This window comes from Asterias rubens, chromosome 22 (assembly GCF_902459465.1).
Source record: "Asterias rubens chromosome 22, eAstRub1.3, whole genome shotgun sequence".
Lineage (NCBI taxonomy): Eukaryota > Metazoa > Echinodermata > Asteroidea > Forcipulatida > Asteriidae > Asterias > Asterias rubens.
Window position 1 is genome coordinate 3,419,194 of NC_047083.1, and position 116,561 is coordinate 3,535,754.

At 38.9% G+C, this 116,561-nt stretch overlaps 4 protein-coding genes across 10 annotated transcripts; 2 read left to right on the top strand and 2 right to left on the bottom strand.

Moving 5' to 3' along the window:
* Nucleotides 1–6,302: 6,302 nt before the first annotated feature.
* Nucleotides 6,303–88,237, top strand: LOC117305091 (soluble guanylate cyclase 88E-like). 7 transcript variants are annotated; one of them, XM_033789826.1, is made up of 15 exons: nt 6,303–6,360; nt 33,100–34,834; nt 49,613–49,710; nt 54,347–54,503; nt 58,887–58,964; nt 63,495–63,530; nt 71,924–72,023; nt 72,937–73,066; nt 74,739–74,885; nt 75,934–76,080; nt 77,632–77,788; nt 79,185–79,390; nt 79,892–80,028; nt 82,405–82,449; nt 85,396–88,237. In XM_033789826.1, the coding sequence occupies exons 2-15, from the start codon at nt 34,153–34,155 to the stop codon at nt 85,862–85,864; spliced, it is 2,589 nt and encodes an 862-aa protein (XP_033645717.1). In that variant the 5' UTR covers nt 6,303–6,360; nt 33,100–34,152; the 3' UTR covers nt 85,865–88,237. The 7 variants fall into 7 exon arrangements, with proteins under 7 accessions (XP_033645717.1, XP_033645723.1, XP_033645720.1 ...); XM_033789832.1 differs by having other exon boundaries at nt 82,405–82,444; nt 85,396–85,491; XM_033789829.1 differs by lacking the exon at nt 82,405–82,449.
* Nucleotides 88,238–93,012: 4,775 nt separating this feature from the next.
* LOC117304949 lies at nt 93,013–101,343 on the top strand. Its single transcript, XM_033789595.1, has 2 exons — nt 93,013–93,145; nt 97,307–101,343. The coding sequence occupies exon 2, from the start codon at nt 97,312–97,314 to the stop codon at nt 100,843–100,845; it is 3,534 nt and encodes a 1,177-aa protein (XP_033645486.1). The 5' UTR covers nt 93,013–93,145; nt 97,307–97,311; the 3' UTR covers nt 100,846–101,343.
* A 1,568-nt stretch (nt 101,344–102,911) lies between these two features.
* Nucleotides 102,912–105,037, bottom strand: LOC117305325. The gene is made up of 2 exons (XM_033790184.1): nt 104,223–105,037; nt 102,912–103,761 (listed from the first exon to the last, which is right to left on the bottom strand). The coding sequence occupies exons 1-2, from the start codon at nt 104,428–104,430 to the stop codon at nt 103,481–103,483; spliced, it is 489 nt and encodes a 162-aa protein (XP_033646075.1). The 5' UTR covers nt 104,431–105,037; the 3' UTR covers nt 102,912–103,480.
* Nucleotides 105,038–109,374: 4,337 nt separating this feature from the next.
* LOC117305295 (kunitz-type serine protease inhibitor mulgin-3-like) lies at nt 109,375–112,259 on the bottom strand. Its single transcript, XM_033790144.1, has 4 exons — nt 112,160–112,259; nt 111,977–112,066; nt 111,342–111,426; nt 109,375–109,687 (listed from the first exon to the last, which is right to left on the bottom strand). Exons 2-4 carry the CDS (start codon nt 112,046–112,048, stop codon nt 109,518–109,520), a joined length of 327 nt encoding a protein of 108 aa, XP_033646035.1. The 5' UTR covers nt 112,049–112,066; nt 112,160–112,259; the 3' UTR covers nt 109,375–109,517.
* Between the last annotated feature and the right edge of the window lie 4,302 nt (nt 112,260–116,561).

The following is a 116,561-nucleotide window of genomic DNA, read 5'->3' on the forward strand; positions in this document are numbered from 1 at the left end:
TACCCTTTCAGCAAATATATATCTAAGGTGTTCGTACTTTTAGTGCAGCACTGGCTTTAAATATCATTAACACTTCCCCATAATTGCGGAAATTGTTAAGGACCTTACATGCAAGGTGGCTATTTTGAGGTGAATTAGACTAATAGCTTCGTCCCTGCGTGATTTACCAGTTAATCTTCATCAACTCTGCTCGTTTAAGCCTCAGATACTGAAGACAGAACCAAATTAAACGTCGTGTGGTGTTAAAGATACTGGACACATGTGGTGTTAAAGATACTGGACACATGATGTGGGGTTAAAGACATTTGACAGTATTGGTAGTTAATCGGATTAATTGTTTGCATAAAAACTTACTTGGCACCAACATTTGATTATTTTGTTTTTATTTATTATGTGGTGTTCGACGTTCAACCGCGATTTCCGAACTATTTTTCGTTGTCATTTTTCTTCTTACAATTTTGTGTGTAGTTAATAAGCTCAATACAGTATTTCTCAATCTAAGCAAACATCCGAGATGTTGTCCATGAAAACCCACTAATTTGTCATTGTCCATCTCAAAATATTTGCGAACTAATTTATCTCAATCCATATTCCTTCGTCACTCTACGAAGCTTGAATTATAATGAATATCTTAATTGCCAATAACTACTCGCTGATGCATTATACAAAATTGACTGCTTTTTATAGATTACATCGATGCCACGGTCAAGTTGTGCCAATGAGCTCATTCAGCTAAGTGTTCCTTTTGAAAAAAAAAATTGGATGAAACCACTCAAAATAAATACTTAGTTGACTCTCATTCCGACTCGCGTCATTGGTGCTCAACGACGCGTAGGGTTATTATTGACATTAATAAAACAGGTAAGTCATGCATGCGTTGTATGCTTTTTGATGTTAATAATTAATTCAGTCTGAAAACTCCTGTAGTAGAAATCACATTGACCCCGGGTGTTTTTTTTTTTTTTTTTTTACACCGCAGCGAGTTTGTTTTATGTACTGCCATGCTGCCAATTTCTGTCATGAGATGAGACTTGAAGGAACATTTCAGAATTAGTTTTGCTTGCAAAAATATTACTTGCAGTGTAAGCACTTTATGTAATCCACCATATACATTAACTGACAAACCTGTAGAAGTTTGAGATCTGTTGGTCATCTGGGTCACGAGATAATAGTAAAAAAACAAATTTTGCATTGCATCGATGCCAAAACAAAAATTTAGTAAACGCTTACTGAGCGATAAACTCCAAACGCGATGTTAGAGTATTTGTTTCTCATCAAAATATGAAATTTCAGACAGAAATATTTAAACTACTTTCATCATCATGAGACCGTGTAAGCTTTTTGTTAATCTGTGATCTTCACGATTTTTATTTCTTACAAGTTCTGTAACGTTCCTTTAACGTTTTTGAAAAATAACGATGTGCACATGATCCAGATTGAAGGATTATTTCCAAAAGGGAAACATAGTCTTTTACTCAAGGAAGGAATTTGCAGTGTTTAATACAGTACACAACAACCCGAATCTGCGTCAACATTTTCAAGACAGTCCAACCGACGCAGTATACGACAAGTACAATTTTTGTTAACTACTTGCCCGGGGGTGGAGCCTGATTCAAAATACTGCTAGTAATACTTAAAAATCACCAAGGTCTAGTTGTTGAGACACTGTTCTACAGTTGCAAAGCATGTGGGTTCGAATCCGAGCCGAGTAAATAATGCCTATGTTAGTTGCTTCACAGAGCTCGGGAACGTACTGAGTATACAGTACTAACACCCATCGGTGTGTATGGGATAAAAACCAGACCTAATATTATTGATCTTCGATGTAAATTTTCATCTTTGAAACAAATTCAAAGCTAAGCACTCGGATGCAAATGAAGCAATAGCCTAAAAAGTGCTTACATACGAAGAGTTGACCTATTTTTAAAAGAGCGATGAAAACAAGAAGAAAAAAACCGAAATGTCTTTCTAAATCTGATTTTTGAGGCTGAAATTCGAAAAGTCAACAAATCTACGTGCGGCCCACTCTTCCAGTGACACGTTGCCTTGGATCGGGCAAGTTGTTTCATGAAAGGCGCTTGAAACCGTTTGTTATACACTGAATAATGGTTAGGAAATTGGACAAAAAAGGTAGAATGAAATGATCCACACAATAGCCTCGTATAATAGCACGGTTTTCCTTATACGTCGTAAACTAATACCATGCACGCGCCAAATTTGTGAAGTAATTTGTTTTACTCCACAAGATGGCCGATCCAAGGCAACGTGCCCCTTTAAAGACCCTGGACAATATTGGTAATTGTCAAAGACCAGTCTTCTCACTTGATGTATCTCAACATATGCATAAAATAACAAACCTGTGAAAATTTGAGCTTCGAAGTTGCGAGATAATAATGTAAGAAAAAACACCCTGGCCACACGAAGTTGTGTGCTTTCAGATGCTTGACTTCGAGACCTCAAATTCTAAACTTGAGGTCTCGAAATCAAATTCGTGGAAAATTACTTCTTTCTCGAAAACTATGTCACTTCACAGGGAGCCATTTCTCACAATATTCTATACTGTCAACCTCTCCCGATTACTCGTTACCAAGTGAGGTTTTATGCTAATAACTATTTTGAGTAATTACCAATAGTGTCCTGCACTGCCTTTAAGAATGGTAAATTCCCACTGAAGATACGATGCAGACGAAATTAGTCTGTCCTCGGGCCCTTTTCCCATCTCCAGATTATAATAGTTGGATTGGAAACACCGTGTTTTCCCCAAAGGTAACCGACGCCTTACCCGTCCGGAGGCTACGACTTAAAGCTAGGCGAGGATTATTTACCGATGTAACTTCCCAGACTGTCCTGGTATGGTTGACATGGTCCCAGCCTCTTATCGGAATTATTGTAAATTCAATTGTTGTACAAATGAAAATATTGACTACCCTAGAAATTTAGGGGTCAGTAACCTCAGAACGACGTAATCTACATGTCCCTGATGATGTGTACGGACCGGAAAATAATATGAAAACAAGAATGATGGCGATTGGATTTTGAATAAGCCTAGAGGAATATTAGGGTAGGACTATCGTGTTGCCCAATCAGTGACGGAAACAAGTTTAGTGCTTTGGGGAATTCTCTATGAAGATTGCTAAAGATGATTTAATATAATATTACCAGTCGTTATAAACAAGTATGTTTTTAAGGAGCAGTTCGCGTTATGTACTCGTACACTGTAAATTATTTAATGTTGTTCTTTTATAAATGTCTATTTATTTACCTCTCAGGTAATGAATTCATCAAATTAAATTTAAGTTCCATATTTTGACTGAACATTTTGAAGCAGTGAAATTGCTTTTGAACGGTGAGGAAATTATTCCCTTCAAAGTGTAATAAATGTTTGATACCCTTTTAAAACTGAAAATTGTTAATCAGTCAACTTAATGTGGTACAAGAAAATGTCCACTTCAAAATGGAGAAAATACTGGCAGTGTGTCTTTGATGAGTCAAATATTGCTGCAAAACACACTCAGCTGAGCTCACAAGCCAGTCTTGACGAAGGGCCACGATTGTTGACTATAATAACAAGGATAAGAGTCTCAGAAAAATTCACCCACCACAAGACATTCATGGCACTGGTGTAATATTAATGCCCAAAGGTCTACACTCCCGATGGTCAAGAAGTGTAATGAAATAGCCCGGTAGAACGCACCGTAACGACAGAGGGCGCCTGAGGGTGTCGGCGTGATTTCAATAACGGGCCCAATATGACGTGTGTTTACCATTTAGTTACAACTTCCAGGAACCCAACAGTGTTATGCTTTTTGCCTGAGTCAATCCTCGTCCATCTTCACATTTCACCTAGATCAATATGCAGACGACCGCAAATGCAGCTGCCGAAAGTCACATCGGACCAATCAAAACACAGATTCAGATTGCTTACGTCACTGCACGTTTATTCAATGAAGTGATTGTTTATCCAATGAAGTGATTGTATCCAATGGAATTACTGGTTCTGAAAAACAAGTTCATGTATTTGTCATTGCGGATAAAGACAGTGGACTAGTCTCGGATGTTGATAGAGAGTAAAATACTTATTAATTTGTGTTGGATTCCCCACTGCTATGACACGCAGCGGCGTGCGTGATATTTTGGGTTGTTTGTAAAGTGTCACTTAAAGACACTACACACGTTTAGTAAAAATGTCAACGTAAAGCTCTGCGTCGCAAAGAGATCCTCTGCAGTATCTATTTAGCTTGAATATCTACGTTTTATTTGTAGATTGTAGTAATATTTGCTACATGTGTATAATCATAGACTGATATTGATACTGTGGAGAAATAAATAAACTTGAACTTGGTTTTTCCCAACATAACATTCTTGTTGTTTACTTTGTGTGCTTTCATATGCATAATAGAAGGCTTCGGCTGAAGTATTTTTGTTGTATTTTTGGGGGGAGAAATTATCACTTAAAGGCAGTGGACACTATTGGTAATTGTCAAAGACTAGCCTTCACGGTTTGTGTATCTCAACATATGCATAAAATAACTAACCTGTGAAAACTTGAGCTCAATCGGTCATCGAACTTGCGAGATAATAATGAAAGAAAAAAAAGAAAAAACTTGTCATACGAAGTTGTGTGCGTTAAGATGGTTGATTTCGAGACCTCAAGTTCTAAATCTGAGGTCTCGAAATCAAATTCGTGGAAAATTACTTCTTTCTCAAAAACTATGGCACTTCAGAGGGAGCCGTTTCTCACAATGTTTTTTACCATCAACCTCACCCATTACTCGTCACCAAGAAAGGTTTTATGCTAATAATTATTTTGAGTAATTACCAATAGGGTCCACTGCCTTTAAAAAAAAACTACCTTACTTCAGAGGGAGCCGTTTCTCACAATGTTTCAACAGCTCTGCATTACCCGCTACTTAGTAAAATGTTTACGCTAACAACTATTTCGGGTTGTTACCAATAGTGTCCTGCGCCTTTAACTATGGATAATCCATGAAAGTGTAGGACATTGCTCTGTGGTGTATACGTGCACATCGATGTTCATGACATTCATGTTTTATACATGGCTAAATTTGATGTGATGTCTTTCAATAGACTTGTCAACGAGCTGGAGATTGTCACGGATAAAACTCAAGAACTCGCGGTCGGAGTTAATGTAATGTGTTAGTTAACAGAAAATTTGGAATGAGAAAAAGACAGACACACAAACAAGTGTGTATACGCAGAAACTGCAGCCGCGTGTTTTGTTGTCCAAGGGCATGCAGCCTTCATTCATAAGGAACACGTTGCCTTGGATCGGTCGAGTTGGTCTTTGAAAAGCTTTCTGTAACCGTTTGTTGTAAAATCGTGATGGTTAGAAAGATGTTGTAACAGTAGAATACAATGATCTTCACAATTAATATACCTCGAAATTGCGTGGTTTTCGTTTCACCTCGTCGACTAACACGGTCGGCCGTTTATGGGAGTCAAATGTTTGACTCAGATAAATGGCCGACCGTGTTAGTTCGCACAGTAAAAGGAAAACCACGCAATTTCGAGGCAAACCTGTGTGAATCATTGTATTCTACTTTAAAAACGTCTTATCAACCATATGCATTTTATATAACAAAAAAAAAACGGTTTCAAACGTGTTTTATAGACCAACTCGTCCGATCCAAGGCAACGTGTTCTCTAAACCAATCACACAATATTGACTTGATAAACCTATATACCTGCAGTCTCAACCTTTGTAAAAAGATAAATCTGTGAACATCGTGTGTTGTGTTGTACAGCAAGTACCCAAACCTGTTGACCTGCAATATGCAGTCTGTCGACCCTCATTTTCATGCAAAGCACTGGATGGACACTATTGGTAATTACTTAAAATAATGATTGACATAAAAACTTACTTGGTAACGAGTAATGGAGAGGTGTTGAGTGTATAAAACATTGTGAGAAACGGCTCCCTCTGAAGTAACGTATTTTTCGAGAAACAATGAATCACGAATTTGATTTCGATACCTAATAATTGGATTTTGAGCTCTCGAAGTCAAGCATCTGAAAGCACACAACTTCGCTCGACAAGGGTGTTTTTTCTTTTGTTAATATCTCGCAGCTTCGACGACCAAGTGAGCTCAAATTTTCACAGGTTTGTTATGTTATGTATGTGTTGAGATACACTAAGTGAGAAGACTGGTCTTTGACAATTACCAATAGTGTCGCAGTGTCTTTAACGTAGTGACGTATGATGCTCTTACTACGGAAGTGTAATCAAGTATTTTGTATCTCTCTGATCATATTTTAGCTGGAGGAACTCAGCTACGACTCTCTGTGGACCGCATTATGGACTCGCACACGACGTGAATGAACACTGCCCAACAAATCAAGGTAAACCCATCCTTCAGTTTGCTCATAATTACCGTATTTTATGCATTGTATACCGATATATTGGTCTTGCATATCGTTCATGTACACTTATTGATTTAGGAGGGAATGTGGATATTGCCCAACAAATCAAGGTTCCCATCATTTAGTTTGCTCATATTACCGTATTTCATGCATTCGTATACTCAGACATTTGTCTTGCATATCATCTGTGTGCACTTAATAATGTCAAGCATTATAGGCTTGTTTATAGCTACTTTGTACATACTATCCATAAAGTATTCAGAGGGGATGTGGATATTGCTCAACAAAATTAACGTTAACCCATGCTTTAGTTTGCTCGTAATATTGGCATATTTCATGCATTTGTACCGAGACACGGGTCTTGCACGTCTTTGGTTTACACTACTGATATCTATATTAGCTGCTCTATATATTTGATATCCATGAATTATTGGGGTGGACATTGCCCGACAGAATAAAGATAAGGTCATGCTTTAGTTTGCTCATGATATCCTCGTATTTCATGCATTTGTACCAAGACACGGGTCTTGCATATCGTTGGTGTACACTACTGTTATCTAGCTTAGCTACTTTATAAATTATTAATATGATACCCATGAAGTATGGGGGGGGGGGGTGGATATTGCCCAACAAAATTTAAGCTAAACCTTTGCTTTAGTTTGCTCATGATATCCTCGTATTTCGTGCTATTGTACCGAGACACGGGTCTTGCATATCGTTTGTGTACACTACTGTTATCTAGCTTAGCTACTTTATAAATTATTAATATGATACCCATGAAGTATGGGGGGGGGGGGTAGGACATGCCCAACAAAATTTAAGCTAAACCTTTGCTTTAGTTTGCTCATGATATCCTCGTATTTCATGCATTTGTACCGAGACATGGGTCTTGCATATCGTTGGTGTACACTGCTGTTATCTAGCTTAGCTACTTTATAAATTATTAATATGATACCCATGAAGTATGGGGGGGGGGGGGGGTGGACATTGCCCAACAAAATTTAAGCTAAACCTTTGCTTTAGTTTGCTCATGATATCCTCGTATTTCATGCTATTGTACCAAGACACGGGTCTTGCATATCATTGGTGTACACTACTGTTATCTAGCTTAGCTACTTTATAAATTATTAATATGATACCCATGAAGTATGGGGGGGTGGATATTGCCCAACAAAATTTAAGCTAAACCTTTGCTTTAGTTTGCTCATGATATCCTCGTATTTCATGCTATTGTACCGAGACACGGGTCTTGCATATCGTTGGTGTACACTACTGTTATCTAGCTTAGCTACTTTATAAATTATTAATATGATACCCATGAAGTATGGGGGGGGGGTCGGACATTGCCCAACAAAATTTAAGCTAAACCTTTGCTTTAGTTTGCTCATGATATCCTCGTATTTCATGCATTTGTACCGAGACATGGGTCTTGCATATCGTTTGAGACACTTATTGATGTTATGATGTCTAGCTACTCTGTGCGTATAAAGTGTTTAGGGGGGGGGGGTTGATATTGCCAAACACAATCAACGTAAACCCTTGCTTTAGTTTGCTCATGATACCATCGTTGTTCATGCTTTTGTACCGAGACACGGGTCTTGCATGTCTTTGGTTTACATTTATTGATATATAGCTAGCTGCATGGTATCCGTGAGTAAGGGGAGGGGGGGGTGGATGGTACTCAACAAAAGCTCGGTAAACCCATTCTTTAGTTTGCCCATGATATCCTCGTATTTCATGCATTTGTATCGAGACACGGGTCTTGCATATCTTTGGTGTCACTTATTGATATCTAGTTTAGCTACTTTATAGATATGATATCCATGATAGGGAGGGGGGTGGATACTGGCCGACAAAATCAAGGTCAACTAATGCTTTAGTTTGCTCATGATATCCTCGTATTTCGACATGCATGTGTATCGAGACACGGGTCCTGCATATCTTTGGCTTTCACTTATGACTCGATCTGTAGACATCGCAAGTTGGGGTGGGGGAAATGTGGATATTTTTACACTTCAGTGCATTCATCTGGTTTTTGGATCATGCTAGGTTACATTTGGCTGCTTGGCCTGTTTGTGGCGACACGTCGGGGAAGCTTATTCCGGTTTCAAGTTTCTGATATGAATTGTAGACTTTAAAGGAATGGTACATATAAATGATGTATTAGTTGAGGGTCAAAAGTTGAAATCGTGGAAGGGCTTAATGATATTTTCAATATGGGTAATTTGAAATCATTGTTTAAAGGCATTGGACACTGTTGGTAATTACCTAAAACAATCATTAGCATAAAACCTTACTTGGTAATGAGTATTGGAGCTGTTGGTATAGTATAAAACATTGTGAGAAACGTAGTTTCCGATAAAAAAGTAGTTTTACACGAATTTGATTTCGAGACCTCGGAATTATGTTTTGAGGTCTCGAAATCAAGCATCTGCAAGCACATAACTTGGTGTGACAAGGATGTTTTTTTCTTTCATTATTATCTAGCAACGTCGACGACCAATTGAGCTAAAATTTTCACAGGTTTGTTTGTGTATGCATATTTTGAGATACATCAAGTGAGAAGACTGGTCTTTGACAATTACCAATAGTGTCCAGTGTCTTTAAAGGGATGGTACATAATGAGATATATACTGGTCAAAAGTTTAAAATATGGAAGTGAGTTGTTCAATAGGTGTATTTTGAAATTAGTGTCTAAATTCTCTTTCGAGAGATCACATAGGCTTTTGGTGCTTTGTGCTTGTGTTTATTTAATCATGTTATATTGTTATTCGAGTTTCGAAACGTCAGGTCAATATTTTTTAAACAAACAAACACCCCCTTCCAAATACATAATAAAGCAATTAATAAAAAATATAAAAAAACGCACCGAAGTATGAAATTATTTAAGGAATAACAATGAAAATGTAATAAAATTGCACCCCCACACCAAAAAAGAAAAAGACAAAAACTAACAGAACAAACAATACAAGACAAGAAAAAGAAAAAAAAGCAACGCCGCGAACAACTTTAAACCTTTCCGGACATACGGCTCTGCTTTTCGCGTTACTCGAGAACTTGAGTCGGTTAGGAAACGGAGTAGATTGGAGAACTAATGATTCGTATGAACTGATTTGCATGATTGATCAAGTTATCGGGGTCCCCACGTTAAAGTGTCTGGGTACTTTTTGTGGGACAAAAAACACAATGTCCACAGATTTACATTAAACTTACACAGTTTGAAGATAATGATGGTAGAAAGCTTCCCTGGAAATATTACGTGCTGAGGTGCTGGTGTTAAAAAAAAAAAAAAAAAAAAAAAAAAAAAAAAAAAAAAGGAAAACAATGTAATGGAAAAAATGTTTGTCTCAGTGATCGTGCGACGAAAATTATTTTAGCATGTAAGCAACTTTTTTCATGACATTGTTTTAGTAATTTCTCAAAAACTGCAGCACCTCAGCAACTAATATTTTAAGGTACACTTTATACTATCATTATTTTCAAACGGTGTTAGTTTAATGTAAATATGTGGACATCATTTAAAGGCGCAAGACGCTAGTGGTCATTACTCAAACTACGTGTTTGCATAAAAACTTGCTTCTTAACGAGCATTGGAGAGCCGTTGATAGTGTCAACAATTGTGAGAAAAAGCTCCCTTTCGAGTAAATACATGTTTTAGAAGTAGGTAGTTTCTCATTCAAATAATCAAAATACTTCAGCTGAAGTCTGACTTAAACTTTTCATCAGAAATAAGCACACAAAGTAACGCAACGAGGGTGTTTTTCATTCATTATTTTCTTGCAACTTCGATGACCAAACAGGCTAACATTTTCACAGGTTTGTTTTTGTATGCATCTGTTGAGATACACAAAGAGACAACTTTTACCAAACGTGTCAAGTGCCTTTAAGTATAAAGTGTCTAAGTTAGTTCCTAACCACTTAGGTTACGTCTCATCGAGTGTAAGATGGACTTCATATTACACATTTTTCTTGAAATTTATGTGCGAGCGTTAATAACTTCCCCATAGTTACTGATGAGGTATCAGTCGTTGAAGGAGACTGCCGGTTGCCACAAAGTAAGCCCACGTTTGTGTGCGAATGGCCATAGGAAATTGTAAACGTATGATAACAAAACACCATAAGAATAATGATTTTTTTATTTTCGTGCTGGACCTAGTTTTACAACCCTTGTTTTAATAATTAACTAAAATTCTTACAGTTGCCATAGTGATGCAGATTAATATGGGTTGTCTACATGTGCCTTTTTAAACCTCTTCAATCAGTCATTATGCCAGCTTGTCCATGCATAGCAGTCCCAATCAACTATAGTCAGTCTCGCACGATAGTCACAGCGATAGGACATGTTTCCATCCATAATCTGAAAACTTTCTCAGGGCGAAGTTGCTCGAAGAATGTCGAACATTAAAGGTACTGTTTTCAGGTCGAAAGCCGAGATTCATTATCCAACGTGTCTTTTGTCCTGGCCAGCCTCCTAACAGCAAAAGGGTCTACCCAGGGGATATCTTGTGAGTTCGCCATTGGAACATCTTTTAATAAACTTGAAGTAGCGACTGACGTTCTGTGGGTTGAGCGCCCTGATTCAATTTCATTCGCCGTTTTTCCCGGGGTGGTTTGCCGCCGCCAAATCGATAAGTACATGTATATCCGGTGAAGGAAAGATTAGATAAGTGTAGTGGGCTGCTCTGATGGCTGATTGTCATTGCATTAAGGCATGCATGCTTCGTTTTTGGAAGGGCAAGGGCACCAAGGCATATTATCCTATGGTAACGGGCACCCTAGTATGAGAAAACTGTAGATTTATACTGGAACATTTCAAAGGGCAACGAGGCAATGACCAGGGAGTATGGAGGCAATCGAGTTTGTTGCCTCCGTGAAGATGAGTGTTGAACTTTGTATAGGTATTATAAAAATAGTGTCTTCTTATATTAGCGCTTGTATCGTATCCTTCACTCAGTTACGCTCAAGGCGCTTCAATATTCAGTCTTTTCCTGCATGGAAATTCCTTTACATAGCACCCACTAATGGTTTACACGGTTCGGTAGGACATTGTGCAGCCAATCAGACAACGGGTCAAAACCCCTTTTCGCTTTTGAACAAGTGCATTACGTCCAATCCGAAAGACGCACCGATAATTGTTAATTGTCTCGCTTGAGGATAACAGGTTCCATGATCAGGGACTCTAAAGGTGATCGGGCATTTTGTGTACACTGCTCCAAAACTATGGAGCAGTCTCCCTCGTTGTACTAGACAGTCTTCTTCACTTAATGCATTTTAAAGTCAAACTTGAAAACCCATGAATGATGTTTACTTTATCATTTTAATTAAATCTTATTCTGTTTGTGTATTTGTTTCTTTTGTCTCCATCTTAATTCTTCTTAAATTGCGCAGAGGAGTATATTAATATAGGTCACTGCGCAATGAATGTCTCTGCTATATTATCACTATTATTACAAATTGGTGCATGTATTTTTCTTTGGGGAAGGGGGGGGGGGGTCTTCCCACATTTCTTGACTTCATCGCAACAGCATATCAACAACCTTACCAATCTTCTTACGAGAAAAATTTACAAATTAATCAATACATAAACCTTGGCCCTAAACCAGACTGATGGGCCGTATCCGAATTAACGGCTACGGATACGGCTCCCGCTGACTCGAAATTGCACAGTTTGCCTTTTACCTCATCGACTAACACGGTCGGCCATTTATGTGAGTCAAATCTTTGACTCCCATAAATGGCCGACCGTGTTAGTTCGCAAAGTAAAAGGAAAACCACGCAATTTTGAGGCAAATTTGTGTAGATCATTGTATTCTAATTTGAAAACATCTTTCTAACATTTGCATTTTATAACAAACGGTTACAAAGGTTTTTTATAGACCAACTCGTCCGATCCAAGGCAACGTTTTCCTTTAACGCAAAGCTGTTTGTTAGGCGGGTGCAAGCGTGCCTGCAAGGAGACGAGATCACAACTAGTTTGCACTGTTGTTTCGAGTTAAAAGCTTGGGTACTTTTTTACGACACAACACATCATGTCCACAGATTTAAATTAAACTAACACAGTTTGAAGATAATGACAAAATAAATTAAGCATGTACAACGTTATTACGCGTCTCAACTGAAAATATTGCCCTGTGATTTTATTTAATAAGCCGAAATTTCTACAGGTAATTTATGTTACAAACATCTTCATTCACAGTGAGTAGGGATTTGTGTCATGTCCACAAACTTGATCTACAAAAGGTATTAAAACCCTCTATAATTGATATTCGTGTATTTTCTCTGCAAAGGCATGAGAACCGTATGCCACCATAGATTGGTAGAAGTTGGTTGTAAATCATCAACAAATAAGTGTATTATTTTTGCACTGCGCAACTTCAAGATGGACTTTAAACAATAGAACGGTTGTACAAACCAAATGTGAACAATGCCTTTAAATGTGTATTTCCTCTTTACCTATCAATCTTCGGACTATAATTTACATTTTAAATGATGAATCCTTGCAGTTGATCATATAGTTTGCCTTAGGATATACATCAATCAATTAATCATATTGCATTTGCATACCAAACATTCTAATTGCATATCCCATGCGCTTAGCAAAGCGAAGGACACATTTATGACAACATAATTTACAGGATTACAAATGGAAACGACAGCAGATTAAAAGATGAGTTTTAAGCTGGCTTCTGAAGATCAGTATAAGGAGTCAAATGTGTGTAGTTGATAGGGAAGATCATTATGTAGCTTTGGTGCGCATGTGACAAAGCTTCTATCACCTGGGGGAAGAATGAGATCTAGGAATGTTCAACACGGTAGTTTGTTCGATGATCTCAGATGGGATGAGTATGGTTTGACACAACAAGTCTCTTACGTGCACTTCGGCATGCACCTCGGCTTCCAATGTCAATCGGATAGTTGTTTGAAAGTTGGCTGTACTTTGAAGATCGGTAATAGAGAGCTTTCGATTCAGGACGGGAGGAGGGAGGGGACGATAAGGGAGAATAGCAATCAATCTGCCATAAAACATTGTGAGAAACGGCTCCCTCTGAAGTGACATATTGTTCGAGAAAGAAGTAATTTTCCACGAATTTGATTTCGAGACCTCAGATTTAGAACTTGAGGTCTCGAAATCAAGTATCTAAAACCACACAACTTCGTGTGATCAGGGTGTTTTCTTCCTTTCATTATTAGCCCCAAACTTCGACGACCGATTGAGCTAAAATTTTCACAGGTTTGTTATTGTATGCATATGTTGAGATACACCAAGTGAGAAGACTGGTCTTTGACAATTACCAATAGTGTCCAGTGACTTTAAACTTAAACTTACAGCGTTTGAAGATAGTGATGATAGAAGGCTTACCATAAAATATTACTAGCTGAGATGCTGTAGTTATTTTAAAAAAAAAAATGTAAAAAAATGTCATGAAAACACGTTTTAAATGCTAAAACGATTTTCTGTAGATACTAAAATATTTTCGTGACTTGTTTTACTAATTTTCTCAAAAAAAACAAAAAAAACTACAGCACCTCGGCAAGTAATATTGTATGGAAAGCTTGTTGCCATCATTATTTTCCAACTGTGTGAGCTTCTAGTAAGTCTGTGGACATGATGTACCGTGTCCTACACAAAGTACCCATCGACCCTTAAAGCCAGTGGACACTGTTGGTAATTGTCAAAGACTAGCCGTCACAGTTGGTGTATCTCAACATATGCATAAAATAACAAACCTGTGAAAATTTGAGCTCAATCGGTCATCGAACTTGCGAGATAACAATGAAAGAAAAACCACCCTTGCCACACGAAGTTCTGTGCGTTTAGATGGTTTATTTCGGGACCTCAAGTTCAAAACTTGAGGTCTTGAAATCAAATTCGTGGAAAATTACTTCTTTCTCGAAAACTATGGCACTTCAGAGGGAGCTGTTTCTCACAAGGTTTTATACCATCAACCTCTCCCCATTACTCGTCACCAAGAAAGGTTTTATGCTAATAATTATTTGAGTAATTACCAATAGTGTCCACTGCCTTTAAAGGACACACGTGTAACGACCGGGACTCAAACAGTAAGGAGTAATCTTTCTCGAGTAGCAGATCCCCACGGAGGAACGTAGCCATCCGTGAGGGATACATCAAATAAATCCTTATAAGATTGAGTCAAGTTGAAGGTCATCATCAGTACACCTTTGACAATCGGAGGTAATCTAACTCGGATGTCTGTGTATGTCTTCGAGTGTGAAAAATGCACGTCGAAGATCAACTTCGAAGTGACGAGTTTGTTTGCAAGTATAATTATATACAGTGTTGGTTTGCGGTAACGCCAAGTGTATAATATTAACAATACTTACTGGGCAACGGTAATGATAAAAGTGGATTCTTATATAGCGCGCTTGTCGGTAACTCAGTGACGCTCAAGGTGCTTTAACGCCAGTGGACACTGTTGGTAATTGTCAAAGACCAGTCTTCTCACTTGCTGTATCTCAACATATGCATAAAATAACAAACCTGTAAAAATTTGAGCTCGATTGGTCATCGAAGTTGCGAGATAATAATGAAAGAAAAAACAACCTTGTCACACGAAGTTGTGTGCGTCTAGATGCTTGATTTCGAGACCTCAAATTCTAAATCTGAGGTCTCGAAATCAAAAACGTTGAAAAATACTTCTTTCTCTCGAAAACTACATTAATTCAGAGGGAGCCGTTTCTCACAATGTTTTATACTATCAACCTCTCCCCATTACTCGTTACGGGTTTTATGCTAATAAGTATTTTGAGGAATTACCAATAGTGTCCACTGCCTTTAATATAATTGATAACACGCTGATGCTTTTTATTGTATTTAACCTTCGTTTTTAATGTACTGACATATTATTTCAAAGATGGTTTCCCAAGTCCACTTTAAGCCGCATGATACAACGTTTAATTGCAAGACCTTGAGCACACTCTATACTTTAATTAGAATGATTAACGGTGAACTTAATAAGTGACTGGCCGACTGAGGCCACGGGTCTTGGGTTTATTGTTGAGTGTTGAGTGCTTTTAAGATTTATATTTTGCTAAGTGCCTATAAGTGTCTGTGCTTATGGTTGCATAAGGTCTTTTGTTGATGTAATTGAAACAAGTCAGACCCTTATTTCTAACAAATCTCACAGTTCTCGCAATCTGCATTCTTCTTTTACTTCCCAAAGTCGCCCCTCCACAAAGTCGCCCCTACAAAGTCACCGTCAGCAAGCTCGCCCCCACCCCCCGCGCAACAGTCGCCCCTTTCGACAAGATCAAAGCGCTAACTTGAGCAAACCAATGGACTGTTACTACAACATCCTTTGATACAAATACGTTTAAGAATATCTTTTTCAAATGGTAGCGAGTTTATGGAAAGGTTTGCGGTAACACCATGTAATGACTTTCTCTAATGAGTTGGGGTGGTTCTGAAAAGAACCGTTGGTTTATCTCGACGTTTCGATCAGTATGCTCTGATCGTCTTTTGGTAGAGAGTTACTATTGTTAATGTAATATTGGAGGCTGTTCCCCATTTTGGGGAGCAACAGAGGTGAAAGCCCGGCTGTGAGTGCAGATGAGTGTGCTTTCAGATACCTTTAAAGATTTCAGGCCTGACGTTTTTTTTTTTTTTTTTTTTTTTTTTGAGTGAGAAATTACCTCTTCCTTTAAAACCTATACGTTACTTCAGAGGGAAGCCTTTATTCCACAATGCTTTATACTATCAACAGCTCTCCGTTGCATTAGTTTGTTTACTGCTATTTAACAACAATTTATATGCCAATTTAGGCTCCAACTGGACAGTGTGTTACCATTTTGTTTCCGTAATGACTGCAACAGGACAATAAGGTTACTCGTGCAGAACTGAATGATTCTAGGAAAGCGTAAAATGTAAACGTGACAAGAACAAACACATTCAAAAGACCTCATTGTAGAGTGATTGATATTACATTAGCATTTTTTGATTCCAGGTTCGTGTCAAAAGCATGTTCTGAATCGAATGAAACAATTTATTATTTTCCCTGTTTGGATCCCATGAGGTTGACCGTCTTTCCTTTCATCGCTTGTCAATTAAAAACATATCAGTGAGAGAGTGCAATGCCTTCTTGCTTTAGTTCATGTCCGAATGTCATTAGAGTCAATTCAGTGCAGCCATGGGATGAGTTGCCCTTTAAGGATAATGGTTATGTTGAACGTGTGTTTCATTGTTGCTTTTGTTTGTGTATCGATTGTGTGTTACCTTTTAAAAATATTTATCATGCCACGTAAAGCATTTTTTGTTTACTAGTAAAATAAACAAACAAATTATTAAAATAATACTTGTTTCTTTGCACATTTCATTGTGTACTTTGTAATTAGCATTATTTGACAACAATCATGGGTGGGCCCATTTCGAACAGCAGACAAATATTGAGTAATTTTGTACACATGTGGACACTGCATGCCGACGAACAATAAGCTTTTCCTTATCTGCGTTTTGATTGGTCCGAGGTGACGTTTGTCAGTTGCATCAACGTCACATCGGACCAATCAATACACAGATATGAAAAGCTATGTGACCACACGTTTATCCAAAAGACACCATTGTTTCTATTGAAACCACTGGTTCTATAAAGCAAGTACATATCTTTACCACTGCGGATAAAAACAAGTGACCAGGGCCCAATGTTATGGCTCTGTTTACCGTAAGCACAGAATCGGCGCTTACGGAAGCAGGGAATTCTGTGCTTACGGCAAGCGTACTTCACGGTTTAGCGGCGAATTTTGGCTTACAAGGCTAGCACAGAAATTTGGCGCTTGCACGTCAAGCGGGGAATCGTCATCGTAAGCGCAGAATTTGGCGGTAAACAGAGCCATGAAATTGGACCCAGTATATAGCTTGAACACTGCCGGAACGTCTTGCTCTGTATTCAACAGTAACTCGTCAATCCACGAGTTCAACAACACCTTCCACTATTCAAAACTGAGTTACCTTTTATTGAGTTGATGGGGTATCCGATTGCATTCCAACATAAGTTACCGCGAACTCTATCCTTTCCGGTTGTTTCTTGTGTCCAACTAAGCCACCCCCCCCCCCCTCCCCGGGTGATCTTGCTTTAATAACAGCGAAACTGACTCCAGGTTGGTTGTGGTGATCAATTCCCACTAACTGTTTCCGATGAGGATTTAATTATTTGGATCCACCTGTGTGGTTGGCAGTAGGCCTACATAAAGTTGCCGGTTTTGTCTTTGGTTTACGCAAAGTAAATTTCTTCCTCGATTGCCATACATGTGTAATGAAGTTCAATTAATACAGGTCAACTTAAAACTGCGTTATTTCAGAGGAGCCGTTTCTCACAATGTTTTATTCTATCTACAGCTTCCCATTACCCGTACCAAGTAAGGTTTTATGCTACGTCCACTGCGACACAAACATCCATTAGTGTTGAAGTCAAGACCGTCACAAGCCTACATCCGTATGGACTAAATAAGCGGGCATTCCTGTTTCAGCCCTAGGAGTAGGTGGCAACGGCCTCTGGAAAACTGTTAGCCCACACCTTGAAGTGGCCTTCTTGCGACGTGCATATAAAAAAAATAGCAAATAACAAATAATACAAAAAACAACTTTAGAAGTTTTTATGATCATTTATTATTTTTAAGTACTCTGATTGTGACAATTTAAGCTCCCCATGTGTACAGTCTATGTGACTTTCTAAATTCCTTGCTTACAGTCGTTTTATCATTCCTCGAATACCGACTACACATAAGTGCACTTACTTCGTTGTAAATCAAAGTATCTGTATTTGCTTCTTCTTTTATCCACAAACCTCACAACGCATAAATCATTTTCAAATTCCAACCTAGATATAGTAGTACGGTTCAATAAACACATAAACATTGTGGACGCAAGTGACATCCAAGATCTTCTAACTTTATGAGAGATATCACATTCTTAAAGGGTTGGGTACTTTTTTTGTAGGACACAAAACACAATGTCCACACATCAGATTAACATTAAACTTACACTGAAGATAGTGACATTAGTAACTTCCCTTCAAATTACTTGCTGAGGTGCTGTAGTTTTTGTTTTAGAAATGTGCAAACAAAAAAGTCGCGAAAATAAGTGTCGTCTCTACAGGCGAAATTAATTGTTGGTATGTTACACCGCTCTCCCGAAAACATCGCTCTGTGCTTTTCACTTATTTTTCACAAAAATTGACGACTATGAAGCTGAAACGTCTACAGGTAAATTATATTACATACATCTTCACTTTACATTCACAGTGAGTAGGGATTCATGTCATGGCCCAAAATATGATCTACAAAAGGCATCAAAATACTTTAAAGGCTTCTCGGTGCCCGAGTTTTTAAATATAAATTATCTTACAACAACAAACACAAGCGCAGAATATATGATTAATTGACGGTAAGAAGGTGTAGTGCGCTGATCACTGTATAGGGTATGCAATTGAATGATCTGCTTCGGGGCACATATGTGAATTGAGGTGTACCGTTTATTTAGTCCGTTAAATGATTCGCGTACTCTGTCAGTAGTACAGCACCTCAGTTAGTACACTTTCAAGGGGAGCTTTCTACTATCATAAACTGTGTAAGTTTTAATGTAAGTCTATGGACATTATGTTTTGTGTTAGGAAAAAAGTACATAGACCCTTTACAGGCATTGGAGACTATTGGTAATTACTCAAAATATTTTTTTTTGCAAAATAAAAACAAACACGTTATACTTGGTAATGAGCAAAGGAGAGCTGTTGATATAGTATAAAAATAATTGTGGGAAACGGCTTCTTTAGACTTGACTCAAGTCCCAATCCCGTGCCATCTCCAGGAAACTACTGTTTTGTGATGCTCTGCATTCCAAAACCTGTTCTGACGGCGAGCGCACACTGTACTGTATGCTACGGGGTTGTTTCATAGTAAGTTGAGGTAATAGCTCAGGGACCTCTCACACGAGAATGGGACTTGAATCAAGTCTACGGCTTCTTCTGAACTAACGTAGTTTTTTTTATATTTCATTTCTCAATCAAATAATTAAAATACTTTAGGCCTCAAGCCTTTTATTATGCATCTGAAAGCACCTAAGTTTGTGCAACAAGGGTGTTTTTCATTGTTCTCTTGCAACTTCCATGACCAATGGGAGACTTTCTGGGACGATAGAGGGCAGCAGACTTACCGGGTAAATCTATTGTTCTCAGAATTATGCGCATGTTCAGAACTACGTAAACAATGGAAATTTACCCGGTATGTCTGCTGCCGCCTAGCGTTGGAAAGTCTCCTATTGGGTCAGCATTTTCACAGATGCGGTGTTGAAAGCCTTATTGCAACACACCAAGGGAGTATTTGAGTATTTCCCAAACGTGTCCGTATTGGTGCTATCACTCAAACACCACCAATACTATACAGGAATTTACATCACGGGTGTTAGGATGATCACTTGAAACTTGTTCTACAAAGGGTATCAAAACCCTTTAATGTATACGTAATGCATGACATTTCCAGTCAGGGGGCTGGTCTCTCTACGTAGGCGAGTCAAACTGTCCATTCAACACAGTCATTAATAAAATATGCACCCACGAAACTGTCTATAATTAATTGTACTCGATGCGTTTACGCCAACAACTATCCCAAACTCATCACAAAGGACTCTTTCGGTGACGCAGCAGTGTTCGTTTGTCGGGAATAAACAGCTGCCTGATGTATTAATACTACCCAATAATTTCTCCATTTCTTGGTAATTGTCAACAGCACATAGGGAAGAAATCCCTTCCGTACTGGTTTCAAAGTGAATACTTGATATTTGTGTCACCATGGCACCGTCGTAAATAAAGCAATCCGGAAATTGGTCGACGTAAGACAATCTTCGCAAATTTGTCTTCTATTATTAAAGCGCAGTGTGTCAGTATTTCGTAGCTATCGAATTCGAATGGTAGACTTGACCAAGTGTCACCCTTTTGAGGGGAAGGTTGTTCCTGTCTTCTCCCTTTCTCCCACATGATTCCCCCGTTTAAACACAGTAGACATTATTGGTAATTGTCAAAGACCAGTCTTCCCACATGGTGTATCTCAAGATATGCATAAAACAACAAACCTGTGAAAATTTGAGCTCAATCGGTCGTCAAAGTTGCGAGAAAATAGTGAAAGAAAAAAACACTCCTGTCACACGGAGTTGTGTGCTTTCAGATGCTTGATTTCGGGACCTCGGGTTCTAAATCTGAGGTTTCAAAATCAAATTCATGGAAAATTACTTCTTTCTCGAAAACTACTCCACTTCAGAGGGAGCCGTTTCTCACAATGTTTTATACAACCAACCTCTCCCCATCACTCGTTACCAAGTAAGGTTTCGTGCTAATAATTATTTTGAGTAATTACCAAAAGTGTCCACTGCCTTTAAATATGCCACATTCGCTAATCAATAACTTGTTGTCCATCTCCCCATCCTTGATATTGTCCTAAGTGTGTAACCATTTTTGGGGGACCAGTGATTCGTAGCTCTCAAACTCGTATGGTAGACTTGACCAACTTTCACCCTTTGGAGGAGAAAGTTGTTTCTTTGCCTTTTCCTTTTCACAACAGATATTTCCCCTTTGTTGACCTGCCTCATTCACTATACTTACTTGTTATCCATCTTCCCACCCTTGATATTGTCTTTTGTGTTTTAATCTTCTTGGATCAGTATTTCGTAGGTCTCAAAATCAAATGGTACACTTGACCAAGTGTCACCCTTTGGAGGAGGAAGTTGTTTTTGCCCTCTCCCCTTCCCCACAAATATTCCCTTTTTTAGTCTGCCTCATTCACTAATCAATTACTTGTTATCCATCTTCCAACCCTCAATATTGCCCTGTGTGTTTCCTTCTTATTGGACCAGTATTTCCCGAAATTCGAATGGTAGACTTGACCAACTTTCACCCTTTGGAGGAGAAAGTTGTTTTTTGCCTTTACCTTTTCCCAACAGATATCTCCTCTTTTATTGAGCTGCCTCATTCACCAATTAATTACTTGTAATCCATCTTCCCACCCTTGATATTATCCTTTGTGTTGTAATATTCTGAGATAAGTATTTCGTAGCTCTCAAAAGAATACTTTAAGAGAAAAGGGTTATGTTTCACCCCGAAATATTTCCATTTTAGTAATTGAAAGTCCCATTTTATAGGTAGACAAGCGAACAAAAAAATTCTTAGACGTTTCCGAAAATTGTACTGTGAAATTATTCCTCGTTTTGCAACCGAATACTGCAGCAACCAATCTCTAACCACACAACATAACGAAAACAATACGAAAAAGCTGCCTCTGATTGCAATTGGAAACTGAAGAATGTCATTTATCGAGAGACTAACAGGTGCGATACCTGCAACAAGTCAAAATGATTACATTCTGTTGTGTATCAGCGTGATTCGTTGTTTCACGGTATCATCTTTCGTTGATTTAATAGCAGTAGTGTCTATTAATGAAAGGACGTGCCCTATCCGAATCAGCGATTTGACGCTGGTTAAGCTCGCGAACCATGGCATACGAGAGGTATCTATAAGCCTCGCCAAAACAACAACCACAGCAATAACAGTGACATCAACAACAACAATAACACAACAACATCAACCTTTTTGTTTTTACCCATACACCGATATGTGTTAGCACTGTATACCCAGTACTTTCCCGGGTAGGATTCGAACCCACGACCCTTGCAATTCTAGAGCAGTGTCTTACCAACTAGACTACTGAGATTTCCCGGTAGCTAGAGGCAGTTCGAGTCCTTTAATCCCCTATGCAGGGTAACAACAACAACAACAACAACAACAGCAACAACAACAACAACAACAACACCCACCAACACCAACAATAACAACAACGGCAACGGGAACGGCAGCGGCAACGGCAACGACAGCGACAGTGACAGCGACAGCGAGAGGAAACAGTTGTCAGGTTACTTATTCAAATACTCCCCTACACGGATAAGGCTATACATACCACACAAATATAGCTGTCTTTTGAAAAACTTCCCTACGTACTACCGTGATAATCTTCTCGTACAATTTGCACACTTTCACATGTCACTGTTCCCCCTGTGTAAGCTCTAATTGCTGAGAGAATGCTCTCAAATCAAGAACTAATCTTGCTATCATTTCACAGAGAGAGTACTGTTTTCACAGATCAGTTGTGTCTGGTTACTTATTCATTTGCTCTCCTACCTCTATATATAGGGCAGTAGATGCCACACAAATAACACGTTTTCATCTGTAACTCTTTCCTACGTACTACGGTAACAATCTTTATACTGCTTATAGAGCTAACACACTTTCACCTGTTCACTATTCACTGTGTAAGCTCTAGTCTGAGTGTTGAGATAATTCTCTCGAATCGGGAACTAACTTTGTTATCGTTTAACAGAGCAAGTACTGTTTTCAGGTACCGATTCCGCCTGGTGGTTACTTATTCATATGCTCTCCTACGTATATAGGGCAGTAGATACCGCACAAATAACCCGTTTTCATCCGTCATTCTTCACTACGTACTACCGTAATAATCTTTTATACAATTAAAATATTTTCACCTGTCACTCTTACCTGTGTAAGCTCTTAGTGTTGAGAGACTGCGTTCGAATCGGGAACTAACTTTCTTACAGAAATAGTACTGTTTTCAGATACTAATTCCGTCTGGTTACTTATTCATATGCTCTCCTGCCTATATAGGGCAGTAGATACCGCACAAATAACCCGTTTTCGTAAGATTATTACGGCAGTACGTAGGGAAGATTTCCCTACGTACTGCCGTAATAATCTTTTGTGCAATTAACACACTTTCACCTGTCACTTTCACTGTAGAGAACGCTCTCGAATCGGGAACTAACTTTGTTATCATTCTCAGAGAGTACAGTTCTGTCTGGTTACTTATTGATGTTACTCTCCTATTTTTGCATCGTACGGAAAATAGTGCACAATTAGCGCAATTTCATATGTCAATCTTCCCTGGCTGCTATAAGAATGTTGAGAATTCGAACCTAGTACTGTTAAAGACACTGGACACTATTGGTAATTGTCAAAGACCAGTCTTCTCACTTTGTGTATCTCAACATATGCATAAAATAACAAACCTGTGAACATTTGAGCTCAATTGGTTGTCGAAGTTGCGAGATAACAATGACAGAAAAAACACCCTTGTCACACGAAGTTGTGTGTGTTTAGATGGTTGATTTCGAAACCTCAAATTCTAAATCTGAGGTATCGAAATCAAATTCGTGGAAAATTACTTTTCTCGAAAACTATGTCACTTCAGAGGGAGCTGTTTCTCACAATGTTTGATACCATCAACCTCTCCCCATTACTCGTCACTATAAGTAGGGTTGGATGCTAATAATTATTTTGAGTAATTACCAATAGTGTCCACTGCCTTTAAGTAAACCTGCATCTGAGCTGTGTTGGTTGTGGCGACGCGATGAACATAAATCGTTGGTATCATTCGTGTATTTACACGTGCAGAGTCAACTGTGGCGTGTCATGGCCCGGCGGTTAAGAGCACCGGATTCAAACTCTGGCGACTCTGATCAGCAGAGTGTGGGTTCGAGTCCCGGTCTTGACACGTTGTGTTGTGGCCGAGTGGTTAAGCACACTGGACTCAAGCTCTGGTGTTTTTTATCAGTTCGAGTCCCTCCCGGTCTTATCATGATGTGTTGTGGCCGAGTGGTTAAGAGCACCGGATTCAAACTCTGGTGTTTCTGATCAGCAGAATGTGGGTTCGAGTCCCAGAGTGACACCTGTTGTGTCCTAAACAAGACACTCAACCATGATGCTTCGTCCTTCGGATTGGACGTAAGGCCGCTGGTCCCGTGTGTGCTATGTAACACACGTAAAACGAACTAGTGCATTTAATAACAATTACATAAAGGAGAAGGTCTCACAATCCACACGTAGTCCCACATACTTTACATGAAAATACTAAATGTTTGAGCACATTGAGCGTCACTGAGTGACGGGAGCGCTATAAGAATCGACTTTTATAATTATTGAATTGGCACAATTTGAAAACCGCTCACAAAGGGCTATATTGTAAGCCATCGGAGGTTTTTGAATCAAGTCTTAAGTTTATTTTGTCCAAGCACAAACTACTAAACATTACCCTGGCAGTATGTCCTTCGGGGTTTATAATTGCATTTTATGGTAGAAGTCAACGTCTCTTCTCACGTACAGCTCGTTCTCAGCATGTTACACCTATCTTACAAGAACTCCACTGGCTCTCGATCGAATTAGGTACCGCGTATAAATCAAATCTCGTCACTTTCGAAGCTCTTCATGTCCTGTCTCACGTCTTCGTCATAAATACATTCACGTTCGTCCTCTTTGTGACTCAAACTACCTTTTCCAATAAAGTATTGTCATGGTCAAAGAGCATTCCACTTCATTGAATCTTCGGTTTAGAACGACTTACATTACATATTAATGAAAAAGTTTGCGATAACACCAAGTAATGGTTCTGAAAAAAGAACCGTTGATTTAAATTCGACGTTTCGATCAGTATGCTCTGATCGTCTTCTGGAGAAAGCTGTTCATCTTCATTTGAGGCAAGCTGACTCTCTCCAGATTTGCAAGGGATTTATTTAGACCAAATTGTTTGGTTATTTTCTTTTGATGTAACAATTGCTTCTGTTTTCAGCAAATGTTGAGCAAATAGGCTCCTGTATTATGGGCCACCAAGAGCTCGCTCCGCGGCAATGAAGTTAAAGGAACACGTTGCCTTCGATCGGTGGAGTTGGTCTTTGAAAAGCGTTTGTAACCGTTTGTTATAAAATGCATTTGATTAGAGAGGTATTTTTCAAAGTAAAATATAATGATCCACACAAGTATCACTCGAAATTGCACGGTTTTACTTTTACCTCGTAGACTAACACGTTTGGCCATTTATGGGAGTCAATTTGTTGACTCCCACAAATGGCCGACCGTGTTAGTTCGCAAAGTAAAAGGAAAACCATGCAATTTCGAGGCACATTTGTGTGGATCATTGTATTCTACTTTTAAAATATCTTACTAACCATCTGCGTTTTATAAAAAACGGTTTCAAACACCTTTCAAAGACCAACTCGACCGATCCAAGGCAACGTGTTCCTTTAATAACCACCTTAAAAATTAGTGTATTCCCAGCCGATTATCTACCTTTTGCCCCAATTAGAGAGTTCTTTTCAGAACTGAGAATTTGTCTCCAAAAGATCTGGAGAAAAAAAAATATGTATACACTCTGCGGTAAATAGAAAATAATTATACACGCCTAGCAAGCAGTTCTCTAAAGAACAAAATCTACCTGGCAAGTAGATACACACATGGTGTTACTGAAAACCAAATATAAAGCAAGACAGTTCTCTAAAGAGCAAACTCTACCTGGCAAGTAGACACATACATAGTGTTACTGCAAACTAAATATAAAGCAAGACAGTTCTCTAAAGAGCAAACTCTACCTGGCAAGTAGACACATACATAGTGTTACTGCAAACTAAATATAAAGCAAGACAGTTCTCTAAAGAGCAAACTCTACCTGGCAAGTAGACACACACATGGTGTTACTGGAAACCAAATATAAAGCAAGACAGTTCTCTAAAGAGCAAACTCTACCTGGCAAGTAGACACACACATGGTGTTACTGGAAACCAAATAAAGAAAGACAGTTCTCTAAAGAACAAACTCTACCTGGCAAGTAGACACATACATAGTGTTACTGCAAACTAAATATAAAGCAAGACAGTTCTCTTAAGAGCAAACTGTCTACCTGGCAAACAGATACGCACATGATGTTATCGCAAACCAAATTATTATGTCGTCATAAAATAATATTATCAGTGTGAAATTATTCCATACATTTACGTAGATATTATACTTCAGTGGATTGTCTAAAAAGTTAAGTTGTAGAGAATAGGTCAACCTTCTTTTGTATGAGAATAGTGCAATGCACTCTAGTTTAAGCGTTAATGAAAACAATTAGTCAATTTAACTCCAGAAAAAAAAAAACATACACATGGCTGTTTCATATAATATTAACTCGTGGTGCCTTTGTGTAGCTGAACGATCACCATCTGTACGTCACATGAATATATAACATGATCATCAATCTACGTGACTCATTAATGCATCCCATCAACTTTACCAATCGTCTTCCATTGTCAGCTAGCACTCATTGTGTCCATGAAGGCCAATTTACTTAATCGTCTCTTTACAAATAAATAACATAACAATGATCACGAGCTTTGACATTATGTTAGTTTTGCATTTGGGTTGAAGAATGCGTTGTTTAGTTGTTTACTCTTTATATCGATGTGCAATGTACTGTAGACTATTGATTTGTACTCAAAATAGCTGTGAGGGTAAACAATTACTTGGTATCGAGTAATGGAGAGCTGTTGATAGTATAAAACATTGTGAGAAACGGCTCCCACGTGAGTTTTTTTAGAAAGAAGTAATTTCTCAGTTGCTAGAAAATGATGAAAAAAAAACACCCTTGTTGGACGAATATGTGTGCTTTCAGATAAGAATAAAATACTTCTAGCTAGAAGTCTTTTATTATTTTAGTGAGAAATTACCTCTTTCTCAAAAAGTATGTTACTTCAGAGGGAGTGGTTTCCCGCAATGTTTTTTTTTACTATCAAAAGCTCTCCAATGCTCGTTACCAAGTCCGTTTTCAAGTTAGTATTTGTTTTGAGTAATTACCAAACGTGTACCTTCCCTTTAAAGACTTCTGGCCTGAAGCCCTTATTTGACATCTGAAAGCCGACAAATTTGTGCAACAAAGGTGTAGTGTATTTCATTATTCTCATGCAACTTCGCTGACAAACTGAGCCCTAATTTGCACAGGTTTTCTTATTTTAGGCATAATTTTATGTCGGGATACAACAAGTGGGAATACTCCCCTTTGTGATTAATTAATTAAAATCATGTGTTCAGCCGTCGATTTCACCAAACTCCTCCTAACTCAGGATTAATCTCCTAATATTAGGACTGAGGACAGGTGTGGCGGTTTCAACTTTCCGCCGTGTTCAGTTTTCCGAATGACCAAATACGGTAATATTACGTCATGCGACGCCTGCGCACAGTAAGCGAAAGCAGTCAATTGTTATATTATGCTGTACTGAGTCCCCTCCCGGTTCCCTATCCACAGAATGTAGGACGCGTTGAACCAGCATCCTAAGTTAGGACGGGTTACTCGGCGTCCTAACTCGAGATAGGATTGGTCTTAGCAATTCGTGAAATCGGCTGCAGTGCCCTTATTATCTCCAGAACAATAATTTACAGAAAGTCCGCACAGTGACTACAACGCAGAGTTTCTTGTGAGGTCTACAAAGTGTTTAAAATCTCGGCATTTTGTGTACCCCGTTTGTGCTCAAGTCCACACTTTAAAGGCAATGTACACTATTGGTGCGTACTCAAAATATTTAGTAGCATAAAACCTTACTTGGTAACGAGTGATGGGAGAGGTTGATAATGTAAAACATTGTGATAAATGGCTCCCTCTGAAGTGACGCAGTTTTCGCAGTTTTCGAGAAAGAAGTAATCTGAAAGCATACAACTTCGTGTGACAAGGGTGTTTTTTCTTTCATTATTTCTCGCAACTTCGACGACCAATTGCGCTCAAATTTTTCACAGGTTTGTTATTTTATGCATGTGTTGAGATACACCAAGTGAGAAGACTGGACGTTGACAATGACCAATAGTGTCCAATAGTGTCTTTAAATGCAATGATTGTACATTTCTTATTGGCGACGTTTAATTACGGTACACTTATTGTTCAACTTAACTGACTGACAACTCGACAGGTAGAGCAACATACCTCGTTGCTGACCAAGGGGTGAGCAAATACGCATCAACTCGTAGAGAAACATCCATCAATGCGTTAGACTGCTGGTCTAGAATTGTGTTGATCCCCGGTACCACAAACTTACTCCGGGTTCGTTAACCCTAAAGGCAACTTGGACAACGGATCAGAGTTAATCCGTACTTGGGATTAACGGGATCAGGAGTCAACATAATATAACTGTAATGCGGAAATTCTTTGTTAGTATTCACATTACTTATTAGATTTGCCATTCTCTGTTGACCAAGGGGTGAGCAAATAGGCATTAACTCGTAGAGAAACATCATCAAAGCCTTAGGCTGCTGGGAGGGCTTTTTGCTGAGATCCTCCTCGAAAGAAAATTAGTCCGGGGTCGTTTTACCCTAAAAGCAATTCGGACAGCGGATCAGAATAAATCCGTACTTTTAAATGACCGTATCTGGAGTTAAAATTATATAAATGTAATGCTGAGTTATTAGAGTGACCATCTCTGTTGACCAAGCGATGGGAAATTAGGCATTTACTCAAAAAGAAACACCATCAATAAATTAGGCTGCTGGGGTGGCTTTTTGCTGATCCTCCTCGAAACAAAATTACTCCGGGTCCTTTTCCTAAAAGCAATTCAGAATAAATCCGTACTTGGGATTGAGGAGTCAACATAATATTACTGTAATGCTGACATTAAGTTACTCGGTTATTACATTATTTATTACAGTGACCGTTTCCTGCTGACCAAGGGGAGAGCAAATAGGCATTTACTCGTAAAGAAGCATTATCAATTCTTTAGGCTGCATGGATGGCTTTTTGCTGATCCTCCTCGAAACGAAATTGCTCCGGGCCGTTTACCCTTTTTAAAACGTAATTCGGACAACGGATCACAATGAATTCGTACTTGGGATTGACCGGATCAGGGGTCCAAATACTATAACTGTAATGCTGAAATATTATACATTAAAGGAACACGTTGCCTTGGATCGGACGAGTTGGTCTATAAAAAGCGTTTGTTACCCTTTTTTTTATTAAATGCATATGGTTGGAAAGATGTTTTAAAAGTAGAATACAATGATTCACACAAGTTTGCCTCGAAATTGCGTGGTTTTCCTTTTACTGTGCGCACTAACACGATCGGCCATTTATGGGAGTCAACAATTTGACTCCCATAAATGGCCGACCGTGTTAGTCGACGAGGTAAAAGGAAAACAGTGAAATTTCGAGGCATGTTTGTGTGGATCACTTTTACAACGTCGTTCTACCCATATGCATTTTGTAAAAAACGGTTATAATTTTTTTTCAAAGACCAACTCGACCGATCCAAGGCAACGTGTTCCTTTAAGTGTTGAAGTGGCCATTCTCTGCTGACCAAGGGGAGAGCAAATAGGCATTAACTCGCAATGGAAACATCATCAATGCACTACACTGGCGGGATGACTTTTTGCCGATCGTCCTCGCCACCAAATTACTCCGAGCTCGTTTACCATGTAGGCTATACGTACAATACGGATCGGAATTTCCCATACTTGGATTTGACTCGGATCAGGATCCAAGATATTATGACGTAAGCTGAAATACTAGTTAGTGATACATTAGAGTGGTCATTCTCTGTTGACCGGGGGAGCATTAAAGGCAGTGTACACTATTGGTAATTGTCAAAGACCAGTCTTCTCTCTTGGTGTATCTAAACATATGCATAAAATAGCAAACCTGTGAAAATTTGAGCTCAATCGGTCATCGACCTTGCGAGATAATAATAACAGAAAAAAAAACACCCTTGTAACACGAAGTTGTGTGCGTTTAGATGGTTGATTTCGAGACCTCAAGTGTTAAATCTGAGGTCTTGAAATCAAATTCTTGGAAAATTACTTCTTTCTCGAAAACTATGGCACTTCAGAGGGAGCCGTTTCTCACATTGTTTAATACTACCAACCTCTCCCCATTACTCGTCACCAAGTAAGGTTTTATGCTAATAATTATTTTGAGTAATTACCAATAGTGTCCATTGCCTTTAACTCATAAAGAAACATCACCATATTGTCTTAGACTACTGTGATGGCTTTTTGCTGATCCTCCTCGCCACCAAATTACTCCGAGGTCGTTTATTAAAGGCAATACCGTACAAACGGATCAAAACGATTCTGTATTTGGAATTAACCGGATTAGTGTGAAGACTAGTCTTTGACAATTACCAAGAGTGTCTAGTGTCTATAAGCTTTTACAAATTCAGAACTTTGCTCCTCCGAATTAATCAACGCCTATTACCCTACTAGAAATATGTTTTGGCTCGCAAAATCTTCCTTAGACTCCTTTCCCAGCCGCCACCAAAGAATATTTTGGGCAAAAGGCCAGTCATGTTATGTTTCCTGAACACCCCTTTAACTATATCTGTCTGAAATGTCAAATCTGATGAGAAATAAACAAAACTAATTTTCCGTTTGGAGTTTATCGCTTAGTGATTGTTTCATTGTTCTTGAATCGATGTCAAACAATCGTTTTTTCACTATTTTTCTCGTGACCCAGATGGCCGACCGATCTCAAACTTCTACATGTTTTTGTTTGTTGTTTTGTTATATGTTGGATCACATAAAGTGCTCACACTGCCAGCGATTGGTTTGTTGGCAGCAATAAATTCAGTAGGATGTTCCTTTAATTGGGTCGACCAAATGGACGCACAAACCATACAATAAACCACGCACAAATTGATTCTCCTAAACTTATTGACATACATTTACTGTAGGCCCCGCATAGCGATTGATCGTCTGGTATCAGAGATGTGTAGACAGATACCCAAATATTAAATTAATTTTAAGTGCAAGGAGTTTAAGCTGAACACAGAGTTTTGGTTGTAGAAAAATCATTCCCAAATGTTGAGAACGATTTATCATATACTCATAGATATAATACATGTCAATGTTTTGTTTCTCTGTTAAACAAGACTGGCGCCGTGAGCTCGTCTGCTTGCCGGAGTTAAGTAGTCCTTGTCCATGTTTCTTAAAGAAAAGTCATGACACGGAGTATGCTTCAGCATTGCTTGGTTTGTATGGTCACGTTATACAAGTTGACATGTGATAAACGTGATCTAGTATGTAGCATCCGGTGCACTTTGGGTAATCAAGCTACAATTACGTCCGCAAATTGATGTTTTGTACACAAACAACAAAACTACCAATGCGACCGTTTCGGAGCCATTTGATACGATGGCATCCTTTTCCCCCTTGTTTTATATAAATAATAGTATTTACATCACGTTAACATTCAGCAGTGTTTGCGTGTGATACGTTACAGTATGATTAATCTTTATGTTTTTGTTTTTTTTGTTAAAATGAGGTTCGCAAGAACTGGTTGTCACGGTGATTCATTTTCAAATTGATACTAAAAAAAAGACGGTTTGTCCATTGGCCTTTGTTTGGTTGCTAATATAAAATGACAAAACGACATTGCGTTCAGCGCAAATTTTTTAAGTGAGCCTTGATCTGTACCCCCCCCCCCCCCCATTAAATGGGACCTGTAGAGCATGACTACATGGTTTATATAAATACAATTAACCATTATTGCTTCGTCGAGTTGGGGAGGTACTGTTTTCTGCTCTACTAGCCATGCCTCTGATGGTTGGTAGCCAAGCCCACATCCGTGTGGACTGTAGGAGGGGTACCCCTGTTCCAGCCGAAGGAGTAGGTGGCAATGGCCCCTGAAGAAAAATGATTGAAGTGGCTTTTAGGCTTTGTGTTTCTGGCGACTTGCGTTAACAAATAATAACAATAAATAAAATAAAAATTATATCGTTGCCTAGAATTCAGCATTTCAGCCAGACTTCCAATCTTCCTCGGTCAATTGATGTTATTAATGCTTCAATAAATACAGAGAGGAGATGGGGATAGTTTGTATGTGATTAATTCGCTCAAAGCTGGTGATTACTGTGTTTGTATCTCTTGTCAAAAGTATATTCATTATTGGTTGACAGTTAATGGGTAAAACAGTGGTACAGTGTACCTTGGCATTTATGTCAAATTGTGGTTTAAAGGGGGAAGGTATACGTATATTTTTTAAAAGACATTCATTTCGAGTCCATAAGACTAAATACAAAAAACGTGAGCTACCTGTAGCAAGCATGCTGAGACTAAATAGTGCAGTTGGTCAGTGTAAACACGCCATCGTGACCCTGTTTACCGTGGTCAGCGTCCGGAATGAGTGCCCCAGTTTCCGCTCCCAGTGGGGCATGGATGAGTGGCTCGCTGGAACACTGGCTCATATTGATCTCATGACAGGCTGGCTGCAAAATATTTGTTTCAAATTCCATTTGGAGACATTTCGAAAACAGGGATTGAATCCATTCCTCCCAGCTAAAATAGAAAGTCTTTACCAGGGATCCTGATTTATTATAGTTTTTCCTACCCAATTCCATTGTCATTCACTCATTTGTACGTACTAAAACAATTAAAATGTTTAAATTCACCACTTAAAGGGTTAATGTATCTTTTGTAGGACAAAAAAACACAACGTCCATAACACAGATTTACACTAAACTTACACAGTTTGAAGATAATGATGGTAGAAAGCTTCCCTGAAAATACTACGTGCTGAGGTGCTGTAGTTTTTGAGAAATGAGTAAAACAATGTCATGAAAATATTATTTTAATCATTTACAAACGGATTTTCATGACATTGTCTTACTCATTTCTCAAAAACTACAGCACCTCAGTAAGTAAGATTTGAAGGGAAGCTTTCCACTAGCATTATCTTCAAACCCTGTAAGTTTAATGTAAATCTATGGACATTTTGAAAAAGTACCCAAATCCTTTAGAGCCCACCAAAAAAAAAAAGTGATGTTCCCTAAACACAACGTTGCATCTGTATTATACCTTGTAAGCTCTCGTGCAAATCCGTAAACATTTCCTTCTTAAATTACAATTGTCTTCTTCTTCTTTTCTTCTCTAGGCGCATCAAATCGAAACGTCCCTACCGTCGTCAATTCATATACAGAGTAGGCAATCTCAGATGACTGAAGAAACGCTCCACCCTCCAGGCCGTTTGTTGTCTTATCATCCCGTAACTCCTCCCCAGAACAACCGAGCATCTCTGAGAACGAATTGATCTTACAAACCCCCCTTGGTTAAACTCCGTAGGGATATGACATCTGATTCCAGGCACTATGCGCAGTCGAGTTGTGACACATAACCGATAATAGTCAAGGAGGTTTGTCGGTGTTCCTCATTGGTGCAGCCAGAAGCAGATCATTTTGAGCACAGCATAGACACCTACTATACATGTCGGTGTTCCTTATTGGTGCATAAGCCAGTGAATCGTACCTACATGTTAATTGCAGATACCTCACACATGTCGTGTCAGGGTTCCTTGTTGGTGCAACCATAAGACAGTGAATCTTAACACACAGCGTGGGGACATAGCTACACAGGTCGTAGTTCCGTATTGATGCAGCAGCGAGTCTTACAACACAACGTGGAGACTTAACTACGCAGGTTGTAGTTCCTTATTGGTGCAACCACAGACAGTGAATCTCAGATACCGAACTACAGTAATATACTATCTTCTCACCGTTGTTTGCCTCTAGCTACGCTTTCTTGCCTGCTATGTGGATTTGAACGTGTCTACGTGCTTTATAAAGCGTTAGCCTTAAACAGGAAATGAGCTATTGAAAAACTTGATGGTCGCTACAAACATGTGCAAGAGTCCTATACAGCCGGCAGTTTAACAGCGGACGTCAAGAAACATTATCTCAGGCTTCAATAACATTTGCGGAAGTACAATTATTAATTTTTGTAAAGGAAACTAAGTTATGATTGGGAGACGACGATGACGATGTTGAACGTACAGTTAAAGAGCTGATGTAGCGTGAATTATTGTTCAGCACCGCTGATTGCACATCATTTTGTACTTGTACAAGTGAAATTCTTAGTTGTTTTGTAAGAGAGTTTTACCGCGACAAAGCGGTTTTCCACTCTTTGAGGTTTCTAAGTTTTGAAACTCATCATGTACGGGCTTCTGATTGAGAACACAATAGAGTTTATTAAAGATAGGTATGGGGAGGACGCATGGCTGATCATCAGGGAGAAGTCTCGTATCCACGAGTATGCTTACGTCTCGCATAGAATGTACAGCGAGCGCATCATAGCCAGGCTAAGTCAGGCTGTGAGCGAATACTCGGGATGCACAGCCCAGGAGTTCATGGAGGCGACTGGGATCGAGTTTGTGAAGTTCCTCGGTAAATATGGCTACGATCGTATGCTACGCGTGCTCGGTCGTAGCATGCGAGACTTTTTGAACGGTCTAGATAACCTTCACGAGTATCTTCGCTTCAGTTATCCAAAGATGAAACCTCCAAGTTTCTTTTGCACGGATGAGAGCGCGACCGGTTTGACGCTTCACTATCGCTCGAGGAGGACGGGTTATTTACGGTATGTCAAAGGTCAACTCAGACAGGTTGGGAAGCAATTTTATAATCTGGATGTGAACGTGGACGTGGTGTCCGAGGAGACGAGGGGGGACACGACTTATGTTGTATTCAAACTGGAATTTGACAATAAGGAGTTTGAGTCAAGGAGCAAGAATGTCTCAACTATGGGAGACGAAGCGGTTGTGCAAGCAAATATCTTCTTTGATCTCTTCCCCTTTCACTTAGTGTTCGACAAGAATATGACGGTAAAAAATGTTGGTGAGTACCTCTTTCTATTATTCACATCTTTCTATAATTCAGGTTGACAAGAATCTATTTTATTGAAATACATTATTTCCAACAAACCCTTACGTCGGCGCCGATACCTGTGTGACTAGCGCGTGTTAAATGCTATGCAATCTTCCCTAATACTCCAGCTTTTTAAACTTGAGTAATTAGGCATGAACGCAACGATTTCATATAATGTTTAAAAAAATATATTAAATGCTTGCTAAGACAAATGATTCGAAATGCCTTTAGCTAATATGCAATCTCGGTTGTCTAGTTGGTAAAGACAAAGCTCCATCAATGCAATGGTCAAGGGTACGAATCCCACCCGAGTAATATATTTATGTGTTCACAGAACTCGGGAAAGTACTGCCGTTGATTTCACAAAACTCTTCCTAACTTAAGACTAATCTTAGGACTTAGGACGAGTGCCAACCCTGCACTGTAGCATGCAGACCTTAAGATAAATCCTAAGTTAGGACAAGTTACTCGTCCTAACTCGAGATAAGACGAGTCCTAACTCTTTGTGAAATCGACGGCTGCGCAGTGTCTTTATGATGTTATAACGCTCTTTAATTGGAGCCGACTGTAATGACCTATTAGAAAACAGGGGCTCGCATCACCAATGTCAATAGCTGGACTTGTAAGGCAGTCACTTCCTTATTAATCTTTTGGGCAAATACGCAGCATATTATATTTGGGATGAGAAAAATAAATATTTGAACCACCCAGCGTCGATGTAAGTTGTGAGGCTCCCACAGCCTTACAAGTTTCAATTGAGGTTATTTCCTGAAGGTTTCCAAATCTAAAGTCTTCAAAGACAAGAAAAAGAAACACAACTAATTGTATGAAATGGGTTGATTGCTTACTGTATAAGAAAATCCAAAACGAAAGGTAAATTTGCAAAGGGCATTATTTTATGATACAAATGCCTTGTTCGAGCAACAACTTCCCAAACCGTGTACATTTTCAATTAATAAAGTGAATACATTTTGTTTTGGGTAAAAGGAAACATTACGGAGTTTTGGGGGAGAATGGGTATTTGGACTTTGGATTGCGTGTTATAGAGATACTTTGGTAGGTATATTATTTATGTATCAGGCAACTATGATGTAAACTACAAACACCGGCGTTTAAAGGCAGTGAACACTATTGGTAATTGTCAAAGACTAGCTTTCACAGTTGGTGTATCTCAACATATGCATAAAATAACTAACCTTTGAAAAGTTGAGCTCAATCGGTCATCGAACTTGCAAGATAATAATGAGAAAAAAACACCCTTGTCACATGAAGTTGTGTTCTTTAGATAGTTGATTTCGAGACCCCAAGTTCTAAATCTGAGGTCTCGAAATCAAATTCGTGGAAAATTACTTCTTTCTCGAAAACTATGGCACTTCAGAGGGAGCCGTTTCTCACAAAGTTTTATACCATCAACCTCTCCCCATTACTCGTCACCAAGAAAGGTTTCATGCTAATAATTATTTTGAGTAATTACCAGTAGTGTCCACTGCCTTTAAATGCACTGGACACTATTGGTAATTGTCAAAGACCAATCTTCCCACTTGGTGTATCTCAACATATGCATACAATAAACAAACCTGTACACAAAATTGAACTCAATTAGTCGTCGAATTTGCAAGAAATGAATGATACAAAAACACCCTTGTTGCATCACGTTGTGTGCTTAAAATCGGATGCATAATAAAATGTTGCAGCTGAAGTCTTGTGGTTATATTATGTGAATGAGAAATTACCCCTAACTGGGGGAGCTGTTTCTCACAATATTGTGTACTATCAACAACTCTCCATTGCTCGTTACCAAGTAAGTCTGTATGCTAACAATTGTTTTGAGTAATTACCAATAGTGTCCACTAAGTCAGAGACTAGTATACTCTAACGTGTGCTCCCCTTCTGCTCGTACGTTCTATAGACACGAATCTACACTTAGCTCGCCCATTTACTCATCACCCTATAGTTACACAGCTGCTTAGATAGCATCTTTAACATTTAGAGGCGAGACGGAATGTCGAGGAGGGCCGCACTAATCGAGCAAGACGCGTTAAGATGACATCCCCGATATGACCAGACTCTTAATCATGGTTATCATCTTCACTTTTTTTTTTTCAAGGGCTTTTAATTTGCCCAGTGTTTTTTATGACTTCAACTCCCTACGGGGAATCCTGTGTCGGGTCCGCGTTTATTACATTCAACAACTCAAATCAACCCCCCGAAAAATCTATCATTACTTCTTGAGTGCCCATATTTCTTAATATCGTTGTCTGTTACTTAAAGACACTGGATACTATTGGTAGTTGTCAAAGACCAGTCTTTTCACTTTGTGTATCTCAACTTATGCATAAAATAACAAACCTGTGAAAAGTTCAGCTCATTTGGTCATCGAAGTTGCGAGATAATAATGAATGAACAAAAAACACTCTCCTAACACGAAGGTTTGTGCTTTTAGATGCTTGATTTCGAGTCCTCAAATTCTAAATCTGAGGTCTCGAAATCAAATTCGTGGAATATTACTTCTTTCTCGAAAAATGCATCACTTCAGAGGAAGGCGTTTCTCACAATGTTTTATGCTATCAACCTATCCCTATTATTAGTTACATAGGTTTTATGCTAATAATTATTTTGGGTAGTTACCAATAGTGTCCACTGCCTTTAAGGCTTTTCAAAGGAGAAAAGAATGCCATTGGAAGTGCGCTTGAACATCAATCGAATTATTGACACTGAACGTAACGGTTTAATGCGAGTCTTTTGAAGTGGAGTGTATTATACAGTAACCCATACGGCTGTTTGGTGTTATTTCTCGGATGGGGATGGTCACCCAAGATCGCTTACATGTACTGGACACTATTGGTAAATGTATTAAAAATAATTATGAGCATGATAGTTTACTTGGTCACTAGCACCGTAGAGTTTTTGATAGAGTAACGTGATAAACGGCTCCCTCCGAAAGATCGTAGTTTTTGAGAAAGATGTAATTTCCCATCCATCCAAACAATAGAATACTTCAGACCATCTGAAACTTTGCACACACTGTCTTTAAAGACTTTAGACACTATTGGTAATTGTCAAAGACTAGTCTTCACAGTTGGTGTATCTCAACATATGCATATTAAAATTAAAAATCTGTGAAAATTTGAGCTCAATCGGTCGTCGACGTTGCGAGATAATAATAAAAAGAAACAACACCCTTGTCACACGACGTTGTGTGCTTTCAGATGCTTGATTTCGAGACCTCAAAATTGCCTAGTAGTTATAGAGGCAGTCGATTATGGTTTTTACCCATATTCAACGATGTGTGTTAAGCAATGTATACTCAATACTTCCCAAGTACTGTTGAAAAGAAATCCTAGGCTTATTACTCGGTGGGATTCGAACCCACGACCTTTGCAATTCTAGATCAGTGTGGTACCAAATAGACCACAGAGATTGCCTGCTAGTTAGAGGCATTTGGAATCCCATGTTTTAGCAGCGGTTACTGCAACGGTTTAATCTTTTTTAGTTTTGCATCGGTTACACATATTATACATCGGTTTATATGGTTAAAGGCAGTGGACACTTTTGGTATTTACTCAAAATAATTATTAGCATAAAACCTTACTGGGTGACGAGTAATGGGAAGAGGTTGGTAGTATAAAACATTGCGAGAAACGGCTCCCTCTGAAGTGACATAGTTTTCCAGAAAGAAGTAATTTTCCACGAATTTGATTGCGAGACCTCAGATTATAAAGAATTTGAGGTCTCGAAATCAACCATCTAAAAGTACACAACTTCGTGTGACAGGACTGTTTTTTCTTTCATTTTTTTTCTTGCAACTTCGACGACCAATTGAGCTCAAATTTTCACAGGTTTGATATTTTATGCATATGTTGAGATACAGCAAGTGAGAAGACTGGTCTTTGACAATTACCAATAGTGTCCAGTGTCTTTAAAACCAAAATAAATAATTAATTTTATTGTGTTGATATTATGACAAGCCCGACCGTAAATACCGCTGACTTCGGATATTCGTGTTTTTTTGAGTAAACATCTTTAGTTCGGGTTCATTAATTTTGTTTTATTTAAGCGGGCTAAAGTAGGCGTTGAAACGAGTTCTGCCCCTTTTCGTGACAGGGTTAAACCAACAACGGTACACAAAACAGTCGTTCCCTTTATAGGCGCTTCAAAAGTCAATAACTATGAATAAGTCAAGGCCTTGGACGCAGGTGTTTATTTGCTTAAATTTCATTTCATTTTTGAAGAGTAGTCATCCGAGATTAATCCAGTGGTTGACTAAGGCTCATTTTTGTCGGAAAGTGCCGGAAACGAAAACGCAGAGTCCAGGGCCTAAATTTCATAGAGCTTTGCACGACAAAACTTTGCTCATCGGAACACGGTTTACCAGCCAGCTATCTTTTCACGTGTCCCGTTTTCGACTAGTGTCCTGCATGTGTCTGCTTGAAAACACTGGACACTAGTGGTTTATGTCAAAAACTAGTCTTCCCACTTGGTGTATCCCAACATATGCATAAAATAACAAACCTGTGGAAATTTGAGCTCAATTGGTCATCAAAGTTGCGAGATAAAATGAAAGACAAAACACCCTTGTCACACGAAATTGTGTGCTTTTAGATGCTTGATTTCGATTCCTCAAGTTCTCAATCTGAGGTCTCGAAATCAAATTCGTGGAAAATTACTTCTCTCTCGAAAACTACGTTACTTTAGAGGGAGCCGTTTCTCACAATGTGTTATACTATCAACCTTTCCCCATTACTCATTACCAAGAAGGTTTCATGCTAATTATTATTTTGAGTAGTTACCAATAGTGTCCACTGCCTTTAAAGGGACACGTTGCCTTGGATCGGTCGAGTTGGTCTTTGAAAAGCGTTTGTAACCGTTTGTTATAAAATGCATATGGTTAGAAATATGTTTTAAAAGTAGAATACAATGATTCACACACATTTGCGTGGTTTTCCTTTTACTTTGCGAACTAACACGGTCGGCCATTTATGGGAGTCAAAATTTTGACTCCCATAAATGGCCGACTGTGTTTGTCGACGAGGTAAAAGGGAAACCACGCAATGTCGAGAGATACTTGTGTGGATCATTATATTCTACTTTTAAAATATCTTTCTAATCATATGCATTTTATAACAAACGGTTACAAACGGTTTTCAAAGATCAACTCGACCGATTCAAGGCAACGTGTTCCTTTAACAGACAGTTGTTTAGCATTTGTATCTGCTCAGGCAGCTGTTGAAATTGGGCTTAAGGTAAATTGGAGAAGCGACTGCAGCTATTTCTTAAAACAATTTCTACAGTTTCCGACTTCGTTCAGTCATCCGGGAGGATGATATAGTGCGGGTGAAGGGCAATCGATGACGGGTCAGGCCTCCCGGTGATTCAGGTCATGGCCCCCCGGGGATTAAGGCCGTGCACCTGGTGAGTTGTGATAACTCGCGTAGGGTTTATTTGGGACACATTGCTCTTTGGTATGATGGACTGTGGTATATCCCGGGTAGATATGTCTACCAAGACAATATTAAAGGGACTAGACACGTTTGGTAATTGTCAAAGACCAGTATTCTCACTTGGTGTATCCATGGAGGTAGGTGTATCTCAACATAAGCATACAATAACAAATGTGTGAACATGTGGACTCAATTGGTCATCGAAGTTGTCAGAGAATAATATTAGAAAAAAACACCCTTGTAGCAACGTTGTTTGCTTTCCAGATGCATAATAAAAGCTTCAGGCCCGATGTATTTTAATAATTATTTGAGAGAGAAATTATTCTCAAAACTACGTTACTTCAGAGGGAGCCGCTTCTCACATTGTTTTATACTATCAACATCTATCCGCTGTAAGTTTTTTATCCTGACAATTACTTTCGCATACTGCCACTATTGTACAGTGCCTATAAATTTAACCGAACAGATATTAGGCTGTTTCTCGTATGTCCCTGCTTCTTCTTTTCACGTAGATTTATCTTGCAACGCGATTGATTTACAGATTTACCAATCTAATCACTTTGTGATATCGGCCCCCGGTTTAAAGTGAATAGCACAATATTTCCCTTTTGAACGAGGCTCCGCGAATGAGGTTTTCTCCGTTACTGTAGTGCAACCCATACTCGGTTCGCGTGCTGTTTGCGTTTAAGTTGAGGTGCATGCTGGTCTAGCTAGCGCTCAAACTTGATCACTTAGCTAGACCAGCTTGCACCCCATTCAATGGTTAGCGCTTGCGCAATGGGTACTTACAAAAAGGTCTAAGGACCGTCGAGTAGGACGCCCCCTATCGTTTCAAATGTCTCTCAACCCCACCAAGGGTACCCGGACAATGTGAAATCAGATTTAGTTTTCTAATGAAGACAAACACTGCAAGGTAATAGAAACGTCGAATGCAACACATGTTTATAGAAGTTACTGCCCTAAAAACCCGCCAAATGGAACGACATGACGCTATGATCATATCGATAAATCAGAAATACAGTTTCGCATTTAAAAAAAATGAATGGAACGCCGAATGGAACACTGTCTTGGTTCCTAGAAGTTATACGCCTCTCTTAATATTTATGCATTACGTCATAATTCTTACCCAAAATGAGGCTATGGGCGCAAGTCCCCCATCACTTGCAGTGGCTGCGCCAATCCATCGCCTCTTTTTGGATTAGCAATGTGACGTACCTCATGCTAATATTAAGAAAGGCGTATTGACTTAAGACAAAATGCGGATCACTTCAATAAATCAGAAATAAAAATACCGAATAGTAATTTGGGTTTAATTTTCGTAAACAGATCAAAACGCTGAATGCAAGAATTAGAAGTTACTGACCCAAACATCGGAACGACGTGAAGCTATGATCCAAATCGATAAATCAGAAATACCGTTTTCGCATTTCGAAAAATGTACAGTACAGTGGGCTTAATTTTCTCGAAGACAAGAACAACATGACGCTTTAATAATTTCTATAAATCAGAAATGCAGTCTAGCATTTCTAAAAATTTGACAGTATAGTCATGAAATACGGTCGAGCTGTTTGAACCACGAACATCGTAAACTAATCGAAACGCCTAGCCAAGACTGGTTCTTGAAGTTAGTGACCCGAGGACATGCACGAAATGACGATTCGATCATTTCGATAAATCAGAAATGTAGCCTAGCATTTCTGAAAGTTTAACAGTATACTAATGAAATACAATCCAACTGATTGAACCAAGAACTTCGTAAACTAATCGAAACGTCCTGTACGAGACTGGTTTCTTGAAGATAGTGACCCGAGAACCGGAACGAAGTGACGCTTCAATCATTTCTATAAATCACAAATAATAGTCTAGCATTTCTCCAAGTTGACAGTATAGTATTAATTAAGGTCCAACTCTTTGTACCTCCAACATCGAAAACTTAACGATACGAACAGTACAAAACTTGTTTCTTGAAGTTAGTGACCTGAAGACGCCATGATCATTTCGATAAATCAGAATTACAGTCTCGCATTTCTCAAAATTGACAGTAGTAATTTAGGTTTAATTTTCGTTGTCACCAAAGGAAGATTTACTGGAAGTATGAAAATTAAAAAACACGAGATTGCTCGTAGTAAATCAATGTTTTGGATAAATAGAGGTCCCAGTGAGTCTTAGTTTTCTCTCTGCATGACTGTGATTTGATCTTTTAATTTTCCTTTACATTTTCCTTTTAATTTTGTAAGACAATACTGACTGGTGATAAACCATTTTTGACAACTGCGTCAGTTTAGCAGGTGAAGATAATTGATGGAGTACGAGTTATTATGTAACATAACCCGAGTTGTAAAGCCGATGCATTCATCAATCCATCTCTGTGTATTTGTGAGAGACGGTATGCATTAAAACTGGGAACCAAAAGATGACATTAGGGTCAACAGTTCGGGAAAGATCCACAGTAAGTTGGAAAACGTGTACAAAACCAATGGGAGCTATTGCACCAAAAAATTGTTTGTTTGTTTGTTTGAAGGGTTACAAACGCCAAGCTGGCAGAGTCGGGAGAAAATATCGGGAACACCCACCTTTGTTTCCCCACGTTTCGCCGTTTCATGACATTTGTTTAGAATAAATCCGTAATTCTCGCTATCGAGAATTGATATTGTTTTAATGTTTTCTCAAAAAGTAAAGCATTTCATGGAATAATATTTCAAGATAAGTCTTTCACCATTACCTTCTGTAAACCCTTTAAATTATTTGTAAATCTGTGAACTTTTATTTTTATTTCTGTACCGAAAGTGTATAATGGCTTTAACGTCTATGATTATGAATAAGACAAATCAATAAATTGTGTGTCATTAACTAGACGACGCTATTTATTCTAGTCATTTTGAAATCAGCGGCTAGCTGGGGGACTCAAACCCACAACCTTGTGATGTCAAGGCATGCAGTCTAACCACTTGACCACGGTACCAAGTTCGTAATAACTATAAAGAGGGAAAATAGGAGGTCCACGGCTGCAGACGTTTACACAAAATTAATAAAACATGTTTGAAAACACCAAGTGAGATCTATGGGATTAGCACTGTAATTTCACTTTCCTGAGTTCCTTTGGGGAAAAAAAGCAACAAATACAGGCACATTACTCTGGTGGGATTCGAACCGTTTTACTTGCTAATAATATAATGAAACCGCTGAGTTCCTGTGGGTTTTTTTTTGTATGTAATAGAACGGTGTTTAGAACATATTTGTATTTATTTTGAGACGATAATTAGTTTAGAAAGATACAACGTATTCACGCGACTCTCTTGAGAACACTGCTCTGTGATTTTGTTTTTGTTTTTCTCTAAAACCTGACGACCAATAAAGCTGGCAAAAGACTTTATCTACCAAGTGTATCAAAACTCTTCAAAGCGTAATAAGGAATTGATTACACAGAAACGCTAGATAAGTTAAGTATAACTTGATAAATAGCTCAGAAGGAATTGTGCAAACGAGGGGGAAAATCAATCTCTCTGAAACAGTTTCATCGCGAGGGAGGCTACCGTCTGGTAATTGCCGCAGCCCCCCGCAAATGAACACAGCCCGGCTCTCGCTTATCACTTTTCCGTGGCTATCTATCCTGATATCCAATTAAAAATAATTGGCAGCAATTTGATGAATGGTCACGTTCCTAGCTGTATTCAATGATTCTAATGTTGGAGTTCTAGTCTTCTCGATCTCGCTCGTTACTGCACTCTAAAAACTAAAGAGTTGAGTCCAACACTTGCAAGAGTTCGGGGAGTGAAAACACTTTGAACGTGTTAAATCCAGCATTTATTATGTAATAAATCCGGCATTTTAAAGTAATTCAGTCAACAAGTTAAGTGCCACCTAAACATTTAAAAACGTTATCCAACAATTCCAAGGTATTTTTTGAGAAATGTTGGATCAAAACGCTGGATCCAACACTTTCAAAGTGTTGTCACTCTAGCTATTTCAAGTGTTGGATTCAACTCTTTCGAATTTAGAATGTGCTTCTTTTTGAATAAAGTGTTTTTGAACACTTCAAAACTCATTTTGATCCTCAATACCCACACAGCTTTTCAACTTATAGACCGAAACCATTTCCTCAAGAGGATTTTTAAATCCTTTGTATTTACAGTTTTTGGCCAAAACTTGAATCACTACTCACTCTGCATAAAGATGTATGTAACTTACCTGTAGAAATTTCAGCTTCATTAGTCGTCAAGCTTCTTTTTTATTTTCTTATTCTTTTATTTATTTATTTATTATTATTTTTTTTTATTACTTTTTTTTTTTTTTTTTTTTTTTTTGGGGGGGGGGAAGTCGCGTAAGGACGAGACCAAATAGCGCAGCTGAGTGGCACGGGAGGGGATCATTTTTTTTTTTTCGTTTTTGTCTTGATTTTCGTAATTATCCTTAAACACCACTCTCTTAAAAATACTGTATTGATTTATTGGTGGGTATAAACTAAAGAGGTTGACAACTAGTTCGGATGGCAGATTAGTCTTTACGTACCATGATATAATAACACAGTTATTTAGCCGTTTTTATCTGTCTTCCGATCGCGCCCAGTGTGTCCAGCATGTGTGATTTTTGTTCACCGTGGCTGCTCGGAGGTTTATAGTTAAAGAAGGCCGAACACCTTTCATTGTAATCGAACTGACAGATAAGGATTTTCATTCGGCAGATTTGAGTGTCCGGTTTACATATCGAGCGACACTATGTCATTGACTGAGGGGAACTTTGTATTATTGAGCCCTCTGACCTAAAAGTCAAGTATAAGGCCAAATCAGAATAAAAATGTGTTTAACGCACCGCCAACTTCCTTGTGAGAGGCTGCCTGCATTTAAAAAAGAAAAATCGTTTACGGAAAAAAAGCATGTATTTGAACGATTCAGAAAAAAGAACAACAAATTGAAAAAAGGCCCAGCCGTTTAGCCAGAGAGCCAATAAAAAAAAAAGGGAAATACAAGGAAAACAAAATCCTTACTTGTTCAAAAAGGAGTGGTGCTCAACATGTTTTTTTATTTAATTCGGCCTCACTCACTTCCACTTTGAAATTTGAACCACCCTAATGGGTGAACGCTAAGAGCAGAACCCTTGGGAATTTAAAAAACGCTTCAACCCCCCCGTCAGATTGGAGTCAGTGGAGAAGAAGTACTCGTAGTATTGACCTTATACACCGATTCTAAAATTATCTGTAGTGTTGATGCCTTTGGAGTTCTTAAGATAAGTTTGTTTTGGGCCGAACACAGGTAAGGCATACCCACAGGTGGAATCCGCGTTGACAGATGTCATCGGAAGCGTTTACCTTTTGGATTTTGTTACCGTCCGGTTGCTTTAAAATAGTGACTTCTTAAACAGGGCGCATATCTGTCACTCAGTGACGCCCGAGGCGCTTTAAAGGCAGTGGACACTATTGGTAAACACTCAAAATATTTATTAGCATAAAACCTTACTTGGTCACGAGTAATGGGGAGAGGTTGATAGTATAAAACACTGTGAGAAACGGCTCCCTCTGAAGTAACGTAGTTTTCGAGAAAGAAGTAATTTTCCACGAATTAAATTCTGATTTTGATTTCGAGACCTCAGAATTAGATGAGGTCTCGAAATCAACTTGCATCTGAAAGCACACAACTTCGTGTGACAAGGTTCTTTTTTTCTTTCATTATTATCTCGCAACTTCGACGACCAATTGAGCTCAAATGTTCACAGGTTTGTTGTTTTATGTATATGTTGGGATACACCAAGTGAGAAGACTGGTCTTTGACAACTACCAATAGTGTCCACTGTCTTTAAAGACAGTTGATACTATTGGTAATTGTCAGAGACTAGTCTTCACAGTTGGTGTATCTCAACATATGCGTAAAAAACAAACCTGTGAAAACTTGAGCTCAATTGGTCGCCGAAGGTGCGATATGATATTGGAAGAAAAACACCCTTGTCACACGAAGTGGTGTGCTTACTGATGCTTGATTTCGTGACCTCAAATTCTAAATCTGAGGTATCGAAATCAAATTCGTGGAAAATTAATTCCGTCTCGAAAACTACATTTACTTCAGAGGGAGATAGTTTTATCATGGTTTTAATATACTATCAACCTCTCCACATTACTCGGTACCAAGAAAGGTTTTATGATAATAACTATTTAAAGGCACAATACATCGTTGTAATTGCTCAAAATGATTGTTAGCATAAAAACTTATTTGGTAACGAGCAATGGAGAGCTGTTGATAGTACAAAACATAATGAAAAACGGCTCCCTCTGCAGAAACTTAGTTTTTGAGAAGGAAGTAGTTTCTCACTAAAATATTTGAACTGTTCGAGACCTGAGCTGAGGTCTCGAAATCAAGCAGCACACACCTTCGTGTGACATGGGGTTTTTTTCCCTTCAATTATTGTCTTGTAACTTCGACTACCAATTGAGTTCAAATTTGCACAGGTTTGAGTTTTGAGATCTACTCCTTCAGAGGCTGTACACCTTTTGGTAACTGTCGAAGACCAGTATTCTCACTTGGTGTATCCCAACATATGCATAACATAAACAATCTGTCAAAATTTGAACTCGATTGGTCGTCGAAGTTGCGAGATGATCAAAACGTCGAGTTGAAACCAACGGTTCTTTTCCGAACCACCCCAACTCAGTTAGAGATAATCATTAAGGTGTTTCCGCAAACCTTTCCATAGCGTATTTTTAAGCAAGTTTGTACACCATAAGTGGGAACACTGGCCTTTCACAATTACTACCAAACATGTCCAGTGCCTTTAAAATGCTTCACAATGGCAGGTTATATACAGATCACAATAATTGAGTAGTAAAAAAAAAAAAAAAAATCAGCACTCCAATTCGGATATTTTGGGTTGTTGGCGTACGTACGGCCTGCGGGTAATAGTTGATGATATCACTCTATACAACCTTTTAGTGTGACATCAAGAATTTGAAGAAAAAAATAGCAGAATTATAAATACAAAAAGAAATTGACAGAAGTGACCCTGACCACTTTACCCTACCGGACCCTAGGGCGGTTTCGGACTGAGAAACGTCTTGTGGAGTGTCGCTAAAAGTGTCAATCACTTGACCATTTTGTATGTATTTATTAATTTTTTATTTTTGTTGAGATGTACTTCTCATTAACTAACCTTTTTTTGTCTCTAGACGATGAATTCCAAAATTGAAGTATTTCTAATAACAACAACGTGTCAGCACTTAGTGAAGTTTTACTGCTCGTTTGCTTAAATGACCTTTTATCCAATGTCTTGTTTTTATGTTTTGGGGCAAGGACGGCGTCTTAACATCAATCATAGGCTTAAAGTGGGATTGGAGAATTATACGAAACGATCCAAAAAGGCACTGGAATCATTTGGTTATTGTCAAAGACCAGTGTTCTCATTTTGTGTATCCCAATATAATGTGTTAAATGACAAATCTGTGCTCATCGAAATCGCAAGAGAAAATATGAAAGAAAAATCACCCTTGTTGCACAATTCTGAAATTTTGATTTAAAATTCAAAAGGTATTTTGATGGGAGTCGAAAAAGTTACAAGCTTTCATCTGAGCCATTTCTCGAAAAAGTCCGCCAATTATTAGTAGCAGTGAAAGAAAGTGCTCAACATTAAAAGCTGAACTTGTTTTTCGTTAGAGCGGGTGATACTCTTTGAAATACCATTCACTTAAAAAAAATCTATTTTTTAATGACATACCATCTTTAAGATGCAGAAAAAAAGGCTTCAGCTGAAGCTTTTTATCCTCTCAGTTGATTATTCACTATCAACAGCTCTCAATTGCTCGCTGTGCCAACAATTATTTAGAGTAACTACCGATATTTCCAGTGCCTTTTAATGACCTTCGACCGGCTTGTCAGTTAATATTATGGTGGATTAAATAAGGTGCTTACTCTGCCAGCAACTGTTTTGTTAGCAAAAATAATTCAGTGACGTTTCTTTACACGCAGTGAATACTCAGTACTTTCCCGTGGGGGCCCAAAACAATTCACAGTCCACCGTGTTGTTGTTGAGTGAGGTCGGTTTCTAATCAAGTAACGTGAACACGTAATCGCTCGTACGGTTTAGAATCAATTACGAGCGCCACGGTAATTTAACTCGTAGAGAGACGGATGATTGGCTTAAACTGAACCATATCGGAATAGCCACTTGACTTGTGTACCACTCTTCAAGTCTCATGAACCTGTGCTTTTAAAGATTCATGGTTCAACCAAAGCTAGGCCGCTATAAATAGACAATGAATGATAGTGAACGTTGCTGGTTCCTTATACCCGTGTTTCGTCGCACAACAGAGTGTAGTGTCGGTGTGGCAGGAGATTCTGTGTGCCCCCCCCCCCCCGGAGATTCGGTGTCCCTCCCCCCCCCCCATACGGCAACCTTCTTCTGGTAGCGCCCTCTTTTGAATCCTCCTCCTTAGCCAATGTTAATTTACAAGCAGGGCACTGGGGGTGAGCCCCGTCAAAGCTATTCGAACGTACCAGGGCAGACCGGGGTCGACCCAGGGAAGCTAAACGAACGCACCACTTACGGGTTGATACCCTGGTTCAAGCCCAATGAGTAGGCGGCAGCATGCCCTCTTGTGACAGTTGATCTTGTAGTGGGCGCCCGTGGCCTTGTGATGTTGGGCGATCTCTCATATAAACATTAAATAACATTAAAACCTCAGACGAGAATGTTCTCTTTTTTAAAGAAACCAATGTGTCAGTCACGCACATATTATTTGTTTGACCACTACATTTTGTTCAATCACTGATCGGCAGTTGGTTTTGTTCAAAATTAGAGTCTTTAGAACGCTAGGTGGCAGCATACATGTACTTACCAGGGCCCAATTCCATAGAGCTGCTAAGCACACAAATTTGCTTAACATGACAATTTTTGCCTTGATAAAAACAGGAGGACAACCAAATTTCCATGTGATTTTCAGGATAAGCAAACAACAGCTGAATACAGTAACAAGGAAAATTCAACAAATGTAAATTTGGTTGGTAATCCTGTTTTTATCAGGAAAAAATTTCATGCTAAGCAAATTTTCGTGCTTAGCAGCTCTATGAAATTGGGCCCAGGTTAATTCATTTACGTAGTTATGAGCATGCGCTGATTACCGAGAACAGTGGAATTACCTGGTAAGTCTGCTGCCACCAAGCGTCCCAAAAGTTCCCCATTGTGCCGTGGACAATTGGGAGCGGTATTTTTTGCCATGTATGCCTTGCCGTCCTGAATCGAAAGTTCGCTTCGTATAGTTTAATGTACTTAGTGAGGTTCTACGATTAATACTTACTTATGTTTATTTTATTGATATCTCATTAAACAGGGAGGAGCCTACAAGCAATAATACCGGATATCGTGGGCAAAAACATCACCAATTCCTTTGAACTGAAAAGACCAATGCTGAACTTTACCTTCGATAATGTAAGTAGTAATGTTTATTTATTTGATTCATATGTATTATTTCGTATTATGTATATAATTTTGTGGACAATAATACGAATAACAACAAGCAGATGCCGTTCAGTAAATGAAAGCAGTCAAAACTGTCATCAACAAAAATGTGGTGTCCCCCCCCCCCCGACCTTGCTCAATAAAGGAACGTTACGTATTGGTAAGAAACGAAAATCCCAAAGATCACAGATTTACATAAAACTTACACGGTCTAATGATAATGATAGTTGAAAACATCCCTTGAAATATTGCTGTCTGAAATTTCATATTATTTTGATGAGAAATAAATAATCTTGCTTCACAGATTTACATTAAACTTACAGGGTTTGAAGATAATGATAGTGGAAAGCTTCCCTTTAAATATTACTTAACCGAGGTGCTGTAGTTTTTGAGAAATGAGTAAAAAAATGTAATGAAAATACGTTTGTAAATAATTTATTTTCATGACATTGTTTTACTCATTTCCCAAAAACTATAGCACCTCAGCATGTACATGTAATATTTCAGGGAAGCTTTTTACTATCATTATCTTCAAACTGTGTAAGTTTAGTGTAAATCGGTGGACATTGTGTTTTTTGTCCTACAAAAATTCCATAGACCCTTTAAGTTACAAAGAGTTTTGTGTAATCGACGACAGTGCCTTTGATTAAAACAATCTAACGGTTCCAAAAGCAAATATATATACACTCCCTTCAATGTTGAAGGGTTTTCTGCTTCGTGTTTACCGATGTCCTCTGATTAGTAGCGCGGTGCTTGTACCTGCTTGCGATTCGGCGAGGTTTATTGTAAAATGAAAATTTAATTTCATCCGGGAGGCCTGTAGAACATCAACAGAGTAGAGAGCCGTACTTGTGAGTACTCAACTCGGTTGTTCACATCAGCAACATGTCTTCCCTCGGTCAAGTATTAAAGTGAGTCATGTTAATTAAAAACAGACGAGTACCGGTCAGCATCCGTTATACAGGGTCAGAGATGTCGCTTGGGGAATCTCGGGTGATCATTTTACAGAAAGATAAATATTTTGACTGACCCTGCCCCCAACACAGGGGGAAAACTCATAATGATTTATTCAATTGTCAAGATTGTTGTAACGTGTTCCCACTTTGCAAAAAAAAAGTGAATGGCCTGACGTTTCAACCCTTGTAGAGTCTTTCTCGAAGGCTAATGACAAAACAGCATACAGGAACATCTATACTGGTGTAACATAAGCAGTGAAGTGGAAATACATGAATGGAGTGAGAGGACAGTCAAAAAGCACACATAACAAACTTTGAATATGGAGACAAAATATGGGGGTGTCGGAGGTTAGGGGCTGGTATAACCACAAGAAGAAAGAAACACAAAGGACAATATCGATGGAGAAAGGATAATAATTAGTTATGGTTACACGAGGCAGGCTATAAGAAGAGGAGGATAACAGTGGGGAAAAGTAGAAGACAAAGACAAAGGGTTGTTGGTCATTTCCTCCTGGATGTTAAGAAAATTGAGTTGAATTTTTTGAAGGCGACTTCTCAACAGTGTCTACCTGCCTTTTTGTTGGTGCGTTCGGTCAGCTTCCCTGTGTCGACCCCGCGGTGCCCACTCGGGCGAGCAGTCATGCACCTGTGGCCAGCCCCCAAGTAACCCACACCACAAGCAGGTGAGCCCCTGTAATGACGTCAAAGCTATTCGAACGTATCGGGGGCAGACCGGGGTCGACACAGGAAAGCTAGTCGAACGCACCCTGTATTGCATGGATATGTAGTGCAGTATTTACAGTGCACTCCAGATAGTGTTTAGTGTTCCTGTTGAAGTGGGTTGCGTTTAGGCTACACAGTTAATGAAAAATAATGTCAATGGCTATAATATGAGATTGTCATATATAACATTGAAGTATTGGATACTTAGCGAAAGTTTAGATGACAATGTTTAATCTAAACGCAATGACAAAGAGCATAATCTGCGTTTACGTTTACGTATACTTCAAGTCAAATATAGGTACCGATCTGTCTGTAACAAGTATTTGTGGCCCGACGTTTCGACCCTCGCATAGCTTAATGACAACAAAAGTTAACAGGTGACTAAGTAATGACATTTTGGCTAGCGACTGAAGTACTTTGGTTTAGTATGATGAGGGACCCGATCATTGGGGGGGGGGGTCGAGATGGAGTCCGGTGATGTGGCTTTTTACGAGGGATAAAAACTCTATTTGTTGCTCCCCTGTGTGACATGGATGTAGGTTGTCGACCTTGACTTTGATCCTGGTGGCTCTTTAATATATAGGGTTAAAGCCGATTAAAGCACTTGGTGTATAACACACAGAGTGAAGTGGAAATACACGAACACAGAAAGAGAGAGGGAGAGAGAGATAGTCAGAGAGCACACAGAAAAAAAGCAAGGTGATAAAGAATGAATAGGAACGCAACATGGGGGATCTGGTTTGAAAACAAGAAGAGTGACACACCATTTTGTTTTCTTCTGTGAGGTAGAAGTTAAAGAAAGACAGGTGGTTAGATTGGGTAGATACACCCCAGACTGTCAAAAATAGTAAGTTTAGTTTGTCGAAACGTTGATACCAATTATTTCCTACTTGTCACACAAACCACTTTCTGTCTCTCCTTTGTCCTGTTTACAAAGGACTACTTCATGCTACACCAGTAACCCTGTTTACATGTGTTGTCTTTTAGCCTTCGTAAAAGACTCTGCCTGTGTCGACGTGTAAGGCCATTACAATGTCTTTGTTTTGCAAAATGCCAATGGTCAAAGCCTTTTCGCACACTACTGATTAAATTACTACCTAAATTTAGCAGAATTTTACTGACATTTCAGTTGTGAAAAGCTATTCTCTTCAGCACTGGCTTTAAAAGAAGAAGCTATGTCAGGTAATCCTGTTGTTTAAATGCGCACCCCCCCCCCCCCCCCGCACAGAGACACAATAATATTGTAATATCGCTTGTTTTTTTCTTTGTATAAAGTTATATTTTTACAGTGAAAGCTATAACCAATCCATAGTGAAGGACAACGGAAGCGATACAATTCGCAAGCCTCCTTTCTGTTAAAAACCGGAGAGGGAAAAAAAGTACCAAGATTAGCTTCAAGATTTACTTCTCACTTTAGATTTGTTTTCTACTTTCTTCTCCTTTTTCGGGTATTCCTATTGCGTTTTCCTCAATTTGTTTAGTTGGTTCCTGTTTAAATGAACACGTCGCCTTGGATCGGTCGAGTTGGTCTATAAAAATCGTGTGTAACCGTTTGTTATAAAATGCATATGGTTAGAAAGATTTAAGTAGAATACACTTATCCACACAAATTTGCTTCGAAATTGCGTGGTTTTCCTTTTACTTTGCGAACTAACACGTTCGGCCATTTATGGGAAATGACTACCATAAAAATGGCCGACCGTGTTAGTCGACGAGGTAAAAGGAAAACCACGCAAATTCGAGCGATAATTGTGTGGATCATTGTTCTACTTTTTAAAATAGATTTCTTATCGTATGCATTTTATAACGAACGGTTACAAACGTATTTCAAAGACCAACCCGACCGATCCAATGCAACGTGTTCCTTTAATTTTTAAGGTTGTCAAGGACAACGGGAACGAGGTATTTTCAAGGCAATTCGCAAGCCACCTTTGGTTCAAAAACGGAGAGGGAACAAATAGTCCGTTTTGTTGTCTGTTTTCTCCTCCTTTTGGTGATAACCTCGGAGCTTAATATACCACAGCCTCCTTAAGACGCAGCAAAGCTGCCTGTCTATTACGTCTTACGGATTGCTGCCCCACGGCCGCGTGCCTATATTTAGTGCACAAAAGATTCATCCAAGAACGGGCATAAATCAAGTTATCTCCCTGGCTGAATTCGATTATTGTCATTCGAGTTACCATTTCAGCGAGTCTTTTGACGTTTTCTTTTGAAAATTATTGTCATGTAATTACATAATACTGGACTTGGAAGCTAGGTGAGGACAATGTTTTATATCTAAGGATGTTAGGTTGCTCATCTTCGTCATTGCGTCTCCGTGTCTTTTATGCTAACCTTCTTAAGGAAGGGTTCCATTGAAGTCAATGCTTAAATTGACACGTTGCCGTGGATCGGGCGAGTTGGTCCATGAAAAGCTTTTGAAACCGTTCGAAGTACACCTGGTTAGAAAGATGTTTTAAAAGTAGATTATAATATTCCGCATACATATTGATGACCCAATTCTCCTGACGTCATCATCAGAATGTTTTTTGAATGCGCCGTACTGCTGGCAATTTCACAGTGCGTTTTTACATATAACATACTACATTATATTTTGACTTGTTATCCCATGATACAGATTCGTGCACACGAGAATAATGTATTTGAGACTGTGTCCACGTCTATAATTGTGAGAACTGTATAATGAAAGATATTGCACAACACTTTGTTAGCCTCTAAAAAAGCCGTAAAGCAATAGCGTTAACAATATGTTGACCTTTTATCCCATGTTACAGATTCGTGCACACGAGAATAATGTATATGAGACTGTGTCCACGTCTATATTTTGTGAGAACTGTATAATGAAAGATATTGCACCACACTTAGCCTCTAACACAGCCGTAAAGCAATATCGATGACAATATTTTGACTTTTCTCCCATGTTACAGATTCGTGCACATGAGAATAATGTGTTTGAGATTGTGTCCAAGTCTATGATTGTGAGAACTATGTCAACAAATACACCCCACATGATACCAGAAGATGAGGAAATCCAACCTGTATCCGACTTAACAAATATCCCTGAAGATGACGAAGAATATAAAGGTGGGTTTATACCATTGTCACGTAATTATGAAACGGTATAATGGAAGATTCAATACATACTTGAACCAGTATAATGGAAGATTCAATACTCACTGTGTCACCTTTAATGCAGTGTAACAGTATCATGGAACAGTTTAATGGAAGACTCAATACATACTGTGTCACCTTAATGCAGTATCAATGCATCATGAAACAGAATAATGGAAGATTCAATACACACTTAATACAGTATAATGGAAGATTCAATACATACTGTGTTACCTTTGATGCAGTATTACAGTATCATGCAACAGTATAATGGAATATGTATTACATACTAAGTCACCTTAATGCAGTATCAATGCATCATGAAACAGAATAATGGAAGATTCAATACATACTTGATGACATTTGATGCAATACTACTGTATCATTAAACAGTAAAGGTGAAGATTATATAAATACTTGAAACACTATAATGAAAGATTCAATACATACCTTTGTACCGTTGATGCAGGATTACTGTTTCGTGAAACGTTGTAATGACAGATTAAAGCAACACATACTTCAAACAAATCCACAACTTTAAATACACAATCCGTGAAACGTTTAATGCAGAACATTTCTCACATTGAAATGGGTTTGTTTTACTCCCGCGCTCTCTCCCTCTTTCTCTCTCTCTTAATCTACAGTCCTTAAATACACTGGACACCTTTGGTAATTGTCAAAGACCAGTCTTCTCACTTGGTGTATCTCAACATTATGCATAAAATAACAAACCTGTGGAATTTTGAGCTCAATTGGTCATCGAAGTTGAAAGATAATAAAGAAAGAAAAAACACCCTTGTCACACGAAGTATTGGCTTTCATTTGCTTGATTTCGAGACCTCAACATCTAATTCTAAAGGTTTCGAAATCAAATTGTCTGTAAATAACTTCTTTCTCGAAAACTACATTAATTCAGAGGGAGCTGTTGCTCACAATGTGTTATACCATCAACCTCTCCCCATTACTCGTTACCAAGTAAGGTTTTATCCTTATAATCAATTTGAGTAATTACCAATAGTGTCCAGTGCCTTTAAACAGGAATCGTTTCTCAAAATACTTTACATTTTCAATAGCTGCACTGCATTATTTGTTTGGATTATTCAATTACCAAACCTTAAAGACACTGGACACTATTGGTAATTGTCAAAGACCAGTCTTCTCACTTGGTGTATCTCAACATATGCATAAAATAACAAATCTGTGAAAATTTTAGCTCAATTGGTCGTCGAAAATGCGAGATAATAATGAAAAAAAACACCCTTGTCACACGAAGTTGTGTGCGTTTAGATGGTTGATTTCGAGACCTCAAATTCTAAATATGAGGTCTCAAAATCAAATTAGTGGAAAATTACTTCTTTCTCGAAAACTATGGCACTTCAGAGGGAGCCGTTTCGCATAGTGATTTTACTATCAACCTTTCCCCATTACTCATAACCAAGTAAGGTTTTATGCTAATAATTATTTTGAGTAATTACCAATAGTGTACACTGCCTTTAATGCACTCCCTTTCAACCAACAAACTTTCAGATGACAATTTAGGTATTTTTTCCCCATTTATTGCCATTTATATGCTAAACGAAGGCGGTAATTTTTCAGTTGAGTGTCTTTTGCTGAATATTGAAGTGAATGCAGAAATAAAACACATATAAACCGTCCATTAAATTTAATGGATCGGAACGAAGCATGTCAGAGGGAATAATTCATCTTCGATCAAAAACATACAATTTTTGCCTCTAACGAGTCCCTCTCGAACAAAGAGCATGGAAGTGGTGAATGCAATCGGTTGAAACCATTAAAATTAGACGGTCTAATAAATTAGATTATTTTTTAAATCTATTCTCGTTTTAAGTTTTTCAATGTTGAGCCTGAACTTGATTAGTTTGTAAAAACTACTCGCGAAGATCGCACAAAACAATAAGAGAAGGGAAAACAATTTCAGATGGACTAAACATCGAAAGAATTGAGCTGTTTCAAGTGTGGGTAAAGACCCAAGGGAAACGTAATCTGAGAATTAAAATAAAATAAATACAACAATGCAAAAAGATCGAGAGTTATCGGTTGATTTGCAGTTATAAGACTGAAAAAATCAGACGACTGTTTGTTGATTAACATATAATCACAGCAAACAGCCGCGTGAAAATATTTTTGGCTGAACAAAGTCAAGGAATTTCTTAAAGGCAGTGGACACTATTGGTAATCACTCAAAATAATTATTAGCATAAAACCTTTCTTGGTGACCAGTAATGGGGAGAGGTTGATGGTAAAAAAACATTGTGAGAAACGGCTCCCTCTGAAGTGCCATAGTTTTTGAGAGAGAAGTAATTTTCCACGAATTTGATTTCGAGACCTCAAGTTTAGAACTTGAGGTCTCGAAATCAACTATCTAAACGTACACAACTTCGTGTGACAAGGGTATTTTTTCTTTCATTATTATCTCGAAAGTTCCATGACCGATTGAACAACAACACCAACAATAACACCAACAGCAGCAACGACAACAACGACAACAACATCAAAAACAAACACACAAAACACACAAATAACAACAAAACTGGAAATATGCCCTTCATAAGCGACATACCGGGAGGGGCTTGGGGGTTGGGTTGGCGGCATGATCGCACTAAAACCCCTGCCCACCTCCGCCTTCCTCGGTTATTTAAAACTAATTAAGGCCACTGGATTTCTGACTGGAAATTTGAAAGCAACACATTCATTTGAATGGGCTCTTTTGGGGCTAGGTTTGAAGGGATGGTACAGCAGACTGATACTGCTAGTTTAACATCGATAAAGTATCACACTGAGATTAAAGGCACTGGACACTATTAGAATTGGTAATTGCTAAAAAACCAATTGTCAGCATAAAAACTTACTTGGTATCGAGCAATGAAGAGCTGTTGATGGTATAAAACACTGTGAGAAACGACTCCCTCTGAAGTAACGTAGTCTTTGAGAAAGAGTTCATTTCTCGCCCAACTAGTTAAACAAGATCAGACATAAAGCCATTTTATTATACGCATCTGAAAGCACCAACATTTGTGCAGAAATGGTGTCTCCTTTCATCATAATCTTGCAACTTCGATGCCCACTTGAGCCCAAGAATGTTCAGGTTTGTTTTGTGTGTATACAAATATTGGGAAACACAAGTGAGAATACTGGTCTTGACAATAATTGCCAAAAGTGTCCATTGCCTTTAAAGCAATCTCTTTGTAATGTTACACTGATGTTGAAACGAACAGGCAACTTTTGTTTAATGTATATCAAGAACTGTTCGTTTAATGAAAAGCAACAATTATGTTTTATTTGCGATTACACTTTATATTTTATCAGGTTACAGCTGAACTGGCATTCATTTGGCAAACAAATTTGCACCATCCATTTAACATGAATGTTCTAACACGGCGCTTCTGTGACAAAGTGTTATGCGTTTACACCCGATAACCTAAGCATTCTTTGGTAAATACTAACAGTTTGAAATGGTGTACTAATACACGGTCATTGGCTGTGAGCAGTTTGTCATGTTTAATGCATAATACCCGATGACATGATTTAATCCGCTGAATTTAACACCCCATACACAGCCACCGGGTGTCTCCTGTTTTATCTAAAACAACAATTCACTAAAAAATAAATAATAATGGGTAACACCATTCGCCTTAGGGGAAAAGGCATTATGGCAACTGGGTCTGTTTGTGGGTTTGTTGGGGTTGGTTGGGGTGGGGTGTATATAAATAACAATCCCTTGAATTACACCCTAATCCCCGCCTACCCCCACCCCCACCCGAAGTTTCGTTTGGTGCGCACCAATTGATACGGATGTAGCCTAATGTATCATCCACTAGGAGCTAGTAGCCGATTTCACGAAACTTTACGCAACTGCGTGAGCCCATTATTTTGCGCAACGTTTATGGCGTAAGTTGCGTCATAGACGTTCCGCAAGTGGACTTTACGCAGTTGCGTAAAGTTTTGTGCAATCGGCTGCTGGCTGGTAGAGCAAAAAGCACTACCTTTCAAGGCCTCGAGCAAAAATTCAAAGTACCATTCTGACATTTTAGTGGCCCCATTGGTGACTACACCATTTTCATCGGGAGGTTCTAAGAGACGACTACATGAAGTACAATTTGATTTGATTTGATTGAAAGGTTCTTCTCATGTTCTTCTCAAATATGTACCGACCGGTTTGCTTGGTTAAAAACAATCTTCGTTTGTCCTCTTATAACGGTCTAACTATACGCGCTAGAGTTTTTATTTGTGTAAAGGTTGTTATTTTCATTATATTATTTTTAGTTAAGTGTGACAAGGTGAGTAACGTTATTACTTTTTTTCTCAACAAATGCTTCCATGACGGTAAAAAAAAAGATAAGCGTAAGGTTATAAAACGTGGACTGTCCGTTGGAAAAGTAAGCTCACTCAACGACAAGACGATTACCAAAACAGGTAAAATAAGATGCTCTAAACACTCTGGGAGGAAGATGCAGTGATATAGTGAGCATGCGCACTAAAGGCACCAAAGCACAACGGCAGATAAATATTTACCTTCCATGATCATAATATCATTATTTCAGTTGTTGTTTGTTTTCTAGTTGATTTCCGATCAGATTTAGTTGAGAGTGGGTTATATGAGCGGTTAAACTAGATACAACGATTTTTTTTTTGCACGGCACTCATCTTAAAACTGGCCTCTTTTTGCTATGTTGTAGTATTTAGTAGCTTATTCATGAAGCACTGCATGTATGGTCATTCTACAGAGAATAGTTGATGTTTTTTCTACCATGGATAACTCGGTTTTCCTGGATATAACTACTCTGTGAAATCTTTCTGAAAAGTGTACGGATAGCAACAAAATAACTTCATGTCAACAGAGGGCGTGCTGCGTAGTATTGAGGAAGACAACATGATGTTGTTGTTGTTTCACCTCGATTATTATTTCAGCGGTGTGTTATGTATAACCACTACCATCGAATATTTTCCAAGAGTGACCCTTTCTTTTGCGTTTTTCGGGGTCCCATAAGGTTTATCTCAGTGTTTAAAGAAATATTTCACTGCAAAAACTGGGCTGTTAAATTAATTTCCTCGGTATTTTGACAACAACGATTGGGGATAATCGACACCATGTTGGTGTTGTCACTTATAGATACCAGGATAAATCAATTTTAACACCCCCAGTGTTTGCAGCGTTCGTGCAATGTTTCGCCGATTTGATTTAAACCTATACCATCTAGGGATAGGTCCAACACAGAATATTACGGAGAAACACGCATCATAGCTGCAGAATAATGTGACTGTTGTAGTGATAATGAAATGATGTTTTATTAGATCAACTGTTTGACAATACTTATATGATTCTACGTGAAGATAAGGCTCTTGTCTACATTTATTGACATTTTAATAGGCCTATTTAACTAATCTAATGCACTTTACAAGTATGTAAAAAAAAAAAAAAAAAAAAAAACACTTGACATAATTACTAACTGAATCCCATGCACATTCGTAGTAGGGGCGGACTATTACTAACTACAGAGTTTCGTCAATAAACAAAGCCCTTACATTACAGCCATGTTTACGTTGTACACCGTCTACGCGATTGACAAGCATGGCGGAGTAATACATCCCGGTTCAAATCACTCCCAGGGCACAATTTTGTTATGGGTTTGGGTTTTCAGTCCCCACTTAACTGCGTCGATTTTCCCTGGAATTCTTCCTCATCTAAAACTAAAACTCCCTTCCTTGTCTTCTCACCGTGTGGGTGTTGGGCTTGTACAATGCTTAGAATTGCTTTCAGTGAGAGTCATTGTTGCTGTACAATGAGATTAAATGACTAAATATGTATTATCACAATTGTGTTAAAGGCAGTGGACACTATTGGTAATTGTCAACGACTAGCCTTCACAGTTAGTGTATCTCAACATATGCATAAAACAACAAACCTGTGAAAATTTGAGCTCAATCGGTCATCGAACTTGCGAGATAATAATGAAAGAAAAAAAACACCCTTGTCAGACGAAGTTGTGTGTGTTTAGATGGTTGATTTCGAGACCTCAAGTTCTAAACTTGAGGTCTCGAAATCAAATTCATGGAAAATTACTTCTTTTCTTTCTCAAAAACTATGGCACTTCATCAGAGTAAGCCGTTTCTCACAGTGTTTTATACCATCAACCACGCCCCATTGCTCGTAACCAAGAAAGGTTTTATGATAATAATTATTTTTAGTAATTACCAATAGTGTCCACTGCCTTTAACGACCATTCTTCTTAAAAAGACAAAGAGTTCATCAGCAGCAAAAGAAAAATCGGCGTTTATTATTTCCCGTGAAGATTTATCGTGGTGTTTTACTTTGGATTGTGGGGAGTGTTTGTGACTGTTTGTCCGACAAACCAAACTTTATCTGATGGCATCAGATCAGCAGGGGCAATGGGAAGTTTGTATTTACTCCAAGGCAGGCCGATGATATCAGGTGATACCTGATGAGTTTGATTTGACGCTGTGTGTGAGTTGAAATAACACGCTACAAGCTCAAAGCTATCCACTAACCCAAGAGGCATTGTGTTTAATACAATGAATATGGCAATCTTCCTGTCTCCGGTGAGTAAACATGAAATTGCAGAGCAACTACCGATGATTTTCTGGTGGCTTATTTACCGAAGACAGCTTTAATTTACAAATAAAAATCAGCTAATCGTTCCTAGTGACGAGTTCACTTTTACACAGGTGTGGTTTCGTTTTCATCTGAGGTTGCGGGATGTGTCTATGTGCTGTTTGACTAACAGTTGTATCGTTTAGGCAGATAATCAAATCGCATGAATGACTTATTTGTTTGTCATCATCATTTTTTCATGAGCGGCCCTTTCGTTGTTTCTTTTTTTTCATTTGTCTGTTTCCAAGAAGGAGACAATGGGTTTGGGCCTTGCTACTTTCTATAAAGCATGAAACGTCGGTCCATTTGCATTGCGGTTGAATAACACCAGTCAATGCATGTAAAGCAGGAACAAGGCCGTGTCCGAATTGGACTTTTTGGAACGTTAGGTGGCAGCAGACTTACCAGGTAAATTTACGTAGAACTTATCGCAACCCCTCCGTACACGTGCGTTAGGTGCATGCTGGTCTAGCTAACAATCACGTCTTATAACTAGCTAGACCACCAAGCCGAAAAGGTCTCCTTAAAGGAACACGTTGCCTTGGATCGGTCGAGTTGGTCTTTGAAAAGCGTGCTGTAGCCGTTTGTTATAAAATGCATATCAGTAGAAAGATGTTGAAAAAGTAGAATACAATGATCTACACAAACATGCCTCGAAATTGCGTGGTTTTCGTTTTACCTCGTCGATAAACACGGTCGGCCATTTATGGGTGTCAAATGTTTTACTCCCATTAATGGCCGACCGTGTTAGTTCGCGACGTAGAAGGAAAGCCACGCAATTTTGAGTGATATTTGTGTGGATCATTAACTACTTTTAAAAAATCTTTCCAACCATATGCATTTCATAACAAACGGTTTCAAACGCTTTTTATAGACCAACTCGTCCGATCCAGGGCAACGTGTTCCTTTAACTTGACCGTGCGCACTCTATCGAGAATAAGGGATTTACCTGATGCCATCTAGCGTCCTAAAAGTCCCCTATGGTGGTTTGGCTGTGGCTGTGGTCAGAACACCAACAGACGGTGTAGTTGTAGCCAATTACCAAGGTGGTAGCCAAAGCCGCATATTAAGTCGAATGCGGCCAGACACTGTTGGTTAACGAAAGAGTGCGCCACCAAGCGTGGAAAGGTCGACTTTCCTCAAAACGCAAGTCTAATTCATTTTTTTTAAGTGTTCCTTTAGGATTGCATGTACTGATTATGTTTTAACTGCTTGTGTAATAATGAAACTAAGCATCAATCTGCATGTCGAACAGCAACATTAAAATGAAGTTTTAGAGTTTATTTAAGGTCAAACAATTTGTGTCTTGTTAATCATTGGACGGATTGCACAAAACGGTCTAAGACAGCGGTTTCAGACCAGTCAGATATAGCCAGCTTCTGCATTAGATGACCTTAGCTTATTCAGTCGTTGCAACAGGCCTGTCTAAGATAGGTCAGTGAGGAATAAAATGCACAAGCAAGCATTCCAGTCTTTGGTTGTTATATGTTGGCAATCAATATGTAAAGCAAAAGGAATCAGTTACATTGGCGCGGGAAGGTAATCATGGTTCAAATTTTAAGCAACCAACCTGCAGCCAAACAGAGTAGTTGATACAAGTAGAGGGTTCAATGAACCACAAAGAAATTATCACAACTAAGCATTCTGATGACGATGAGGTGAAAACCGAAAAGGGTTGGACAAAATTGCAGACGAAGTATATGCTTCACTACAAAATCATCACTACACAATGTAGCGCAACAAAAAGGGGAACAAACGATCATCACCAGCTCAGTACAGGCTCAAGTGTTAAGACTGACTTCAAAAATATAGACCGTTTTATTAGAATTGTTCTCTCTCAAATGCGCCTCTCTTTGCGCTTCTCAAGTTATCCGGCTATACTGCAAAAGCTGGTGTTTTAGACTACCTTGTGCAATCCGCCCATGGAGTTGTTCTCACGATATGTAGTGATAGGTAATGGGGGACTTTTGGGACGCTGGGTGGCAGCAGACTAACCAGTTTAATCCATTGTTAGTATCGGAACATACTCAGGTCATGTCCGAAGCGGCGACTTCGGCTACAGCTATGGCTAGATCGCACACTTGTGCCTAGTCTTTAACTCTGACAGACGCGCTAATCTAGCCGTAGCTGTAGCCGAAATCAGTTGACAATTCATGTAAGGTCTGCTGCCATCTAGCGTTACAAAGTACCCATTGCATTTGAATCTATTTGCATTTATACTGAGATCTAAGCAAGCATGTCCTTTTGGTAGAACCTTTTAGAATCCATGTGTATCTTCTAACGTCACCTCTATTGTAATCACTCTTTGTCGTGTGGTGTTGTTTTCCGGCCAGATTCGAGACACTCGTTATGCGGTGATGATGCCAACGGTAAGCCATTAAATAAAGGGTCAATCAAATTACACCTTAGGGAGATAGGTGTTTTTTTCCTCTTGGGAGGGGGGGGGGCGCTGCTTGTTGGGGCCAGCGGAGCTCCGTCCCCACGACCCTTCACGGAAGACGTAACCCGTGTATTTATTTCCATAGTGAAATTACTGCCAAAGAAGACGCAAGAAGTACCAACCATTTATGTCAAAAACCAAAGTATGCATAAAAGTTAATTCTATGTGTCTCAGATTTTAATTGTTCCCCATTTTAGTCATGATCCTATCCTGAGTCACACACGTGAAACATTGAGAGATCAATTTGCAATTTTAATTGTAGTTTACCCAAATTACAATCTATTTTCTTTTCAAATGATCTCTTCTTTTTCTTCTCCATTTATTTAATCATCTCCTTTTTATTTCAGTCGCAGTACTGTTGTTGTTTTTTAGCTTCACTCTAAAATGGCTCCTGCTGCAAAACAACAAAATGAATTTGTTTTCTCATGTTTTTGTGTGTTTTTTTTTTCGTCTGGAAAGAGCGTTTTTTTATTTTCAATCCTAGCGTAGCACGAACAATAAATTATTATCCACTGCCTCCCTTGATGAATATTCATCACTGAAACAGTTAATTTGAATAACGCTAGGATTCTAACTAACGGCCAATCTCATTGGTCTAGCTGGTGAGATATAGATATTTGTCGTGCATTCGAATCGTAGCCCAGTATTATTCCTGTGAATTCCAGAGCTCGGGATTGTAGACTGGTTAACACAAATCGATGATAGGGTAAACATATTTATCTTCGATGCAAATTGACATCTATTTTAATCAATAGACCGGTTGTGACAGTTTCAAATGCGTGTTTTTGTTGGGTGGTGTTGGAAGTTTTGAGAGATGGTTCAACACATTGATAGTTCATTGAATCACCCTTGTGACCTTTGAGCCATAACCTCTCACGCTCTTTCACACGCACCGATGAGGTACACCTTTCCGGCGTGTCACCTTAAAAAAACGTCTAGCAGACCCTCCGTGGACCGCATTGTTCCAAACAGTTGCAAATAGGGTATTCTTCGAAGTTCAAATAAATGTCTAAAGCACCGGTGTGAATCCAGGTTCATATACTTCCTGCATATACGATTTCGATACGAATTTTGACGTTACAATTTCGCAAGGAATATATCGCAACGGCTGAAATATGTTCCACTCTTGCGAGTCATTCGCAGCGAAAAAAAAGGAAGGGCTGTGACGTCAAAGTTCGCTATGCATTCGCATTCGCAGTAGGTATGAACTGGACTGAGACCCATCATCTCAATTGGGAAATACTATGGTGTATGTTGTCATTCGTGAAAGCTTAATTTATACACCAAATAAGCCTCAAGAACATCATGCAATTTGTGTCCACCATTTGTATGGAACGCAAACGCACATACTACACATATTCACCCACTGTAGTTTACTTGCATTATATTTTGTTTCCATGCACCACACACACAGGCTATCTGTATATAGGGTGCGTGCGTTTAGCTTCCCAGGGTCGACCCCGGTGTGTGGCGTTTTCTTTTTTCCAGGACGAACGTGTGTAATTACCCACGTTCGTCCTGGAATTAAAACCCAGCACACACCGGGGTCGACCCAGGGAAGCTAAACGAACGCACACATAGATAACTCTTGACCTTGTCAGTAATCATTCAAAGCATTAAACGCTGTTGATCACGTGTCAAAGAAGATAATAAACATTCGCCATATCCAAGCTGCTAGTGGCCCGATTCGAAGCTATTTTGTTTGAATTGAACCTATTAAAAGGACCAATGATAAGAAGTTGGTTCCAACTCTGCAGCCAGGTGTGAGTGTAATTATATTAAAGCCTGATCGATTGTACGGCACCAAAACTTCCCTTTTGCGCTTGACTGTTTTATCATGGTCAATTTATCAATGTTATGATTTGTGATAATTGAATGGCGTCGTCATCAAGTGGAAGCAGGACCTGTTGTCAATGGAATTGGTTCTAAGTTAAGCGATAGTTTGTCATGATGTCGGTCATGTTTTTTTTTCTTAAAAATAAAATTGAAAACTTAAAGTAAGACATATTAGAACTATAATATGATGAATGTCCTTCCCCCTGTTCGGCTGTGGTAAATTTTAACAACGGTTCAGAAATCCGTATTAAAATGGGATATGTGGACATATGTGACGTTTTATACTAGCTAACAGATTATTCAAGAAATGTATGAAGCAAATACAGATTATTATCACCGTTGTTTGGAGACAATTAATTGTCTATACATTATTTTGCATTAGCCACACATTTTTCAACAATTCCTTGTGAAGGGAGCCCGAGTGAACAAAAAATGTCATTTAGGACTCACAAAAAGTTCATTTATAGAACAAATAAACTCTCCATTTACAATGAAATAGTCACAAACAGATCCACACAAGCTTGTTTTCGCCTGCAACCGTTTGCCTCCCATTGTCCCTCTTCTGGACTGTTTTTACAACAGCTCCCATTGGTTTTGGACTTTTTTTTCTAACTGTGGACCTTTCCCGAATTGTTGTGAAATGCTACTAATATTCGATGGTTAACAGTATACAATTGTTGCAAGCTGTGACGGGGTCCATGGCGTTTTGTACACCCGAGGGGGAAAATGGCATCCGAGGCGAAGCCGAGGGTGCCATTTTCCCTTTGTTATACCTTTGCATAATTGTTATTCCTCTTCTCGAAGTTCTGTTGTCATCTTAAACATGATTACAACGGACTATTCATTGTTTAATAAGCAGACGACGAGAAACAATTCCCTCGAACCCGCGGGTGTTTCGTACACAGCGCTGGAAATCGACCAACGCTGTGAACGATCAAGGTGATGTACACCGGTGTAACATCACTTTTCATGTTACCCGGCCAGTCGAGCCATGTAACATGCGTTTTTGTTGTGCGTCACATGATTGGTTCTCGACCAATCAAACTTCACAGTTTGTTACCGAGGTATAACAATGGTGTATTTTGCACTATATTCTCGCACATGGGTTGATATTTTGTTACTTTAAGAAAAAAACTGCAGTGTAAAATCAAGCTAAATCAGGCCCCACTGATGACAACAAATGAACAATCATTTGTCAAAACATTTGTTGCGATGGATGTTCAATAAATGTTCAACAAGAGAAAGGGGCTGAAGGGAACAGTTTGATCTCAACAATCGAGTATGTAGGAATTTTTCAAAAAGAAGTACTAGGACTAACTACTTCAGACCCTTGCAAACTGTTAATTATTTCTATCCATCAAGGGGTACACTTTTTAATTGTAATAATTTGTGTCGGTGAAATTTTTCGGATGTGTTTCCGTTTGTTCTAAACACATGTATAGTGAATATATCTTTGTCGTGACGATATTCAACAATAGCATGGAATGATTGATTAGTAGATGTTGGCATTAACAGTGGTTGCCTATGTATGATGCGACGGCATGCAATATCTCTACTTTAAGGGGCATGCGAACTATAGGACTATGTAGCACTAACATAATTTTATATACGATTCTCGATAGCTGTTTCCTTTGTGTTCGTCCTTAGTAGTCCAATCGTATTCCCAGATGTTGGTCAGATGACTAGCAATTTTGTTCCATGTTTAACTTACCCTTACAGAATCAACTTCTAATGGTTCCTATTAAAGACACTGGACACTATTGGTAATTGTCAAAGACCAGTCTTCTCACTTGGTGTATCTCTACATATGCATAAAACAACAAACCTGTGAAAACTTGAGCTCAATCGGTCGTCAAAGTTGCGAGACATTAATGAAAGAAAAAAACACCCTTGTCGCACCATGGTCACACGAAGATGTGTGCTTTCAGATGCTTGATTTCGAGACCTCAAATTCTAAATCTGAGGTCTCGAAATCAAATTCGTGGAAAATTACTTCTTTCTCGAAAACTACGTCACTTCAGAGGGAGCTGTTTCTCACATACTATTAACCTCTCCACATTTCTCGTAATCAAGTATATGATAATATTTATTTTGAGTAATTACTGCCTTTAAGTGGAACCACTATTTAACCACTTACCTCGTCAGGCAGTGGGGTGTTGTTCCAAGGCTATTTTGACTATCCGGGTCGATTGTCATGAAGCTATTAGGCAGATAATACTGCCTAGCAAATATCAGTAATGTAATTTGACTGGTAACCTATTTCTGATTAGCAATATGTCTATGTGCTTAGCAAATTTGTATGCTTACTAGCAATTTGAAATTGGGCCCTGACCGGTTGACCCAAATTAAGGGTCACGTGGTTGTAACGGCAAAGCTCAATTAAATAATTTCAGAGTTGGCTGGCCACAAAAAACTCGGAAAGTATACATGCTTTTCGTCGAGTGGGGAGTGAGTATTGTTTACTTTGAGCCATTGGGTCATTAAGGTAAATGGATGGGCAATTTATTGCGATTGACCTCCCTGTTCAGCCTGCTTATTTGTTCCTTACTAAGCACCATAACTTGTAGACCTTCACCCTAACATTTTGATGAATATATGTCCTTCAGCTGTGTTGTTGTCCCTGTACCTCTTTGTCCAATTACAACGCACGCATTATTGTTCAAGACGCATTTGCGTTTTCAGAGATGAAAAACATGTGTACTTTTGTGTAGGATGCTTGAAAAACTTGCCACCACAAACTTGCTATAAGCCACAACAGGAATACGATACTAATTTCACTTACTTTAAAACGCAAATCATTCGACAAAGAGGTCCCGGTTTTGATTAGTATTTTGTCGTTTTGTTTTCAATGTTTCCGTTCCAGAGTAACTTCTGAGGCTATATTTGGATGGTTAAGTAGCAGGAATGTGCCTTTTTTAATAAAGCTTTGCAGTAATAGTTACAATATTGAGCATTTCTGATCCGCCATTTCTGCCCTGGCACACAGACTTAAACTCAAGGTAGCTATGACTTAAATAAACATAGACCGGTTTTGAGAAATGTTAAAAAATGGAGAATGGGTAACAGCTTGTCCGAGTATCAGTCGGGGCCTGTTCCAAAGAGATTGCTCGCAATTGAAACAACGATCACAATGGTATTCTTTTCAGAAGCACCCTCAACTCAATTAGAGATTATCGTAACAAATACTGTTACCGCAAACCTTAGTAGATAGTATGTAATAGGTTAGGGCCCCTACTTTTAAGTAAAAGTCCAATTTGTGTTCTTATGTCGTTGATTCAAATTAACTTAGTGTTGAAATGGAACAGTCTAGGCTCACACAAAATTTACACGGTTTAAATGACTATTTTAGTAGAAATCATCTACTGAAATATTTCTGTCGTAATAATTATTCGTAGAGAAATAAATAATAATTATTACCCGTTTTTGAGATTATCGCTCACTGAGCGTTTTTTTTTTTTCATCGATGTCAGGCAATTATTTTATTTCATTTTATTTAGTTTTGAAATGGAACAAATTAGGCTCACACAAAATTTACACGGTTTAATGACTATTTCAGTAGAAGTCATCTATTGAAATATTTCTGTCGTATAATTATTCGTAGAGAAATAAATTATAATTATTACCCGTTTTTGAGATTATCGCTCACTGAGCTTCTTTTTTTTTTTTTTTTTTTTTTTTCATCGATGTCAGGCAATTATTTTATGTCCCTATGAACTAACAAAGTTTATTGTTGAAGCTCCTTTCCGGGAATCATTCACTAGTTTCCATTTTTGTCTGCGTCGAATCGTCAACCTTATTCTTTGACCAACCATCAACTTTCACGTTAAACAGAAACATCGGAAACAACTAGGGGTGTTCCGTTTAGGATGTTAGTCAGTGCTTTCTGGTCGATTCTTAGAGTGTTGGAAGAGGGTTTTCACTGTCCCGATCCTGGTAATTAATACAAAATTAAAAAACAAATACAAAAAAATAACGACAAACTGAATTGTTGTTGTCTTCTTTGCACAAGTCATGTCTTTGTACAGGCATGTTTGTTTTGTAATAAGCGAACAGAAGACAGTCTGCATCCATTTTGGTACGCAGGGTCTCAATGGGAGGTGGCAACATGGCTCCATTCTTAATTGTCTCAAAATCATTTTGGTGAGACCAGTCTGTTACAATTACCTTAAGTGTACACTGCCTTAATAAGTCTGTCCCATTACACCATTTTTAAGCGATACACGTAATGCTTATTACTATATGATTTTATTTCTTTGTATCTACAAGCTACAAGCAATTATTTGATAGGCTCTTTGATTGTTTGCAGTGTTTCAAGTGTTTACATATTAAGATACTTTTTTTTTTAAATCAATGATAAAAACGAAAAAATCGTTTTAATTATGGTATAAAAATGTACCATTACATGGTTATGTCCAGCTTCAATGTCCTACTTTAATTTCTGTTTGTCGTATTACACGGAATGACTTAGCCTGACATGGTTTTTTTTCTTCGGGGAGAAACAAAAAGCACAAACCAAAACATAATAGGTTTGTTCTTGAAGTAACAGTGTACCTCGCGTCTTGACTGTCTTTGACAGGTGTTTCAATCTCCCCATTGACGCCCTTACAGAGGGTGAAACATGCCGTTTACAAGTTGACTCGTGGTAAGAGAATCTTATGATCGCTTATCCCTTAGTGCGTAACATTTTCAATTAGCAATTGACAATTAATTAGCATATTGTTGACTTATTCTGTACGTATAAATTAAGTAGCATGGGAAGGGTCGTGTACCTGCTGGATTTTGTTCAACATTGACTGTTCCTCTGTCTTAAGGGAAGTTTTGTCTTACACAAACGGGCCTTTAGTCTTTTTGTTTAGTAATATTTTGGCAATACCCTCTCAATGCAAATATTATTTATTGTTTTACTACTTTTCTTTCCTGAAAAGTAAATTAATTACAAGGGTCGTTTTCAACAAAAATGTCAACAGCTTATACAGTGCTTTTTTCAATGTAAGTTTTGTATTTTGGTCATTAACTTGTGAAGTAATTACAAATTACATTTAAGTTGGGCTCGAAAGTCGTGACACCCGTGTCCTTCGGATGGGACGTAGAACCGTTGGTCCCGTGTTTTGTGCATGCCACGTAATGGAGTCCGGTGCACTTATAGAGAAGGGGTTCGCCCCGGTGTTCCTGGTTTGATTGGCTGTAAAGGTCTCCTTATTCAAATGTAGTCCCGCATACTTCGGAGGAATATTTATGCAGCACCAGTTACCGTCTGCAAGATCCAGACAATAGTTGTATTAATGTCATACTGAAAGATAAACCAGTAACGTTGGGACAGTATTGTGCCAGATTGTCTAATATGTTGGTTAAACATTGTTATTAGTGTGGTTCGTTGTGTCAAACATGACTTAATTAAAACCTATTTGCATGAACTCCATAACATCCAAACATCATTTTAGCAAGGACGTTGCTGTGCGTTTTAATTTGATGATTCATAAAATTAATTATACACTAAGCACTTAAGTCTGTTGAAGTTAAAGTTAAACCGGTTTTGAATTTGAGTGCATCGCCACAAGGACGACCGAACGGTGACTGACCCAGGCTTAGTAGCATTTACAGCAGGCCTGGAATTTCACGGAGGTCACCCCAAAAATCATTTCAAAATTTTCCCAGTCAGTTTCCCTTGTGGTTTATATTAAATTAAATCTGATAGATGTAATTTTTTTCAATTTAATGCTTAGGGTTTACTCTTAAATCTTAAAATGGATTGGTCCCTAATTACACTCCTTTTGATTAATTTTTAAATCCCTCCCATATAGAGTGTCAGATTGCGGCTACAGCTAGGGATACGGCTACGGATTAAGGCGTCGTCACGAGTTGAGGTATAGGACATCCTTAACAACACCCTTGGCAACAGTCGTAGCCGTAGCTGTAGCCGACAATCCGGAATTGGCCTTAGGATCGACCAACGGTGACCGAATCAGAAACGCTGACCTAAATACTTGGACTTTTTGGCCCAATGCATGGGTCAAGCTTTGGTGCCGTTTAGTTCGAATCTGATCATGGTATATTCCAAACTACCGTTATAAATTGTAAATATATTTTGGCCATACATTCTTTCATAGCCCTCTTGCAAGTAAATAGTATTCACTCAATATAACAACCATTGTAGCGTAGCTTCTAAGGCAAGAACTCCGTTATTACGCGCTTGGTCAATTCTATAAAAGTATCGTAATACAACTCGTCATGTAAACCCGGGTACCTATAGGTAAACAGCCCAAACAACGGTGCGTTTTGGTGGTCGTAAACAGTTAAAATGAATCGGTAATTGGTTAGTCACTGACCAATGATCGAAACAGTTATTGGCGGTCATTTACTGGGAAGCCGTCGGCATGACAAGTCTTGACTCGAAGCTTATTGTGAGATACCAGACTATGACAAGTGGTTCATGGTTGTTATGGGATACATATTAACATTGAGTTTGTTACAATTTTATGGCAACAGAAATCATTGCTGAGGACTTCCATCCACGGAGACTGCGCTTGAAGGGTCAGATGAAACACGTACCTGAATGGGACGCCTATATATTCCTTGCTACTCCTTTGTAAGTATGTTGGAAGTTTAAAGGAACCGGACCCTATTGGTTGATTCTCAAAATAATTTTCGGCATAAAAACTGACTTGGTAACGATCAAAGAAGGGCTGTTGTTGGTAATAACACATTGTGAGAAACGGCTCCCTATGAAGAAACGTAGTTTTATAAGGAACTAAAGTAAATTCTGACTTAGTGAGTGAAAGAGTTCACCTTCGTAAAGTTGGGAGTTAGTGCTTTCTGCTCTACCTGCCAGGCTTGTGACGAATTATGCCCAGACCTACATCCGTATGGACTGTGAAGGTGTAGCCCCGTTCAGCCCCAGGAGTAGATGGCAACTGTCACCAGGAACATAGTTGAATTCTAGCCCACACCTTGAAGTGGCCTTTCACGCCTTGTTGTGTGTCTGGGGACTTGCATAAAAGGAAAAAACTATTAAAAAAACAACACGTATTCGCCCAAACTCATTCAAGCACGATCTGGTCAATCATTAAATTAATAGTTTGTGATTATGTAATACAATTACATTTTGAGAATGGTCAAAATGCATTCTTGAGTACAACTATTCATGAAATAGAATGACTCAAACTATTAAATGAGAAAAACAACGAAATAATGTGTCGAAAATGTGTACAAATTGAATATTTTATTACCTACCTAAAAAGAAACCCTAGTTGAAGTGGATTTGGGTCATTCCTAAATTCGCATGATGCTAATTAATTGAATGCTTGCTTACCGAAATAAGCTGGATAAACCTATATTATTGTCTTTACATCAATGCAAACACCTCACCCATATCTCCTATCCAAAAATTTGAATCCGCACGAGACCTACAAGCAATATTTTGTGATCAACTCTTTTGTTTATTTGCCAGAAATTCACATTAATAACTTGTTGTTGTGTGTATTTGTCTGTCTCTTGCATAGCATGCCGAACTTAGACGCAATGTTTCAAACAGGGTTGTACATAAACGACCTGAGTATGCACGACTCGAGCAGAGACCTCGTCTTAGCTGGTACTCAGCAGTCAGCGGAACTCAAGCTAGCTTTGGATCAGGTAAAATATCATTGTTCATATAGGGTGCGTTCGTTTAGCTTCCCTGGGTCGACCCCCGGTACGGTGTGTGGCGTTTTCTTTTTTCCAGGACGAACGTGTGCAGATAATTACCCACGTTCGTCCTAGAAAATAAAAACCGCCACACACCGGGGTCGACACAGGGAAGCTAAACGAATGCACCCAACCATATTTTTGGTTGATGGTACTTTGTACTTGATTGGTTTCCTCTAGTGCATCTTGACTTCCATGCAAAATCGCACAAAAGTCGACCATAGTCAATTCAATTTCAATTTGGTTCATTTTAATAAGTTCATCACCACGATCTCTGTGTACCCGTGATCTTTGTGGAAACTGAGCTATCTAGCCCTATGCCATTGATTCTCTACTGGCACAAAGGAAGGAGAGAAAGTTAAGTTTGTAGAGCGTAAGCATAGACCTTATCGCAAATACCAATGCGCAAGCGCAGACTGTTGAATGAGGTGCATTGTGGGATATATATGGATCAAATTTGGATACCAGCAAGACCACAATGCACCTAATTCCAAGCTTTACGCGCGCGCCCCGGTATTTGCGAAAAGGTCTATGTACACCCGAGGTCATTGGTTCTAATCCCGCTTTAGAAACATTTAGTTTGTTACACCTACATGGTATCTCAAAAAAAACTGTACACTTTAGAAAATCGCTGCCGAATAAAAAATAAAAAATTGTGGGTGAAAAGGTTTATATGTATGGATAGCTTATGGACTCAACTTTCATATGACACCAACAAGTCCGAAAGTACTTCATGCTTGGGTGAGCACCGCTCACTTTTGTAAAGGGTATGCAAATTAGGCTGCGCAGGAATTATGCTTCACTTTGTGAGAGGTATGTCCTTTGTAGCTTACACAATGGACCGATCCGGCCTATCAATCAAACTGTGCGCCATCACCCATTATTAACCAATCTCAGCAATGATTGTGGTCGGACAAACTCGGTCATGCGTGCGCGTATTATTTGGCACGCGCGGCAGAATCGTGCAGAATGTCAATGGGAGTGCTTGTACACGTTTCTTGCTCACGTGCGCGGTGGGCGGAGCTTAGTGGAAAGCCGGAACGGCCCATTGAGGGTGATATGATAAATTCATGATCAATTGCGATCAGTTTGGGTTTGCTGAGTGAATTTTTGATTAAAGGCAGTGGACACTAGTGGTAACTGCTCAAACAAATTATTAGCATTAAACCTTTCTTGGTGACGAGTAATGGGGAGAGGTTGATGGTATAAAACATTGTGAGAAACAGCTCCCTCTGAAGTGCCATAGTTTTCGAGAAAGAAGAAATTTTCCACGAATTTGATTTCAAGACCTCAGATTTAGAACTTGAGGTCTCGAAATCAACCATCTAAACGTACACAACTTCAGGTGACAAGGGTGTTTTTTTCTTTCATTATTATCTCGCAAGTTCGCAAGTTATTTTATGCATATGTTGAAATACACCAACTGTGAAGGCTAGTCTTTGACAATTACCAATAGAATAGTGTCCACTGCCTTTAAACCATTAATTGTTTATGCATGAATACATTTGGTAATTCAGCAACTTTCTGTGGTTTTGAACGATTCGAGATAATGACAACTATTTTTCAGACTGACCAATCAGCGGTGATTATTATATTTGACCGACATTTTTAATTATTACAGGAGTTGCAAAAGAGTGCCCAGTTAGAACAGAGCATGCGCAAACTTGACCAGGAGATGAAACGTACAGACTCTCTGCTATACCAGATGATACCCAAAGCTGTCGCTGATAAACTAAGGAGAGGGGAACCAGCGACAAGCACATGTGAGGTATGTACTTGTTTCACACCCAGCTGACATAGACCTTTTTGCAAATACCAGTGCGCAAGCGCAGACTGTTGAATGAGGTGCATTGTGGGATAGATATTGATCAAATTTGATCACCAGCTAGACCACAATGCACCTAACTCCAAGCTTTACGCACGCGCCCCAGTATTTGTGAAAAAGTCTATTGCTAAACACATTGCATACGGTAGAGCGCAACTTATAGATTAGTGACTATTGTTGCGTGTCATGTCGTGTGTTTCTGACCGTCAGAGTGTTTGTTCGAGACCCGATCTTGGCACTTGTGTCCTTAAGCAAGAAACTTTATAAGAGGACAGACAGCACAGATTAATTGTGTTTTGCTATCAAAACAGTTGCCGGAAGTGTAAGTACTTTATGTTATCCACCTAATAATCATAGACTAACACAGTCGCCATTTCGGACACGGCCTGACATTACCGAGCAAAATTCAGGATTTCCCTGCTAAGTATGCTGCCACCTAGCAACTACTTGTTGAATCGGTGCAAAGGATGTGGCAATTGGATGATACCATTAGAGAACACAAGGGAGTCCTCACAAGTTTGAAAATGAAGCTCTGGTTTTCTGGTCAAGGATAAATACATTGTTCACAAACGCTCTAATCTAGAGCCAAACTAGAAGAGAGAAGACAATGAAGAAATTGTTCAGTTTTATATGTGGGAGGAAAACCCCAGGGAATCGTTCCAGGAAAACCCACGCAGTCAAGTCAGGGACTGAAAAACCCCATCCACATAGTGCCCCTTGGTGAGATTCGAACCGGGATCCGAGAAGTGGAAGGTGAGGCAAGACACCAACCACTACACCAACTCAACCGCCAAGTTAGACCCTAACAAGACCCATTTACTTGGAGGGGGCTGTAATCATTTTGTTCTCCCCAAAGTTTGTCACTATCGGTCGACTTCTGGGGCCCTATAGGACGACCAATAATGAGCAATTTTGGGGGAGAGAGAGTAAAGCGCCCCAGAACTGGTTGTAACACTAACTCACGAATGTGCTTTTGTTGTTTCCTCTCCAGGTTTTTAAAGATGTGACAATCTTGTTCAGTGATGTTGTTGGATTTACTGAGATCTGTTCACGTATCGAGCCAATGCAGGTTGTGGCCATGCTTAACGGCATGTACACCAAGTTTGACCAACTTAGCGAAGCGCATGAAGTTTACAAGGTGATTTTCTTTTAAACCCCCTGCGATGCCCCAGCCCTCTCGGATATACACCAGTAACATGACGTACTGCAGTTTGCAATCCAATAGGAGACTTTCCAACGCTAGGCGGCAGCAGACATACCGGGTAAATTTCCATTGTTTACGTAGTTCTGAACATGCGCATAATTCTGAGAACAATGGATTTACCCGGTAAGTCTGCTGCCCTCTATCGTCCCAGAAAGTCTCCCATTGGGATAACGATAATACCTCAACCACATTGTTGATTTCAAACATTTCCAGACAATGTACTGATAACTTGCAAAACAAAATCAACACAAAAACCATGTTTGTATTTTTTTTTTTCCTATGCTCATTTTGCTAAAAGCTGAACGAATAATAAACTAAATGTGTTTTTGGTCTACTGGCTGCAAACCGGTGAACCAGGAGGGTTAAATACTCACTTGAGTGAAACAAGCCGCTTCAAAATCAAAAATAACGATTGCTTACCAAGTTTCTAACAGAGACTTTTACGGAGGGACTGTATTCATTGTTTGAGAAAGTCACTAAAAAATACTTGTACAAAGTCGTGTGGTCTGTGCACTGTTCTACAATATTTTAATAATCACTGTGGACGCATGTTAGTACACAAAGTGTTGTTTTCATGTTCATCTTCTATTTTGAGCTCGATTCAACACTTTGGAAGAAGTCACAATATTGTGTGTTAAACGCTACATAGGAAGTGTGGACCTAAGAAAAGCAGAGGGTCACATCAATGTCAAAACCTGACACACTCTGTGGAGTTGAACACGTCCATACAGTGTTTGTACAGTGTTAACGAATGCATTTTGTTTTTAAGTGTACAGAACAAAAGAGAGCTGTGTCTGTTTATATGAAGTTGTGCGCATTCAAACAGAAGAACTAAAACAAAACGGGACAATAATAATGTTCCTTTTTGGGAAAAGGTTACCAGTTGTGAAATACGTTTACAAAACCAACTTATTGAGCTGTTGCCCTAAAGTTGAATTGCAAACAGAAGAGGGACATAGTCAAAATGCTAATGGAACTACTTTGCTTAAAGCCATTGGACCCGTTCGGTACAGAAACAAAAAGTTCACAGATTTACAAATAACTTACAGGGTTTACAGAAGGTAGTGGTGAAAGACTTCCCTTGAAATATTATTCCATGAAATGCTTTGCTTTTTGAGAAAACAGTAAAACAATATCAATTCTCGTTAGCGAGAATTACGGATTTATTTTAAACACATGTCATGACACGGCGAAACGCGCGGATACACGGGTGGGTTTTCCCGTTATTTTCTCTAGACTCCGATGACCGATTGAGCCTAAATTTTCACAGGTTTGTTATTTGATATAGAAGTTGTGATACACGAAGTGTGGGCCTTGGACAACACTGTTAACCGAAAGTGTCCAATGGCTTTAATAGATTTGTTGTTTGAGAACTTGTTTTGCTCTTCTATAGAATAATGTTACCGCAAACGAATTTTATTTTGACATCTCCAATCTAATTGTTCAAATTATATTGTTAGATTTTTGTTTTTGGTCTTGTTTAAGGTTGAGACTATAGGCGATGCATACATGATCATGTCAGGCGCACCAGTGATGACAAAGTACCATGCAGTCCGGGTAGCCGAGATGGCTATGGCGATGAAGAGAGATATAAGCTTACTGCGTGACCCATCCACTGGAACACCACTACAAATACGCATCGGTTAGTATGTGAGGAAGACGTAGTTATATACTTGTCAAGCAGCCGATTTCACGACACGCTAGGATTAAACCTATCTCGAGTTAGGACGAGTATCCCGTCCTAACATAAAATGGATACGGAAATCAACTCTTACTAAGTATAGGATTAAAGGCAGTGGACACTATTGGTAATTGTCAAAGACTAGCCTTCACAAGTGGCTACCTCAACATATGCATAAAATAACAAACTTGTGAAAATTTGAGCTCAATCGGTCATTGAACTTGCGAGATATTACTGAAAGAAAAAGACACCATTGTCACAGTGTGCGTTTAGATGGTTGATTTCAAGACCTAAAATTCTAAATCTGAGGTCTCGAAATCAAATTCGTGAAAAATTACTTCTTTCTCGAAAACTAAAGCACTTCAGAGGGAGCCGTTTCTCACAATGTTTTATACTATTAACCTCTCCCCATTACTCGTCACCAAGAAAGGTTTTATGCTAATAATTATTTTGAGTAATTACCAATAGTGTCCACTGCCTTTAACAATAATTCTAAGTTTGGAAGGGTTTGGTGAAGTCGACGGCTGGCACTGATCTTACATGGTTGAATTTCACAAAGAGTTAAGACTAGTCTCATCCCGAGTTAGGACGAGTTACTCGACAAATAATGTGTTTAATAGGTAAAGTGTTGAGAAACAGTGTGTTAAATGCTGTCAAACTTTGAACAATAAAAATCGACTGCAAACAAATAACAAATTTATCATACAAAAAGATAGTTCCTTTTCGTTTCGGTTAATTTGACACCAGGGACCAAATCATTGAGGTTACCAGCCAAACTGCCATGTCACAAGTTCCGTTTGTGATTGGTATGTTTAGCAGAGACTTATTAATCAATATGTTCTGCTTAAACAGCTACCTGAGCGGAATGTTTTCAACGGAAATGGTATTTTAACTTGTTTATAATGCACCTGTTCACCATTTTAATGTAATTTTGATATTTGTACACTTCTGAATTTTTCGTAATTATCGACTAAAAAATCAGGCCCCAACCTAAAGGTTTTGAAGAACTAAAAACACTTCTGCCGTTGAGAGCGCGCGTCAAAGGACAATGCCGCTGACGTCATCTCTGGGAGCTTGCTTTGTTATGCCTCCACGCTGCAACAAAGCAGCTTTACAAATTCGGAGCTCCCAGAGATGACGTTTTAAGAGTGATTACGTAAAAGGGCTTTTCGCAAATCTCTCAGAAAAGCGCTGGATAAGGGCATTCAAAATGATTGTTTTTTTACTAAGCATGAATTTTTTGCTTAAGCAAAATTTTTTGCTTAAGCAGCTCTATGAAATTGGGCCCTGGTCTATGACTATTACCAAAGGTGTCGAGTGCCATTCAATGTGAACTTCACGATTATGTTGTCTTTAGGTATGCACTCAGGAATGGTGGTTGCTGGTGTGGTCGGCCTGAAGATGCCAAGGTATTGCCTGTTTGGGGACACGGTGAATACTGCGTCTCGAATGGAGTCTACGGGACAAGCCATGAGGATACATCTCAGTGAGGGCACACGGCAATACTTACGGGAATGGCCTTTCTATATCCTACAAGAACGGGCAGTGAAGTGTGAAGTCAAGGTATGTAGTCTGTGTTTCAAGAAGTTTGTTAAAAGGGTATAGTGCACCATACCGATGTGGGAAAGCAAGAACACAGAGACAGGCGACAACAACAGCAACAACAATTATCAACTTAAAAAAAGAAGTAGCGGAATAAGACAACAGCGATACTGTATTGACAACCACATAAACAAAAAAACAACAACCACAACATCAACACAAACAACACCAATATTCTTCAGTTATTCATACAAGTGGAACAGCAACAACAACAACAACGTCAACACCAACAACAACAACAATAAAACAAACAGCAAAAACAACAACAACAACAACAAGTACAACAGCAACAACAACAGCCAAAAGGTCAATGACCCCCAAACATATAAATACAAAAAATATGTTAACTTTCAGACTCTTGCATACCCGCTGATAATGCCGCTGCTGTAGCCGAAGTTTTCGTTTCGAACAAGGCCATCTATCCTTTTCCATTGAACCCAATATTTTGTACTCTGTTTCCAGGGGAAAGGAATGATGAAGACCTACTTCCTAATGGGGAAGGAGGCGGTAGATGAATCCGAGTTGCCTTTCACTATTCGTGGGTCTGCAGAAAACGCCTCCAGAAGCTCACTTAACTCGTCCATGGAGTCACTCCGAAGGTACTCATAACGTTTCTGCATTATCCTTTGACTCAGTCAGCCAATGTTAGATTTGAATGTTTTTGGTACAATGACGTGCTTGATTACAACTTGCCACTTAAAGGCAGTGGACACTATTGGTAATTGTCAAAGACTAGCCTTCACAGTTGGTGTATCTCAACATATGCATAAAAAAACAAACCTGTGAAAATTTGAGCTCAACCGGTCATCAAAGTTGCGAGATAATAATGAAAAAAGAAAACACTCTTGTCACACGAAGTTGTGTGCGTTTAGATGGTTGATTTCGAGACCTCAAGTTCTAAACTTGCGGTCTCGAAATCAAATTCGTGGAAAATTACTTCTTTCTCCAAAACTATGGCACTTCAGAGGGAGCCATTTCTCACAATGTTTTATACCACCAACCCTCTCCCCATTACTTGTCACCAAGAAAGGTTTTATGCTAATAGTTATTTTGAGTAATTACCAATAGTGTCCACTGCCTTTAAACTTGAATCCCTCAGACTATCGACAGTTTCTATGTCACATGATTAGGGGCAAACTTTTGCTGTGTATACGTATTGGAGACAGTGAACCAGTGAACACCCATATATGATTCTGAATGATTGTGTATGACACAATGGTACCAGCGTTTGCTCATCTGGAGGTTGCTGTACAAAAGCTTGCCCAGAACCAGCTGACAAAACAACTGTCTCTATAAGCGGTACATTGTGACCGGTGTCAGGACACTTCGTACCTTTGCCACTTCGTACCCTGGACACTTCGTACCTTTTGAAGGTACGAAGTGTCTTTGGACACTTTGTACCTTGGACACTTCGTACCTTCCCTTGAGACACTTCGTACCTTCCCGTGAGACACTTCGTACCTTCTCACGAGACACTTCGTACCTTCAGACGAGACACTTCGTACGGTACGAAGTGTCCCGAAGGTACGAAGTGTCCAGGGTACGAAGTGGCAAAGGTACGAAGTGTCCGACATCCTTGTGACCAAGCAAGTCATTTTCCAGACATTATTCAAATAAGTCGCAAAGGCTTCTCGTTTGATTCTCCTGGTTTGTGTATCCTGTTATTTTGTTCATTCAGTGTGTAATACAAAGTTTATTTCTCGACGCAATTAATATCCCCAAGCTACACACGTGATTTGGCTTTACAGATATGTCATGCTAGGCAAATATTTGTGCTTAGCAGCTCTATGAAATTGGGTCCAAGTGGCACTGCATGTTTTCACCCATAAACCGAATAAGGCCGCCCTCAAGTGGCCAAGTGTTACTAGGTTGTTTTTACATTGCTATGGCATTATTAGACCACAGGTTTGTACTTTTCAGCAGTAGCTACCAGGTGCCCCCACCCACATCCCCCCTACCCAGTCTCCCTTATGCCACTCGGCAAATTTGTAAGCCATAGCTGAATCGGTTAAATGTCTGTTGCATTTTTTCACAAATTTCCGTTGTGAGTCACTTCACCATACGGTAATGCACAAACTGAACTTTCGATGTCACTTTAACTTGATCTGTATTTATTAGACCTCTTAAATCGAAGTGACCTGTGGGTATTTACACATTTTCAGAAACTTGTTTTTTTTCTTTTTCGAAATTTCTGTGTTTGATGTGTGTTTAACGCATTTAATCATGATCATTTTAATATTTCATGAACTCACAATAGAATGGTCAACGTTTTACAGGGTTACCTTGCATTAAGAAATAGGCCAGCCGTCGATTTCACAAAACGCTAAGATTAATCTTATCTCGAGTGACTCGTCCTAACTTAGGTTAATCTTAAGGTGTATATGCTACAGCGCTGGGCTAGGACGCGTTCTATGTCTAAAGATTAATCATAAGTTTGAACTCGACGGCTGGGCTATTCAGCAGCCCTAGTCTGTTGTTCATGATTCACAGCGTAAAAGAAAAGAAAGAAGCAAAAGATAACAGGTGTGAGTTGCTGGGCAAAAAAAAGATGTGTTATTTAAGCCAATTTCTATATTAATGCAGCTTTCCACTAAGACTGTCAAGTAATTTATGAAACTAAATTTTGTGTACCTTTAAAACTTTTGAATAGATTTTAAGGTCTGGTACAATGACTTGCTTCAGGCACAACTTAGTGCTTACCATAGAGCACCACCAGAGTGCACCCATCTAACTTGGTCAGCCCATAACCGTTGGAGCTTCGCGTTACGCGGTAGAAAGTCCAACAAAGTTCATTCACCATTTTCTGTTATTACGCTTCACGCCCCCACCCCCCCCCCCCCAACCCCACCCCCACCCCACCCCCACCCCACCCATCCCCCCCCTCCCCGCTTGGAAAATCCTGTTGAGATACATCAGACAACATGTTGTTTGCAAACATTATGTGATGTTCTATTATGATTTATGTTTGGATACAGTTTTTCAGGCGTATTAACTGCTTCAATGCCTCACCCCGACGTAAGGTCTGTGTACTATGGTTATATCAACTCAAACGTTGTAGTATAGTTATGTGTGCCATAAGCGCTTCCATCATGAGACTTCAGTCATAAATTCTGGTATTCGTTTCGTTTTACCACTAACTCTGCTAACCCATGTTGATTAATCATTGGTTGTCGTCATTGTGTCATAATAAACTCTGCTAACCATTTGTGTTCATCATAAACTGGTTATCGTCGTCATTGTTTCGCATAAACTTTGTTACTCTTTGTGGTTAATCATAAACTGGTTATCCCCATTGTGTCACATACACTCTGCTAACCATTTTGGTTAATCATAAACTGCTTATCGTCAGTGTATCACATAAGCTCTGTTAACCTTTTTGGTTCTTCATAATCGTCACTCTGCCGCGTTAAAGGATTTGGGTACTTTTTCAAAATGTCCATAGATTTACATAAAACTTACAGGGTTTGAAGATAATGATAGTGGAAAGCGTCCCTTCAAATATTACTTACTGGGGTGCTGAAGTTTTTGAGAAATGAGTAAAACAATGTCATGAAAATACGTTTGTAAATGATTAAAATAGTTTTCGTCTCATGAGACGAAAATTATTTTCATGACATTGTTGTACTCATTTCCCCCAAAACTACAGCACCTTTGCACGTATTATTTTCAGGGAAGCTTTCTACTATCATTATCTTCAAACTGTGTAAGTTTAGTGTAAATCTGTGGACATTGTGTTTTCTGTCCTACAAAAGTTGCATACACCCTTTAAATCTCGTTAATCATAGTTTGCTAATCGTTATTTTGCCGCATTAACTCTGCCACAATAATCCTGCTTACTATCTGGACAATCATAAACTGGTTCTCGTCACTGTGTCACATAAACTCTGCTAACTGATTGGTTAATCATAAGCTACCAGTCGTTCTTCTGCCGCATGAAATCTACTGACCAATTTTGGTCAGTCATAAACTGCTTATCGTTCTTGTGCCACATTAACTCTGCCCAACATTTCGGCTTAAACCATAAACTGCTTATCGTCTTTGTATCACATAAACTCTGCTAACCATATTTTAGTTAGTCATAAACTGATTATCACCGGTTTATCATAAACTGGTTATCGTCATTGTGTCACATAAACTGGTTATCGTAATTGTGTCACATAAACTCTGCTATAACCATGTTGGTTAATCATAAACTGGTTATCGTCATTGTGTCACATAAACTGGTTATCGTAATTGTGTCACATAAACTCTCTTATAACCATGTTGGTTAATCATAAACTGGTTATCGTCATTGTGTCACATAAACTGGTGATCGTAATTGTGTCACATAAACTCTGCTTACCATCTTTTGGTGAATTATAAACTGTTTATCACCGGTTGATCATAAACTGGTTATCGTCATTGTGTCACAAAAACTGGTTATCGTAAATGTGTCACATAAACTCTGCTAACCTAATTTTGGTTAATTATAAACTGTTTATCACCGGTTGATCATAAACTGGTTACAATCGTCATTGTGACACATAAACTGGTTATCGTAATTGTGTCACATAACTCTGCTATTAACCATGTTGGTTAATCATAAACTGGTTATCGTCATTGTGTCACATAAACTGGTGATCGTAATTGTGTCACATAAACTCTGCTTACCATCTTTTGGTGAATTATAAACTGTTTATCACCGGTTGATCATAAACTGGTTATCGTCATTGTGTCACAAAAACTGGTTATCGTAAATGTGTCACATAAACTCTGCTAACCTAATTTTGGTTAATTATAAACTGTTTATCACCGGTTGATCATAAACTGGTTACAATCGTCATTGTGACACATAAACTGGTTATCTTAATTGTGTCACATAACTCTGCTATTAACCATATTGGTTAATCATAAACTGGTTATCGTCATTGTGCCACATTAACTCAGCTGTTGTTTGATAACATTTGTATAGCTGAAACTTCTGCTGTGTTATGCCCATTTGTTGCTGTTTTCTCATTGTTTCTGGTAACGTTAGCGATTAACCACATTGTTGCTTGACAGTGAAGTTAGTTTGATCTTTGATATTCACACAATGGTTGTACAGCAAATATCGATGTTGCTTTTTAGATATTGGATATTGGACACTCCCGTACGTTTCTACAGTGAATGTTCATTTGTACATTGATCGTGGATGTTGGACATTACCACAGGTCTCTACAGTGAATGTTTACCTTGTACATCGTAATTGGATGTTGGACAATTATCTAAAAAAAAAAACATCGGTATTTGCTGTACTATCATAATAATAATGTCCAACATCCAATAACCAACTAACTTTACTGTCATCAACTATGCCGTGCTTCATTCTATACACTCGGTCTTCTTACGCATTCATAGTGTCAAACTCATCTTCTTTTGCTCAAAGTTTTCTCGATGTTACACTCTAGCTGTATGCAAAACTGTAACATTAATTCCCTGGCCATTAGGACACTACCATTCCTATAATCTTTCTCAGCTCCCTGGCACTCCAAAGGCTTCCAAGCACAATAACAACATCTATTCTCGCAGCTTACCAATATGTGCCCTGTTGTTAAGTTGGCATGTTGAGTAAGACAAAAGCATCTTGCCTATAGAACACAAGTGTCACGACTGGGATTCGAACCCATATCCCGATGCCTTAACCATTACAACTTGAACTCGATGCTGTTCCCCGCTCAGCCACGGCACCATTTCTAATTGTTCGGGATTTTTAAAGGCACAGGGGTCGATTTCACAAAGAGTTAGGACTCGTCTTATCTCGAGTTAGGACGAGTTACTCGTCCTAACTCGAGATAAGACGAGTCCTAACTCTTTGTGAAATCGACGGCTGATCTTTGACAATTACCAAAGGTATCCAGTGTCTTTAAACACAATTAAGTTTGAAATAACTGAAAGCAAACGATTACATTTGAAGTGACTGAAAGCAACCGATGTGTTTCTTTTTGCAGCACAATGAGTAGGGGTGGGGTGATAGATGGTGGACTACCACGCAGAGGTTCGCTTACCTACACCCCGGTGGGACTAGAGACCGACCGCTCAGTCACCCCGGTTAACCAAGTACATAGCCCCAACACCTTAGAGGCACCCAAATCACACTCCTCCAGGCTGAAAACAAACACCGCCCTCAATGTCAACAACTCACGAGGAAGTTCTGACGTCATCCACGATATACCGTCGTTCAAGATAAAAGAGGACACGAAGGGCCCGATCGAGGGTAAAGTGAATAATAATTTATTCGAAGGGGTTAGAAAACATGACGCTACGGGAGTTGAGATGAAATCAGCCAATGAGATGGGCGGAGAGGGTGTGGACGACCTCAAGTCTAATGTGAAAAGGGGAAACATGTCGACGGACACCCATGTAAGTGGTTCTAGCAACTCGAATGTACCGCACAGTACAACGTGTGTTATAATCTAGCGGGGTAACAATCAAAGCATTCAATATACACCATGAAAGTCCCCGTACGGGAATTGAACATATTTTGGTAAAGTTGTTTACCTACGTACTTTGCTTCGACGTGTGTGAATGACACGGAAATGGCAGATGGTGTATAGCGAATCTTCTAAAGTGTAAAATTATACATGAGTGTGTGTGTGTGTGTGAACAACAGTGCCACATTGTTAAGACCATCCTATAACTCGCAGTGCACACACACGCGCGTCTCCTGACCGCCACTTTGTTTGTCAAGACTTGCACAAAAATAATGGACTGCGCAAGAAGGCAAAAAAATGATAAGCCTCGCTACCATGGGCAGCGCGCCGTATCGATACCTCTCGTCATGATCGAGCAAGGCAGGCTTAGCAAAAAAAATGGCGTGGCGAGATCGATCACTCCTAGGAACGAGGTTGGAAAATGATAGACGCGCATTGTTCGGAGGTGCGTAAACACTGGGACCATCCTTTTTTGCACGTTTTGACACGAAAAATGGCGGACACGAGACGCGCATGTCTGTGGGCTACGCGTTGTTAATAGTGTATTTTGAAAGTCTTTTAAAAATACTTTATCAGAATAAGGCAAACCTTATTCTCGTATTCACGGTCTACCGTAATTTTAACTCTTCTTTATATTATACACACTTGCGGTAATTAATATCAGTTTGTATGCAATGCAAGTTTACAATATTAAATTATTGTTTGAATGTGTACGCATATTACTTTTTTTTCATAAAAGTATCCGTCTGTTTGAACGGCCATTTCGAACTGTAAAGATATATGGGCTCTTTACCACCATTTTTGTTAATGTGTTAAAATGGAAAAAAAATTAAGTATGTTGTACTCAGAAATCAGAGGCTGAGAAGACTTTTCTGAGGTAGAAATCCTTTAAGTAAAAACATCAACGCACAAATTGAATAAATATCATCCTTTTTACTTCACCGCCCCCAGTGTTTAAGTTGTACATGCTGACATGCTTGTTAGTTACTAAACAATAATTATGTGACCAAGGGTCGATTTCACAAAAATTAAGGATTAGTCCTTACTTAGGCTAGTCCGAAGTTCGGGTTACTCGTCCTAACTCGAGATAAGACCAGTCATGTGGAATCCACCCATGGATATTCAAACTGTACCCTGATTGCCAGATTGATGTATACCCTGGAAACCCACGCAGTCAAGACAGGGACTGGAAACTCAATCCACGTAGTGCCCCCGGTGAGATTTGAACCATGGTCCTGAAGGGGAGGAAAAAAACAACCTCAACAAGTTTTTATTTATTTATATTAAGCTACAATATTAAAACACAGACTTATTGAAACAGTATAGCGCTCATCTAAAACCATGGGGCTGTGTGCTTTAAAATAAAATTTAGACAAATTGATTGATGGTTAACAAAATGCCTGATGAAGCAGGGTAAATTTAAACGATCAAATGGTTAAGACTAGTCCGATAAAGTATTATTAGAAATTGTTACTACACAAAGTAAGTGGTATCACTAAACAGAAGAATTGGTGGCCAGTTTGAATGAAAATGCTTGGCGGCCAGCTTTGAACGAAATAATAAAGTAAAAACAAAAGCCATCATCCTCCTTTTTTTTTTTTGAAAAACCTGGACAATCGTATTTTTCTTTACATCGCAACTGAACATGGAGCCAGGTTTTAAACTGAACGAATTGTTGTAGAAACTTTCCCTCCGAAAACCCACACAAGAATGGTAGCATTTCCCTGGTCACATAGCAAATTAAATTTATTTTTAAAATTAAATTGACCGTTTTACACTTGCTTTGTCACAATGGTAGCATTTCCCTGGTCACATAGCAAATTAAATTTATTTTTAAAATTAAATTGACCGTTTTACACTTGCTTTGTCACAATGGTAGCATTTCCCTGGTCACATAGCAAATTAAATTTATTTTTAAAATTAAATTGACCGTTTTACACTTGCTTTGTCACAATGGTAGCATTTCCCTGGTCACATAGCAAATTAAATTTATTTTTAAAATTAAATTGACCGTTTTACACTTGCTTTGTCACAATGGTAGCATTTCCCTGGTCACATAGCAAATTAAATTTATTTTTAAAATTAAATTGACCGTTTTACACTTGCTTTGTCACAATGGTAGCATTTCCCTGGTCACATAGCAAATTAAATTTATTTTTAAAATTAAATTGACCGTTTTACACTTGCTTTGTCACAATGGTAGCATTTCCCTGGTCACATAGCAAATTAAATTTATTTTTAAAATTAAATTGACCGTTTTACACTTGCTTTGTCACAATGGTAGCATTTCCCTGGTCACATAGCAAATTAAATTTATTTTTAAAATTAAATTGACCGTTTTACACTTGCTTTGTCACAATGGTAGCATTTCCCTGGTCACATAGCAAATTAAATTTATTTTTAAAATTAAATTGACCGTTTTACACTTGCTTTGTCACAAAAAATTGTTTTGCACCTTAGATGTACTTACGTGTACACTGTACATACATAAACGACACGACGTCTTTATCTACATATGGATCTAACGAAGAACGATTTGATATAAGTAGCAATTTCTTAGCATAATAAAATCTGCACGCCACGCTTTCAGTTTTGCAAGACTCAAATTAATGCTTTTTGTATTTTTTCATTGTTTTGTGGCACTTAAAGGCAGTGGACACTTTTGGTAATTACTCAAAATAATTGGCATAAAACCTTACTTGCTGACGAGTAATGGGGAGAGGTTGATGGTATAAAACATTGTGAGAAACGGCTCCCTCTGAAGTGCTATAGTTTTAGAGAAAGACGTAATTTTCACGAGTTTGATTTCGATAACTCAGATTTATAACTTGAGGTCTCGAAATCAACCATCTAAACGCACACAACTTCGTGTGACAAGGGTGTTTTTCTTTCATTATTATCTCGCAAGTTCAATGACCGATTGAGCTCAAGTTTTCACAGGTTTGTTATTTGTTGCTTATGTTGAGATACACTAACTGTGAAGGCTAGTCTTTGACAATTACCAATAGTGTCCACTGCCTTTAAGGAATTGCAAATACAATAAAAAATAAAAGATACAAATAATAGACCTATTAATAAAAATTGAACATGCACACAATCCTCATATTATGCACTTAATTACATGAATGATAACATTGCAATTCCATGAGCGCTTTGTATTTCGATTGCATGATTGATTGATAATAATAGTAGCTTCTTAAAGATCTAATCGAAAGTCGTTGTTTTGCTGAATTCCTTTTTAAAATGTGTTCAACCAATAAGACAAATTTAGTCATATGAGTCTAACTAGATTTTAATTGTGCAAACAAACAACAATCACGTCGAATACATTTATCCATTGCTTTTTTGAAAGATACGTGGAAAGCTCCTTTAACGTCATCACTCATATTACGTCACACGATATGAACGGTAACAATGACGTAACAATACAAATCCATCGTAAACACGCAAGACGATCGCCTTCTTATATGTGAAATTGCATACCTTAGCAAATGTATCTGCTACAATACGCACGAACAGTTTGCTTTTGTTAAGCAGCACTATGAAATTTGGCCGTTTACTCAAGGACCCAAAATACAACAAATGTGATTTATAAAAAATAAACGACGTTATTGGAGACGTATTAATTATTATTGTTCGATGCGTGTGTTAGGAAGAGTTTGGATTCAGTTTTAAGTTTGACCAACGTGATTGTATTATAAAAAACAAGTGTATGGGATGGTAACTTTAAATAAAAGAAGAGGCACACTGATTGTGTAAATAATCATGTTTTGTTTGAAATTTAATATTTTTCTCTTAAATTGTAAATATTGAATACTTTTGTTGTAAAATTATCTAGAAACGGGTACCTTTAACTTCACATTATACACGAACAAATTATATGTTTAGTCTTTTAAATTTGTTAAGCACACTAGTGAATATTCTTTGAAACTCTTGATTCTTATAAGACTTTTGTTTTATATTTGATATATTTTAAACTTTGCATCATGGTGTATAAGTAAAGTTAACAGTACACTAGTTTGCTGTTATCCAGAAGTGGTTTACACTACGCTTCATATTGTCGATACTTCGGATATAGTGAATGTGAACAAAACAGTGAACAGACCTGGGCCCAAATTTATAAAGATGTTAAGCAAAAAATACTGCTTAGCAAATTGATATGATAAGAAAACAGTGGTTGTAACACCAGCCACGACAATGTAAACTTCATGGGCTTTTCGGTGGTAACCAGGTCCTGCTAAGCAATCGTTTTCAATCGAGTCTCCTGCAACACTGAATCGATACCGACAGTGTGTTTTTACAATAATCGCTTTGAAAGACAGCTTGGTGTGACTTGTATGCCCTGTCCGAGTTAGCTTATGCGGCTACGGCTACGGCTAAGCTGAAGTATTGACATCTTGCACATGATGTCACACTCTCAAAAAGCGCCATCTGTGTGGCAAAAGGGAGTTTTAAATAACTGACATACAGATCCTTGTCATTTGATTGGTGGAACTTACTTCACGTGACATTCACTATTACTCCCATCCGCACCGGCGATCAAAAAGACCTATTCGCCCATGGGGAATAGCGTTTCCCATTCAACAGTTAGGATCATCCTTGTTCCCAATGTTTTTGAGCAGTACAGCGCCGCCGCGCCGCTGCTAAAACAAAGGAGCACCTGTGCAAAAGGTTGTGATCCGATTGCTATTAAATTTGTGCATTGTTGCCGCTACGCGGCGCTATTATGATTTGTTCCGAACCAGTAATTTGTGTGATTTTTCATAATGTTATACTTTTAAAATACATCAAATGACAAGGATCGAGATTTCGAGACCTCAGATTTAGAATTTGAGCTCTCGAACATACATCGGAAAGCACACAACTTCGTGTGACCATAGTGCGACAGGGGGTGCGTTTTTCTTTCATAAATATCTCGCAACTTTGATAATTACCAATAGTGTCCATAATGATTGATACTTTAAGAAAAATGTTAATTATTTAAACCACAATGTCACGCAGAATTCAAAGAAAACATCGAAATAAAATACAAATTTCACACAATTTCTATATTGTTACTGTTCATTTTATGTAAAAAAAAAAAAATAATTGTATTAGCTCACGTATCTTCAGTTCAAGTCATCACCAACCGATGGTAAATGAAGTATCAACATCAGAGACTCGGGTCTTTATCGCACGATCCACGACCCTGTCAGTTTTAAAACGGTTCATACTTCCTGCGAATGCCCATGCGAAGCGAATTTGAAGTGAATTTGACGTCACAACCCTCCTTTCCGCAGCGATATTCGAGTGAGGTGAGCAAAGTTGAACTGCTCCGAATAATTCGTTGTGAAGTTGTGACGTCAACATTCGTATCGCATTCGTAGTCGCAGGAAGTATTAACCGGGCTTAAGACCGAGTCACTACTCCTTTATTCCCTCAATAACAATTGTTGAATGGTACAGACTATAGTTTGGAATTTACCGGCTTCAACGTTCACATAAATATATCATTGGGAGAACACCAACTTCGACTACCGTACTTTACTTATGCTACTCTCACACTAGGGAGAATAATGCAAGCGAATGTGCTTACGAACGGAAATATTAAGCAATGGCTCAAACTTCGCAACATTCACCACAAATTCACAACGTTCACAAGTCATTCTCCACCTCCTTACGAAGATTGGTCACTTGATGCTGCTCTCACACGGCGAATATGCTAGCGAATATGCTATCGGAAGGACATATTCGACAGTCGCTCAGACTTCGCAGCATTCGCCGTGTCTTCGTTAGCGTTGGTAACAAATTCGGAACGTTCACCAATTATTCCCCAACACCTTACGTCGATCGCTCAATTTACAAACCGGGTAGATTGCTCGTCGTTCAGCAGCCCGGTCTTTTTGTCGTAACGAATAAAAGACAAGATGTTGCCGCGCCACCGATTACTGGGTTGAGGGGGAACAAAAGGCTTACTGTGAAGTTGGGAAGAAAACCGTGTCCCTTTGTTGTGTGTGATGAATACACGGAGCAATAGGAGACTTTCCAACGCTAGGTGGCAGCAGACATACCGGGTAAATTTCCATTGTTCACGTTGTTCTGAACATGCGCATAATTCTGAGAACAATGGATTTACCCGGTAAGTCTGCTGCCCTCTATCGTCCCAGAAAGTCTCCCATTGGTAACACAAGTCGCATGTGAATGACATCTAGCAAACTTTAATCTTAAGTTTCCAATCACTAATTATGTGCAAAGTCCATTTCAAATTTGTGTATTTTTTTTTCGATAAGTATACAATTTTTTCTTTCATTTCAATTTAATTTTCAAGACTGAATGTACAAGTGAGCAATAATTATGACTTACAATTCCACAAAGCCCATTTATTTACAAGCAAATTTTGTTCGTTTAAAATTCCTACTCTTTAAACGATGTGACCTGTGACATCGCATGTTCAGGTAGAAAGCCACAGAGCCTGGACTTCCTGCAGGCACGATTATACACAGCTCAATGTAAGAAAACAAAAAACGTCGGATCTTGTAGTATAATGAAATATCCTCCGTTCATTGTTGAATAATGGTAAACACAAAATTGCTCGATAAACATTTTTGAAGACTTTGTAGTAAGTTCCTTTGGCAGTAGCCAAGCACAAGTTTTAGCTATTAGTGGTCTGCCATTGGAGATATGTACCAATTCTCCTTTTGTGTGTGACCATTAATATGGTTCTAAAAAAAAAAAAAAAAACAGTTACAAAAGTAGCAAAAATTTAGTAAAAACATTGCATTACAAACAATCATATTACACAGAATAAAATACATTTGTTTGTGTCAACTATAACAAACCAGGTGTTAGTGTGATGCCATAAAATAAACGTTATAACCACCATGGATGTTTTGTCAGTATGGTCGTAGACTTAGTTACAAGCCTGTGATTGTGGGTTTAACTCTGCCATAGCCAATACATTATTGTCTAAAATTTCGACCTCTTGTAGATTAACCTCCGTTATTAGCCTAGTTAGGGCGTTTTAAGATAGCTAATCCGCTCGAGAGTTTGGCGTGACTGAGGCTGATAAAATAACCGCGATATCAGACTTGAAATCAAGTCTAGTGTGGTCGCGTGACTTATACTTTATAACAACTCATCACCAGGAATGCAACTTTCATTGTGTGGAGCCCTGTGGTACGTTCTTCACGTATTGTTCCTCGGTGCAAAAGAGGGCAACACGCAGCCATTGCTATCGGCGATAATTTGAGTTCCTCCTGAGCTGTGACGGACGCGAGAAGGAAGCACTGGTAAGTTATGATAATAAGTAATGAATGTTGGCTCTGAGAAGAGCCGGTATGGTCTCGTTTCGAACAGTATACTTCAGGAGAAGAGTATACTGTTCGAAACGTCGAGACCAAACCGGTTTTTTCAGAGCCAACACTCCCCCTAGAGATTTACACATGGTTGTACCTGCAAGTTTACTATATAATTGCAGCTTCTCCTGTTTTCTCCACAAGATGCAAAGCTTCAACCAATACAACGTAATGATATAAGTAGCCTATTCGTATTGTTGGTTTGTCCCAATCTTTAGTGAGAGGCATGCTACTTGTTGATACAACAAGTTGATATAATTATGAGTAACACATGAAGGCCCAACTTAATAAAGCCGTTCTTAGCAAAGGGACACTTTGCCTTGGATCGGTCGAGTTGGTCCATAAAAAGCGTTTGAAACATTTTGTTATATGAAATCGATATGGTTATAATGTGATATAATGATCCACACACACACATGCCTCGTTGCATGGTTTTCCTTATACGTTGTAAACTAACCCGTGAACTTAGCTCGCAAAGTAACAATACATAATTTATTTTTGCTACCAAACAGTTGCTGGCAGACTAATAACTATTGTGTAATCCACCATATTATGCATAAACTGACAATCCCGATCGATCGGCCATCTGGGTAACGACAACCGATTACACATTTTTTGCATTAAAGCAATTGAAAAAAAAATACATATTATAACGCTCACGGAGCGATAAACCATTTTAACGGGAATTCGGGTGAATTTATTTCTCATTAAATAATAATGACATTTCCAGGCGGAATTAGTAACAAGGGATGATTTCTTCTTTGATCATCATTAGACCGTGTAAGTTTTGTGTAAATTTGTGATCTAAAACGGTTATTTTTTTTTCTTACCAATTCTGTAATAACAATTATAACAAGTAGTAAACTCTTTGTCTGGAATTATCCAAAAGTTTAATAAATAAATGTGACTTGAAAGCCATCTATATGCCTTTTGCTACAAACGCACATGAAGTACACAAACCCAAAATCTAAGAAAATTAAAAACAAATGCCCACGCCCTCCCCATTCCGCCGAAACAAAAAAAGGCATATATACGAATAATATAAAAACATATATATTTTTTGTATTACAACAAAATAATTATATTCTACATGAAAGTACATTAAAGGCAGTGGACACTATTGGTACTTGTCAGAGACTAGTGATCACAGTTAGTGTATCTCAACATATGCATAAAATAACAAACCTGTGAAAATTTGAGCTCAATCGGTCGTCGAATTTGCGAGATAATAATGAAAGAAAAAAACACCCTTGTCACATGCAGTTGTGTGCTTTCTGATCCTTGATTTTGAGACCTCAAATTCTAAACTTGAGGTCTCGAAATCAAATTCGTGGAAAATTACTTCTTTCTCAAAAACTACGTCACTTCAGAGGGAGCTGTGTCTCACAATGTTTTATACCATCCATCTCTTCCCATTACTCGTAATCAAGAAAGGTTTTTTGATGATAAATATTTTGAGTAATTATAGTGTCCACTGCCTTTAAAGTCACCTGGAAATATTTGTTTCCCTTCAAAAATTAGAGTATATTATGTTCCCTAACAATAAAATAATGTTTGAATAATTGTTTTTAACTGTGGGGGTGACTCCGCCTACCCCTTTTGTGACGTCAATCGAGGAAAACTTTGCCTCGATCGAAGATCGAACAAACGTACGTGCAAGTACATTTAAGTCCCAGTCGTGAGTTTGTACGTTTCGAAAAGGGTTTGTTCTTGCATTTTTCCGGCAATGTCGACCAGGGCTCGATTTCACAAAGCAATAAAATCCATCGTAAGACAAATTTTCAGTACCACCATAGTGATTTGCATTGTGACATCACACTTTACTAAGCAACTACGACTGATTTGCAGTTGCGATCAATTTTAGCTCTTTGTGAAATCGGCCCCAGGTGTATTGCTGCTGGACGCAGCAAAACAACTAAAGATGGGGGTCAGTTTGCAAAGTTGTCCGATCCGACGTCTTTTCCAGCGCTGTGCAGCAAACACATCGAGAATCCGGAATACACTACACATTTTGACATGAAGAGAAAAGTTCTATTCTAGAACATGACGCCATCCCAACATTTTTCCAGCTAGTGGGGAAGTCGAAGAGAGTACCTGAAAAACGTAACGAACCATAAGGACCATTTGCCTAAGGTGAAAAAAAAAATAGGTATTGTTTCAACTTTGAGGGCATGTTTTTAGCTTGCGCCAAGCGTCACTATCTTGTGTTGGCACTGCATGCGATTCATCGCGCATTGACTGACGTCACAGACAGCGCCCTCTCGGGTAGGGCTTATTTTCAAACTTGTAAATAGCATGGAAACTTATTTTTGTAAACCTTAGTTAATTTTTTATTCATATTCCACTCATCAAAACATATATTTTAGTGACAAAAGCTTTATTTTGACAAAATACCACTTCCAGGTGACTTTAAATTAGAAAACGACTTATGTTTCTCTGGTTCGCAGACATGCAACTCGGCAAACTTGTCAACCTCCTAAACCCCCTGAACTGCATGGGAAAATGTGTACACGCTTGACCCTTTAGGAGCGATAAGAAGGCATATTTTAGTACTACGGGTAAATAAATGTGTTTGGGGCACAGTTATTCTTCTAACGGTCTGAACAGATGAATAGATGTTCCTTGGCCCAAAACTAAAGATTGAAACATTCTAAAAAAAATGTACACATTGTGTCATTTGTTCACTGTACTTAATTCTCATTTCCCAAAAACTACAGCATCTCAGCAAGTAATATTTGCAGGGAAGCTTTCTACTATCATTATCTTCAAACTGTATAAGTTAGTGTAAATCTGCGGACATTGTGTTTTTTGTCCTACAAAACAAAAGTACATAGACCCTTCAAATAAAAACACAAAATCATAAACTTTCTGAGGGGGGAAATCAGCCCACAGACACACCCTGCCTTTAATTATGACGAAAACAACAGCTGTTCTGACGACAGTGTCTGAACAGACAATACTAACACTGATCATGGAGGAAGGAAGAGAAGGAGCTCGAACGACCCGCAAAACCGCGGAGAAAAGAATACCCTGACAATGCCCCTGTCTGACCAGTGGAAAAAGATAGGAGACCTCCAGCTGGACGGCCAATTAACGAGCAGGGTTAGATCTCTTTGTACAGAACGTGCGGTACCGCCGCTCTGCACCGTGGCCTTCGTGTAAAGTTGAATCATTGGAGACAAGAATTGTGAATATACACGTTTTCATTTACCGTTTGTGGTGTTTCACTGAAATATCATGGCATATTTTTACATTTTTTGTGACTTTCTGGTCACTAGCGGTGGTTCAAAATTTGGGTATTAGCACACGAGGGTGGTTGGTATTCAATTGTGTTTTTCGATTTGGTGAGCACAAGTGTACACAATTTTTATCAGGTCTCAAAAAAGTTGTTTTTTCTGTATCATATCCATACGGCGTACGACACCATGGTTGAGTGAAGAACCAAGTGCGCACGCGCAAACTCACACACGCCAGGTCACCCATTGTCTGTACACGTACATGTATAAGGTATGTGGGTGATTATGAGGTGTCGTTAAACGACCGCGGTACCACGGGTTCGACTTTTGAAGTCCCTTCGTTTGAGCTCCTTCTCTTCCTTCCTCCATGCACTGATAGAGCAAATTTTGCGTGTGTGCAGTTAAGTGGCTCTGTTAAAAAAAAAATTAAAAGTGAATTCATAAATACCTCAGACAGTTTCGCTATTCCTATTGGTGGTGAAAGCGCACAAATTCGTCCAACAAGGGTATTTTTTCTTTCGGCATTTTCTCGCAACTTCGATGACCGGTTGAGCACAAATTTCCACAGGCTTGTTATTTTATGCTGATGATGGGATACACCAAGTGGAAACACTGGTCTTTGACAATTACCAAACGTGTACAGTGCCTTTAAACAGATAATGCTTTTTGAGAAGGTTTTTCACTTCGAAGCACTGCGTTTATGGAAAAAGATATCAGCTTTAATCATCAACAAAATGAATGTCTGAATTAAATTGGAAATGCTTGATGAGGTCTGTTCACGTTACGGGATCCGTACTTGTAAGATATTGGTATCGAACTTGTAATTAATCATGTTGTCCGTGTTTGATTGTTCCCACAGCAACAATGGAGTTTGTTTGGCTCTCTGTGGCGATTTGGTTCACCGCCAATATGATATCGACCATCTCTTCAAAGGCTGCCATGTTAGACGCTGCAGTCCGTGGAACTAGTCACACCCTGACAGACTGGACACCAGCGTTTGAAGAACTACTGTGGCTCGATCTGACCGTTCTTCAGCATTTAACCGGATCCATCGCGGCCAGCTTCTGGGTTATTGTCATTCAACGCAAGTCCATCTTCGCTGACCTGACTATTACGAGCACTCGGTACATGCTCATTGCAGCTGCTGGGAACGCTCTGGGAAACATGGCGACGAATGCTTCTTTTGCAGCCGTTAGCTCGAGCATTACTCAAGTCATTAAGTTATGCGAACCTATTTTTACCTTGGCTCTGACGTTGCTCCTGTACAGACAAGGTAAAGAGTTGATTTCCTCTCTATGGGTCTCGGTCGTTGTCATGGTAATTGGATCATGTATGTTCATATCAAGCCAGTCATCGTTTAATATGTGGGGGATAGGAGCTGCGGCAATTTCAAATATAGCCTTCCCTGTTCGGAACATCTACCTGAAGAAGTCTGATTTATCTGCACATCAGGATCCTCTTCAACAATTTGCGGCAATTTCTATCTACAGTGTTATTATTCTTATCCCATGGGTAGGGGTTAAATATTTATTCTACGCCTTGCCGAGACTTCACCCAGCAGAGAGCATCATGTCGAGTATTTTCCATTTCATCTATAATGCAGCATCAATAACCGTTCTGCAAGCTTTCAACCCAGTCGTCCATGCCTTACTGAATCTTTCCAAACGTGTCATTGTTATCATCGCTAATTTGGTTTATTTTGCCACACCAGTCTCTCTCCAAATGGTCACGGGTCTGTTGATCTTCTTTACTGGGCTTGCTCTTCTGCAGTTGCGTCGTAACCTAAAATCCCCTGAGGCGGGAAACCTCGATATTGGGAAACACAAACCATCTTCTTTTGTTAACACACTACTTCTTGTTTGTACCGTCTGTTTTGCGGCCTTTGGATTACGACACAGTTTATACAACATTCAATCAGACAGGTATTCAGAACGATTTCAACAACACTATCCGAAGATAATTACAAAACTCCGTTCAGCTCAACTCCTTAACTTGACCACAGCTTGGGTTTACGACAACTCAGTACCAGAAAATATTGTGCAAAATCTAGCAAATATGACTGATCGAAATCTTCATTACAACCTTAATGTATATTGTGGAACATCTCAGTGTCTTGAGGCATTTGGACGTTTCAAGAGGCCGAACATAATGGTTAAATTCCTGGTATTGACTGACATCATGAGGGAAACACCCCTCGAAGAGTGGTTGGCCCGGCATCCTATTCATAAGATTATGACAGGTGTTAACTTCGAAGAATACCTCCACGATTCCGTCAGATTAGCTCTTCTCTGGAAACACGGAGGCATGTACGTCAACCCCTTGGTATCACTGCATGACTTTAAACTACCAGAGAGCAGCTACGCGTGGCTTAGCGCTGATGTAGTCACTACGAATATGTCTAGGGTCTTGCTGGACCTGTGTTACTTCCCACCTCAGCACTCGTTCATTATGAAACTCATGAAGGCATTCACTGATCAGTTTCCTCATCAAAACATCCCCAAGACATCAGAGAGCAAGGCCAAACTTTTGACTTTCAATTTTCCTGCAATCGTGAGAAATATGCATAATGCCTTAAAAGACCAGGAGATATCGTGTCCGAAAATCATCGCGATTACAACAGGAAAACTAACCACCAGTGGTATCAAAGAACATCATTTCGGGACGCTCTCGTATGACCTACGTATAAAAATATCCGGCTCGTCAAACCTTGGGGATGAAATGCAAGGTTTCTCGGGTGTTGGGTTCTTGCCTTTTGTCGACAACTTCGTCGACAGAGAAGACTTACGGAAATCACAAAGCGGTGGTCAGATCACGATGTTCTTGAATGCATGGTGGGGCACTCCTAGTACATATTGGCCACCGCCAGAAAACATTGATCCAATAATTGTGTCCATGCACTTTACTGCCGGGCTTCAAAATAAAATTGCACAAGGCAAAGCGTTCTTTGAAACAAAAGCGCCAATTGGTTCTCGGGATACAGACACCCTAGCATTCTTTCAGAAAAACAAGATAGATGCGTTCTTTTCTGGCTGCCTCACTATTCTTACCCAAAACCCAAACACCGGCAAACCAGCAAACGATATTTTCATGGTAGATGTCAATTCAAACTACCAGAAATACTTTCCCGAAGATGTTAGAAAAAATGCAAAGAGACTATATCACAACTTGTCTAACGTAACAAGAAATGATATGCTTGCACGTTACCAAACGGCTTATAATTTGCTAGAGTCATATTCGCGCGCCAAATTGGTCATAACTCAACGTCTACATTGCGCTATGCCTTGTGTTGCTATGGGTATTCCGGTTATATTTATTGATTCTCCACGAATGCCTGGAGGAGGAGGTAGCTCTAAGAGAGGCAGCAGCCGTATCCAAGGACTCAAGTCGGTGTTCCACACTCTAGATATGTATCAAATGTCAGATGAAGATGCCAAGACGTGGTTAAGTGAGTTCAAGTGGAATAATCCTCCTCCCAACCCAGGTGTGAGTGATGTCATGAAATTTCGTGCTACTGACTGGAACATCATTCGGAAAAACCAACATCTGTACGATAGCGCTCGCAAATTCGGGATGTTGCCTCTTTCAAGATATAGTTCAGATGCATCGAAGCAGCTATTATTTCATGTGTTGCTTACACGTAAAGAGGACGAGTCGACTGTAAAACCAACCTGGTTTGAAATGAGATCTGTGGAATCGATTCTACGGCATCATCCTCTAGCTACAGTTAACGTCTATAGCGACACTGTACAGCAAAGACAGTTTGACGTCCTGACTGAAAGTGGTTACAACGTCCAAGTACACAGTTTGAATCTAACTGACATGGTAAAACATATGGCTTTAGACTCGTCTCTAACAAACATGTTGTCCAAGAACAGTGACACACTGGATTGTGACCTCATTCCGATGCTGATTTTGTACCGCTGGGGTGGGATATACATGAGCCCAGTTAACATCTTGGTGCGGAGTATCGACAAGCTGAAACACAACTCCCTACTTTGGAAAAACGAAGGAAAGCAACAGTTTGAGATGTCGTTCATGAAGTTTGAGAAGGAACACGTCTTCGTAAAGACGTCGTTGATAGCGCTTTTGCAACGGTCAGTCGGGGTTAGTGGAGCACAAACTCTGACTGAAACTTGGCGGAGAGAAAGTGAAATTAGTCCAAACGTGGAAGGTATAGAAGCAAATAACTTCCACGTTTCATTCACTTCTGAGAATAAGAATGAATGTTTTGACAGCAAAGATGGCGCTACGTTTGATGCAAACATGAAGAAAGTAAAATCTAATGTTTTCCTCGTACGAGTTGAAGGCTTGAAGAACTTTTCTGGAAAGTTAAAAGACGGAACGATATGTAAATATATATATAACTCTTTTTGTGTGTTGTGTAATGAAAAATATTGATGAGGTAAAATTGGAAGGACAAATCTCGTTTCACCATAAAATGGGCCTTTTCGAGTCAATATTGTAACCAGAAAAACAGAATTGTCATAGCATGGTGTCCCTATCTTACATCATAATGTGTATTATCATTGCCTAGAGGTTCAGACTCAAGCTCTGGTGTTTCTGATCAGCAGAGTGTGGGTTCGAGTCCCAGTCATGAAACGTGTGTCCTTTAGCAAGACGCTAAACCATGATGCTTCGTCATTTGTATGGGACGTACAACCGTTGGTCCCGTGTGTTGTGTAACGCACGTAAAATAACCTAGTGCAGTACTATTGTAAGAAGAAGGGGTTCGCTCAGTGTTGCTGGTTTGATTGGCAGCATCTACTAACTGTGAGCTATCTAGCCATGTTGGCGGCCTCACCATTTTGTCAATATCGTTGGCTTTAATGACTTGCTTTGCAACTACAGTCGACTCCCGTTAAAGGCAGTGCACACTATTCATTCATTCATTCATTCATAATTGGTTTATTATTTTAAAAACAAATTCCCATGGCGACCGGAGGTCGAATTACAGGAAAATATACAGAGATTAAAAAATAAGAAAAAAACACACTATTTCACATTATTTAAGAAATAATTGATTAAGGAGAGACAAATATTTACAATGTATAAAATAAATTGTTCTGAAAGTTGCGGGGAAAAAAAAACCTGGATAAAAAAATATTGCTATTGGTAATTACTCAAAATAGTTATTAGCATAAAACCTTTCTTGGTGACAAGTAGTGGGGAGAGGTTGGTGGTAGAAAACATTGTGAGAGACAGCTCCCTCTGAAGTGCCATGGTTTTGGAGAAAGAAGTCATTTTCCACGAATTTGATTTCGAAAGCTCAAGTTTAGAATTTGAGGTCTCGAAATCAACCATCTAAACGCACACAACTTCGTGTGACAAGGGTGTTTTTCTTCTTTCATTATTATCTCGCAACTTTGATGACCAATTAAGCTCAAATTTTCACAGGTTTGTTATTTCATGCATATGTTGAGATACACCAAGTGAGAAGACTGGTCTGTAACAATTACCAATAGTGTCAACTGTCTTTAAGTGCAGTGTTGGAATCTCATGTCCGTATTTTTGTCGAGATATTTGACACCATCATGGAGAAGGCAAAATAAGGTGACTGTGGCTCGGAGGAAAAGTACTGCCGCCCGTCGCCGGCAATGCGGAAGGAGAGGGTGTGGGATTTTTTTTTTAATAATAACTGCCTTTTTTAAGCCATTTTGGTCAATTTTGCGCTTACTTTTTAGTTATTTTTGGTGTGCACAATCTGTTTATTTATTTATTTATTTTTATTTATTTTTTGGGGGGGGTGGACTTCAACCCCAATCTTTTCTGCTTTTTGGAAATTTTTTAATAATTAGTTTGTTTATTGATTACATGAATTTCTTCATGTTTGTCCCTCAAGCACATTGTTTGTACATAAACCCCACATATTCCCCATCCCCACACAAGTAACTAAGGGGCTGAATGCACATTCCGAGTTTCTCAGGGGAGAGGGCTGTTTTAGAAGCAAAATTGGAATGTGAAACCCCCTAGAAATTGAATATTTGAAGTCAATAATTATTAATGTCGCTTCCCTGGGAGAAGAAAGCGAGGGGACTTTATTTAAGAGATATGCACGAAACGGAGACACCTGGCCCGAGAGAAAAGACAATAACCATATTATTATTCCTTCGCTATCTGTAGGGGGCCTAAACGTGTCTAACTTACCATTTCAACGACCGGGATTAGACTATTATTAAGAAAGAAAGCAAGCGATTCAGCTATATTATCCAGTGCAGTTCATTGTTATTTATTCAGATTTGGGCATACGCCAAATGCAATAATTAGGTACGTCTACCCATGTGACATGTACAGGGCCAAATTTCATGGCTCTGCTTACCGCCGAATTTTGCGCTTACGATCACGATTCCCCGCTTACGTTCAAGCGCCGAATTTCTGCGCTAGCCTTGCAAGCGTAGAATGCCTAGTAACGTGGAGTACGCACGCGCAGAAGCCAAAATTCGCCGATAACCCGTGAAATACGCTTGCCGTAAGCACAGAATGTCCTGCTTACCGTGCTTACGGTAAGCAGAGCCATGAAATTGGGCCCTGGCCTATAAGATTCGGCCTACTGCACACGCATGGACGTAATTTTTAAGTTTGCGTATCCGTGCGTTCACGTTATGGTACAGACCTAGAGAGACAAACATTATTTTCGTGAGTTGTTTTACTCAATTTTCTTCTTTAGAAACTACAGCGCCTCAACAAATGATAATTTAAGTGAAGCTTTCTAACATCATTATCTTCAAAGTGTGTACGTTATATGTAAATCTGTAGACATTGTGTTTTGTGTCCTTAAAAAAAGTAGCAAGACCCTTTCAAAACGACACCTTGTAATAAAACACACTCCGAATTGGTGTATCCAAACTCAAGCGAAACATAACAAACCTATGAAAATTTGAACTCGATTGGTCATCGAAGTTGCATGGGTGTCAACAAATAATTATTTTAATATCCTCAATTCGAATTAAACATCTGTCATAATAAATCTTACACAGTATAATTCGAACAATATAACAACTTGAAACGCAGAGTAATGGTTTTAATAATGTCCTTGTTATTCGGCACAAAAGGTGTAGAAGATCCAGTTTGCAGGCTTGTCGTACGAGCCGATACCAATGTAGTTAACAGTAACCCTCATGGTCTCATCATGCCACTCCAAGAAGGGGGTAACCTCGCCCCCTTTACCCACCTTGATGGTTCCACGGTCGTAGGTCAACCAGAACCGGCGGTACTCCAACTCGGACATGATGCCTGGGGTGTGTTGCTCAGCGTATCGTTGCTGGCAGATCTTCGCACATTGAATAACAGACCATTCATTGCTCCATGCACCGAGTACTGTAAGGGGGGGGGGGTTGCAAAAAGCCAAAGTCATATCAGACAATACTAAAACTATTTATTTGTGGATCCAAAACTTGAAAAGAAAGATATCTCTTTTTTGTGATGAATACACGAAACTAGTGGCACCTGCACTCGTTGGTCAGATCAAAAAAGTTGCGTATTCAAAATCCGCTGTGCATGCTAAAATAAGTGTTCGTCTAAAATTGAGTCGGACTTAACTACTTTCTCGGAAACTATAGCACCTCAGCAAATAATAGTTTCAGTGAATCTTTCTTCAATCTTTAGCTTCAAACAGTGTGTAAATTTAAAATTGTTATTCTGCTGGACATTGTGTTTTGTGTTACTTAAAAATGCCCTGACCTATCTTCAAACCGTGTAAGTTTAATGTAGATCTGCAGACATTGTGTTTTGTATCCAACATAAAAAAAATCCTAATCCTATTCTTAAATAAATCTTACCTGCGAGATAGTATGATATCTCATTGGTGAATTCAGATAGAGTTATAGAGGCATCACGTGTGCCTTTTACGGAGAAATCAAGTCTGAATACGTCACTTGACTGGAGCCGTGGATATATGAATTTATAGACTTTATCACCACTAACTACATCAACTGGACACTCTGTAAAAGAAATAAAATTGATCATGAGAGGAGCGTTGGCAAACATTATTCTTGAACTGTCAAAGAGAAGAAGAAAACAAATTCAACACAAACCACGTCGGTAGTTTTTAGTCCGGATTGTTCCCGTTGTTAAGTTTTTAACTAAATAAATTGTATTTTTTGCCCGAGTCTTCTCTTGAAGACAGACAGAGCATACTGGTTGAAACGTTGGGTATTTTTGAACTGTAGTTTATTGTGAGGGTGGGGTAACTATTGAATAATTGCACTGCGAACTTTGCCGTTTTAAGCTGGAAATCCTACGTATGTTCAACAGCTATTTTACATACCTCCATGATTTTCTTCGTCAAAGTACATCCAGCCGTTAGATGGTTGCAGGTCAGATTTATCACTGGCATACACAGCGGAGTTTAACTCGCAGACTTCAGCATCTTCGCGGTAGTTGAATGACTTACAGGCATCTTCTTGCAGACAGAAGACCGCACAAGAGACTTCAGAACGAGCCGTAGCGCTGCGGTAGACTTTGCCACGGAGTGCGTGATCACGTATTGGGCCGTGGTAGAAAGTATGTTGGGTTCCTTTTCTTATTTGGTCAGTACGGGAGTCGTTTTGGCATTGAATATTGAATCGACCAGAAGCGACTGCAGCGTAGACTAGCAACGAAACAGCAGTTAGAAATACAGGGATACCCATGCCGTCACGCTGTACTTAACCAATAACCTGAGATGGGAGGTTGACTTTTAAACGAGACTACTTTTTATAATGGTATGCTAAACACGGCGAGTGTATCATTACTATGAAGATTATCAGTAAACAGAGCAATGTACGAAAAGCATCCAATGAATCAGCAGAAGTATCACCAAACAGTGCTGCTGCGACCAGTTCTATCATCAAAATGGCGTCTTTCAAGCTCTGTGTTTCGTTTACATCATCAATTTAAAGGTCAGATTTGTGATGATTGGGTTAATTTGTTGTATCTCACACACACACACTTGGCTCGAATCTACTCAATGTATGTACCGTGGAGTGAGTTACCGAAGTACACAACGACTTAATAAAGCAACAGCCCTAATACGTCAGCCGTAGTCGTAGCCGTAGCCGTGTCACCGCCAATTGGGGTACTTCATACTCCATTAGCGTCACTTACGACTTCATAAAATCAATGTGGTGCACAAAGAACACTATTCACGTTAGATTGTTTTGCAATTAGCGGGTACTGTTTAAATACTTGGCGTAAAATTAACCTTGTTCTAACTCGATGGAAAGGTGCGTCACGTTCGTTGTTTTTTGTTCGCCATCGTCCTCATCATTGGGCACACAATATTTTTAAATGCAAAATATACCTTTGGATAAGTTCGATTGTTAAAAATGTAAAATGATCGAGAGATGAAAAAAATATATGTATATATTGTGTAAATTATCAGCAGCTGCACTGCTTCTTACGGAAAACACTTTCTGATCACGATTGTTTGGAGTAATTACACGAAGGGATTCCCTCATTTTAAAGACACTGGCAACACTGTCAAAGACTTACTAGTACTTTCACTTGCATATTATGCACACATGTTGACCCAAGTCATCCAAGTTGAAAAGAGAATAATGCAAGAGAATAATGCAGGAAAAAAACACACTTGCTTCACAAGTAGTGCTTTCGCCATTACATATTATTTGAGCGAGACACCTCTTTCTCAAAAACTACGTGACCTGTCATCAGAGGAAGCCGTTTCTCACGTTGTATACTATCAACAGCTCCCCGTTACTATAGACTCGTTACCAAGTAAGGTTTTATGCTAAACATTATTTTGACTACTATTACCAATAGTGTCCGCTGCCTTAAAATATAACTATACGTTATTTGAAACACACGAATGTTCAAATTGAAACAAAACAAAATGTCTGAAGAAGGAATCAAGACAGTTTCATAATCCACCATAATTTAATTCACACAACAATACTTAAAGATTAACTTTGCCTGTAACGGCGTACTGTCGCCATGTCAAAGCACACCTGTAGCCTTTCAAGAGCTCTCAACCACAGCCATATTTCATGTCTCTGCTTACCGTACGCTCAGAATCGGCGCTTACGGAAGCAGGGAAGCAGGGAAATCCCTGCTTATACGTCAAGCGTATTTCACGTGTTATCAGATAACGGCTTGTGCGCGTGCGTACAACTCTGCGTTACATGCATTGATCTCCATTATACTGAAGTGTAATGGAGATCATGGTTACATGGCATTCTTCGGTTGCACCACTAGCGCAGAAATTCGGCGCTTGCCCGTATCGCGGATATTGGTGATCGTAAGCGCAGTATTCGGCGGTAAGCAGAGCCATGAAATTGGTCCCAGTTCACGCACACATGCAAGCATCATCCATAGGTTTTGATACGGAGGTGACAGTTTAAATCAAGTCCAGAGGCACAAGTTAATTTGTTTATGATGATATTTATGGCTCTTTAAAAACATGCATTATTCATACTCGACCACATGGCATTAGAGTTAATTGTTATTATTTTATTGTTCATAACTAGAGCTAAAGGTTAATATCATAAACGTTGCCTTGATACAATTTTCGTCTTGATAAAACTTGAGTTTTGATTTGCTTTCTTCCTTGAATCCAAAGGACCACATTCATACATGACGTAAGCCAGGCCCAAACAGCGCCCTCACGGAGGACATTATGAATAACGTTTGAATTGGCGGTTTTTTGTTTCCCGAATTCGACTCCGTCACGCTACACCTATAGAGGGCGCTCTATACACATTGAAGACCTTATCGCAAATCTCGGTACGCGCGCATGTGTGAAATGAGATAAGATGCATGCAGCGCTGGTTTAGATAGGGGCCTTTCTCAAACCACGGCTTGGGCTCCGGCTCAGGCTTAGGCTCCGCGCGCTGTGTACGCAGCTCGGCCTAACCTGCATTATCAGCGCGTATTGCTGATTGTACCAGCACGCGGAGCCTGAGCCGGAGCCTAAGCCGAGGTTTGAGAAAAGCCCTAGGTGTCAAACTTGAGCGCTATAACAACCAGCAGGCACGTCATTCAAAGCCTACAGCTCGCGTACCGAGTACGTGCGTGGAGGTCTATTGAACCATCTGCGGCGTTTATCCCCCCCCCACTTTGTGCAGCAGCAAACCAACAAGCAACATTTGTTACTTAAAGCAGCCAGATAAAAATAGCCCTGTGCCAAATTTCGTAAAGCTGTTGAGTGTTAAAGACACTGGGCACTATTGGTAATTGTCAAAGACCAGTCTTCTCACTTGGTGTATCTCAACATATGCATAAAATAACATACCTGTGAAAATTTCAGCTCAATTGGTTGTCGAAGTTGCGAGAGAACTATGAAAGAAAAAAAAACACCCTTGTTACACGAAGTTGTGTGCTTTTAGATGCTTGATTTCGAGACCTCAAATTCTAAATCTGAGGTCTTGAAATCAAATTCGTGGAAAATTAGTTCTTTCTCGAGAACTACGTCACTTCAGAGGGAGCTGTTTCTCACAATGTATTTAACTATCATACTCATTACTCATTACCAAGTTAGGTTTTATGCTAATAATTAATTTGAGTACTTACCAATAGTGTCCACTGCCTTTAAGCAGGAAATAACTGTTATTTATTTATTTTCTTTATAGAACAATGAGCAGGGCATCTGTCGCCGATGTTAAGTTTGTGGAATTTTTATACTTGATAGTGTTTTTTTGTCCTAGGCCAGTTTTTGGTATGAACGCTTATAGCAAGCTTTTTGCGCTTAGGTTTTACTCAAATTGGGCTCTGCGGCCAAGACGAATTGTCAGTATTAACATAGTGAATTTTTTGAGACATTGCAGTTTGCTTAGCAGCTACGATTGATATGCATGTAAGATAAATCTTAGGGACCGATTTCACAAAGCAACGAAAATCATCGCAATACGACCTGTGGCAATAATAACATAATAACTTGTATATGTGACAACGCAGTTGTGTTTGCAACTACGATTCATGGCAATAATAAGATCAATCTAATTAGGTTTTTTTTGTGAAATCGGCCCAGGCTCATAAACACCCTTGCGTCAACTTCCCACTAAAACCATTATCAGTGCTAGCTACCGTCGATTCCACACAACTCTTCCTAAACTTAAGATAATCTAAGGAAGAGTCCCAGCCTTGCATTGCAACTTGCAAACCTTATTAAAGTAATTTGAAGTTAGAACTAGTAACTCGTCATAACTCAGGTTAGGATTAGTCCTAGCATTTCGTACGTAATTGGCTGCTGGCCTCTGTTGTGTTCCCAGTCTGCAACTAAGCGTTATAAAGGCACTGGACACAATTGGTAATTACTCGAAATACTTGAGAGCTGTTACTCGAGCAATATTGAGAGCTGTGTGAGAAACGGCTCCCTCTCAAGTACGTAGTTTTTGAGAAAGAAGTAATTTCTTACTAGAATAATATTTGAATTGAATTCGAGACCTTAATAGCTGAGGTCTCGAATTCAAGCATCTGAGAGTACACCACTTATGCGACAAGGGTGTTTTTTTTCTTCCATTGTTCTCTCGCAACTTTGACTACCAATATTTATGAGTTCAAATTTTCACAGGTTTGTTATGTTATGCATAGTTTTGAGACACAGCAAAAGAGAATACTGTTCTTATAACCAAACAAATTTCAAACGTGTCCAGTGCCTTTAAGAATTCACACAAAATTAATATGCATCTAATATGGGTCTATGTAACGTTTGTAGGGAAAAACACAATGTCCACAGATTTACACTAAACTTACACAGTTTGAAGATAACGGTAGAAAGATTCCCTGAAAATTACGTGCTGAGGTGCTGTATTTTGGGGGAAATAAGTAAAACAATGTCATAAAAATAATTTTCGTCTCATGTGACGAAAATTATTTTAATCATTTACAAACGTATTTTTATGACATTGTTTTACTCATTTCTCAAAAACTACAGCACCTCGGTAAGTAATATTTGAAGGGAAGCTGTCCACTATCATTATCTTCAAACCCTGTAAGTTTAATGTAAATCTATGGACATTTTGAAAAAAAGTACCCGAATCCTTTAAGAATTCACACAAAATATACCGGACTATACGTTTCACCTCAGCCTCTGTTTGGCTGCATTGGTTTGTATAGGGATTGAAAACATCTCTCACAGCCTACTTGGAGGGGCATTTTTCATTACAGGCATCTTCCGTCTCAAACCTATTCCCGTTTCCTTGACATCCGCCCCATGTGAATGTCTTGCAAGTCTGTTCTTCGTTATCGTAGTACCAACTCGGAAAATACATTCTGCAGCGACCAGTTTCTTTAGGCAGTTTACACACATCTGTAAAGAAGTTTGATAAAAGAGAGAGTTAATGGGAAGGTACACATTTGGTAATTACTCAAAACAAATATTAGCTTCAAGGCAGTGGACACTATTGGTAATTACTCAAAATAATTATTAGCACAAAACCTTACTTGGTTTCAAGTAATGGGGAGAGGTTGGTAGTGTAAAACATTGTGAGAAACAGCTCCCTCTGAAGTGGAGTAGTTTTTGAGAAAGATGTCATTTTCCACGAATTTGATTTCGAGACCTCAAGTTTAGAACTTGAGGTCTCGAAATCAGGCATCTGAAAGCACACAACTTCGTGTGACAAGGGTGTTTTTTCTTTCATAGTTATCTCGCAACTCCGACGACCGATCGAGCTCAAATTTTCACAGGTTTGTTATTTTATGCATATGTTTAGACACACCAAGTGAGAAGACTGGTCTTTGACAATTACCAATAGTGTACACTGTCTTTAAAAACTGACTTGGTAACGACTATTGGAGAGCTGTTGGTAGTATAAAACATTGTGGAGAACGACTCCCTTTGAAGTAGCATAGATTTTGAGAAAGAGGTAATTTCTCACTAAAATAATAAACGACTTCTAGCTAGAAGTCTTTTATTCATATCTGAAAGCACACAAATTCGTCCAACAAGGGTGTTTTTTTTTTCATATTTTCTCGTAACTTCGATGACCAATTTAGCTCAAATTTTTACAGGCTTGTTATTTAATGCTTATGTTGGGATACACCAACAAGTGAGACGACTGGTCTTTGACAACTACCAAACGTGTACCTCCCGTTAATTAAGATTCAAAGAAACATCATAGAATGATTGGTATGACAAAAAAAAACATCTAACAATGTTTTGTATTATCAAAGGATCTCTCAATGCTAGTTACCGAATAACTTTTTTTTTTGAGTCACTACCTTATGTCCAGTGCCATTAAAATACTTTTTTTTCATACCGGTTACACAACTATAATGTATTTAATTTGGGCTAATTCATGGAATAACGACGCCATGATCTATCCATGATCGGCTGGCAGGGATGGAACATTGATTACTAATACAAGCTTTATTTGCAGAACTTCGTATAAAACAGTTCCCACGGTAAAAATATTGATTGATTATTGTTTGTTTGTGTTATAATCTACGAATGCCCTTGTTGACTTAATTATTCATGATAATAATGAGGTCAAACATGCTAATTGTTGTCATATGCAATCGATGGTTGATTTATACCATTATTTTAGAGCATTTCGCGGTCAAGTACGCATCGTTTTTAACTATCACAAATAAACAGCCAAGCAACCTTCGACCCACTTCCCAAATTAATGCGAATGACTGATCAGTATGTTTTTTTGTTTAACTCCATTTTTAAAAGCTTAAACTTATAACCTCCTTGTCATTTAAGGCAATGGAAACTTTTGGTAATTACCCACAAATATTGGTTATTATAAAGACATACTTGGTAACGAGCAACAGAGAGCTGCTGGTAAACTGGTTTAAGAAAATTACCAAAGGTGTCCAGTGCCTTTAATAAACAAACAAAGACACAAACAAACAAAAAACAAAAAACAAACAAACAAACAAACAAACAAACAAACAAACAAACAAACAAACAAACAAACAATTAAACAAACAAACAAACAAACAATAACCGTCCTTACCCTCCTGGTCTTCCACTACCGGTGTTGTGTTCTCCTCGATAACTGTTGGTGTCGTCGGCACACGTTTTGGTATTGGTCTTCGTTTCTGTGAAAAGACGAGTAAGAATAATATAGTTTTTATAAAAACGACATAATTCTAGACGTTCGATGGGAACATGAATAATATCGAAGTCTTAATATAGCCCACGTGTCTACCAAACAGGGTACTCCAGGCGCTGAGTATAATATAGGTTTATATGCAGTGATGAATTCTGCGACCCAATTATGTAGCACTTAAGGGTATACAAGGTGCTACGGCGCTCAGCAGCCATAGCCAGGAACAGCGAGGCGAACCCATTCTGTTATCGATAAGTGCACTGGGTTATTTTACATGCGTTACACAGCATACGGTACCAACGGCTTTACGTCCCATCCGAAGGACGAAGCAATGGTTAAGTGTCTTGCTTTAAGGACACAAGTGTCACGGCTGGGGATTCGAATCTACACTCTGCTGATCAGAAACACAAGAATTTGAATTCGGTGCTCTGAACCGCTCGGCCACGACACTTTAAACTTTGAAACTGGGCCCTGATCGGAAACAATAGTCCACTGCGCTTTACGCTCGGTCACAACGTGTCATATAAAATTTTACTCACCCTTAGCGAGTCCACAACAAACACAGACTGCAACAGTAGAACCGCAACAAGAGCAACGCTTAAACGAAACATCCTGCTGCACAAAAATACCTTTTTCAATCAGATCGAAATGGCAATTAGAACATCAGAAGATACCATCAAATAAATAGTAAGTTTGTCGGGTACAATCGTGTGGGTGAATACCTCTTTAAGGCTCTGCGAAGAGCCGGTGTGGTTTCGACGTTTCGAACAGTATACTCTGCTCGTCTTCAGGAGAACTTGAAATGGTGACTTTGATATGTTGTCCGTGTTTATAAAGCTCTGATGAAAATCGCTTTGATCCCAAACAGGTGTATTGTTTTTGATGACGTGACTCTCTGTAAATTAATTGATTGATATGTAATGGGGTCACAAGAAATTGATTATCTGTTATCGATTTGTTGTACGGGGGTTTGGTACTGATTGCACGACACATAACACAATGTCCACAGATTTATTAAACTTACACGGTTCGAAAATGACCGTATAAAGCTTCCATTAAAAATATTACTTGCTGGGGTGCTGTAATTTTTGAGAAATGAGTAGAACAATGTCATGAAAATTTAGCACGTACAACGTATAAACAAGACTCTCCTTGATACGGCCAAAAACATGATGAACAAAAGTTGTGTTGATTATATAATGTTAAAATCACCTGCTTTAACCCTCTAGTTCCTACACCGCCCGAGTTTCCCGAAATAATTTAGTTTTTCTTTTCAAGATTCTTGCAGTAACTTTACTGAAATCGTAGTTCAATTTTTTTAAAGATAGCCAAGGCTTATTATTTATAATTAAACGCACAATTTTTGACCCTTTCGGTAATATTTGTACAAGTTCTCATTGGGGAACAATAAAAAAAAACACGGTAATATTTATGGCGATTATTCTTGTACAATGATAACATGGATACAATAGCTTTTCAAGGCTTTCATCTGGCTCAATGCTGATTATTTGCGAAGGCATAAGTTTTCGACAATATCACCATGAATCATAAATACAGTTTCCTTTGTGTTTACTAATAAGCGTTTTGTTGGGTAAGGGCTAAATTATTTCATCATCATTAGCTTCGTCAAGTCAACTGTGAAGAGACAAATGAATAATGATCTATAAATACTAGATGGATTCACCAATGCGTAGGCATACTATTAACTACCTAGTTTTATTTTGATGTTTCTTATTTTCTACAAACAAAAGCTATAGCGATGTTTCCTCCTACCGCATAATACAGTGTATCGCTTTAGGTGGCTGGGCGGTCCAGTGGCTAAATGGTTAAGTTAATTGTATACATGCGTACTGTTCAAGGGACACGTTGCCTAGGATTGGACGGTTTGGGCTTTAAAAGGCGTCCTTGAAAGCATTCGTTATGCATTGCATGCACGGCAGGAAAGAAGATTTAAAAGTTTAGATAATAGTGATAGACGACAAGCCTCGAGGTCGTGTGGATTTTTCTATTACTTTGTGAACGTCATGACACCTGTGTCCTTAAGCATGACACTTAACCATGATGCTTCGTCCTTCGGATTGGACGTAAAGCCGTTGGTCCCGTGTTTTGTGTAACGCGAGTAAAATAACCCAGTGAACTTATCGAAAAGAGAAGTGGTTCGCCCTGGTGTTCTTGGTTTCATTCTACAGCACCATGTAAACCATAACATGTAAAAGGAGTAGGTCTCATAATCCAAACGTTCTCCCCCATCTTGTAGGAAAATACTGAATTATATTTTTATCGTTGGCAGGGGTCTGGTTTTACACATCTTCTGATCACAGTTTTATACTTTTGTTTTAACCTTGACAGCCCCCGTACAACTTGTAACTATTGTGTATGTCTAAAGATTTAAAATAAAGAAAAAATAAATAAATGTGCGCTTGAAACAACGCTATAATTAAACGTTTATTTACCAATGGTTTTGTTTTAAAAATCAAAAAAAGGCTGCCAGCTTTGTAGTTATTTTAGTTTTCATGGTGAACGAGTGTGGTGCATGTAAACATCAATAAATTGCTTAGTTCCGTTGATTTTTTTTCATAATTGAGTTTTAATTGCACCATCTATAAATAACCAAGAGAGTCAACTCGACATAATATACACCAATGAGACTCGTAACTAAGATGTTTTGGCATATATTATAAGGGAGTCAACTCAGTCCTTGATCAAACACTGTACGTAAAGGCTGCGGTAGAAGAGACAACCGATCGAATCATCTGCGTGTCAGGGCAACGTCGGTTAACAACGCTGTAGAAATGGGCACTTATGTTACTCGTGAGCAAGTTCTCTTGTTTGTGTAGATGATCTTCCCAGCAAGGGAACTCGGCAAACTCCCACAAGGGAATATAAACACCAAGCTGGCAACAACCAATCTCTCTCACACAAACATTGGTTTAACGTCTATGATTATGAATTACTCAAATCAAGAAACTGTGATTCATTAACTAGACGACAATATTTATTCTAGTCATTGTGAAATCAGCGGTTAGCTGGGGATTCCAACCCACAACCTTCTGATTGCAAGTCCTGCAGTCTAACCACTTGGCCACGGTAACGGTTTCTCGCTATTCTCGAGAGAAAGATAGAAAGAATGTTTATAATTTGAGAGGTGTTTTTGGCGTGCATTTCAACCTCATCTCGGCTCACATTGGTATAGTACAGCAACACGATCATCATGGGTATCCCTGTATTTCTAACTGCTGTTTCGTTGCTAGTCTACGCTGCAGTCGCTTCTGGTCGATTCAATATTCAATGCCAAAACGACTCCCGTACTGACCAAATAAGAAAAGGAACCCAACATACTTTCTACCACGGCCCAATACGTGATCACGCACTCCGTGGTAAAGTCTACCGCAGCGCTACGGCTCGTTCTGAAGTCACTTGTGCGGTCTTCTGTCTGCAAGAAGATGCCTGTAAGTCATTCAACTACCGCGAAGATGCTGAAGTCTGCGAGTTAAACTCCGCTGTGTATGCCAGAGATAAATCTGACCTGCAACCATCTAACGGCTGGATGTACTTTGATGAAGAATATCATGGAGGTATGTACATAGGTCAGCATTCAAGCTTGAAATTACCCGCAGTGCAATACACAAAAGTTTTATCTCGGTTGTGGGGGCTCTTAGGAGGCAGTTCAACAACATCCAACGTTTCGACCAGTAAGCTCTATCTGTCTTCAAGAAGAGACTCGGGCAATACAACTTTCATGTAATTCTTTAACGAACAAAACATTGTTGGGGGAATGTTTCTAATGTAATTATTTTTGTTAAGTTAAACAGCTTAACGAAAATGTGTCTGCATGTCTCTTTCCGCAACCTTATATAAATATAAAATGTCATTCACAGAATGTCAAGTTGATGATGTAACAGGTGATTACGTCTATAAGTTCATCTATCCACGGCTCCAGTCAAGTGACGTATTTAGACTTGACTTCTCCTTAAAAGGTACAAATGACGCCGATTTGTCTCTCTCTGAATTTGCGAATGAGACGTCATACTTTCACATAGGTAAGATGAATTATTATTAATATTATTATTATTAATGTTTGTTTTTTACCCATTATACACCGATGTGTGTAGCACTGTATACTCAGTATTTTCCCGAGTCCTGTGAAAAAAAAATCACAGGTATTTTACTCTGGTGGGATTCAAACCCACGACCCTTGCAATTCTAGAGCAGTGTCTTACCAACTAGACCACCGAGATTGCCCGGTGGCTAGAGGCAGTTCGAATCCTACGTTTTCAGCAGCAGGTACTGCAAACGATTTAATAGATGTTAAATTTGCATCGGGGATAAAGAATATTGGTATGACACTGCTCTGGCATGTTTTAAGGAGAGGTAAGAGACTCGTTATATTTTTGTTTGTGTTTCCTATGGACTCCAGCTATTAGAATACTGTAATATCTTTATAATTATTTGAGATCATCCTTTACTGCCTGTTTTAATGAAGTTGAGCCCAGAAGGGTTCAAAAATACATTCTGACTATTATTATTGTCTTTCCATTCAACAGTAATCGGTGGATGGGTGAACACCAAATCTGCTATTGAATGCTATAAACACTGTCCTTACCAATTCGATATGCAATCAACCCCAGGCATCATGTCCGAGTTGGAGTACCGCAGGTTCTGGTTGACCTACGACCATGGAACCATCAAGGTGGGTAAAGGGGGCGAGGTTACCCCCTTCTTGGAGTGGCATGATGAGACCATGAGGGTTACTGTCAACTACATTGGTATTACATCGTTCGACACTCCTACAGCTTGGATCTTTTACACCTTTTGCAGCGAATGAAACGCAATTACTAAGAACTTAATTTTAATTTATGAAATATAACTAAACGATTTAGCCTATTTAGCAGTGGACACTATTGGTATTTAATCCCCCCCCCCTAAAAAAAAAAAAAAAAAAATGCATAAAAACTTACTTGCTAACAAGCAATGGAGAGTTGTTGGTAGTATAAAACATTGTGAGAAACGGCTCCCTCTGAATTAACGTAGTTTGCAGGGAAAGAAGTAACTTTCACGAAAATAATTATTTGAATTTGATTTCGCGACCTCCAAATGTGATTCTGAGGTCCCGAAATCAAGCAT

Bases quoted from the DNA above. Each gene is read 5' to 3' on its own strand.
- LOC117305091 (XM_033789826.1), top strand. From the start codon at position 34,153: ATGTACGGGCTTCTGATTGAGAACACAATAGAGTTTATTAAAGATAGG. The intron at 34,835-49,612 runs GTGAGTACCTCT...CTCATTAAACAG, and splicing joins TATGACGGTAAAAAATGTTG to GGAGGAGCCTACAAGCAATA. The intron at 49,711-54,346 runs GTAAGTAGTAAT...CCCATGTTACAG, and splicing joins TGAACTTTACCTTCGATAAT to ATTCGTGCACATGAGAATAA.
- LOC117304949 (XM_033789595.1), top strand. From the start codon at position 97,312: ATGGAGTTTGTTTGGCTCTCTGTGGCGATTTGGTTCACCGCCAATATG.
- LOC117305295 (XM_033790144.1), bottom strand. From the start codon at position 112,048: ATGTTTCGTTTAAGCGTTGCTCTTGTTGCGGTTCTACTGTTGCAGTCT. The intron at 111,427-111,976 runs GTGAGTAAAATT...GTCTTTTCACAG, and splicing joins TTGTTGTGGACTCGCTAAGG to AAACGAAGACCAATACCAAA. The intron at 109,688-111,341 runs GTAAGGACGGTT...ACTTCTTTACAG, and splicing joins GGTAGTGGAAGACCAGGAGG to ATGTGTGTAAACTGCCTAAA.
- LOC117305325 (XM_033790184.1), bottom strand. From the start codon at position 104,430: ATGTTTGCCAACGCTCCTCTCATGATCAATTTTATTTCTTTTACAGAG. The intron at 103,762-104,222 runs GTAAGATTTATT...CCCCCCTTACAG, and splicing joins GATATCATACTATCTCGCAG to TACTCGGTGCATGGAGCAAT.